Source organism: Parambassis ranga, chromosome 5 (assembly GCF_900634625.1).
Source record: "Parambassis ranga chromosome 5, fParRan2.1, whole genome shotgun sequence".
NCBI lineage: Eukaryota > Metazoa > Chordata > Actinopteri > Ambassidae > Parambassis > Parambassis ranga.
Genome location: NC_041026.1, coordinates 5271677 through 5412489, shown reverse-complemented (window position 1 = coordinate 5412489; position 140813 = coordinate 5271677). Strand labels below are relative to the sequence as shown.

The 140813-nt window shown below is 44.8% G+C and overlaps 9 protein-coding genes, 5 long non-coding RNA genes and 1 pseudogene across 18 annotated transcripts in view; 14 read left to right on the top strand and 1 right to left on the bottom strand.

The window, feature by feature from the left end:
• Positions 1-11248, top strand: part of usp12b (ubiquitin specific peptidase 12b) — an 11607-nt gene extending 359 nt beyond the window's left edge. Inside the window, exons 2-10 of the mRNA XM_028405699.1 lie at positions 2839-2919; positions 3023-3106; positions 4556-4685; positions 4971-5251; positions 5332-5408; positions 5501-5584; positions 6001-6198; positions 6378-6456; positions 7179-11248. Of these exons, the coding sequence (XP_028261500.1) occupies positions 2839-2919; positions 3023-3106; positions 4556-4685; positions 4971-5251; positions 5332-5408; positions 5501-5584; positions 6001-6198; positions 6378-6456; positions 7179-7280 (1116 nt within the window). The 3' untranslated portion in view covers positions 7281-11248. The remainder of the gene's footprint in view (positions 1-2838; positions 2920-3022; positions 3107-4555; positions 4686-4970; positions 5252-5331; positions 5409-5500; positions 5585-6000; positions 6199-6377; positions 6457-7178) is intronic.
• Positions 11249-13839: 2591 nt separating this feature from the next.
• On the top strand, positions 13840-18288 carry gc2 (guanylyl cyclase 2). The gene is made up of 19 exons (XM_028405687.1): positions 13840-13901; positions 13985-14286; positions 14377-14508; positions 14725-14828; positions 14909-15027; positions 15116-15200; positions 15281-15377; positions 15465-15587; positions 15876-15956; positions 16067-16243; positions 16320-16476; positions 16550-16699; positions 16809-16957; positions 17034-17197; positions 17278-17470; positions 17550-17724; positions 17809-17907; positions 17980-18074; positions 18167-18288. The coding sequence occupies exons 1-19, from the start codon at positions 13886-13888 to the stop codon at positions 18254-18256; spliced, it is 2508 nt and encodes an 835-aa protein (XP_028261488.1). The 5' UTR covers positions 13840-13885; the 3' UTR covers positions 18257-18288.
• A 5693-nt stretch (positions 18289-23981) lies between these two features.
• On the top strand, positions 23982-38852 carry irs4b (insulin receptor substrate 4b). 2 transcript variants are annotated; one of them, XM_028405680.1, is made up of 3 exons: positions 23982-26434; positions 26501-28548; positions 34235-38852. In XM_028405680.1, exons 1-3 carry the CDS (start codon positions 24327-24329, stop codon positions 34237-34239), a joined length of 4161 nt encoding a protein of 1386 aa, XP_028261481.1. In that variant the 5' UTR covers positions 23982-24326; the 3' UTR covers positions 34240-38852. The 2 variants fall into 2 exon arrangements, with proteins under 2 accessions (XP_028261481.1, XP_028261480.1); XM_028405679.1 differs by having other exon boundaries at positions 23982-28548.
• A 4400-nt stretch (positions 38853-43252) lies between these two features.
• Positions 43253-45558, top strand: LOC114435748 (tripartite motif-containing protein 16-like). Its single transcript, XM_028405692.1, has one exon. It carries the CDS (start codon positions 43430-43432, stop codon positions 45080-45082), a length of 1653 nt encoding a protein of 550 aa, XP_028261493.1. The 5' UTR covers positions 43253-43429; the 3' UTR covers positions 45083-45558.
• Positions 45559-51681: 6123 nt separating this feature from the next.
• On the top strand, positions 51682-53943 carry LOC114435749 (tripartite motif-containing protein 16-like). Its single transcript, XM_028405693.1, has one exon. It carries the CDS (start codon positions 51792-51794, stop codon positions 53439-53441), a length of 1650 nt encoding a protein of 549 aa, XP_028261494.1. The 5' UTR covers positions 51682-51791; the 3' UTR covers positions 53442-53943.
• Positions 53642-62324, top strand: LOC114435745 (tripartite motif-containing protein 16-like). Of its 2 annotated transcripts, XM_028405690.1 has the most exons (2): positions 53642-53646; positions 60228-62324. In XM_028405690.1, the coding sequence occupies exon 2, from the start codon at positions 60298-60300 to the stop codon at positions 61846-61848; it is 1551 nt and encodes a 516-aa protein (XP_028261491.1). In that variant the 5' UTR covers positions 53642-53646; positions 60228-60297; the 3' UTR covers positions 61849-62324. The 2 variants fall into 2 exon arrangements, with proteins under 2 accessions (XP_028261491.1, XP_028261490.1); XM_028405689.1 differs by lacking the exon at positions 53642-53646 and having other exon boundaries at positions 60154-62324.
• Positions 62325-69575: 7251 nt separating this feature from the next.
• Positions 69576-71878, top strand: LOC114435744 (tripartite motif-containing protein 16-like). The gene has a single exon (XM_028405688.1). The coding sequence runs from the start codon at positions 69735-69737 to the stop codon at positions 71400-71402; it is 1668 nt and encodes a 555-aa protein (XP_028261489.1). The 5' UTR covers positions 69576-69734; the 3' UTR covers positions 71403-71878.
• A 197-nt stretch (positions 71879-72075) lies between these two features.
• On the top strand, positions 72076-95547 carry LOC114435811 (uncharacterized). Its single transcript, XR_003670647.1, has 5 exons — positions 72076-72147; positions 72832-72923; positions 80917-81008; positions 93844-94017; positions 95413-95547. It is a non-coding gene; the product is annotated as an uncharacterized LOC114435811 (long non-coding RNA).
• LOC114435751 (tripartite motif-containing protein 16-like) lies at positions 77001-78890 on the top strand (annotated as a pseudogene).
• On the top strand, positions 86398-88853 carry LOC114435750 (tripartite motif-containing protein 16-like). Its single transcript, XM_028405694.1, has one exon. It carries the CDS (start codon positions 86529-86531, stop codon positions 88176-88178), a length of 1650 nt encoding a protein of 549 aa, XP_028261495.1. The 5' UTR covers positions 86398-86528; the 3' UTR covers positions 88179-88853.
• On the bottom strand, positions 91594-122789 carry col4a5 (collagen, type IV, alpha 5 (Alport syndrome)). Of its 2 annotated transcripts, XM_028405677.1 has the most exons (51): positions 122446-122789; positions 110345-110401; positions 109786-109875; positions 109637-109681; positions 109291-109335; positions 109139-109201; positions 108986-109039; positions 108871-108897; positions 108300-108380; positions 108093-108155; positions 107970-108005; positions 107832-107873; positions 107658-107750; positions 107167-107220; positions 106925-106981; positions 106716-106760; positions 106580-106633; positions 106452-106493; positions 105786-105879; positions 105135-105422; positions 104959-105048; positions 104797-104867; positions 104523-104714; positions 104273-104441; positions 104025-104117; positions 103829-103933; positions 103633-103730; positions 103350-103500; positions 103018-103131; positions 101689-101856; positions 101302-101391; positions 100978-101124; positions 100793-100891; positions 100617-100706; positions 100371-100510; positions 100158-100284; positions 99811-99990; positions 99680-99730; positions 99409-99594; positions 97692-97700; positions 96926-96934; positions 96167-96300; positions 95808-95880; positions 95649-95720; positions 95428-95556; positions 95113-95211; positions 94803-95015; positions 94545-94722; positions 94344-94458; positions 93819-93991; positions 91594-92964 (listed from the first exon to the last, which is right to left on the bottom strand). In XM_028405677.1, exons 1-51 carry the CDS (start codon positions 122533-122535, stop codon positions 92883-92885), a joined length of 5067 nt encoding a protein of 1688 aa, XP_028261478.1. In that variant the 5' UTR covers positions 122536-122789; the 3' UTR covers positions 91594-92882. The 2 variants fall into 2 exon arrangements, with proteins under 2 accessions (XP_028261478.1, XP_028261479.1); XM_028405678.1 differs by lacking the exons at positions 96926-96934; positions 97692-97700.
• LOC114435804 (uncharacterized) lies at positions 103669-105918 on the top strand. Its single transcript, XR_003670640.1, has 3 exons — positions 103669-103752; positions 104276-104735; positions 105816-105918. It is a non-coding gene; the product is annotated as an uncharacterized LOC114435804 (long non-coding RNA).
• LOC114435817 (uncharacterized) lies at positions 106706-107432 on the top strand. Its single transcript, XR_003670653.1, has 3 exons — positions 106706-106753; positions 106844-106880; positions 106975-107432. It is a non-coding gene; the product is annotated as an uncharacterized LOC114435817 (long non-coding RNA).
• Positions 107620-115207, top strand: LOC114435792 (uncharacterized). Of its 2 annotated transcripts, XR_003670627.1 has the most exons (8): positions 107620-107773; positions 107975-108186; positions 108302-108443; positions 109006-109090; positions 109818-109898; positions 111714-111797; positions 113236-113407; positions 115093-115207. It is a non-coding gene; the product is annotated as an uncharacterized LOC114435792 (long non-coding RNA). The 2 variants fall into 2 exon arrangements; XR_003670626.1 differs by lacking the exon at positions 115093-115207 and having other exon boundaries at positions 113236-114086.
• A 1617-nt stretch (positions 122790-124406) lies between the features above and the next one.
• On the top strand, positions 124407-125019 carry LOC114435790 (uncharacterized). Its single transcript, XR_003670624.1, has 3 exons — positions 124407-124513; positions 124689-124809; positions 124960-125019. It is a non-coding gene; the product is annotated as an uncharacterized LOC114435790 (long non-coding RNA).
• The last annotated feature ends 15794 nt before the right edge of the window (positions 125020-140813 follow it).

Genomic DNA, 140813 nt, shown 5'->3' with positions numbered 1-140813 from the left:
CCGTTCACGCTGTGGTTCCAGGTTATTAACCCGGGAGCTGCTGGTGCACAAATGACGCTACTTTGACAGCCCGGCAGCCAGCTCGCGGTTTGTTTATATGTGAGAAGGGCAGGGTTATCCAACGGGCGAAAACTAGCTAGCTTAGCCCGCTAGCCCAACGGCTAGTGTTGGGCTGGGCTGTTGTGATAAAGTTGTTTACTGTCACATAAATGATGAACACTTATTATCACAGCTGCTTGTTTAATAAATAGCTAAAGAGCCTCCAGCCAGCTGACCAAACCCAAAAAACTGATGGACCAATTCAACATTTCCTGTCATGGATACACCCTGAATGTTCCCTCTGGACGGGCTCAGACTCAAATGTGTCATGGCTGTGGTGCTGTGACTGCATTTGGTCATTGATCCCTGATCATAAAGTTCAGAGGTCATCAGCAGCACCTTGACTCTGCAGATCCAGTCCAAACAGGCTGGGCTGCAGAAGGGGGGCAGCTTGTAGCTGGAAGATTAACTTGACTGTAACTTATCCCGGGTGAGCCGCTGCACCTTTCAGAGCTGACAGACGGTCAGGCAGATGTCTGCCGCAGTCTTTTTTAATTTGTTGTTGTTGTTGTTGTTGTTGTTGTTGTTGTGTGCTGAAAGCTCTTCGTGATGCATGCCATGCACACACACACACGGACCACACAGCAGGCCGTGTATAACCCACTTAGGAGTGTGGAGGCTATAGCATCGTTTACCAACACCCACCAGACAAATACCAGCAAGTTTGGCAGCCAACCAGTTGCTGCCCGCTAGAGGGTGTTTGTTTTAAATCAATTTGGCAGGCAGAGCCGCTAAAGTCATCGAGCTGGGAGGACAGTTATTAACATATCAACGTGTCAACATATTGTGGGTGGATATTAACAGAAAAAAATCGACATTTAATGTGACCAAGCAGTTCTGTTGGCTTGCTTCTCCCTGCATCATGGAGTCCTGTACCTCAGTGGATGAAGCACAGTCATGGCTGCAAGCTGAGAGGACTCAAACACGTCTTTGTGCAACACAATTGCCGACCATCACACACTTATTGATGCAAGGATGAGAAATATCCAGGTTTTTAAGATGTCGACCATCAACTTTGATCACGTGACTGGCTCCCGGTCTTTGGTTTAACACTGATGCGACCGTGTTGCTTCTGCCACGCTGCACTTGTCTTGTTGTCTATGACTATATAATGAGGTGGGGAGATGGTTCACTCCGTCCACCATCACCTCTGGAACAACAATGTTGAGTTCATGGCAGTAAAAAAAAAAAACACGAGCAGTGATGTAACCAGCCAGAATTCTGTCAGGCACCTCCCTATCGATCCTGTATCCATACATCCAGGTCAGCCAGATACTTCCTGATGTTTTGTCATGTGACTGCTGGTCACATGTAAGTCAACCATGGCTTCCTACTTGTGTGATCTTCACACATACGATACGTTTAGGGGCCAGAGGATAAATTAAGCATGCATTTCAGACCCTCCCTGTCAAGCTTAAGTCTTGTTTTTGGGGTATTGGTGCCAAAAATGTGCAGTTTACTGACACAATTATTGAAAATATTCTCTATAAATTAACTCACAATTGCAAAGTCAAACGAGATGCACAGATGTTATGTGAAATTGGTGGGTAATGGTCTCCTACCCCAGTTGACGCAAGAGTCTCACCACAAGATCCATTTAATAGCTGCTGCTGAGTCTCAGATTGTTGCACACACACACTCATTTTGTGGATTTTTCTATTTGTTTTTACACGAAAAAGAAGCGTTTTCATGGAACTGTAAAGTAAAGATGCTCACTCCGCTCAGAATGTTGGATATTTATCCCTTCTAGCATCCTGTGTCTGATGATTAACAGAGAGAATCACGGCCCTGTGAAAACTGCTTTCCCCAGAGTCTTCCCTTTCACATCCACAGGAGCAGGAAACACCTCACAGCTGTCATTCCTCAGCTGAATCAAGGTGGCGCCTGTGTGCTCACGCTTTGTTTGCGAGGCGTGTTTGTTGGATTAATAACCCTGACCGCTCGCCTTGTGTTGACTTTACATGGGCTGCAGCGTGAGGATGAGTGAAAGCAGCGTGGCTCCACTTCTGTAGTCATTCATCCCTGGAGGAAAAGCTGCATCATCCCTCTCCTCCCTCGCTCTCTCTCACTGAGCTTCACTCATGTTCTGAAAAGCTCAGACCAAATTAAGTCTTATTGATGGTAATTTATCACACACACACACAGATGAGCGGTGTTTCTGAGGTTGGTCCTTAAAGCTTCTGTTACTGGGGCCTAAAGTCGTCAATATATCTTCAGGGTATTGTGGTTTTACCACCTGGTCGAGCTCTCACATCCTGTCAGTTCTACAAATAAAATCAGGAAGTGGCCTTTAACAGCACCATCAACATGTCAAACAGCAAGCATGACCCGACTCTTTCACAATAAAAGTTTTGTCTTTATACTAATAAGCTAAGAGATAGTAAACAAAGATTGATCCCAAAACTGGGAATTGCAGCAGCAATGTGCAGGCGCTCAGCATAAAAGAATAAAAAATACAGTAAATATATAAAAATAGAATAAAACCTACTTCATGTCCTCATCTATCACACACAGAGAGGGGTTTATTAAAAAGGTTAAATGCTGTGGTGCTGTTATTTCTCTGAGAAATGTGCAGAAAATCCAATATTTCATGTAAGTGTGTAAACAGAGGCAGGAAGCACAGCTGCAGAAAGCTGCCGACCATGAGGAGGACATGAAGGACAAAAGAACAAGGAGGAGTTTACGTTGTTGTTGAGGTGAAAATGTTTTAATAAAAGATGCATTTTGTCTTCTTCACAGGGCGCCAATGCCTCTGCCTTGGAAAAGGAGATTGGACCGGAACAGTTTCCCGTAAATGAACACTACTTTGGATTGGTCAATGTAGGTGTCCTGTCGTTACACTGTGCAGTACATGCTGTGGCCATGAAACCAAAAAAAAAACACAAATGCAATTCAGTGCTTTTTTTTTCTTTTTCTTTGCCAGTTCGGAAACACCTGCTACTGTAACTCGGTGCTGCAGGCGCTGTACTTCTGCCGGCCGTTCAGGGAGAAGGTGCTGGCCTACAAGGTGAGTGATGAGACACACTGTCCTCACAGCTGCTCACACTTAAAGACTGCAGCAACAGAACTACGCTCTAACAGAAGGCAATGTGGGATATACAGTTATAATCAGTGGTGGAAAGTAACTAAGTAGTTGTACTTCATTACTGTACTTAAGTAATTTTTTATGTATTTCTACTTAAGTAAAAACAATAGTGCATACTTTATACTTTTACTCCACTACATGTCTACAGTGTCTGTAGTTCCTTGTTCCATGTGATGAACACAGTGCTGGACTGATGAGAGGTCAGACTCTGCATGGAGCTGGTGTCACGCTGCCAGCTGTGTTTCTATAATGAGCCTCAGTCATGATGCCGGTGCTCTGGCTCAGTGAGCTAACTAGTTAGCTGCTGTCTGCTAACACAGGTCCATCCATTAATGTCTGATGAACATGAATCATAACATGAATCTACAGCAGGAACACTGACACAGTAAACATGCTGAATGCCTGTTTGTTATCAGCAGCCTCTCTGTTCACTTGATGCCCACAGCCTGCCTCATGACACACAGACCTGTCCATAGCTGCTTCTGGACTGAACATGGACATTAACTACACATGCTCCATTTTCATTTGGGAGGATTTCTTTGATTATTTTAACCTGCTCAGATCCTTTGCAATTTTACTTAATACTATACTTTAAGTATTGGTACTTAAGTAGGATTGTTGATGTAGCACTTCTACTTCTCTGACGTTATAAATTAAATTATAAATTAAAAAAATGAAGTAAAATAATAAAGAGAATGTGAAGAAGTAACAGAAGAAAACATGCTGAAGACCCTGGCTGTGTGGGGACGCACTAAACTAACAACGATGAGACAAAGTCTTTAGCTAACGTAGCTAAAGCTAATGGCTGTTATCAAGAAGCAAACACTACATCATAAAAGCATCATAAAACAACTACAGTTATTGTCAACAGGACGTTTCCTCTTCCTCACACGTCCTAACGATGTTCATTTAAAAGACTCTCTCAGTGGTCAACACCTACTTATTAATAGTCTGCTTGTGTTGGTTGTCCCTTTAAGCTGTATTTTAGCTGCTAAGGAACTTGATACATGTAGAAGAATGCAGTCCAGGACTTGAAGGAGTTGGTTCCTGAGGAGTTAAAACACAAAGAAAGCTTCTCCTGGCTTCTTCACTACAAAAATAAACCCCACATTCTCTATCAAGCAGCCAAGAATCGCTGGTGTCACCTCATTTTATCAGCAGCAGCTGCAGAAAAAATGATATTTTGGGAATATTTGACTGATAAGCTGCACAAGGGCTGAGCTGACAGTTTGCTTTGTTTTGATTGAATCATGTCGTGTTTTATTAGGACTGAACACACCTTGATTTTCTTTGTCCGAAGTTCATCATTACAGTGTCACACATCTGATGTGTTAATGATGTCTTGTTCGTCTCTTCCTCCTCCTCCACCAGGTGCAGCCTCGTCGCAAGGAGTCCCTCCTCACCTGTCTGGCAGACCTGTTCAACAGCATCGCGACGCAGAAGAAGAAAGTCGGAGTCATTCCTCCCAAGAAATTCATCTCACGGCTGAGAAAAGAAAACGGTAGTGATTCAACATGATGTGGAATATTTGTCTCTGCCAGAGAGCGCAGCTGCTGCTTATGTCACACTTCCTGTGAATTCTCAGAGAGACATCTGCCTGCCGCCAGGTGTCCTTTCATCAGAGGCTTCCTTTCACCAGCTGAGAGGCAGAGAGTGCAGGAAAGAGAAGGGAAAATAGAGGAGGAGTGGAGGGTTCATACAAACCAGACAGAGAGCTGCGCTGAATCTCTTTCGCCTCATCTGTCTCATGTCCTCATGTGTCTTTTTCTCTGTCCGTCCCTCTCAGAGCTGTTTGACAACTACATGCAGCAGGACGCCCACGAGTTCCTCAACTACCTCCTCAACACCATCGCCGACCTGCTGCAGGAGGAGAAGAGCCAGGAGCGGCAGCAGAACGGAAAGCTGGTCCAGAATGGAGGAGGTGGAGGAGGAGGAGGAGGAGGAGGAGGTGGAGGTGGTGAGGGTGGAGGAGAAGGAGAAGGAGGAAAGGAGACACAGCAGACTTGGGTTCATGAGATCTTCCAAGGGACGTTGACCAACGAGACGCGCTGCCTCAACTGCGAAGCTGTGAGTCCTGCAGTCCTGCAGTCCTGCAGCTACACATCACAGCTACACGCGGCGAACTCAAACCTGTCTCTGTGTTGCAGGTGAGCAGTAAAGACGAGGACTTCCTGGATCTTTCGGTGGACGTTGAGCAGAACACCTCCATCACGCACTGTCTCAGGTACACGCTGCTCTCACCGTTCAGCCTCCAAACATCAAATCATTCTTTAAAATCTTTGAACAAACATCTGTGAACGTGGCTCTGCTCAACAGGGGCTTCAGCAACACCGAGACGTTATGCAGTGAATACAAGTATTACTGTGAGCAGTGTCGCAGCAAACAGGAAGCCCAAAAGAGGTGGGTGACATCATCAATTCTAATATTATGTCCAGTATGTAAACTCAGGTCAGCTGCATTCATACGAAGTTGTGCTGTTGTTGTTGTTGTTAGAGCAGTCTGTAAGTTTCACACAGATGAAAGCGTCCTTCTCAGCAAACCTTTATGCTACCCCTCAAAACCACAGCTGTGTTACCCTAGCAACCAGTCGGCCCCTTCCTGTTGCATTCTGAGAAGTTGATCATGGGTGTTAATCTGACGTCTGGACGCTGCTCTGCTATCTGTACAGTGTGTCTACATGTGCTGTTACACACTGTTAGCTCGACCTAAACCTTCATGATAAGGAGTCTGGAACGGACGGATCAATCTTGACTCTTAGAAATCCTTTTTCACATTTTGCAAATCTCTGTCTTCGCTCTCTCTCTCTCCTCTCTCAGGATGAGGGTGAAGAAGCTCCCCATGATCCTCGCCCTCCACCTGAAGCGCTTTAAATACATGGACCAGCTGCACCGCTACACTAAGCTGTCCTATCGCGTCGTCTTCCCCCTGGAGCTTCGCCTCTTCAACACGTCCGGGGACGCCACGAACCCCGACCGCATGTACGACCTGGTGGCTGTGGTTGTACACTGTGGCAGGTAGGTGGTTGCCTGTTTATTACAGAGGAAATGGAGGCAGTCGGATGGATTTCCGATGTTATGTGGAACGTCCTCTCAGGCTGATTGTTTGACGTCAGCTGCAACACGTTAAAGTCAGTCGAGTGTCCTTCACCTGCAGACAGATCTCATGATGCGTCTCTCCTCTTATGGTTTTGCAGCGGTCCAAACCGTGGACATTACATCACCATCGTCAAGAGCCACGGCTTCTGGCTGCTGTTTGATGACGACATCGTAGAGGTGAGAGCCGCTTCCTCTTTTCCACTTCTGTTTTTCTTTGGATTCATTTTAAAGACGCTCGAACAGGTAGATCTCCAAGCTGTCGTCCTTCAGAATTTCCCCATCCTGTCTGAACCAGACTGGAATTTTGAAATAAGCCGCCCTCCTGGCGCTCCTCAGTGTTGTGTCTGGAGGTTTCTGTGACAGCCGACCTACATACCTCCACCTCTGTTACACAATGAGACGGCAGGATGGTGGAGAAATAGGAGGAGATAACAGAGGAAAGAAAATCTTTTATCTTTAAACTATAACTCATTTTATATTGACTGTGTGACAGAAGGTGATGGGAGGGGAAACATGGCCGCCTGTTTAACAAACAGCAGGCTGACATCCTCCTAGCATGTGCGTTAGCGCTCAGCCTCTGCTGATGGCTTTCCCAGCTTCCACTGTCAGCATGAAAAGACACACTGATGGTGATAATCAGATGTTTTATCAGCCCAAGCAGAGATTTTATGTCGAGTTGAACGTGCGGCTGAGGTTATTTTTCTTTCCGCTGTCCGTGCCGCAGCCGTCAAACTGTCAGCGGTTAGCGAGCTGTGATGTGGAAACTTCCCAGGGTTTGAGTTCCTCTCTCTGTCGTTTACTGTGTTTACATTTCAGGCATCAGTGCATGAAACAATACTTGATTTCCTGCTTGGGACACGGTATTAAAACGTCTCATATCTGTCGTCTTCTTCTTGTAGAAAATTGACGCGCAGGCGATTGAGGAGTTCTACGGTCTGACGTCGGACATTTCCAAGAACTCTGAGTCTGGATACATCCTGTTCTACCAGTCCAGAGACTGAGCCAGCCAGTGGTGAATCCCCAACAGACTGTCACTCAGCAAAAAGGGGAGGGGCTCATAGCGGCCTCCGGCTCCGCTCCTCACACAAGTATCCAAGCTTTAGCCCCGCCCCCTTTCCCTGGTCCCCCCCCCCTCCCCCTTGTAGGCGGAGCTTTTGCATCGGAGCGCCACTCGGATGGGTTGAGTCGTGTGCGGGTCGCATGCCAGCCTCCTGGATTCCAACTGTTCACATCCTCTGAGTCCACACTGCAACAAGCACCTTTAGAATGCAAACAAAATGGCCGACGCTCGCTTTGCACTGTGGCATCAGCTGGAGCGCGACTGAGGAACGCCCAATCCAAGAGGCTGACATCACTTTTTTTTTTGTTTCTTTGTCGAGAAAACCGATCAGCTGTGTGTCAGAGGATAACGGGCCTCGTTGTCACGGTTACCACCAGTGTCATCACAGGCTTCTTTTTTTTTTTATTGTGTGCATAATATCGTGCTAAACTAGCTTTCCACAGCGGCTCCCTCAAATTAAAAAAAAAAACACCCACACTACCTTAACAGAGCGCGGGTAGTTTGCAGTGTTTGTGTCATGAAGGGAGTGGAGCGTGAAATAAAGACCTCCAGAAGGGGGGGCTCAGGTTTTATTTTGAAAAACTAATTCAGCCATCTTAACCAAGAACACAATTTGCAGTCGGAACTGAACGAACAGCTCACTGTGTGCACTGTGTGTCCAAAAGTATGTGGACAGCTGACCACCATATGTGATGGCTGGCTGGCCTCCATGTTTCTGGTTCCCATGGTCCAGCCCATTAAGAGTCTGATGAAGGGTGATCTGGTCAGGCGTGTGTCTCCCAACAGACGCACACAGTTATCATCAAAACCCTCATGTTCGGCTCTGAAGTCTGAAACACAGGAGCATTTTCCATAAAATGTCATTGATTAATTCATTACGGACAATCAGCCAATACAAACATCAGATACTCATGCTGTCCATTTACTTTTGGTCACACATGCAGCCACGACACACAAATGAGTCTAATTTAACACTCAGACCAAAAAAAAAAACTGGTGAACCAGCGCTGTCTGTTGAAAAAGAAGGCAGGTTCAGAAACTGCACAGACCCCCTGCTGTCAGAGGAGGAACCAAAACCCCCAGACCAAAACCCGCCCTCACTTGAAAGACGGGCTGGTGCTGCATTCCAGGACCGTTTTGCCAAATCCAGCCGTCCAGGCCTCACCAAGCAAATACAGACTGAGTTCATATTACCACAGTATGCTGACATATTCAAAGGACGTCCTCATATTATGAAATCAGCAGAATGCAGTTAGCTTGGCCGTTGTCGCCATTGTTGTGTTTTAACCACCCAAACAAATCCGGACTCGGAGTTGTCTCTACAAAGGACAGCCTAACACGCACACCTGCAAAACAGCAGACCAGTCCAGGCGGCAGCCTTGCAAAACGCATCATTTAGGCCTTAGGGGCTGGTGAGGAGTGCTGTTTTAAAACTACACGTGTGCCATTCAGAGCCGGTGCCACAGGGGAGGGAAAAACAAACCAGATACTAACACAGAGAACCGATCCAGACCTGATTCTGGTCATTCTCTCTGTGCTTTTGGCAGCCAGTGCAGTCTCACTCTGCTGTGTGTGTGTTTTTTTTAAAGGGACGTATGAGTTCAGACATCCAAACAGTCGCACTATGCGCAGCTTTTACTTTTGGCTGCAGCTGCTCTCAGCTTAAGTGTTTCTCCTGCAGCTGCAGCTCTGGCAGCAGCAGATCTTTTACATAACATGTTTTTTTTTTTTGTCACTCCAGGCTAATAAATGGCTGCTCTCAGTATTGCTGAGTGATGTGACCACACGGTGCATTTAATGCTGTAAGGCCGTCTCCGTGTTGGTCTCTTTAAAGTCTCACATGCAAGGGTTTAAGGCAGAAACCTCTGTTTTTGTCAGCTAGTTTTAGCTTTTTTTTTTTTTTACACTGCCAAGCTCCTCCTGACCGCTCTGCCTCAGATTACCAAACACACCCCGTCACTCCATGGAAACAACAGTTTTAGGTGTTTATGTTTAACAGCAGCTGAGTGGTTGGAGATTATCTGAAGATAACGCACATACGACTGCAGCTCGACCTGTAACACATCATCTCAGTGCTCTCTCTCTCTCTCAGAGCGGGAGCGTGGCTAAGTTTGCTGAACGTGTTTTTCACTTAGCATAGCGTCACTGTTATGATAAACAAATTGAGCATTAAAGGACCACAGTGTAGGATTCTCTGCCATCTAGTGGTGAGTTTTCAGATCGCAGCTGACTGAATACCATTTCCAGGTGTGTAGGAGATCCTACAGCCGCAACCTAGGTTTTCGTTGTGTATTTTGTCCCTTTGAGGCTACTGTAGGAAAATGGCGGAACAAAATGGAAGCTGTTTTAGCCGTAGTTTTAAGCTAACAAAAACACAGGTGACAGCGTAAACATGAGGCCCCGTCTGCCACACGATCCATCACCACCACGCTGCATCTAAAGAACATGCTAGTGTCAGTGCTAAGGCCCTTTCACACTAAAGCCAGATGTTAGTGGGTCTTAGACACCTTGTGGAGATAGGTTGAAACACACTCAGCAAACTCAGCCACACAGCTTTCAGTCTGTAAACATGCACATCTGTACATGTCGGGGAGCTTCGTTCGACGTCAACACTAGTTCCTTTTCACATCTGTGCTGCTCTAAGACCAACCAATCACCAGGCTCGATCGACATTAACGGGCCAGTCTGCATCTGTGGACGTCAAATATTCACTTTCAGTATAAACAAACACACAGAAGCACAAGCTCCAATCATTTGGGAGATTAAAGGTTCAGTTTGTTTGCAGTGTTGGAAGCTTATGTTGAAAATAAGGCTCTTTTTTTATTTAAATCCTATTAATATTATTATTATTATGAATGTTCATGTTAACTTTTTTTTTTCTTAGGTTTGTTTTTGATATTTTACTAATTTCACTTGTCTACCGTTTGTGTGTAGGCAGCTCTGGACGAAGGTTTTATTTTGGGAGTATATTGATGTGTCCATGAATACAGATGTTAAAGAATTGCTTGCTTGAAAAATATTGAGAACTAGATTTAAAAAAAAAAAAAAAAGAAAAAAGTATGTTTATTATTCTGATAGTAAATCAGTAAGCCTGGTGGGGAAAGAAAAGAACCAGCTCCACCCATCTGGCATCCCAGGTAGCCTTAATCCAACACACCCAAGAAGCTCATATATGTAATCTGACTGAAATACACTGATTTTATGATTTCCCAAAAACTGCTGGGATCTGTGTTTAAAGGAAAAATCCACCTTGTTTTGTTTTGCTCTCGTTCAATTTGAAAGAAAACTAAAATATTAATGCGAAAAAAAAAATTAAAGATGGCTGCTCCACACGTAAACAGTAATAATTGCAATAATAACAATTAATAAGGTAATAATAAATAGTTATGACTGTGTTAATAACAGACAGTGCTAACGGTGGCTAACAAACATTGTTTGAATTCCAACTTTGTTCCAACAATGTGTGGAGTGCAGCATTACCTGTACATTAACTGTTACATTTCTGATCCGTGTACATCATCAACAGAAAGGAAAGGCATTATGGGTAATGGCGGGTTTTTCCTTTAACAGATCCTCCACATCACTCCCTGTTTGTTTTGCTTTGTTTCAGACTCACAGAGATTGTACATGTCCTGAACACAACATGTGACCCGTGAATGTGTCATTAACACTCCAGTATTGTTTGTTTGTGTCAGACGACGGCGTCAGCGCTCAGACGCTTTCCATCACGGCGTGATGAATCGAATGACGTCTGGCGTCTCTGCAGACCGACTGCTCTCCTGTGCTGTGTGTTTGTGTTAGGCTGCTGGCTGATGAAGTTCATTTTGTTCTAAGATGCAGTGAAGTTTGGGAATGACGGCTGGTTCTGATGGTGTCCAAACTGACATTAAAACACAAACTGGTTTTGAATTCGATGGCGTGATCTGAACTGTCTCCTGCTGTTGTTTCCTTTGTGAGAGCAGCAGGGTCTTTTATTTATTTACATACTTTTTATTGCTCCTATTTCACATTTTCTGATGAATCAGTTTTAAAAGTAAACTTTAGATCATTTAACCCCTGAAGAACGGCTGGGTATTTTCCTAAAAGGCCGCCAGTCAGCAGGTTTGTGTCATGGGAGTCAGGTGCATTGACTCTTGGTTGTGTGTGTTGTGCTGCCCTCTAGTGACAGGAAAGGAAAGATACACACGTGTAACAAATCAGCCTTTTTATTTACTACCACCATTATGGTGGTTTAAGTTACTATGGTGATTGATATTAAGGTAAAATGCTCAGTGGTATAGCAGGGTTGTCCAATAACCGGAAGGTTGGTGGTTCGATCCCAACTCCTCCCTAGTCATTGTTGTGTGTCCTTGGGCACTATACCCACATTGCCTACAGTGCACTCACTGGTGTGTGGCGCTCTTTGCTGGGCAGCCTTAAGCAATTTCCCTCATTAGATTATTAAAGTATTTCAAAATTTAAAAAAAAAAAAAAAAAAAAAGCAAAATAAAAAAATGTCAACATGAAAAAGTAAATACCACTAAAAAAAAGAAGTTAAATATAAATAGATAATAAAATATTAATTTTGCTTTCCAAAATAGAAATATTTAATTTACAATTATTATAATTCATGTTCCTATCATTCTTATTTTATAATTCTGGTTATTTACATTTATTTAAAATGTATTGAATTCACAAGAAAAAAAATTATTTCTAAATTAAAAAAAAAATCCCCGTTTACATAAATGCGTTTTGTATGTTTATTTATATTTAATATAAAGATGACATCTATGACCTGCAGTAAAACACTGAATAGAGCAAAAGCACCTTTAAACATCGTGCACATTTAAGCTTTATAGACAGCAAGACCCAGTTTTGTGATGGACAGGCCCAAGCCCAGTCCGGTCACATCATATTTTTGCTTCTGTTGTGATTTTTTAAATAACAAATAAGAGCAGTAAATGTAGATATGTTACCCTAACGGCTAACACGTGTAAAGGCTAATGATAATCATAATATTAAGCATCACCTTCACAAGTCTGTGCAGATTGGATTTGATATAATCTGACAGCGCAGGTCACACACACTTGTACCAGGTCGTCTCACACACACACACACACACACACATGGATCTGTGGGCTGTTAGCCTTACAGGTTCTGTCCTCACAATGCAGTGACTGTTTGGATGTAAACAGCAGGAGAAGTGATGATTTGGCGTAGGACATTTGTCATCTGTCCGTCTCATCAATGCCAGGTAAGAAACATTCAATAATTATTAAAACAGGGAGCTGTGTATGAGGATTATGATACAGTGCAGGTTAATGAGGGTCACACCTGATAATCCTGTTGTAGCTGACGGAGTTAATGAAGGCATAAAAACAGTCTGAGGGCGCCAGACACATGAAAAGTGTTTTAGGTCTGAATTGAGCGACTGTAAAACTAAAGTTATGATGTGCTTTCAGGGAAGCAGCACCTTCACCTTCAGACCGTCTTCACCCACCTTCCTCTGAGCTCTGGAGGCGGAGAGCTTCGAGATGCGAACGCAGCGCTGTGCCTTCACCTCCTCCTCACTTCCATGCCTCTGCTCTCCTCCTCTTTCACCCCTGGTCCGTCCATCCATCCGTGGCCTGCTCTTGGTTCTCCTGGCCTTCCTGTCTTTGCTGCCCTGCCCTTTACAGGCAGCCTGGTATCGGGTGGGGGTGGTGGGGCCGTGGGGGTGTGACCCGCTCTTTGCCAAGGCCCTTCCCAGTGTGGCAGCACAGCTCGCCGTCAACCGTATCAACAAAGACCCCACAGTGTCCTACGCTGTAACGTTCGACTACTCTGTCCTGCAGGTACATCACTGCTTTGTCTCAAAAGGCTTATTTTGGCTACCTCAGATTATTGATCGTTGATTGATCTCTCTTCAGGAGCCATGTGAGACAGCAAAGGCCCTGGAGGCTTTTGTGGGCTTCCACACCAAAGCCTCTGGGTACATTGGACCATCCAACCCAGGCTACTGTGATGCTGCTTCAATGCTGGCCAAAGGCTGGAACAAAGTAAGATTTGAGGGGTTAACCAATTTTCATAAAAGCCAATCTCATTGCTTCCTTTCATCCACTTCCCCTCATCTTTCCTCTTCCAGGCATTGTTTCCCTGGGGTTGTGTTGGCTCCGAGTTGGACGATGTTCGGAGCCACCCAACATTTGCCCGCTCCATGGCCAGGCCTACTTCGGCACTACTTAGTGTCATGAGATACTTTAGGTGGGCTCACGTTGGCATCATTTCTTCATCAGAGGACATCTGGGTGGAAACAGCAACCAAGGTTTGAAATTCTGACTCACCAAAAACAGTCACAGGTTTCTAATCTCTACCTAGAGAACCTTATAAATCGAGACAGGCTTTTTAGTGTGGTGGTTTGTACAAACTTTTCTTGCTTTACCCACCTTGGCTTTGGTCTGATCCATCGGTCTCTGTCTCACTAAGGTGGCTGACTCATTAAGAAGTCAAGGCATGCCAGTCAAACTGGTTAGTGTTATGGAGAACACACCTCACGGCATCAGACGGACTCTGGCCAAGCTCCGTAAGATGAGTGAAATACGAGGTGGGTTCTGGTTTGCCTTAGAGGAGTCGATGTGGATCATCAACTCACTTTAAAAGTGATGAACAAACTCTGTGTTGTCCCAGTTGTGGTCCTGTGCATGCACTCAGCACTGATCGGCGGTACGGTCCAGAGGCTCCTCTTGGAGACGGCCTACGACATGCAGATGATCGACGGCTCCCTGGTGTTTGTGCCCTACGACACCCTGCTCTACAGCCTGCCCTACCACAACGTGACATATCCGGCTCTGAAGAGTAACAGGAAACTGCTGCGAGCTTACGACTCTGTTCTGACTATCACCATCGACTCGCCCCAGGTGTCATTCTACGATGCCTACAGGGAGGCCATGGAGAGGGGGGAGGTGGCGAGGACGCTAAAACCCCAGCAGGTGATGCATGGAACTAAAGAGGTTTTTTTTGTACTGTTAACATTCCCATGACCGAGGCAGCTTGAGGAGACATGTCTGTGTGTTCTGCAGGTGTCCCCTCTGTTTGGTACCATCTACAACTCTGTGCTGTTCATGGCTCATGCAGTACATCATGTGCGGGAGTCCGGACAGTGGATGTCTGGTGGAAACCTGGCGCGACAAACCCGCAACCTCGCATTCCAGGTACTGAGAGGACTATGTCAGATCTGTCACACTGAGTGTTGAAGACTGCCAGAACATCTGGAGAACAATACTCCAAAAGGAACTGCAGCTTCTGTGCTGAGATTCCTCTAGTTGATGCTTAGGAAAGCCTAGGAGAAATCTTGCTTTTTGAGCCTCCTAGGCAAGCTAACACTGGGCTAAATGGAGTAAAAAAAATCATAATTCTGTATGTTGCAGGGCTTTAGCCACCCGATCAAAACCGACAGCTCTGGAGCAGTTCTACTAGACTACATCGTACTGGATACAGACGGATACTACTGGGAGCTGATGCCAACGCACAGGTTTATACCCACTGAGATCAGGGACTTTAGACTTGGTGGTAAGGAGATCATTAACCATTGATTGGATTGAATAATGACAGGGTCGACATGGAGATCGGGATGGTGCGCTTCCTTGGGCGAGACATCCACTTTCCACGAGGTTACGGGCCCAGGAAGGACGCCCCCTGTTGGTTTACACCAGGAGTCATCTGCTCAGGCGGTGAGGACCAAACACACACATAACAATGCTGTCAAGAAAACACAGTTCCTGGCTCTTCCTGCTCTAATGAGAATCCTCTCTGTCACAGGTGTGGATCTGGTCTCAACCATCACCATGTTCATTGGGATGATCAGCGCTTCTGTGTTTGCCACGACTTTCCTTTACTGCACCAGGTCCGTACAGTTGTCTGATTTATCATAACAAACATGTTTTTCTGCTGGGCTGACTGTCACCGATCTCTGTTGTTGCCTAGGCGACGCATCAGTCAGATTCGATTGGTCAAAGGTCCAAACAAGATCTTACTGACTCTGGCTGATGTCACGTTCATAAACCCGTCTCTCAGCAACAAGGTCAGACTCCTTCCATCATCCTGATTTATTAGATCCAAAATGTCACCTAAACTGATTCTCAGACAAAAAACACGTTTCTTTCCACAGAAGCTCAGTCTGACTGACAGCACGGCCAGCGGCATGAGGAGCACCTCTGAACGCAGCCTCGCCTCACCTGTCTCCACCCAAACGCCAGCCACTTATGAAAACTCCAATGTGGTCATTTATGAGGTAGTTTAAAACTTACAGTTCAACCCCGTGAGGGGGAGTTTCTTGGGAGTGTCGACTCTAAAATCTAAAAATAGGCAAGTTAGTGGAGTGACAAGTGGATCTGAGGTCCAGTACGGGCAAGTGCTGGACCTCAGATCCTGCTTTTTATCACTGTGGTCTATGAGGATTGACTTTGGACACTCAAAGAACTGCAGTTCACTTCTGCTAGGGTCCGCCTCACAACCATAAATCTAATGCTGTGAAGAAAGAAGGTTAACTGGGAGTGCTGTTTGTGTTTCTCTCCACCAGGGGGACTGGGCATGGCTGAAGAGACTTCCTGATGGGACATTTAGCCACATCACACACAAAACCAGTGATGTATTTGAGCTGGTATGTGACAAAAAAAATCAGATGTGTGTAGTTGACACTGTGTTGTTGGTATTTGGAGACATAATACAAATGTGGAAGACACACAAATATCAAACTGTTTCTGTCTCCAGATGAAGGACATGCGTCACGAGAACGTCAACCCTTTCCAGGGCTTCTTCCATGACTGTGGCGTATTCGCCATCATCACCGAGTTCTGCTCCCGTGGCAGCCTGGAGGACCTGCTGCTGAACGAAGACGTGAAACTCGACTGGATGTTCAAGTCGTCTCTGCTGCTGGATCTTATCAAGGTAGACGGCAGAAGGATGGGAGGAGCCTGGCGGTGACATCAGGGTGAAATCTAAACCCAGTGTCCCCTCTTTTTAGGGTATGAGGTACCTCCACCACCGTGGGGTCTGTCACACCCGTCTGAAGTCACGTAACTGTGTGGTAGACGGACGTTTCGTCCTGAAGATCACCGACTTTGGTTACAATGAGATCCTGGAGTCTCAGAGGTTTCCTTATGTCGAACCACGTGCGGAGGGTAAGTCAGATTTACGTCATGTTTTGGGAGACGTCACTACAGATACGCACTCTCACACTTCTGTCTGTTCCAGAGTTGCTGTGGACGGCTCCAGAGATCCTTAGGAGTGGACAACCGGGCCTCCACGGGACTCCGTCTGGTGACGTGTACAGTTTTGCCATCATCATGCAGGAGGTGGTGATCAGAGGGCCACCGTTCTGCATGCTGGATCTGTCAGACACAGGCAAGACAACGACTCATCAGGGTTTAACATGGGAGATTGGAGCCAGCCTCAAGTGGACCCTCAAGGGTACGCTTCAGTTTCATTGCCATTTCATTTTTGTATATTCTAGATATTATAGAGAAGCTGCGTAAACCTCCTCCTCTGTGTCGGCCCGTGGTCAGTCCGGACTACGCTCCACTAGAGTGCATCCAGCTGATGAAACAGTGCTGGAGCGAGCAGCCAGAGAAGAGGCCACCCTTTGATGAGATCTTTGACCAGGTCAGCTTGTAGTGCTGATTCGGGCGTTTTCAACCGTATCTACGTTTTATGTTCACCTCTTTGTTTTTGCATCCAGTTTAAGAACATCAACAAAGGGAAGAAGACCAACATCATAGACTCCATGCTCCGGATGCTGGAGCAGTACTCGTCCAACCTGGAGGAGCTGATCAGAGAGCGGACAGAGGAGCTGGAGATCGAGAAACAGAAGACAGAGAAGCTGCTGACACAGATGTTGCCTCCGTAAGCAACAGAGACTCATGAAGACATTAATGGTGGAGGACGCTGGGTTTTTACACCTTTACACACCTCCTGTGTTTCAGGTCTGTGGCAGAATCTTTGAAGTCGCGCGGAACAGTTGAACCAGAACACTTTGACAGCGTGACGCTCTACTTCAGCGACATTGTCGGTTTCACCACCATCTCTGCCAACAGTGAACCCATTGAGGTGGTCGACCTACTCAATGACCTATACACGATCTTCGACGCCATCATCGGAAACCATGATGTCTACAAGGTGACGATCTGCTGTGGCCTCAAGCGTTAAATTTCACCTGGGCGTCAGGGTTGATGGTTCTCTTCTGTTCTGCTGTAAGGTGGAGACGATCGGCGATGCGTACATGGTGGCGTCAGGGATCCCCGTCCGTAACGGCAACCGCCACGCTGCAGAGATAGCCAACATGTCTCTTGACATCCTGAGTGCCGTGGGGACATTCAAAATGAGACACATGCCTGACGTTCCGGTCAGGATACGCATTGGGTTGCACTCAGGTGAGACATTAGGAGACCAGCAGGTGATCCCAGGTCCAAATAATGTCCTCAGTAGTGATGGAAAACACTTTGTGTGTGTGGCAGGTTCATGTGTAGCGGGTGTGGTTGGTCTCACTATGCCTCGTTACTGTCTCTTTGGAGACACCGTCACCACCGCCTCCCGTATGGAGTCCAGCGGGATGCGTAAGTTACAGAGCTAGTTGGTTTGATCATGTGACCAACGGCATCACCATCACATCCTTGTTTTTGCTGCAGCCTACAGGATCCATGTCCACGAGAGTACGGTGAAGCTCCTGAACGACCTGAATCTTGGATACAAGGTGGTGCTGAGAGGCAGGACTGAAGTCCGGGTACGACCCTTCAGCCGTCCATCCAGATTTCACCATCATGTCCAGACACAGAGGAAAGATGGCGTCTTATTGTCTGTCTGTCTCCTCCTCAGGGTAAAGGAATAGAAGAGACCTACTGGCTTGTAGGGAGAGATGGATTTACCAAACCTCTGCCTGTTCCTCCAGAAATCAAGTCCAGGTAGGAATTAGCATCTAGCATCTCCTCCTCCTGTGTTTCCCTCTTGTTCTGAGTCCTGCACTGGTCCACACACCAAAATGAGTCCAGGACTGATCATTCTAGGTGCACAGAAGGTCTAAATCTCCCAGACTCTATGATCCAGTTTGACCTGCTGCTGACATACCGTATACTAGAATACAGCTCCAGACCTCATCAGGGCCAGTATGATGGTGTATGATGTCTAAAACCTGAGACTGAATCCAAACCCATTCCAAAATGTGGAAATGCTGCTCTTAGTGTGGGACTATTTGAAGACGCAACCCCTCCAAGCCCAATGCTAACTGGCTAGCATGCTAGACACAGACACCCACATCATCTTCTGTGGACCTCTGCATCGGCTACAACTCCAAATCCACCTCAGGCCTTTACAAAGAAACAAAAGTCTGAGCCTTTGTGTGTGTGTGTGTGTGTGCTGTGATCATGCTGTTCGCTTCGTCTCAACAGGCAAATGGCCCACGGGCTGCAGATGGCCGAGATAGCCCAGTACAAGAAACGGAAAGCCGAGAAACAACAACAGGAACAACTTGCAAAGAAGAAAAACTGAGGTAATGTTATGCATTATAAAAAAATGTATAACATTACTGGCTTGGTCGGCAACCAGACTCGTTCTTTATCAAACAGAGCTCGGGGACGAACCGTCTCAGGGCGTCGCTGCCGTTTGTTAGCATTCAGTCGTGTCTTGAGCCCAACCCGTTCAAAGTTTAGGAGGGAAATCTCGGCCACAACAAGAAGCAGCTGGTCAGGAAGGAGGGTCGGGTGCAACAGCTCTTCATTCCACCCATCGGATACTTTGTCCTCGGAGTGGTGAAGACATTTCTGCTGTTGCACTTTAACCCTTCACTGACGAGTAGTTCCTTGTTGCAGGTTAACTAGCTAACGGTTCCTCCATTTTGAATGCGGTTAAAAAAGTGAACGCAACCAACAGCAGCGACATCTGAAGACCGCTCAGGTGCTTCAGAGGGATGTGGGGACTTTTTCCATCTTTTTTCTGTCACTGACAAAAACTCAGTTCTTCTACTTTACAAGTTTTTTTTAAATAAAATTTGTCGTCCGCTCGCTGCTGTCTCGAGCGGGTGGTTGTCCGAACTTTGTTTTGAAATGTTCTGTTTGCAGTCAGAAGTCATACAGAGCTGTTACATGTGATGTTGTGATTGAAGATGTCTGTTGACTCTATAGATGAAGCTAGTCACTTGTTTACCGCCCCTGTTAACCCTCTGAACCCCAGCATGGTGTTGTTCATGCACCTCCACAGAAACAGCACAAATCCAGACAAAATTAACATTCTTTTAATGCTAATTTGACTAACATTTTAGTTTATTCAACAATAAAACCAAAGATCTCAGACCCCTTGGCAGGTTTTGGGGTTCAGAGGGTTTTTGAAGTAGTTCAGGGGTTCTGTAGATAAGGATTAATGCTGCTCTGTATATCTATGCATGAATACATCAGGAACCGTTTTTATTGATTTACTGACTTTTGAAAGCTAAGCTAAGCTAATCCTGGTTCTCACATTGTAGTTGTTGTACACATATAAGGGTGGTACTGATTTTCTCATCTAAATTAAGAACTGCTGATCTGTCATGTTTTTTTTTTTTATTTCCCATCTCGCCTTAATTTTCCGTCTTTTCTTTCTCGTTCCTTCTCCTCTCAGTACACGCCCCAGCATCACCACCGGCGAGTCCAAGGACATGAAGCAGGTTTTTCACAAGGCGGTGAAGAAGATCTCCCACGTCCGAGTCGTGACGCAGCTCTTCACCCCGGAAGAAGACGACAACGTCATGCTGTCGCACCACTGACGGAATGAACCGTGAACTCATCCTGACACCACAGGAGGAAAAGGTCAACAGGAGGAACGCTAGTAAAAGTGTCACCATGTGTGTGTGTGTGTGTATTAGAAGCTTGAGCTGGTGTGGAACTATGTATAGAGGCCGACAAGTGGTGACTCAGCAAAGCAGGGATCTGCAGAAACCGCCTGTCAGCAGCAGAGGAGTGGAGCTAATCTCCACCAGTCACTTCCTCCTCCTTCACCTCCCTGTGTCTCCATCCAACTGAGACATCTGTAAAGCAGAAAAACACGAGGACTAAACACTGATGTTTGATTATATTTAGACAGAATAAATAGTCACATGCATCTTTTTCTACCTTAGGCCACGAACTTATCAATCACCCCTGATGTTTGTTTATAAAATGGATGGAACGCCTGAGAGAGAGGTTGAGTCCCGGAATGATCGGGATCTATTCACAGCATGGCACTTCAATCCAAACCTGCCTGTCACACTCTGCAATAAAGTTTTTGGTGCTTGTGAGCAGTCGATCTTGTCGTCAGTGTGTTCAATAGGACCACAGCGCCCTCTGGTGGTTCAACAGAGGGTTAAAAAAAGGGGTGGGGGGGGGGGGGGGGGGTGGGGGGTATATTTAAGACGCAGATGGTGTCCTGGATGCTCAGGAGGATTATCCCTGCTGATCCCCACTGAGTGTGTGAGTGTGTTTGAAATGTTTCAACTGATTCAACAGCGCGCGCACACACACACACACACACACACACACACACACACACAGAGGACATTTGTTCCCGTTTGAAATCATCTGATTTAGTTTAATTACAGTTTAGAGAGCCACAAGTCAGAATAATAGTTTGATAATAATTCTGCAGTTATGACGTCATTTTTGTTGTTTTAAGAGAATCAAGATGAAGAAGAGGTGGGAAAGGTGAAGATGAGGAAGAGGAAGAAGTAAGAAAGTAATAAGAGGAGCAGCAGAAGTAAAGAAACACCTAAATATGACTATTCTGAAGATCTTCCTCTCCTTCCTTCCTTCCTCAGAAGAAGGAGACACTGTTCTCTCCTCACTGATCATGTTTCTTTATCTATGCTGCGATGGAAGCCACAGAGACCAGTCTGAGCTTTGGATCGTGTTCACGTCATTTAATCCGGGCCTAATCTCACCATCTCCATTTCCTCTAATCTGTCCGATCCATACTACCCTTTATTCATAATATTCATATGTCACCACTGTGTAATCTATATGAGTCGCTCTCTTCCCCCTAAACAAACCGCCGTGTAAATCCTCTGATACGGAGCTGTGATATGATAATCTGCAGCCTCACAGCTGTCACAAGTTACCGTGAAATCATGAATATTTTAAAACCAGCCTTTAATGCTGCCATCAGCTCATACTGTGTGTTAGCTAATTAGCAAATGTTAGCATGCTAACATGCTAAGCTAAGCAACATCAAACTGTTCTTTGAGTGGGCCTGTCAGACGCAAACGTATTCCGTCTTCTTCAACTAAAATAAATAACATTAAACGTCTTTATGATCCTTACGAACTTGTTTACGATCTACTGTGGACAAAAACAACTAAACTCTAAAAATGTGGAAAAATCAAAAGAGAACTTACAAAAAAACTCACTTAAAGCAAAATAAAATAAAAAATAACGTATAATTTACAAAAATATGGAAAATAAACACATTTTTCATGTCCACATGACCTTGTGTTGGACAGTTTTGTACATTTTTTAACAGTGCAATGTTACAAGCTGTTTATATTTAGGTGCTTTGAGTGCAGGAAATTCATAAAAAAGAGAGATCTGAGAGATGTACCTCATATTAAAACATGCAGGATTGAAGGTGCAGATTTGAACTATTTGTTTCCAGATTATAAAGAGTCTGTGTGTCAGTTCAAACCACAACGTCAACAACATCAACTGTGCTTGTTGTGAAAAAAACAACAAAAAAAACAAAACAGGCCAAGAGTCTGTAACAAAGGGAAGAATGTGCTCCTTTGTGCTTCCTCTGTGTGTGTGTGTGTGTTTCAGCTTTGTTGGCTCTGCTCCTTTGTTGCCAGTACAATAGCAGCAGAGGAGGATTTGCTGCAGCGACCAGCAGAGGGCGCCACGTCATGGTAACTGTCAGTGGAGCGGGAAGTGTGGAGCTCATTTAACAACACAAGCAGCAACACAATCACGGATGTGTTTGTTCATATGCAAAATGATGTTCATGATTTTTATGGATGCACAAGTATGACCATAAAATGGGGCAGATTTATTTACTTATGTATTATCTTTAATGCTGCCAATTAAGTGGTAAAAATAGAGCAGACAAAGTATACATGATGTAATTGTGCAACAAAGGTTATTAGACATTTAAAAATAGGTTGTTTGTGTTAAAAATAAGTAAAGTTTCCTGATGCAAGAAGCAGAAGTTGCATCATTAAGGTTAAAAAATAAGACTTTTGTAGCACACTCCTGCAGAATTCTCCCTGAACAAGCTTGTTTTCTTCATATTTTAATCATAAAAAGTTAATTTTTAGCTTTTTATTTTGGCAGGTAAGTGGCTGGAAGCAGCATGAAAGGGTGATGGAGCTTAGGCTGCCATCAGATTAGCAGAACCAGCCTTCCGTTGAAAAGCAGCTGATCTTTCCCCCCCGGGAAGAGTTGGGTTGCCCGTCACCTCGTCTGGAAGCTAGCTGCCATTGTGTGACATCATCATCAGAACGCTGTGGGTAGTGAGAGGGTTAAGAGGTCAAAGAGAGGGGGGACAGGAAACAGGCTGGTCGAAGAAAGTCTGGATGAATTAAAGGATGAGTCTCTGTACAAACACACGATCTTTGTAATGACAAACATGACGTTATGATGATGGCAATCAACGTTGAAGAGAAAAATCCTTTACTGATCCTCAATAGGACATCATGTTTCTGAGGGCTTGTGTCATCTTCTGTAGCATTTTACCCACAGCATGCCTGGACAGAGGTGCCAATGATATTTCAGCTCATTTAAGGGGATGCATTCAGAGGCAGACAGGTGGTCCCACTTAGAGCAAAGGGTACGATTCCCACCGGGGCCAGCTGCACCACACATGATCCCGCTCATCATGCTGAAAGGTGTTCCGATAAAAGCGTCCAGCAAACTGTTGCATGCAAAGTGTAGTAAGGGCTCAGAAAGCCGAGGGTGGCGTTCTCAGCAGTGTCGGCGAACACAGAGTTCAGTTTTTAAGTGTCTGTGAAGCAGATTTTTTTGCATTCACTTTGTTTTGTATTTCATATTGATATGATTATTTTTATTTATTTTAATGATATGGGAAAATATTTTATTTATAATAATAATAATAATAATAATAATAATAATAATAATAATAATAATAAAATAAATAAATAAATAGTATAAAATAAATAATAACTAATAAATAAAACCGTGTTTACAAATATAAATTATTATAAATATATTATTATTATTATTATTATATATTTATAATAATTTATATTTGTAAACACAATTCTTTTTATATTAAACAACTAAACATGTACTTCATATAAAATAAAATAAAATAAAATAAAATAAAATAAAATAAAATAAAATGCTGGTTTGACGTACACAAAGCCTGAAATAAATAATAAAACTGCAGAAGTTGACCCAGGACCTGCGGGTCCAGGATCGGTGTTCTCCATCCAAACCGCCGCTGAACAACCTAACGGCCGTTCCCAGATAAGTCCACAGAGTCACCGCCCACTTCTGTAGCTTCTGGAGACTTTCTGCGACGCGATTGGCTAGAGCTATTGACGCATAGCCCTAATATCTAGCATCGATTGGTCGAGAGCCTTGTCAGCAAGTGTCAGTCAACGCAAAGGGCCAATCAGAGCCCGTGTCTGCCTCTTTGTGCCTCCCGTTCGCCTGGTGACGCGGAGGGTCATGTGTTGTTTGTGCTGTGGCCCGTAGAGATGTGTACAGGAGAAGAGAACGGATTGCTAACCGAGTTAGCCGGATCCTCCCGATTATAGAAACACGGCTGAACGTGGCCATGGTGCACACGGTAGGCTTTATTTCGTGAACAGACCCGCTTTGGATTACCTACCTCGCCGCTTAAAGGCCGAAGAGACTCGTTTTTTGGACGGAATAACAAAGCCGGTGTGTGAGGATTGCAAATCTGAGCCGTGCGTTAGCTGGCCTAGCCGGACTCGGGAGCTCGTCTCCCAAAACAAGAATGGGGTCTAGGTCCACTCGGATTAGCTTGCTAGTAAAGTGACCTTTGATTGTGTTATCTGATGGCAAATTACACGAATTACCAGGAAGGTAAGGCGGCGATGCTGATGGTGGAGACGCAGCAGAGGGACGTGGGGACGAAATCTGCGGCCGCCACCGCAAACGGAGACTGCTCGGTCGGGGAACCCCCTTCCCCGTTAATTAATATCGGCGGCGGTGGCGGCGCAGGAGGAGGAGGCGGCGGCGGCGGCGGCACTCGTTTCCACCAACATTTACCGCCCTCCAACCACCAACACCACCCGCCAAAGGATCAGCAGCAGCAGCACCATCACTACCAGCTGGCTCCACAGCAGCATTCCGGGGAAAACATCGCAGAGTCCCCCGGCAGGAAAGCCTCCTCCTCCTCCTGCTCCTCCTCCTCTCTCGGCCAGGTACACACCGCCGAGGACCCCGCCGCTGCCTCCGCCGCAAGCAGCAGCAGCAGCAGCCATGTATACGCGGCGGTGAATGTCGCAAACACCTCGGACGTTGTGGATGATATTCGCAAATGTGGCTATTTAAGAAAGCAAAAACATGGACACAAGAGGTTTTTCGTGCTCCGGGCTGCCAGCCACCTCGGGCCGAGCCGCCTGGAGTACTACGACAGCGAGAAGAAATTCAGGAACAGCCTGCGCTCTGCTGCCGCCGCGGCCGCCGCCAGCGGCGGAGCGGTCGCCCCTTCTCCTCCTAAAAGGGTTATTTACCTCTACCAGTGCTTCACGGTAAACAAAAGGGCGGATTCCAAAAACAAACACCTCATCGCCCTGTACACCAAGGACGAGTACTTTGCCATTGTGGCTGAGAACGAGCAGGAGCAGGAGGACTGGTACGTAGCTGTCAGTGAGCTGATGAGTGAGGGCAAAAAGGGGCACCTGGATTCTGATGATTTAGATGACGGGTACGGTACAGTCACCCCCGGCACTGTGTTCAAGGAGGTGTGGCAGGTGAATGTAAAACCTAAAGGACTGGGTCAAACTAAAAACCTCACAGGTGTTTACCGGTTATGCCTCTCAACGAAAACCATTCACCTCGTCAAGTTGAACTCTGAGACCCCCTGTGTTAACCTTCAGCTGATGAACATCCGGCGCTGTGGACATTCGGAGAGCTTCTTCTTCATCGAGGTGGGTCGCTCCTCTTCTATTGGGCCCGGGGAGATCTGGATGCAGGTGGATGATTCTGTCGTGGCCCAAAACATGCACGAGACCATCCTGGAGACCATGAAAGCCCTGAAAGCTTTCGCGGAGTTTCGGCCAAGGAGCAAAAGTCAGTCGTCAGGCTCCAACCCCATGTCATTCATCACAACACGGCGCCACCTGGGCAACCTGCCACCGAGCCAGACCGGGCTGCAGCGGCGGTCGAGGACAGAGTCGGTGGTTGGTACGCCACCTTCAAGTAAGAGCTCCGGGGCGAGTGGCTATCGCTTCCGTACATCCAGTGAGGGCGAGGGGACAATGAACCGGCCGTTCCGCTCTGCCACAGGAAGTCTAGTTCACCTCAACTCGGCACGAGCCCATCACAGTCGCCAGGAAGGTGGCGGCAGCAGCAGCGGGGGCGGCGTAGCCACGGGAAACGCAGGCACAAGCACCGGCAGTGGACGTTACGTCAGAGCCATCCCCGGGGCTTCGTCCACCTATCACGCCCGCTCCGCCTCCTTGCCGGTCTCCCACTTCCCCTCCACCACCAGTCCTGTGAGCGTCTCATCCAGCAGCGGCCACGGCTCCGTCTCCGATACCCTCACCCGCCCATCAAGCGCCTCCATATGCGGCTCGCCTTCTGACGGCGGCTTCAACTCTTCAGACGAGTACGGCTCTAGCCCCGGTGACTTCAGGTACTTCCGGGTGCGCAGCAACACACCAGACTCTCTTGGCAACACCCCACCGATCAGAGAGGAGAACTGCCTGAATGATTACATGGCCATGGGCTGGAACCGCGATGTCTTTGGCAGCAGTGTGGGCTCTGGAAACACTAGCGGGGGTGACACCCCACGCGATGAGAGCACATCAACGACAGAGGATGAGCGCTTTTCTTCGTCCTCATCACTGAGGAGGAGAACGCACTCTTTCACCAGACCGACCGGTGGTGCAACCAGCAGCTCTGGTGTGGCGGTTTATCAGAAAATGACCCAGACTAACTTCTCATTGGAGGAGGGCTCGGATGTGGTGTTACCATTCGGCAGTGGGCTTCTCCGCGGCGGGCCCTCCTCCTCCTCTTCCTCACTCCGCTCTGACTACAGCTCCTGTTCTGAGCACAGCCAACAGAGCCGCCCATCCACACTGTCCCGAGCGGAGGCTAGTTCTGACCGCCCTCCTCTTTCCTCCTCCTCCTCTGCCAAGGAAGACAGCGGCTACATGCCCATGATGTGTGGCGTGGCTGCGTCGCCACGGGATACGCCCCCAGACTACATGCCTATGCAACCCAGCTCTCATTCCCATCCCATCTCCCATTCTCCTCAGTTTCACAGTCCAGCTTTAGCCGCTCGATCAGCCCACCACCACCCACAGCTCCAGTCACAATCCTCCACAGACTCCCATGGCTACATGATGATGCTCCCGGGGGGTAGCGGCAGCTCCCCTTCCCCTGTCCAGGCCTCTCCCAGCTCTCACAGCAGCTCCAGCGCAGCCGGCGCAAGTGGGGGCGACAGCATAGCCGAGAGACCAGAGAACGGGGAGTATATGGACATGTCGTACAGCAGCAGTGGTGGGCGTAACCTGTCAAACGAAGGGAGTAGTGGGTACTACACACCTGGTACACCTGAGAGCACCCCCAAGTCTTACAGCCCTTACTTCTCCCTCCCTCGCTCCTATAAGGCCCCCACCAGAGAACGGGATGAGAAGGAGTACGGGGAATATGTTCCTATGAGTTCTCCTGCCAAGCCAGTCTATTCATCAGTTGCCACAGCTTCACTGTCGACACCAGAGAGGAGGGGTGGGGGAGGTAGCAGCACCTCCACTCCCTCTCACCCACCTCCGCCTTACGGCGCTCACCATACAACTGCAGCAGTGGCTGACAGACGCGTTGTGAGGCCTAACCGCCTCCCATTGGGCAGGAGGAGTTTCCATGGTCCACTGAGGGTTAGTGAGCCCTCCACGGCGTCTGCAGGCACCTCCACCTCAGTCCCTGCCACTGGCAGCTCATCTGAAGGTCCTTCTAGTCCTGGAGAGTATATCAACATTGAATTTGGTGATCATTACCCACATCAACAGCAGCCCCCCGCCTACCCTCTCTCTGCCCAAGATGAAGCGCCTTCCCTGGGATCCTGTGACCTCCGTCGCTCCCCTCCCCAGTCCCAAGTTCACCAAGATTATATGAGTGTGGAAGTCGGGGCGGACCAGCAGGACAGTGCTGGATGTCTGAGTAAGAACCACTCACCCAGACCCAGCCTGGTTGCCCCCTGGAACCCACCCAGCTATATCCGACCCCTGGCTAACAATGCTGGGGCGCTGGCTTCCCCTGGAGTTCAGGCCGGAGGTCACTGGAGGTCAATTGGGGACGACTACACGGACATGACATTTAACCTCAGCAGAGGTGAGAGGACAAGCCCCACAGCCATGCTGCAGCATCTCTGTGTGATAGAGGGGCGTTATGGTCATGCTCCCCCCACCTCCTCCTCATCGATCTCCCCTCCTCTCCCTCCATCAAGCCCAGGCAGGGCCCCGATGCACCAGCCTGAGCCCAAGGTGGTTCGAGCCGACCCTCAAGGCAGGAGAAGGCACAGCTCGGAAACATTCTCCTCCACCTCCTCCTCTAATTCAACTCCCTCTGGAGGAGGAGGAATAGGCTCCTCATCTTCAGCCACTCATCCTACACCGTCTAACACCGCAGCCTCCAACGGATCCTACCTAACAGAGGGTCAGAATTCCAGATGGTCCAGCTCAGCATCATTCGACAGTGTGTGGATGTCTGTGGAGGGTTTAGGGGACTCGCCTGCTCACCATGCCCCAACAAGAGCAACAGAAGCGGTCATGGCCTCCGGGACCTCAGCATCCTCCTCCTCCTCCTCCTCCTCCTCCTTCATGGGGGCTGGCAGAATGTGCAGGAACATGTCTGTCGGCTACCAGAACGGCCTCAACTACATTGCCTTGGAGCTGAGGGAAGATGGGAGTAATATGGGAGCCGGGACGCCAGGAGCGGGCAGCAGCAGCAACGGGAGCGCGGCAGCGGTGGGGACGGTGCCTCTTCCGGAGAATGGAGCCTACGCCAGTATAGACTTCACCAAATCAGATGGAGTCACCACAACAACCAAGGGTGAGTGACAAGTGTCATAAATGTGTGTGTGTGTGTGCTTCTGATCTCTGATGTGTGAGTGAAAGAAATCTGGGACATTTTATTTGTTGTTCTTCACTGAAATCCAAAATAACCCAGAGTGCTGTTCACTATTATTAGCCACATTTTTATCAATGTGCAGCTCTGCTAGTGATTCTGTTTTGAATGGAGTCTCTGTGATCTCGACACGCGCTGAGCAGCCAGCCGTTGTCTTTGAAGGCATCTGTCCAGGGAACTGAAGTCTAGGCTATAACAGAGCTGCTACAGGAAGTGGCACCAATATGCGGTTCATCTTGAGGTCTGTGTGCGCTGTGTGCCAGCAGACTGGTAGACGATTAGCTAGCTGAATGAACAAAGGTTTATCCGAGGTCAAGTGCAGACTGAATCACCCCCCCCCCCAAAAAAAAGGCCTGCACTTCCTGTCTTTGTAGCTGGTTGGTGTCTGCCTCCGTGCCTGTCTGTGCACGTGCCGCTGTTTTCTTTGTGTCAGCATGTATGCTGGGTGTACTGATGGGCGGCTGTTTGTGTGTTTAAAAACCCTTTTTTGTATGCTGGCACTTGAGATGCTTTGGAAAAAAAAATATTTATTCATGCTTAAACATGGAAGAATCCGGTGCCAGCTGGGTGATGGTTAGTATTTTGGCAAAACATGTGAAGAGACTGAGGCTGCTATTGATGATTATTCTTAGTGTAAAAGAGAAAAATACATGTTATGTTTTTTTTTACTGTTGTAAACAACAAGAAAAAGCAGCAAAGCTTAATATTTTGAGTTGTTTTGAAGAGGATTCGGGTCACTGGAGTCATAAAATAATGAAATAATTGAGTGAAAACGACACAATACTGTAATAAAAGCTATTTTAAATCACTATAAACACAAAAAATATGCAGCATTTCTGCTCAAACGGTATCTGGCGGCAGCTATCAGTCCCCGTGTGTGACGTTAAGTCATCTTGTGTGGCGCTGAAAGTTGTCTGATCTCTTTAAACGCCATGTTTCGTAGTAAGTGGCTTGCTGCACTCTCATTTAAAGCACCGTCGCCATGGTCGAATGACACAGAACTACTATTAAAACTCGTCCATTTGTCTCAAGGACCACTTTGTTTTTAAGTGGCTGTGGTTCCATTTTACAGTAAAAGGTGTTTACAGGAACAGGCCCCGGTTAACCCATTTAGCCCCTTGTGCTTTTAAGTGTCTTTAATTGTCTTTGTCCGCCACATTTGCTGGTCGTTAGTGGTCGTGCAGACATGTGGATGTACAGAGAGAAGACGCTGAGTGTGCGTCGGACTTTGTTTAAGGATAAAGAGGATGTTTTGCTTCCTCTTTGATCATCTCTGCTTTCTCCTCACTTCCTTCCCCTCTCTCTCTCCCTGTGTGTGTGAGTGGGAGAGAGTGAGTCAGGATTCTCTGCAAGCTCAGACTGATTCATTTGTTTATCGTCATGCTGTGTGTGTGGTAAATCACGGCTGAATCTGTGCTCCCCAGCAGATAAACTGACAGGGTGTTCATCCTATTGTTTTGTGTGTGTGTGTGTGTGTGTGTGCTTTTGTTTTCAGCCGCTGCCTGCAGGTTCGTTAAGCTCTAAATGTGTTTGTTGGTTCATGCAGTTCAAAGTAACAGAAATGTTCTACCACACACACACACTCATGGAGTATGGACTGTGTGTGTGTGTGTGTGTGCCGTCTGTGCTCTGCATCTGGGTAGGTAGGTGTGTGTTTGTCTGTGCTGAGTCATGGCAGGCAGCCTTTTGATGTGGCGCCGTAATTGCGGCGGCGGCGTGTCAAGGCACACAGCGGGGCTGAGAGGAAACGCATCATCATCACTCAGGAATGCACTTCCTCTCAGCTGCGCTGTTGAACTGATACAGGCACACCTGGATCCTTGACCCAGGGGGGAGAGAGAGGGAGGTGGGGGGGCAGGGAGGCTCCGCTTCAATCCAGCTGGCGAAGGAAAGTTTGTGTGAACCTGTGAGATGTCGCTATAAATATTTGATAAAACACAAATGAGGTGTGTTCACATCAGCAGAAAGTATGCTCCTCTTACTCCGCCTGAAATCCATCATCAGGGTGAACACTTCCTGGTTTGGAGTAACTGTCAAATCTATCATCATTTTTTTTAACCCACTATTAGCAACAAGTGTTAATTTGTGTAATAACCGCACAGTAGTCTTAGCCAGAGCTAGCACATATCGTGTAATATATTTGGCTATGATCCTGATCCAGATCTGAAGGCGGTGTAGGAGGCAAATACCTCTATAATGTTTATGGTCATTATACAGCACTGAGAATGTGGCGCACACACACACACACACACACCTCATCTCAGTCTCATTTGTCAGGTGGTGAAGGGTTAAAGTTGGGTCAGGAGAAGGGATGAGTCGTTACAGAGAGGAGGTTTTTATATGGCAGCAGTGCTGGTGGGAACCTGCCCTTTTCTCCCCCCTTAATGTCCCGGCACCTCTACGAGGTGGTAAAAGGGTGAGGCAGGGTGAGGCAGAGTAAGTCGGGAGTAAGATGTGAGAGAAGATGGGACGAGGCTGCCCTTTTCCTCTCTCGTTCCCACCTCCACGGCCAGCCCTGCTATATTTACAGGTCTATTTCCAGACTGACATGAATTTATGGGCCGGACTCAGGCATGCTCGTAACAGGACCCCCCACCCCCCCACCGCCTTTTTTTTAACCGTGTGCATGCAGTGGGCTCGTTCCCTCCTAAATAGCCCGATATGTCCGCCCACAGATGTTAGAATTATTAACCATCAGGCATGCACACAGAGCAGTTTTGATTTTGACGCCGCCCTTCTGGCTGTGGCAGCACAGTATTTGTGAGTCTCAGAGGTTGAACTTTTGCCCCTTTTAGTGTCCATTTAGCTAATAAATAATCCGAACTGGATTCACTGTGCTTTTTAGCATGGGTGGCCTTCTCTGAGGGAGGCATGGGAATCTATAAACCTGCCAGCGCTGGTGTCCCTTGAGCTAAACGGGGAATTGAACCTCTAACCTGCGGCATGTTGGCGCCCACAGGGGTTCCCATTGGTCGCTTCCTTTCTGGGAGTATAACTGGACTTCAGGAGGCGTTTGAATTTCAGTGTGGAGCAGCTCACTTTTCAGTTACAGTTGATCCTTAGAAGCAAAAACACCAAATAATCATGTGGAAAAGAAGAATCTGATGCCTCTCATCACACTACTCCACTTCTTATGTGACAAAAAACAGCATATTTTGGTTTTTCACAGGCAAAGACATCAGATTTAGCTTTTGGGAGCTGTTAACCATTTATTTTTTTCCACTCATGCCATATTTTTGGTCTCTCTGGGCTCATCGTTCACTGCGGTATACGTTCCTGCACATGTGTAGAAAGAGCTCCGTCAAGCACAGCAGAAAAGACAGACATCAGGCGTACCAGCATTTTTAAAAGAGAGAATATAGTGGAGGGGTCTGGGGGTTAATTTCCTGAGATAATCTGTATATATTTCTGCTGTAAAGTTGGACAATTTAACATGAAGGTCTGGTGGGATTGACTCACTTTTGGAGCCAGTCTCAAGTGGCCACTGTAGGAACTGCAGGTTTTGACACCTCCATCCTCATGTGTTTTTTTTCGTGTAGCTTTCGAATGTAGCTTTTACAAAAAGCAGCACAAAAGAGACTGGAAAAAGCTCTCTCTGCTCCCAGCCGCGGCCTCCAGAATCCCAGAATTTGAATCATAAAGCGTTTTGTTTTTTTTTTCCACCACTGAAGGAACCGAATGCCCGTTGATCAAATTCCCGTCCTCGATCTGCACTTAAATGCCCGTCGCCACAGCTGTCACGCCAGCCCATGTCAGGTCAGCGTGTTACATGGTTCACTCCCATGATGCCTTTCATCTGTTGTCCCAGCTGGGGGGAAAAGGGGGTGTTTCAGGGACGGACAGCGGGTTGCAACAACACAACGAGCTGTTAGCTAATGCAGGTGTTTGACGAACTGTGTTTTTATAGGCTGATTTTTGTGGTGTGTGTGTCTGTGTGGAACCGCCGAGGTCAGCTCAGGTCAGTCAGGCTCGTGTCCTAGGACCGTTGTTTTGATCAAAGTCCAGGCCTGGACTGCAAAGAAACCCAAAGACCTCAGACTGTCTCTGTCGGTCTCTCTCTCTCTCTCTCACACACACACACACACACACACAGCTTCAAGTTTGCTTTATTGTCGCGACCATAATTAAATACAGTTTTGCCAACTACAGAGACTTTTTTAAAGACTTTTCACAATAAAAGCCTCAGAATTAGCATTAATGTGAGTAGGTGGTGCAGCTGGAGATTTAACATGCACATTGATGGATAAGTCACAAAGTTTAATATCAGAGTAATCAAGTAATTGATTATTTGACCAATCATTAATCATTAATACAGTCAAAAACCATATCTGAGCTTGAAATAGAAATGTCAATCTCAATTCAAAATGCAGCAAATTGTTGCTCAGGAGACATAATTGATTTAGCTGTTAAAAAAATCAATGAGCTTAAAGTTTGGTGATTGATAGAGAAAGACAGAAATATCTTGTTTTGTCGTATTTACAGACGTGTTGTGTTGTTTCCATAGACGTGTGGTGGACAATGAGCTCCCACTGACTGAACATGTGTCAGTAGATCTGATGTCCAGTGGCTCTTTCTCTCCGTCTTTGGCCTGAATTTATTTGCAGCAGGTTGTTTTTCAGTCTGTGTGCCGTCCGCCCCTCCATCCCCGTGGCTGACAAACAGAGGGAGCAGCATTCCAGCAGTGCCCCCTGTCAAAGCATCTGTATTGTGGCGTGCTGCTCACATTGTTGTGTCAGACAAAGCCTCGCTCTCAGTGGAATAACCCAGCTGGACGGCCACCATCGTCAGGGTCATTCGGGGCCGCCGGCCCGCAACCACAACAGCCGACCTGACAGCCTGGGTTTCGGCCACGATAGCAGGGAAGAAACTTTTTTGAATGTGTCGGCTGGCAGTGAGCAGACTCCACAGATCGGCGTCCACACACATGTCTTACATCTGTGCTGCTTCTCTACAAAAGCCCGTTGTTGTTGTTTTGTGATTCTGCGGTTTGTTTCTATAATCACACACTCGTCAATATCACCGAGTGACCTCCAAGAAAGGGCTCCCCGAGTGCGGAGAAATTCATTGGCCTGGCGCGGTCAGTGGTTTCTGGTAAATTCCATCTGCTGACCTAAACACTGCTGTCAGGAAGGAAGCATCACATCTCCAGAATGTCAACACAGGCACATTATATAAACGGGGTTTTTAAATATTTTTTTATGGAGCCTAGGACTCTTTGCCTCTTTGTCTCCTACGCGGAGACTTGTTGACCTTCTTAAAATCCACAGAATTTGGAGGGCTGAAGCGAAAGCCAGACGGATTCCAGGCAAAATTAGTCAGCCTCAAAATGTCCAAAAACAACTAATATGTCAGTTTAAAACCACCGACCACATTCCAGCTGTGTGTGTGTGTGTGTGTGTGTGTGAGAGGCATCAGGCAAACAGTTTTTCCTATTATTTTAACTGTCATTATTTTCATTAGCGAGCACAGATGGTGCTCCACATTCAGGGATGGACCTGGATTTTCAAAATAAAAGACCTACACATGTTGTTTGTCTTCATGTTGTTGTTGTTGTTGTTTACTCCTCTGCAGCTGATGGCCTCCTTGTGTTCTCTCTCCTTTTCTCCCTCAGACTGAGTCGCAGAGGTGTTTACTCCACGTGCTGCCTCCTCCTCCTCTTCCTCACCTCCTCTTTCTCTGCGGTCGGGGCACTTGACTCTCTGCCTGTGACCTTCGCCTTCCCCGCCCCCCGCCGCCGCCGCCGCCGCTGGTGACCTCCGACCTTCACTGAGACTGAGAACCTGCTTCCTTCTGGATGCAGACGCAAACATCACAAACATATGACAGTAAACGCTTGCAGTTTTTCAAGTGTATTTCATCTTTTATTTTTCTTGTGTTTTTTTTTAATGCATATCTTTTTTTTATCATTTCCCCTCAACTACGATGCTGCTGCGACTGAGGTGAACATGACTGCAGATTTTTTTTTCTGCGTCTCCACACGGTGTTAAAACAAACAAAAAAAGGGAAGTTGGAATTTGAGGCATTAAATGGACTTTTTAGTCACCCGACCACGCCACCCACGGCAGGGTGGCCGCCTGAGGACTGGGACTGTGCTGCCAGCTGTTCTCGGAGCAACAGTTGCTGCGTTCTGGTACTTTTATGTTGCAAAAATATCAATTTTCCTCATCGGTAACTTACTTTTTTTAAAACCCAGTGATTGATGAAGTTTTTTTTTTCTCTCCGTCTTTAAATGGTACAAGCCCGTGGCTGGATCCATATTAGCATCCGAGTGGCATTGCACAAGTAATCGTGCTGATTCCCAGGTACTACAGGAGAGAACACCCACTCTCTAAACTCCTTGATCTATAGGGGGCGCTCTCAAGATGGTCCAGAATGAAACGGGTCCTATAGCTCGAAACATGAATACTATGAAGGGCATCAGAGCAGAGTTCTGACTCGTTTTGAAAGAGAAAATTCTCGTGACGCATGAGCCAGCTGCCATGCTTAGTCTCGATCTTATTAGCATAATGCTAACTAAAAGGCTAAAATCTTTTCTTCCATCGCTAACATTCAATTTGAGTTGTAGTGTCTTTTTCATGGAACACTTCCTCGTGAGCGCCCTCTAGGTGAATTGCAGCCATTTCATTTTATGGTACGGACTCCTTTTGGATTTCACACGGTGCTCAAACAAAAATTGTTATCAGTGTAACTAATGCAACGGGGGGGAAACATTTTCATTTTAGATTTTAGCGCATGTTATTTATTTGTACACAGGTACACGTGTTCCAGTACATTTCATTGTTGGCTTTACTGATGGTACTCATGAGGGCGGGACAATAACCTGTACCGCTGCCAATCAAAGCTGTGTGTGTCCATGCTAAATGAAGCTACAGGTTGTTGCTACTTAGCTTAGCCTAACACACAGGCTGGGAAACAGCTGTGCAGAGGTAACATAATCCACCGAGCAACAGCAGCGCTAAAGGTCACTGATTAACACATTCAACCGAACTGTAAAAGCAACAGTTTGTGTTTTTATGAGGTGTTACAAGCAGAGCGACTTCCTGAAGAAGTAACACACACACACACACACACAACAGCAAATGTGTCATTTTTTTTGGATGGAACAAACAAGGTGTTGTAGCTACGCTAAGCTAATTGCAGCTTGCGTGACAGTTTCGATTGGTGGTTGAAAGTTGTTTTCCCGCCCTGCTACGTTGTTTTTTTACCTCATGGTCCATAGCACAGTTCAGGTTAGCAAGGGAGAGTGGTGCCAACACACACACACACACACACAATGCTGAAACTATGATGCAAACAGCGGGCTAATGCACACAGACATTAAATGCAAAGTGAACTGTATACTTTACTTTGTAGGCAGTGGCATGTACGCACGTACACACACGTACACACACACGTCATGGCATGCCGCAGTCATGTGGCGTCTGCTCTCATAACACACACACACACACATAGAGGAGTCATGCAGCCCTATTTAGGCGAGGGTAACTCCTGCGTGGCCCCCATGTCGGCTCTTTGTCCGCCGCTCTTGATGACGTGCGGGATTTTTCACACATATGCATGCTGGGGTGTTCGTCAGCGGCTCCGGGTGACGTAAAGAGGTTTCCAGTAACCTGAGCTCCGGCCCCAGGTGCAGCACACTGGACATACTTACCCCGTGACTGCCCCACACACACACACACACTTACATCAATCACCGCTCTTAGCTGCAGCTCGCAGCCACACACAGCTTCCACACACTGATGCGGCCATATTTAGCTGCTCTCCTGTGACTGACGCAGCACAAAGACTGAGAGCTGGCATAGCCCACAGACTTTCACTCATCTTCATCCTGATTCCTCCTCATCGGCCCACTCTTGCTTTCATTCTGCCGCTGTCACTCTCGCTGTGTGTGGGACACATTGTCTCGTTTCGCCCCCCCCCCCCCACAGCAGAGATCCTAAATAATCCTCAGCTTAACGTGGAGAGCAGCGTGGACGGGTTTGTTTGTTAGGCATGCGACCGTGATTGACGGCTCTTTTTGAACGTGTTGATTTGAAATATGTTTATCTTGTGTGTTGCAAGATGGAGATAATAATCTCTCTTTACTTCAACCAGAACATCTTCTGCGTCCAAACGCGTCCTTGAACCTCCTTTTTTTTTATTTCGAGTGTCTGTGATGTTGCTTATGATAAAGTTTTCACCAAACACAGGCCCAAAAGTCTTGATTTGACCCCGGATAACTCAGCTTTCTGATTATTTTGTCTCTTAAATGTAACCAAGCAGCTACTAAACTAAAATAATATAATATAAAAACAGCCGTCGTCCGCCATCTTGTCCAGGTGATGCAGACGTCAGCTGGCCGGACATCTTTCCTGTTTCCTGTGCCGCCGTTCTTTATCATCCTCGGACGTCGTTTGTAAAATTTTTGGCCACGAAATTAACCATTAAACCACCAAAAGCTGTGGTGGGACATGTGACCCAAGTAATGGTTGCACATGGAGGTCAGTCTTTGACTGTTCCTGGTCCTGCCCTTCTTGTGAACCTCCTCCGTCTCCGCCACCTGTTTTGTGCATTGAGCATGTCACACTTTATTATCAAGCCGGTGTGTTTAGCTCTGAGGACCAGTTGCTGGACTTTGACCCGGTGGTGAAGTCTTGCAGCCTGGATTGTGGTGTGATCTTCTGGCTGATCCAGCTGCCTTTGTGTCCTAACCAAACAACCCGTCCATGAGCTGCTCCGCTCCAGGTTTTCTGCTCGGCCTCCATCGTTCCTGCTCCACTTTGTTGAAGTTCAGGTTAAACTGAGACAGAAGAGAGCTTTGAGATACGTTTATATTAAACTAGGTACAACCCCACCCACCCACCCCCACCCTCCAACGTATAAACAATCTGAATATCCACAAGATGCTGTTCTAAGACTTTAACCCTGTGACGTGACTTACATGTACATGATGAACCATTTGGCCCCGCCCCCTCTCTCCTTCTCCTCCTTGTTTTTCCTCCTTTCTTGACGAACAAAGAATATTGAACATCCCCCGACAGCACATCTTGTTTGTGTTTTGTTTTATTTTTGTGTACTGCTTTTGGATTTTTTTTTTTTTAATGCTAATGGAGCTTGATCCTGAGGGGGATTTTTTTTTCTTTTATTTAGAGTAATGACCCTCATCTTAATTTATTTTACTCAGAAAAAAAAAACAAAAAAGAAAGAAAAAGTTCCTGTCAGATTGCCTTCACCTCCCCCTGTGTTTAATTCTGAATGACTTCTTTACACTTTGCTTTTGTTTTTGGCAACAATTCAACCTCAGAAACTGTCCTTGTTTGGAGAAATGGAGAAAGAAATGAGACCTAGGTAATATAAATATATATATATAAATATATAAATATAAATATATATATAATCCTTGCAGAGAAGACTTAGGGTACTGCATCATTATGCAAACTTTCCTTCGTTTTTTTTTTTTTCCTCTTAATCTTTTTGATTTATTTTGTATTCTAGTTTACAGAAGGGGGAAAAAAAAATCATCTTATTCTTGGTTGTTTTGTTCTCGGAAAACAAAACGAAGCAACACAAGGGTAGTTTTTTTAAGAGTACATAGGCATTTTTGCAGTTATTTGTATAAAGAAATGGGTTACAACCTGCCTAATGTTTATTTTTTGTAACTATATTACAGTTTATTTGCTGCTGTGTAGTACAGTTGGAGATGCTGTCAGGATGAAGATGGTTGACCTGCCATCAGGCGCGGGTCGGATTCTTTTTTTTTTTTTTTTTTTTAGATTTTTTTTTCTCGCCTCTCTTTACAAAAACGTTTGTAAAATCGTGGGGGGGGGGGGGGGGTGAGGAGAAAAAAAAACTTCAACCCTGCTACCTGTGTTCTTATTTTCCGAGTTGAATGCTGTTGTTTATTAGCTTTACAGGAAAGACAAAAAAATACTGTGGAGGTGTGTATCCTTCGTATGTGCATTATTTTTCAGCGACGTACGTCAAGAGGAAACTGTGTTGGAAATGGAAATGCTCCTTGTGTAAATAAGGAAAACTTGTCGCTTTTTTCATGTTATGATCGGCGCCTCGGCAGGTGCCCCGCCCCCTTTAAGTTCCTGTTTTTTTTTCTGTCTGTTTTTTTCCCCTCTTGTAGGGAAACGGGGGGATCAGGAGGGGCACTCAGAGGCGATTTGAGCATCGGCATAGTGTTTATATTTATCAAAAGTTTTTTGCTTTCAATAGAGCTATTGCAATAAAAATGTGTTCATGTAGCCGCCGTGTTCTCAGCCGTCTTTTTCTGTGTGTGTGTGTGTTTAATGTTTTACAACAGATCACTTCCTCTTATAAAAACCTTCTCCAAACCAAACAAAAATGTCTCCGTTGACAACGATAAGTCTGTGTGTCGTAAATGACCTCCTGACCTCTGCAGCAGCACAGAGAAACGTATTTACAAAGCCATGTACAGGAAATGTCAAAATAAAAGCCTCAGGGCGCTCACGAGTCACTTCCTGGTACCAGTTTTGACTTCTAGGTTAGAATGTGTAGTTAAATCTTGCACGGCTTTATGTTAAAGTTAAATAATGTGAACTTCTACTCACCAAAACGCATTCTGTTTGTAATTATATGTATATATACATTTATATATTTATATATATATATATATATATATATATATATATTTGTACGTTCTCAACTTTTAGCATCTTAAAATCCTCAAAACAAAGTTTCCGTCTTTAGTTTTGTCCTTCAAATAATCCACTTTAAAATATGAATAATCTGAATCTAAATAAGCCTGACTAGCAGGAAGCTAGCGTGTATAGCGTCAAGTTGTTTAAAAAAATACAGACTCCAAGCTGTTATTAGCAATTCTGCAAAAACATAAACCCTGGCCCATTTAGATGAATGGTTAGGATTGGTACAATAGGTTTTGTACTGAATCCCTGAATCCCTGCAATAGATTGGAACCTGTCTGAGGTGGTTGCGTCCACCTCACCCATTGACAGCCGGTCCAGCCTATGGATGGACAACATTTACATGTGTGAGGAAAAGAACTGTCCCCTGGTTGAACCTGGTTCCCGACCCCTGCACTGTGTGCTCTGTGGCTGCTTTATCTGCCGCGACTGAGTGTTCAGGTTTACTGAACGCACCTCAGTATGTTTGTCTCAAACAGCCAACAAAAGAGCGTGTTAGCATTCTGTGACTTCCAGCTAATTTCATTTCAAAAAGGGACGACGTCCGTGTTCATTTTTTAAGGCCAGGTTTATGTCTGGATCCTTGATAGGATTGTTTTGGTGCCCTGCTATAGAACTGTGATTGCATTATGAACAAATGAATGGAGGACGTATGCTGGGATGGAACCACGTGACTTGTTGTTTTGGTGTTTTTTACCTTGTGACCCTTTGACCCGTGAAGTCTATTAAAAAAAGATAGGTGTCAACAAGTTTCCTCCTTCCTGCAGCTCTGTCTGTTTTGCTGCTGAGGTGATGACAATCATTGTTTATCCACCTCAGGTGACTGGTCCAACATCCCAAAGTCCAACTGTCAAAACAAACCGAAGTCCACGGCGGTCATGAGAGCTGGTCAGCTGAGGATTCAGTGCAGACAGCAGGCTGCTGGGAGCTCTGTGCTGTCTGCTTCCCTTAAATAAACAGGTTGAGTCACATTTAATGCATCTTTAATTTAAAGCAAAAAAGCTGATTGGTCTAAAATAGAAGACAGTTTTGGTCTCAGTCCTGGTGTGTGTTGCTTGTTGTGTACACATGCTTGTGTGTTGTTGAACTTCTACACAGGTTGAATGATAATTGGTTGAACAGTTCATCCTTTGAAGGATGTGGTCTACAGACAGAGACCTTTGAAGGTCAACAGTGAGGACTGTGGAAGACTTCCTGGTTATCACGACATACGGCCGTACCTTCAGTAATGAGCAATGAATCCTGGGATATGGTCAGGAAGGATCTGGCTCATGGATCCTTTATTACCATGGGAAAGATGCACTGTTGGCATGGGAAATGGGACCCGACCAGTCTACAGATGCCTCTTTTAAAGGGACCCCCTGAATATGGACTGCTGCTGTTGCCTGGCAACAGGACTTCATCATCATCATAGACTCTAAGAAAATATGAGGAAGCCTTGTGGGTTTCTTTTGTGAGACCATGTGGAAGGTTCTGTCACCATGTTGGGTCCACCTGAACTCCCAGTTCATCCAAATACAGGCAAAGAGGTGAGCAGTGGTAGCAGCTGGAGCCCTCGCCCCCAATATGGCCACGAGAGGATGAGTTGTATCACCTAATTATACGAAGGGGACACGGGTAATTAGGTGAAAAGGTTTCGGAGTTGATGGAGCCGGTTGTGACCTTTAAGTGACTGGCTGTGGCCTCTAATCCCGCGATGTAAAGCCCGATCCCTGCTGACTGACAGACCTCCACAACAAGGCAGAGGGTTGAGACGGACAGGCCAGCGCACCAAGCAGGGGGTATTTCAACACCAGCATGTGACCTGCTGGAGTTTCATTACTGATGGACGAACCGGTGGGCCCACGGGGGATAGAGACCGGGACTAGAGTTTCAAAACAACATCCAGTGTGTGTGTGTGTGCATGATGTGGGCCAGTAAACTGAGCAGGTCTGATGCACACAGCTTTTCAGCTATTAGTGCACTTATTAGCATCTTCGTCAGTGTCCCTGGAATCCCCCCGCTAACCCCTCACACACACACACACACACAGATGGTTTCTTTAATGAGAGGAGGATGCGTCAGAGTTTCACCTGACCACATCTCGTTTCCATGTCACCCAGCGGGAGGCCTGACCCCTCTGACACTCAACGCCAGCATCCATCTCCAGCACAGGGGACGTGACTTTGCCTATTTAGGTCAGCGGCAAAGGGTACTTCCAGGTATGTGGCCGTGGCCACAAAGGATCTAATCACCATGAGGAGTCAGACCAAATGTGAGTGATGCTATCGTCACTAAAAGGGGAACTATTTAAAACGTTTGCATGGTGCAGTGCCCGATGGAGAAGGAGCCCATGCACCAGCTGCTGAGGAGAGCGGTGCAGAGCAGCCCGGTGCTGGGCTGGAGCCGCTGGTGGAGTCGCTGTCTGCAGCGGCCTGTTTGTTTTGGATGATTTTACAAAAGAAATGCCTCTTATGCCAGTCTGATATATTTGGACATTTTAACAGGGAGGTCTGTGGGGACAGACTCATGATTGATTTCTATTAGCCAACAGTGATGTGTGACAATGTACAACAATACAGTGAAGGTTGATAGTACAGTTGCGTTGACTGGATGTCGTGACACAGTGAACAAACTTATAGCTGAGGATGCTCCTGTCCTGACACACAGGATCCTGGATCCTGCTTGAGGACACTGTGACAGAGCAGCTTGGCCTCTGAGCCTCTGAGGACAGCTAACCTGTTTGTTTGTTTTCTTTTTTATAATGGGATGTCCTCTCACCGTCTACCGGCCGTGCTTTGTGTTCGACTGTGTCCCAGACTCACCTTTGTGCAGGGAAAACCCGCTCAGACAAAAGATCAGCGTCTTTCCAAGAGCCAGCAGCAGCAGCACTAAACAGCTTAGGAAGCTGAGACAACAGGCCCGGACAGACTCAGACCACCTCACCTCCGATCCTCTCTCGTCTCAGTATTTCAGCCCGAGCGTATCAGGAAGTGGATTAGTCAAGAAATCCTGTCACCTTAAACGGCTTTTGAAACCAAAACAATAGCAGCAGTAACACTACAATGAGCCAAAGGTAAATGTGTCTGAAAACTCACACCTGTCCAGGTTTACAGGAGTCATCTGAGGCCTTTTAGATTACACACTGTATTCAAAATGTGATTTAAAACAAACTTTTTAGGACCTAACGTGTTTGCTTGAGCAGATTTTTTTTATTACTTAATTAATAATTAATCATTTTAGAAATATATTTTGGTTGTTTGGTTGTTGGAGCCTGTGTAGTTGTTGGTTTTGTATAAATATATTTAATATATTTATATTGTTCAAGTAGGTAACTGCAGTTCACTGGAGGCCAGTAGCAGTATATTATATAAGAACCAATATACTGACAGGAAAACCTGGAGCAGTGTGTGTAACAGTGCTGCCACCTGCTGGTCACCTCAGAACACTGAGTGAGGTGGGATCAATTATTCATGGAACAATAAAACAAACACCAAGAAACATGAATGTAAATTTGATCATGGGGGTGTAGCACAGCTAATCAATGCTAACAGCTGATTGATTAGATTACATCAGATCATGTAAGAGGCCTGACCAGTATGGACCCAAAAACTGTCCCGTCCACATTATGTCCATTGACACAGGGGTTGATACAAATGCTAGCATTACAGCTAACAGGAGTTAGCTAATAGCTGCTGTAACCAACCCAGTGAGGCCTCAGCCCTCCGTCAGAGAGAATGTTCATGTCCGTACAGGCACTCAGTGTGTTTACATTAAAGGAACCATCATGCTGTTGTTTATTTATTCATTTTGAACCTGCTTCTGGAATATTCTTCAAGGAGACTTTAAACCTGCACCTTACAGCTGAACGTGCTGCCAAAGCAGGAAACTGAAGGCTGGGATGTGACTCCTCCTGCTTGTTGTTCAAAGAACCACTGACAGCCCCTCCTCTCTCTCCAACACAGAGTGCAGCTCTGACAGCACATTTCCTGGTTCCTCCTCTTTAACAGATCTGCCAGCTGAGGGATCGGTCTAATCTCTGTGCTGCACAGTGACAGAGTTCAACAACCAAACTGCTGCAGATCAGCCAGCAAATGTGAAAGTAAACATGACGTGCTGACTGACGCTCCTATTTCCTGATGAGGAAGTGAAACTCTTCAGACTTGTCGAGAGCTGAAATGGCGCAGCAAAGAAACCAGCAGGACTCACTGAGGTTCTCTTGTTCCATCTGTCTGGATCTCCCGAAGGATCCGGTGGCTGTCCCCTGTGGACACAGCTACTGCATGAAGTGTATTCAAAGCTTCTGGGATGAAGAGGACAGGAAGGGAATCCACAGCTGTCCTCAGTGCAGGAAGACTTTCACACCGAGGCCTGTCCTGGAGAAAAACCTCCTGTTAGCAGAGTTTGTGGAGGAGCTGAAGAAGACTGGACTCCAGGCTGCTCCTGCTGATCACTGCTATGCTGGACCTGAAGATGTGGCCTGTGATGTCTGCACTGACAGGAAGCTGAAAGCCAGCAAGTCCTGTCTGGTCTGTTTGGTGTCATACTGTGAGAAACACCTCCAACCTCACTATGATGGAGCTCCATTAAAGAGACACAAGCTGGTGGAGCCCTCCAAGAAGCTCCAGGAGAACATCTGCTCTCGTCATGATGAGGTGATGAAGATCTTCTGCCGCACTGATCAGCAGTCTGTCTGTTATCTCTGCACAATGGATGAACATAAAGGCCATGACACAGTCCCAGCTGCAGCAGAGAGAGCTGAGAAGCAGAAGGAGCTCCAGGTGAGCAGGACAAACCTCCAGCAGGGAATCCAGGAGGCACAGAAAGATGTGAAGCTGCTCCAACAGGAGGTGGAGGCCATCAGAGGCTCTGCTGATAAAACAGTGGAGGACAGTCAGAAGATCTTCACTGAGCTGATCCGTCTGATCCAGAAAAGAAGCTCTGATGTGAAGCAGCAGGTCAGATCCCAGCAGGAAGCTGAAGTGAGTCGAGTCAAAGAGCGTCAGGAGGAGCTGGAGCAGAAGATCACTGAGATGAAGAGGAAAGACGCCGAGCTGGAGCAGCTCTCACACACAGAGGAACACATCCACTTTCTACACAAGTACCGCTCACTGTCAGCACTCAGTGAGTCCACACACTCATCCAGCATCAACATCCGTCCTCTGAGGTACTTTGAGGACATGACAGCAGCTGTGTCAGAGCTCAGAGACAAACTACAGGACACTCTGAGGGAGACGTGGACAAACGTCTCACTGACTGAAGTGGATGTTCTACTGTCAGAACCAGAGCCACAGACCAGAGCTGACTTCTTGAAGTATTCATGTGAACTCACCCTGGATCCAAACACAGCAAACACACAGCTGTTATTATCTGAGGGAAACAGAAAAGTAACATTAATGAGAGAAAAACAGTCTTATTCAAGTCATCCAGACAGATTCACTAAGTGGCAGGTCCTGAGTAAAGAGAGTCTGACTGGACGTTGTTACTGGGAGGTGGAGTGGAGAGGAGGAGGAGTTCATGTATCAGTCGCATACAAGAATATGAACAGAGCAGAGAACTTTGGAGACAATGATAAATCTTGGTTATTAGACTGTAACACAAACAGTTATAGATTTATCCACAACAAGATCCACACTGAGGTCTCAGGTCCTCCTTCCTCCAGAGTAGGAGTGTACCTGGATCACAGAGCAGGTATTCTGTCCTTCTACAGCATCTCTGAAACCATGACTCTCCTCCACAGAGTCCAGACCACTTTCACTCAGCCTCTCTATGCTGGACTTTGGCTTCATTATGATTATGGAGACACTGCTGAGCTGATTAAAGTCCAATAGAGTAATGACAGGGGCAGAGGACAGGTTTATGATCAGAACATGTCTGCAGCTCTCTAAAGAAGCTGTGAGGGGTTAACAGCTTGTTAAAGTTCATCACATTTATTACAGGAAGAATTCTCTACATGCAGACTCAGCAGACAGTCGGCCATCTTTGAAAGTGGAGTAAACAACGTCACACACAGACAGAACTCAGTGTGACAGAGAAAGGTGAAAATAATCAGAAGTCTGCACAGACACTGTAGTGATCAAAGCTGTAGATACATTTACACATCTTCTATAAATATATATCTGATCAGGCTGATTAATAGTTGTAGTTTATAGCTGCTGTGCTGGTGTTTCCTGATGATGATGGTTTAATCTTTTTTCACATTTTACAGTACATATAATAGTTTGTCATTATATAATAGTTTGATCTTTTATGTTGGATGCTTTGTGTGTGACACATGATATGAAATAAATATAATTCATCAAAGTAATCTTGTTTATTTTTTTGATATTTTTAATCTTATTTTTTCAGTAAAGAGTAAAAACTCTGTGTGTGAGGAATGTTCCAGACGTAGGAGCTCCATCAAAATTGTTTCATTGATAATAATGAATCGTTCCATTTTAGCACGCACGCAGCTCTGGGGGTTGGGATTCCTGCGTCTGACGTCATCGCGTCCACATTCCGCCTTTTTTGCAACTTCAACCAAGCCGCGAGTTTTCGTTGAAAAGCTGTCAAAGTGATTCTAAAAAACACGGTAAGTGTTAAACACGGAGAACAGGTTATGTGTTGATATGATGTGTGACGTTTCACTGTGAAATAACAACTGAAATGTCCGCACATTGTTTAGAAAAAAGGGCACGAGCCTGCTAGCTAGCTAACTAGCTTCCTAGCTAGGCTACGTGAGGATTGTTTTACACTTGAACACTCCGAATTCCCCTCGTTAAGGATGATGTTTAATTTCCGTTTGTTATCAGGCTTTTACAGTCGGAACTGAAACGCCACAGAAAGAGAGTATAGCCGGTGATAGTGTCCCCAGTGCTGCAGGGTTGGCAGCCCCACACCTGTCATTAGGGCTGAGGAGGATGCTAGAAATAAGCAAGTTGTGCGCGTCGTCAGTAATAAATCAGCACAACAAAGACATAAGTCTGCCTTTTCTTTCTCCCTTTGCTTCTCTTTATGTGAGCAGATGTGTGGATCACTGAGAGAAGATGCTGTTCTTAAGCAAATCAGCAGATTCAACATCTGACAAACTGTTCTTGTTAATATAGGCCTGCCAGTGTAGGTCATCAAACACAAATAAACATAAATATGTAAATAATAAGGCTCTTAAATCAGTCCTGTACTTCAACATAAATCAACAGTTAACTGAACTTCTGACCCTTACAATAGGTTTGTGTCATTCATCACTCACAAACAATGTCCTCTCCTTTTTTCCCAGTATTCTTTAGCATCTGATGAAGACTGCAGTGTAAGGATGTATGGATGACAGCCATTTCTCCGGGGGTGCAGTTCTGCTCAGCATGGATGGAAGTAAGCAGTGTGTTTTATTTCATAAATGAGCCACGTCAAACCTAACATGTTATTTTTGGGTCATCCTGAGGGAAGTGGGCCAAAAAGATTGACAGCTACAAAGATGATAAAATGTTATTTGTTACTGAATAATTTAAAAGTTAAGTTTTACTACTTTGACATATACAATACTTCCTTCAGTATGACCCAATGGAAGCACCAGCACAGCAGCTATAAACTACAACTATTAATCAGACTGATCAGATATATATTTTTATAGAAGATAATGTATCCACAGCTTTGATCACTGCAGTGTCCGTGCAGACTTCTGTAAGAAGTAGACTTCTGCAGACTGTAGAAGGACAGAATACCTGCTCTGTGATCCAGGTACTCTCCTACTCTGGAGGAATGAGGACCTGTTTGTATCACATGATCATTACTAAGATTTATCATTGGATCCAAACCTCTCTGCTCTGTTCATATTCTTGTATGTGACTGATACAAAAACTCCTCCTCCTCTCCACTCCTCCTCCCAGTACCAACGTCCAGTCAGACTCTCTTTACTCAGGACCTGTGCATAATAGGTGAATCTGTCTGGAGGACTTGGATCAGAGTCTGATCCATAGCCTGTGCTTTTCTGTTCCCCTCAGATGGTAACAGCTGTGTTTGGATCCAGGGTGAGTTCACATGAACACTGTTGTCAACAAACATATTTGATCATAATTACAAACAGACAAAACAGGTCAGTGTTAAAAACCGTACGACCTCCCCGCTCCCACACCTGTCTGATCTGCTCACCTGAATCATCTGTGTTCATTTAAGCCTTACCCACCAACTCTAAGCTGCCATCTAGCGACAAACAAAAGCAATTACAGCTTAACTTCATGGCTCCTACACACCGGCCCCTAATTCTGAAAGTTATGAACAATTACATTAATGCAAGGAGACATCAACAAACATGTTTCTCATTTCTTTTGTTTGTCCTCTATTTGAGTCAGAGGTTACTAGCACATGACTCAGTGTGGGGTCACGACCTTCACCCCAGACTTCACACAGCCTCTTGCAGAAGAAAGAGCTTGTTTATGGGCCTATCCAGCTCCCCAGTCTTCGTGGTACAAGTCCCTTCTTGTCAGGATAAGTCTTTATCACTCTTCCATGATCCATGATCCACGTGGAGCTGTTTGATCCATGACGACAACAATGTCCCCTGTGGTGAAGTTTCTCAGAGGCCTTGACCACTTCTGACGTTCCTGTAACGCTGGCAAATACTCCCTTGTCCACCTTCTCCAGATTTAACAGCCACTTCATCCACTGCTGTGCAAAGGCATTAGAGATAGGCTCATCCCAAGACACCTTTTTTCTACACATGTCTTGCAGCAAAAGCTTTGGCAACAAGGTGAATGGAGACAAAAATCCTAATGGATCAAAAATTGAACTAACAACTGAAAGAATCCCACGCCTGGTGTGTGGGCACTTTTTCACTGCAGGCTTAAACATGAAAATATCATTTTCAGCACACCAATTCAAGCCAAGTGCTGTTTCCACAGGCAGACTGTTCTGCTCAGGGGCAACTGCCTAGTTGGTTTGGACAGCTTTTCCTCAGGAACAGATTTCAACACAGCACGGTTGTTGCTTGTCCATTTAACCAACTGAAATCCTCCTCTTGAGCACACATCAGCAAGATCCACCACATCAGCATCGCTTGCTTAGCCGTGGGCCGAGACTTTAGACAATTGTCTACATAAAAATTGTGGCAGATGGTGTCAATCACTTCCCTTTTAAAACTGCCCTTGTTGTCCAGTGCAGTCCTCCTTAAAGTGTGATTGGCACAGCTAGGAGAGGAAACAGCTCCAAAAACATGCACTCTCATCCTGTGTTCCACTGGGCTTTGTGACGTGCCTCCCTTAGGCCACCATAGAAAGCAAAGAAAATGTACATGTCTTTCTGACACCTTCACCTGATGAAACATAGCCTGCACATCCATCATCAAGGCAGCACTCTCTTGTCTTAACCTTGTTAACACACCAAAGAGAGAGTTTGTAAGATCAGGTCCCTGCAACAAGTTCAAAGATGTTGCCTTAAATCCGGCCCCACAATCAAAAACTACTCTTAAGGATTTCTTCCTTGGATGATACACTCCATGGTGAGGAAGATACCATACACCGCATCTTTACACTGCTGCTCTGGAGGCACCACTTCAGCGCATTCATTATCAATCATCTCTGTGAGAAAGGCTGTGTATTGCTCCTAATAGGTCTTATTCTTTTCAAACTTTCTCTTAAGACTCTGCATGCGTTGCTCAGCTATGCATCTGTTGTTCGGCATGGCGATGTCATCCACCTTAAAGGGTAAATCTGTGCAATAATGACCACCTTGCAGACAAACAGAATTATCTCACATTCTCTCTTGAAATCTCCTGCTTCTTTTCCATGACCCTTTCATTAAAGTCCTTATTGTACTGAGACACCAACAGCTCTTCCAGTTTGATGACAGATATTCTATTAGCATATACGTTTGAACAGCTTCCCTGATAAGAGCTATTACCCCTTAAAGAACTGTTTATGGCCCACCCCAAGAGAGACCTAAATTGTTTCAAATATTCCCATCTTTCAATATCTTGCTGAGTGGGGATGTTACGCTTTGATACTGGAATCGTTTCCTGTGTAAACACCTCTGGAAGCTCCATGAATTGATTGTTGTCCAAGGCAGCCACCTCCAATCCATACAGAATTTGGCTTTCAACATTCTTTTCCTGTCCCATAGTGCACAGCAGAATGTTGGTCTTTGCACCCTGAAGTTTTAATCTTTCCATAAGATGACTGGAACAAAAGGTTGCTGTACTTCCTGGAGGGAACTGTGCTTCTGATGATTTGTTAGCTTTATCCTTATTGTGGACATGCAGAATAGTTGGATGTTTCAGACTGCACTCATCACATGTCAAACGATTTCTGCATTCCCTACTCATGTGGCCGACCTTTATGCATCCAAAACAGACACCGTTCTTCCTTAGAAGTAAATTTTCTCTCTTTGAGAAATTTTATACAGCTTTGGACACTGAGATAACTGATGTGACTCTTCACAATGAATACAGCAAACTGTTAACACTTCTTTAGCTCCTCTATGTCAGACATGAAAATCCCTCACCTTTTGGCGAAAATCGCAGAAACCAAAATAGGTGAATACGTGAATCATGTAGATCCGATGAGAAAAAAAATGGGGGGGATGTTGAAGCGAAGGTGAAGGCAAGGCCATAGCGTCCGGACCTCGGTATGTTTTCAGGCAGATGTGCTTAAAAAGTCACGTTCGGTAATTACTCAGCCTGATTTGGAGCTGCAAAGATCTTCTATAATGTCCCACTCATCGCAAGTTTGCTTGTTAGAATGATCGCAGGAGTGACACCTTTTACTGTTAAAGATTTTTGTTCAATACAGAGTCAGACCTCTGTCTCTCCTTTAGCTAACTGTAGAGCAGACCTCTGGTCTGTGTGAATTTAATTCTGTAAGCGTGTGGATGACTGTCTGCAATAATACATCCCGTCTCCCAGTGTTTAACGTGCACATCGAGCCACTGTAACGCTGTGATCAATACTGGGATTAATTTCTTAATACACAGCATCGCCACCTTTTGGACAGACACTCTCGTCTGTGCGCTGTGTGTGTCCTTCTAGGAGTTGTTTGCCAGCTGCTCATCTAAACTGTCCATCCTCGTTGTACTTCCTCCTGTGCACCTGAAGAAGCTCTTGTGCTTCACCACAATCGTCACGCCCACTAAATTCCGACCAATCACACTATTGTTCTCGCACAGCACTGAGAGAAAAGTGCCAGGGCCATGTGTCGAGAACAGGCTGCGAGAGCTGCCGAACAGGCGCTCTCGCGCTCCTTGGTTCTACCTTCTGTCTTAGTGGGTATTGTTTGTGCCTGGTGTTGTAGGGTCCTGATGACCCCCAGCTTATGCTCCAGTGGGTGGTGTGAGTCAAAAAGTAGATATTGGTCTGTGTGGGTTGGTTTCCTGTAGACCTCAATGCTTAGGCCCCTGTCTGCTTCAGTGTGAACAAGGCAGTCAAGAAATGCCAGACTGTTGTCTTTGACATCCTCCTGAGTGAATTGGATGTTTTTGTCCACTGCATTTATGTGTTTGGTGAAGTGCTCCACTTCATTAGCTCCGATCTTCCCCCATGTGTCATCCACATATCTGCACCAGTGGGATGGAGCTCAGGAATTCAGATTCCCAACCAGAATAGTAGCAGAACTGAAGAAGCCACTTAGGGGAGTGGCGAAACAGTCCTTGATTCCAGTTGCCTCGATTTAAACTCTTGGAAATACAGCAGGGTTAGTACCATCAAATGTAACATAAAAATGAGTGAGAGAGGGTGTGTGAACGAAAAGCATGTAGAACTCTGTATGACTCCTTTCTGGCTCTCCTGTAAATAATGATTTTGCGGATCCTTCATTCTGGATAAAGCTGCCAGTGAAGAAGCATTTTGTGTTTCAGTATCATTATTGACAGCTCTCTTGTTTTGAATCCAGTTTGACAGTCCTGCTGTTTGAATCCCTGTAGTTACTGAAAGCATCCAGCAGGTGGAGCCATTGTTTCAATGAGTAACACTGAAGACAATAAATCAAGTTTTAAAGTCTTCAGTCTCAAACATGTATGATTGTATCTGGACTGGATCAGTTCCTGTCATTGTTTAGAGGCAGAGGTTGATCACATTCATGTCCAAATATAACAAGTGTGTTTGTTTGCCCTTTGCTGTGTCTGACAGGAGTGGACTACTATTAACCTGTGTGTTTTAAATGGAAATAAACACTGTTTAAACAAGTTTTATGTGGGATAAAAAGTTACTGAAGTACAAACTGTCTGAGCTGCTCACAACAACCTCAGCTTTAAACCTGCACCTTACAGCTGAACGTGCTGCCAAAGCAGGGAACTGAAGGCTGGGATGTGACTCAACCTGCTTGTTGTTCAAAGAAACACTTACAGCCCCTCCTCTCTCTCCAACACAGAGTGCAGCTCTGACAGTACATTTCCTGGTTCCTCTTCTAACAGATCTGCCAGCTGAGGGATCGGTCTAATCTCTGTGCTGCACAGTGGCAGAGTTCAACAACCAAACTGCTGCAGATCAGCCAGCAAATGAGAACGTAAACATGACGTGCTGACTGACGCTCCTATTTCCTGATGAGGAAGTGAAACTCTTCAGACTTGTCGAGAGCTGAAATGGCGCAGCAAAGAAACCAGCAGGACTCACTGAGGTTCTCTTGTTCCATCTGTCTGGATCTCCTGAAGGATCCGGTGGCTGTCCCCTGTGGACACAGCTACTGCATGAAGTGTATTCAAAGCTTCTGGGATGAAGAGGACAGGAAGGGAATCCACAGCTGTCCTCAGTGCAGGAAGACTTTCACACCGAGGCCTGTCCTGGAGAAAAACCTCCTGTTAGCAGAGTTAGTGGAGGAGCTGAAGAAGACTGGACTCCAAGCTGCTCCTGCTGATCACTGCTATGCTGGACCTGAAGATGTGGCCTGTGATGTCTGCACTGACAGGAAGCTGAAAGCCAGCAAGTCCTGTCTGGTCTGTTTGGTGTCATACTGTGAGAAACACCTCCAACCTCACTATGATGTAGCTGCGTTCAAGAAACACAAGCTGGTGGAGCCCTCCAAGAAGCTCCAGGAGAACATCTGCTCTCGTCATGATGAGGTGATGAAGATCTTCTGCCGCACTGATCAGCAGTCTGTCTGTTATCTCTGCACAATGGATGAACATAAAGGCCATGACACAGTCCCAGCTGCAGCAGAGAGAGCTGAGAAGCAGAAGGAGCTCCAGGTGAGCAGGACAAACCTCCAGCAGGGAATCCAGGAGGCACAGAAAGATGTGAAGCTGCTCCAACAGGAGATGAAGGCCATCAGTGGCTCTGCTGATAAAACAGTGGAGGACAGTGAGAAGATCTTCACTGAGCTGATCCGTCTGATCCAGAAAAGAAGCTCTGATGTGAAGCAGCAGGTCAGATCCCAGCAGGAAGCTGAAGTGAGTCGAGTCAAAGAGCGTCAGGAGGAGCTGGAGCAGAAGATCACTGAGATGAAGAGGAAAGACGCCGAGCTGGAGCAGCTCTCACACACAGAGGACCACATCCACTTTCTACACAAGTACCGCTCACTGTCAGCACTCAGTGAGTCCACACACTCATCCAGCATCAACATCCGTCCTCTGAGGTACTTTGAGGACATGACAGCAGCTGTGTCAGAGCTCAGAGACAAACTACAGGACACTCTGAGGGAGACGTGGACAAAAGTCTCACTGACTGAAGTGGATGTTCTACTGTCAGAACCAGAGCCACAGACCAGAGCTGACTTCTTGAAGCGTTCATGTGAACTCACCCTGGATCCAAACACAGCAAACAAATATCTGTTATTATCTGAGAGGAACAGAAAAGTAACAGTAATGAGTCAACAACAGTCTTATTCAACTCATCCAGACAGATTCATTAGGTGGCAGGTCCTGAGTAAAGAGAGTCTGACTGGACGTTGTTACTGGGAGGTGGAGTGGAGAGATGAGGAATTTGATGTAGCAGTCGCATACAAGAATATGAACAGAGCAGAGAGGTTTGGATCCAATGATAAATCTTGGTCATTATACTGTGACAGAGACGGTTATAGATTTTATCACAACAAGATCCACACTGAGGTCTCAGGTCCTCCTTCCTCCAGAGTAGGAGTGTACCTGGATCACAGAGCAGGTATTCTGTCCTTCTACAGCGTCTCTGAAACCATGACTCTCCTCCACAGAGTCCAGACCACATTCACTCAGCCTCTCTATGCTGGACTTTGTTTTTATGATTATGGAGACACTGCTGAGCTGATTAAAGTCCAATAGAGTAATGACAGGGGCAGAGGACAGGTTTATGATCAGAACATGTCTGCAGCTCTCTAAAGAAGCTGTGAGGGGTTAACAGCTTGTTAAAGTTCATCACATTTATTACAGGAAGAATTCTCTACATGCAGACTCAGCAGACAGTCGGCCATCTTTGAAAGTGGAGTAAACAACGTCACACAAACAGAACTCAGTGTGACAGAGAAAGGTGAAAATAATCAGAAGTCTGCACAGACACTGTAGTGATCAAAGCTGTAGATACATTTACACATCTTCTATAAATATATATCTGATCAGGCTGATTAATAGTTGTAGTTTATAGCTGCTGTGCTGGTGTTTCCTGATGATGATTCTTTGGCTCTGTACTGTTGAACTCCAACAAAGAAAGTGAGTCCTGGAGCTGTGGGAGCTCATAGTGGACATGTTTCACTGTTTTCTGACGTTTTACACTTTAATGGACTCACAAAGAAAATAATCATCATCATAAAAAGACTTTGATCGTTTCTGTCGGGTGATTTGTGTGTGACGTGAAATAAATGTAATTCCACACATGTGTATCTTGACTGTTTATTGATGTAGTTCTCAGTAGCAGAGGAAGGAAATAAACACTGTTACAAGTTTTATGTGGGATACAAAGTTAGTGAAGGACAAAGGATCTGAGCTGCTCACAAAGGATCATATATCTGGATCCTTGGCAGCAGAGAGCAGCAGACCTTGTTAATACACAAAAAGGAGCCTAACCAGGCTGGGAGGTTCTTCTCTTTTGCCATAAACAGTCACTTGAACTTGGTGTTGGTGGACTTGGGGCAGTGGATTGGCAGCTAGAGATGAGATTTGAAGTGGATTCTGACTTCAGGCCTGCAGCAGCCTAACTAAGCCCAGCAGCAGCATCCACCACCACCAGGCCTCACCAGCAGCCATTACCAGGCCAAGGCTCCAGCCACTGCCACCAGGTCTTAGCTGCAACCATCACCAGAGCTCCACAGCAACAGCTACCATGAGGCTGCAGGCAGCAAGTCTGTGACAGGATGAATACCAAAAGAGCTGTGGAAGAACTGAGGAGATCTAATGAAGAATGAAGGAAATCAGTGGAGTTCAAGGGCACAGGAAGGAAGAAATGACAAGTAAGAAAGACACTTTAATAGACACGATGAAAGAGCAAGGAGCTGAAGAAGCTTTATGAAAGTCCAGCTTTGGGTTTACTGTCTGATATTTGTTATTTGGTTTTTATTTCAATATGTAAATGTGTGAGAGAACTTTGTCTTCAGCTGACTGTCATGGCTCAGCCGCTAGAGGGCGCTCTGCAGACGTGAGCATTGCATGCTGGGATCAAGAAGCTCCAGCTAAGCTTGATGCTAATTAGATGACGATAGTCACGAGTGAAGTTGATGACATTTCATGGAGGAAATATCGCTTTGTTTTCATGTTTATGAGTCTGTACGTGTCCGAAGTTGTTGTCACAGAGTTCCAGAGTTTATTAATACTGATAAAAACATATATTAATGGTGTCTGAGGTTTTTACGTCTGTACAGTAAATGATCAATAATTATTTTTTCCTGCTGTTGCAGATTGTGTTTTATTTGAGTTGCTGGATGTCCATTCTGGGACAGTGATGATATTCCCTGTCTGACATGAGGCAGGGTTAGAGAGGATCGGGATTCTCATCTTCATCATCTTCCTGATGTCTGCAGCAGGTAAGATCTAAGCTGCAGCAAGCGTACAAGCATACATATACACAAACACACATCCTACCTGGGTAGCACACAGCACAAATACACTGGACACAGGGATGGACATTGATATCAGACAGCAACAAGCTGTGAAGGGACATTTATCTTTCTGTTTATTTTTTATATATATTGGGATCAGAATCTAAATTGTGATTTTGACTTTTGTTCAGATTCAGAAAACTTAATTTGTCCCCGAGGGGCAATTTAAGGCACATGTGAGCAGCTTGACATAAAAAATACAATAAAATAGAAAATAGATACAAATAAAATATTAAAGGTAGGGTAGGAGATTTCATCCTGATGCACTTTTTGTTAAATTAGTGTAACTTCTCTATACAGTCTGATAGCAACCAATTAGTTCGGCAGTTTCGCACAAAGTGAAACGAAGAATATGAATCATCTGTGGAAGCTATAAAACGCTAAAAACATCAGCCAATCCTCCGAGGCGCCCCTGCACGTTGTATTGGCTGGTTGTCACCCTCTCTCACCAGAGAGGTACGTGAACTCGATGCGCGTGAACACCAAGTTAAACACTGGATTGCCGCATAATGGCGGATGGCAGAGACGCTACCAGCGAGTGTGAAAACAAACACTGTTTTTGGAAATGCCACCACCAGAAAACGGCTTGATGCATAAAGCTGTGAGACAAGAGTGGTAATCGACACGACTTTGCAGCGCTGGCTACGACTGAGAGAGCAGAAGCGGCTACAGAGTGCGGCTGTGGTGGGCACGGTTCTTCTGTACAGGTAGGCAGCTTTCACCAGGCTACGTTTGCTAACCTGATGCTAACATCATGCTAACAGGCTCTGATTGGCAGATTTCTGCGTTTCAAAGCAGGTTTTATTCCATTTACCGTTTTTTCCGTGCTTCTCTCTGATGATCAGACAAACTTGATGTGGGTACAAAGACTTTGTTCTTGTCGATGGTCATTATCATGGTCACGTCAGGGCTGCTAATCATGATACGATGTCTCTGTGTTGTTGTAGCTGCGTCCTCAGCTCTGCTGAGGGAGAGCAGAGCAGCGTCTTCTGTCATAGACCTGCTGCTGTTATCATTGTTCAGTTTTTGCTGTAATTACTGTACATTGTGTAATTGTGATATTCTCTCCACAGCTCTGTGATCTTATGACCAGACGCTGCACCAGACCAGTCTTCACCTGCCTGAGGACAGCACGTGATAATAATGATAATAATAATGATATATATGTAATGTATTTTATTTAAATCCAAATACAGTAAACTGTTGCCAACATATCTGGTTTTCATTATTTGTGCAGCTTTTTAAAATATTTTAAAAGATTGAATATTTTCTTTAATAGACAACAAACACAAAGTTACAGTTTTTCAGTGAACAGATGTTTATTCTCATGTATGATCAACAAAAAAGAACAGAAGCACCAAACATGTTAGAACCTGAAGCAACAACAGGCTAGTTCTAGGTGTGGGACGCCTTCCTGCTATACAGGCCTGTGTGTCAGCATGAGGATGCACCAGTCACCAGGTTGTCCACAGCATCATCTGAGCCTGCAGCTCCCTCAGAAACAACAGCTGGCTGCACCTGCTGCAGGAGGACCATGGTGAGGAGGTCAGACGGAGCTCCAGCAGCTGATGGGTCTGCTCCAGGCTCAGGATTTGAATTCTGACCTGTCAATCAGTAAACAATAAACATTTATATATTGTCAATAAACTAAGCTTTACTGTCCTTGACCAGGTCTTGCATATGATTGGTGTTCAGACCGAGCGGCAACCTTCGGGGCTCAAAGTTGAAGCCCATGCGGAAGTGTCAAAACTTGTAATTCACGCTGCAACAGCTGGGGGTTGGCTCCAAAAGCGAGTAATTTCCCATAGACTCCCATGTTAAAATGGCCGACTTCACAGCAGAAAAGAACATGTTTACAGCCTGGTACAAAAAAACACTCTGGTCTCAGATGATAGGTTCTCTTCTAGTGTCAATTGTAGGGGGGGGGGGGGTGAATTTTTTTACAACTCACTTGTTTCAATGGTATTCGGACTTAAAATTACGCATAATTATGGGCGTTGCCGCTTGAGTGACAGACAGTTGACGTATCACAGCATGAGTTTCCTGCTCCCACAATCGCCCGCCCCCCTAAACCCCGCTCGTGCTCCCCCTCTTTTTCCATATTTGAGAGTTTTGGCGGACGTGACGCTGCCAACATGGCGGCGGTCATCACGTCCCGGAACCTCCCACCGAGCTTCAAAACGGCTCTTCAGAAACAAACGGGTGACGTCACAGAAGCTCTGTCCATAGTTTTTACTGTCAATGGTTCAGACTAAAGTAGAGCAGGTAGGTCTGGTGATGTGAGGTAGCTGAATATCTGTAGGGAGCAGACTGCTCTGTAAACAACATAAACACCAGAGGAAATGCACTGAAGATTCATACATCCGATGCTAACTGGCTGTATAGCATCGCTGCCCTTGTTGATTAGCTTTACAGGAGTTCATCCATAACATAAACTGAGTGTGTAGGAACACACTGTGGTGAGCATTCCAAGCAAAGACGGTGTAGCATCATGGCTAACATGGTGACTAGCTTTACATGGCTGCTGTGGCTAGTTAGCCTGCGACACCGCACTCATTATTATATAAATAGTATTACGCACTTTTATAAACTGTATATATATATACATACATACATATATATATATATATATATATATATATATTATTTCATACACTAACATTTTCGCTTGGCAGATCTAAGCTTTCAATAACTGCCACATTTGTTGTTTATATTTGTTATGACGATGTTACGTGTTTTTTTACCTGTGAATGAGATCCGGCTGATGCAGGTCGCCGTGCTCGACCACAGTCGCCTTCTGTGAACACATTGCTGCCCTGTGATTAGGAGGCGTGGCTTCAGGGTGGGCTCAGAGAGAAGGAGGCGGGAGTGTATTTTCAAATTCTGGCTGTTACTCACTGAGTTTTTAAGATCTCCTACCCTACCTTTAAGTATGTACAGGTTATTATGTCATAAATGTTATGACTATCCAAAATGTCCATGAACAATGTAAACAGACTATTGTTGTGACCTAATCTGGTCACCCCGGATTCCCAGACTCCGTCCCCGAAGCACAGAACATTGAATGAAAACCAGTACTGATCAGTTTCAGTTTCGCCTTTATATAAAGGGAGAATGCACAGCTCAATACAGACCCCTCGATCTGCTCCTGCAGCTGACCACTTGCATTCTGTCCGTCCCATGCATTAGGCTCATTTTATTAATCTCACAACAAGGTGTGGTTACATTTACATAGAAAGGCATAAAAGGTAATGTTTTTCAGTGAAACATGCATATTCAATAATCACAAGGTGGAAGGCGTATACGAAACTAAAAGACATTGAAGTTCTCCCACTCACATCTCAGATGTGAGGGTGTGTGTGTATTCTCACAGATCCTCCTGTTACGGCCTTGAGTATATCTTGTCTCTTTCGTTACATCGCTGGGTCAACTAGGGGTTTGCAGTTCGAATATCTAAACACATCATTAAACATCAGAATGCTTTATGACCTCAGCCAGAGGTCTGGATCTATGCACAACCATACACTTTTACCATATATGCAGACAGACATATATTTTGACCAAGTTTGACCATATATTTCCACAATTCCCCCTTTTGGACTCTACTAAGAGTCCAACACTATAAAGTGGCTGAAGTGCAAATGTAAGCAGTAAACAGTAGTATCAGGGAATATGTATGTGCAGGTTAAAGCTGAGGTAAATAGGTAATAGCAGCGATTGGGGGGGGGGTCCTTATTATTTTGATAGTTATTGTCTTCCTCTGGCCGTCTGTGTCTCTGTTCTCTTCTCTCCCTCCTCTCCTCATTGCTCCTCTTGTCTTCCCTGCTCTTTCCGTCTCCTCTGCCGTCTTCCTCCCTCCAGTAATTCTGCCTTATCTCTGTGCCTCCCTGCCTATTTTCCCCTGTGCTTTGCCTCAGGGTTCCTGTCTTATTTTGTAGTCCGGTCCTCCCTGTGTGTTCTCATTGTCTTTACTTCCTCCTGTTTCCCGCCTCACCTGATTACCAGCTCCTCCCTAATTATGTTCACCTGTGCCATCTCTCTCCTCTATTTAAGTCCCGTGCTTCCCCTTTGTCTTTGTCAGTTCTTCCCTTGTGAATCCCTTGTGAATGCCTGCCTTCCACCGTCTCGTCATCCTCCTTATCCCTCCGTGTTTCTTCATCCTCCCTTCCTCCTCAGGGTTGGTTTGTGTTTTTGACCTTCCTTCTTTTGTGTTTATTTGTACTTCTGGTCTTTTCCTTTTTTGACTAGCACTGTTTTCAGTAGCCCTCCTTTTATTCTTCTGCTCCTCTGGACATTGTTTTGTAGTTTAGCTTTGAATAAAGCTCCCTTTGTTGAACATTAATTTCTATCTGGGTACCTGGGTCCTGTTAAAAACCACACCTCACATTACACACCCTGTGTTTACACTTTACACTAACCCATCCCTCTCTTCTTGAGCTGAACCTGAGTAAATTAGTCAGGTGTGTTCTCACTGAGGTACGAGTTACATCTGCTTGTTTAGTTTGACTCAGTTGACTTGCTTGGATTGTTAAAACTGTCTTTGTGAAGTATTTGAACATGTATTCAAGTATGTGTATATTTATATATAGATGTTTATTTCAGATTGAGCACATGAAGTTTTACTATTTTAATATCATAACTGTGGACCCCTGGAAGAACAGTTGCTGCTGAGGCAGTGACTAATGGGGATCTATAATAAACTAATAAACAAAGACCTCAGCTTTAAACCTGCACCTTACAGCTGAACGTGCTGCCAAAGCAGGAAACTGAAGGCTGGGATGTGACTCAACCTGCTTGTTGTTCAAAGAACCACTGACAGCCCCTCCTCTCTCTCCAACACAGAGTGCAGCTCTGACAGTACATTTCCTGGTTCCTCCTCTTTAACAGATCTGCCAACAGCTCAAAGTCCAATGACCAAACTGCAGCATATCAGTCAGTAAATGTAAAAGCTCTTCCATTTCCTGGTGAGGAGGACCAGAGCTGAAATGGCGCAGCAAAGGAACCAGCAGGACTCACTGAGGTTCTCTTGTTCCATCTGTCTGGATCTCCTGAAGGATCCGGTGACTGTCCCCTGTGGACACAGCTACTGCATGAAGTGTATTCAAAGCTTCTGGGATGAAGAGGACAGGAAGGGAATCCACAGCTGTCCTCAGTGCAGGAAGACTTTCACACCGAGGCCTGTCCTGGATAAAAACCTCCTGTTAGCAGAGTTAGTGGAGGAGCTGAAGAAGACTGGACTCCAAGCTGCTCCTGCTGATCACTGCTATGCTGGACCTGAAGATGTGGCCTGTGATTTCTGCACTGACAGGAAACGGAAAGCCAGCAAGTCCTGTCTGGTCTGTTTGGCTTCATACTGTGAGAAACACCTCCAACCTCACTATGATGTAGCTCCATTAAAGAGACACAAGCTGGTGGAGCCCTCCAAGAAGCTCCAGGAGAACATCTGCTCTCGTCATGATGAGGTGATGAAGATCTTCTGCCGCACTGATCAGCAGTCTGTCTGTTATCTCTGCACAATGGATGAACATAAAGGCCATGACACAGTCCCAGCTGCAGCAGAGAGAGCTGAGAAGCAGAAGGAGCTCCAGGTGAGCAGGACAAACCTCCAGCAGGGAATCCAGGAGGCACAGAAAGATGTGAAGCTGCTCCAACAGGAGGTGGAGGCCATCAGAGGCTCTGCTGATAAAACAGTGGAGGACAGTCAGAAGATCTTCACTGAGCTGATCCGTCTGATCCAGAAAAGAAGCTCTGATGTGAAGCAGCAGGTCAGATCCCAGCAGGAAGCTGAAGTGAGTCGAGTTAAAGAGCGTCAGGAGGAGCTGGAGCAGAAGATCACTGAGATGAAGAGGAAAGACGCCGAGCTGGAGCAGCTCTCACACACAGAGGACCACATCCACTTTCTACACAAGTACCGCTCACTGTCAGCACTCAGTGAGTCCACACACTCATCCAGCATCAACATCCGTCCTCTGAGGTACTTTGAGGACATGACAGCAGCTGTGTCAGAGCTCAGAGACAAACTACAGGACACTCTGAGGGAGACGTGGACAAACGTCTCACTGACTGAAGTGGATGTTCTACTGTCAGGACCAGAGCCACAGACCAGAGCTGACTTCTTGAAGTATTCATGTGAACTCACCCTGGATCCAAACACAGCAAACACATGGCTGTTATTATCTGAGGGGAACAGAAAAGTAACAGTAATGAGAGAAAAATGGTCTTATTCAAGTCATCCAGACAGATTCACCTATTGTGCACAGGTCCTGAGTAAAGAGAGTCTGACTGGACGTTGTTACTGGGAGGTGGAGTGGAGAGGAGAAGGAGGAGTTTGTGTATCAGTCGCATACAAGAATATGAACAGAGCAGAGTGGTTTGGAGACAATGATGAATCTTGGTCATTAGGATGTGACACAATCAGTTATAGATTTTATCACAACAACATCGAAACTGTCGTCTCAGGTCCTCCTTCCTCCAGAGTAGGAGTGTACCTGGATCACAGAGCAGGTATTCTGTCCTTCTACAGCGTCTCTGAAACCATGACTCTCCTCCACAGAGTCCAGACCACATTCACTCAGCCTCTCTATGCTGGACTTTGTTTTGATTATTATGGAGTCACTGCTGAGCTGATTAAAGTCCAATAGAGTAATGACAGGGGCAGAGGACAGGTTTATGATCAGAACATGTCTGCAGCTCTCTAAAGAAGCTGTGAGGGGTTAACAGCTTGTTAAAGTTCATCACATTTATTACAGGAAGAATTCTCTACATGCAGACTCAGCAGACAGTCGGCCATCTTTGAAAGTGGAGTAAACAACGTCACACACAGACAGAACTCAGTGTGACAGAGAAAGGTGAAAATAATCAGAAGTCTGCACAGACACTGTAGTGATCAAAGCTGTAGATACATTTACACATCTTCTATAAATATATATCTGATCAGGCTGATTAATAGTTGTAGTTTATAGCTGCTGTGCTGGTGTTTCCTGATGATGATGGTTTAATCTTTTTTCACATTTTACAGTACATATAATAGTTTGTCATTATATAATAGTTTGATCTTTTATGTTGGATGCTTTGTGTGTGACACATGATATGAAATAAATATAACTCATCAAAGTAATCTTGTTTATTTTTTGATGTTTTTAATCTTTTTTTTTAACAAAGAGTAAAAACTCTGTGTGAGGAATGTTCCAGACGTAGGAGCTCCATCAAAATTGTTTCATTGATAATAATGAATCGTTCCATTTTAGCACGCACGCAGCTCTGGGGGTTGGGATTCCTGCGTCTGACGTCATCGCGTCCACATTCCGCCTCTTTTTGTTTTGCAACTTCAACCAACCCGCAAGTTTTCGTTGAAAATCTGTCAAAGTGATTCTAAAGAACACGGTAAGTGTTAAACACGGAGAACAGGTTATGTGTTGATATGATGTGTGACGTTTCACTGTGAAATAACAACTGAAATGTCCGCACGTTGTTTAGGAAAAAGGGCACGAGCCTGCTAGCTAGCTAACTAGCTTCCTAGCTAGTCTACGTGAGGATTGTTTTACACTTGAATTTCGCCGAATTCCCCTCGTTAAGGATGGTGTTTCATTTCCGTTTGTTATCAGGCTTTTACAGTCGGAACTGAAACGCCACAGAAAGAGAGTATAGCCGGTGATAGTGTCCCCAGTGCTGCAGGGTTGGCAGCCCCACACCTGTCATTAGGGCTGAGGAGGATGCTAGAAATAAGCAAGTTGTGCGCGTCGTCAGTAATAAATCAGCACAACAAAGACATAAGTCTGCCTTTTCTTTCTCCCTTTGCTTCTCTTTATGTGAGCAGATGCTGTTCTTAAGCAAATCAGCAGATCCAACATCTGACAAACTGTTCTTGTTAATATAGGCCTGCCAGTGTAGGTAATCAAACACAAATAAACATAAATATGTAAATAATAAGGCTCTTAAATCAGTCCTGTACTTCAACATAAATCAACAGTTAACTGAACTTCTAACCCTTACAATAGGTTTGTGTCTTTCATCACTCACAAACAATGTCCTCTCCTTTTTTCCCAGTATTCTTTAGCGTCTGATGAAGACTGCAACATGAGGATGTATGGATGACAGCCATTTCTCCGGGGGTGCAGTGTCTGTGCAGACTTCTGTAATAAGTAGACTTCTGCAGACTGTAGAAGGACAGAATACCTGCTCTGTGATCCAGGTACTCTCCTACTCTGGAGGAATGAGGACCTGTTTGTATCACATGATCATTACTAAGATTTATCATTTAATCCAAACCTCTCTGCTCTGTTCATATTCTTGTATATGACTGATACAAAAACTCCTCCTCCTCCTCTCCACTCCACCTCCCAGTACCAACGTCCAGTCAGACTCTCTTTACTCAGGACCTGTGCATAATAGGTGAATCTGTCTGGATGACTTGGATCAGAGTCTGACCCATAGCCTGTGCTTTTCTGTCCCCCTCAGATAATAACAGCTGTGTTTGGATCCAGGGTGAGTTCACATGAACAGTTTAAAAATCCAGCTCTGGTCTGTGGCCCTGGTCCTGACAGTAGAACATCCACTTCAGTCAGTGAGACGTTTGTCCACGTCTCCCTCAGAGTGTCCTGTAGTTTGTCTCTGAGCTCTGACACAGCTGCTGTCATGTCCTCAAAGTACCTCAGAGGACGGATGTTGATGCTGGATGAGTGTGTGGACTCACTGAGTGCTGACAGTGAGCGGTACTTGTGTAGAAAGTGGATGTGGTCCTCTGTGTGTGAGAGCTGCTCCAGCTCGGCGTCTTTCCTCTTCATCTCAGTGATGTTCTGCTCCTGCATTGTTGAGATGCAACAACACAAACAACAGTGGGGTTAAATAACTACTTAACAATATAAATAAAAGCAACCATCATAATCACTGAGTAGCAAGAAAGGACAGGAATGTGTGCGGGTCTCTGCTCTTCACATGACGTGCTGAGCAGCTTCCTCACAGATTAACATCAGGTAATGTAGTGGCTATTTTACCATCTTTCAGCCACTCGGTTGGGTGCAGGGGATGTTGTTTTCCTACACGCTGTTATTTCCAAAATGAGTAGTTTGATGCATCATAATCTTTGGGTGATGTTCCCGTTTATTGTCAACAAACATATTTGATCATGATTACAAACAGACTAAACAGGTCAGTGTTAAAAACCGTACGACCTCCCTGCTCCCTGTCGTGACCTTCCCTGGTCACCCCGGATTGTCAGATTCCGTCTCCTGTATTCAGAACATTGAGTGAAAGAAAATACCCTGGGTTTTGTAGTTTCGCCTTTTGCAGAAGGGAGAACGCCGTGAACACAGGCCTTTCAGTCTGCTTCACTCCCGTCCATACGTGTTCTGCCCTTCCCCTGGACACAGGCTTGTTTTATTGAAAGTTGAGGTACATTTGCATAATAGATAAACAGTTCTTCAAGACCCTCGTTGGTATTCCCATATTGGGACATGTTGCCCCTTTATCTCCACCTACTAATTATCATAATTGGTCTAACATATTTATGACTATGAAACCCTTTGTCCCTTCTATGTTGGATGATTTATCTTAGTCCATGCCTCCTAGTGCTTCGGCCTTCACCTTATCAAAGAGTTCCTCCCTAACTCTCTGTAAGAGTTATAGATGTGTTTTTCTCAAAGGGTAAGCTTATATAATCAAATACATACGTGGTCTGTATCATGTCATTGCGTAAATAACCTTGTATACTTCACATCCCACACCTGTCTGATCTGCTCACCTGAATCATCTGTGTTCATTTAAGCCTTACCCACCAACCCTAAGCTGCCATCTAGCGACAAACAAAAGCAATTACAGCTTAACTTCATGGCTCCTTCACACCGGCCCCTAATTGTGAAAGTTATGAACAATTACATTAATGCAAGGAGACATCAACAAACATGTTTCTCATTTCTTTTGTTTGTCCTCTATTTGGGTCAGAGGTTACTAGCACATGAATCAGTGTGGGGTCACGACCTTCACCCCAGACTTCACATAGCCTCTTACAGAAGAAAGAGCTTGTTTATGGGCCTATCCAGCTCCCCAGTCTTCGTGGTACGAGTCCCTTCTTGTCAGGATAAGTCTTTATCACTCTTCCATGATCCACGAGGGGCAGTTTGATCCATGACGACAACAATGTCCCCCTGGTGAAGATTCTCCGAGGCCTTGACCACTTATGAAGTTCCTGTAACGCTGGCAAATACTCCCTTGTCCACCTTCTCCAGATTTAACAGCCACTTCATCCACTGCTGTGCAAAGGCATTAGAGATAGGCTCATCCCAAGACACCTTTTTTCTACACGTGTCTTGCAACAAAAGCTTTGGCAACAAGGTGAATGGGGACAAAAATCCTAATGGATCAAAAATTGAACTAACAACTGAAAGAATCCCACGCCTGGTGTGGGGCCGCTTTTCTACTGCAGGCTTATACATGAAAATATCATTTTCAGCACACCAATTCAAGCCAAGTGCTGTTTCCACAGGCAGACTGTCCTGCTCCTAGTCCTGTCCTGCTCCTAACTGCCTAGTTGGTTTGGACCGCCTTTCCTCAGGAACAGATTTCAACACAGCACGGTTGTTGCTTGTCCATTTAACCAACTGAAATCCTCCTCTTGAGCACACATCAGCAAGATCCACCACATCAGCATCGCTTGCTTAGCCGTGGGCAGAGACTTTAGACAATCTTCTACATAAAAATTGTGGCAGATGGTGTCAATCACTTCCCTTTTAAAACTGCCCTTGTTGTCCAGTGCAGTCCTCCTTAAAGCATGATTGGCACAGCTAGGAGAGGAAACAGCTCCAAAAACAAGCACTCTCATCCTGTGTTCCACTGAGCTTTGTGACGTGTCTCCCTTAGGCCACCATAGAAAGCAAAGAAAATGTACATGTCTTTCTGACACCTTCACCTGATGAAACATAGCCTGCACATCCATCATCAAGGCAGCACTCTCTTGTCTTAACCTTGTTAACACACCAAAGAGAGAGTTTGTAAGATCAGGTCCCTGCAACAATTGAGAGTTCAAAGATGTTCCCTTAAATCCGGCCCCACAATCAAAAACTACTCTAAGGATTTCTTCCTTGGATGATACACTCCACGGTGAGGAAGATACCATACACCGCCATCTATACACTCCAGCTGATCTGGAGGCACCACTTCAGCGCATTCATTATCAATCATCTCTGTGAGAAAGGCTGTGTGTTGCTCCTAATAGGACTTATTCTTTTCAAACTTTCTCTTAAGACTCTGCATGCATTGCTCAGCTATGCATCTGTTGTTCGGCATGGCGATGTCATCCACCTTAAAGGGTAAATCTGTGCAATAATGACCACCTTGCAGAGAAACAGAATTATCTCACATTCTCTCTTGAAATCTCCTGCTTCTTTTCCATGACCTTTTCATTAAAGTCCTTATTGTACTGAGACACCAACAGCTCTTCCAGTTTGATGACAGATATTCTATTAGCATATACGTTTGAACAGCTTCCCTGATAAGAGCTATTACCCCTTAAAGAACTGTTTATGGCCCACCCCAATAGAGACCTAAATTGTTTCAAATATTCCCATCTTTCAATATCTTGCTGAGTGGGGATGTTACTCTTTGATACTGGAATTGTTTCCTGTGTAAATACCTCTGGGAGCTCCATGAATTTATTGTTGTCCAAGGCAGCCACCTCCAATCCATACAGAATTCAGAATACAGAATTCAACAACCTTTTCCTGTCCCATAGTGCACAGCAGAATGTTGGTCTTTGCACCCTGAAGTTTTAATCTTTCCATAAGACGACTGGAACAAAAGGTTGCTGTACTTCCTGGAGGGAACTGTGCTTCTGATGATTTGTTAGCTTTATCCTTATTGTGGACATGCAGAATAGTTGGATGTTTCAGACTGCACTCATCACATGTCAAACGATTTCTGCATTCCCTACTCATGTGGCCGACCTTTATGCATCCAAAACAGACACCGTTCTTCCTTAGAAGTAAATTTTCTCTCTTTGAGACATTTTATACAGCTTTGGACACTGAGATAACTGATGTGACTCTTCACAATGAATACAGCAAACTGTTAACACTTCTTTAGCTCCTCTATGTCAGACATGAAAATCCCTCACCTTTTGCCGAAAATCGCAGAAACCAAAATAGGTGAATACGTGAATCATGTAGATCCGATGAGAAAAAAAATGGGGGGGATGTTGAAGCGAAGGTGAAGGCAAGGCCATAGCGTCCGGACCTCGGTATGTTTTCAGGCAGATGTGCTTAAAAAGTCACGTTCGGTAATTACTCAGCCTGATTTGGAGCTGCAAAGATCTTCTATAATGTCCCACTCATCGCAAGTTTGCTTGTTAGAATGATCGCAGGAGTGACACCTTTTACTGTTAAAGATTTTTGTTCAATACAGAGTCAGACCTCTGTCTCTCCTTTAGCTAACTCTAGAGCAGACCTCTGGTCTGTGTGAATTTAATTCTATAAGCGTGTGGATGACTGTCTGCAATAATACATCCCGTCTCCCAGTGTTTAACGTGCACGTCGAGCCACTGTAACGCTGTGATTAATACTGGGATTAATTTCTTAATACACAGCATCGCCAACTTTTGGACAGACACTCTCGTCTGTGCGCTGTGTGTGTCCTTCTAGGAGTTGTTTGCCAGCTGCTTATCTAAACTGTCCATCCTCGTTGTACTTCCTCCTGTGCACCTGAAGAAGCTCTTGTGCTTCACCACAATCATCACGCCCACTAAATTCCGACCAATCACACTATTGTTCTCGCACAGCACTGAGAGAAAACTGCCCGGGCCATGTGTCGAGAACAGGCTGCGAGAGCTGCTGAACAGGCGCTCTCGCGCTCCTTGGTTCTACCTTCTGTCTTAGTGGGTATTGTTTGTGCCTGGTGTTGTAGGGTCCTGATGACCCCCAGCTTATGCTCCAGTGGGTGGTGTGAGTCAAAAAGTAGATATTGGTCTGTGTGGGTTGGTTTCCTGTAGACCTCAATGCTTAGGCCCCTGTCTGCTTCAGTGTGAACAAGGCAGTCAAGAAATGCCAGACTGTTGTCTTTGACATCCTCCTGAGTGAATTGGATGTTTCTGTCCACTGCATTTATGCGTTTGGTGAAGTGCTCCACTTCATTAGCTCCGATCTTCCCCCATGTGTCATCCACATATCTGAACCAGTGGGATGGAGCTCAGGAACTCAGATTCCCAACCAGTATAGTAACAGAACTGAAGAAGCCACTTAGGGGAGTGGCGAAACGTCTTAAAAAAAACAGTCCTTGAGTCCAGTTGCCTTGATTTAAACTCTTGGAAATACAGCAGGGTTAGTACCACCAAATGTAACATAAAAATGAGTGAGAGAGGGTGTGTGAACAAAAAGCATGTAGAACTCTGTATGACTCCTTTCTGGCTCTCCTGTAAATAATGATTTTGCGGATCCTTCATTCTGGATAAAGCTGCCAGTGAAGAAGCATTTTGTGTTTCAGTATCATTATTGACAGCTCTCTTGTTTTCGGGGCCGTAACACAAACATGGCAGCTCACAGATCATTGTTGTTATCAGGCATCCTACAAGCTCAGTGTTGTCTTATTTATATCACAGCTGGGGTAGACAGTGAAGACAGGACGGGTCAGAGGGCCGGACTGCAGGTCCACATGCAGCTCTGGAAGCAGCGAGACCTGCAGACAGACAGAGAGACAAAGACTCCAGCAGAGAGAGGACACACTCTTATCAATATGAAGCTCTGGATCATAATGACATTAGCCACACCTATAAAATGTATGTATGTATCAATAAGGTTCATTAAACACTGATCACCTTCAGACAGGCGAGCTGTGTGAACTCAGGTGAATCCAGTTTGACAGTCCTGCTGTTTGAATCCCTGTAGTTACTGAAAGCATCCAGCATGTGGAGCCATTGTTTCAATGAGACAATGAAGACAATAAATCAAGTTTTAAGGCAAGTCTTCAGTCTCAAACATGTATGATTGTATCTGGACTGGATCAGTTCCTGTCATTGTTTAGAGGCAGAGGTTGATCACATTCATGTCCAAATATAACAAATGTGTTTGTTTGCCCTTTGCTGTGTCTGACAGGAGTGGACTACAATTAACCTGTGTGTTTTAAATGGAAATAAACACTGTTTAAACAAGTTTTATGTGGGATAAAAAGTTACTGAAGTACAAACTGTCTGAGCTGCTCACAACGACCTCAGCTTTAAACCTGCACCTTACAGCTGAACGTGCTGCCAAAGCAGGGAACTGAAGGCTGGGATGTGACTCAACCTGCTTGTTGTTCAAAGAAACACTGACAGCCCCTCCTCTCTCTCCAACACAGAGTGCAGCTCTGACAGTACATTTCCTGGTTCCTCTTCTAACAGATCTGCCAGCTGAGGGATCGGTCTAATCTCTGTGCTGCACAGTGACAGAGTTCAACAACCAAACTGCTGCAGATCAGCCAGCAAATGAGAACGTAAACATGACGAGCTGACTGACGCTCCTATTTCCTGATGAGGAAGTGAAACTCTTCAGACTTGTCGAGAGCTGAAATGGCGCAGCAAAGAAACCAGCAGGACTCACTGAGGTTCTCTTGTTCCATCTGTCTGGATCTCCTGAAGGATCCAGTGGCTGTCCCCTGTGGACACAGCTACTGCATGAAGTGTATTCAAAGCTTCTGGGATGAAGAGGACAGGAAGGGAATCCACAGCTGTCCTCAGTGCAGGAAGACTTTCACACCGAGGCCTGTCCTGGAGAAAAACCTCCTGTTAGCAGAGTTAGTGGAGGAGCTGAAGAAGACTGGACTCCAAGCTGCTCCTGCTGATCACTGCTATGCTGGACCTGAAGATGTGGCCTGTGATGTCTGCACTGACAGGAAGCTGAAAGCCAGCAAGTCCTGTCTGGACTGTTTGGTGTCATACTGTGAGAAACACCTCCAACCTCACTATGATGTAGCTGCGTTTAAGAAACACAAGCTGGTGGAGCCCTCCAAGAAGCTCCAGGAGAACATCTGCTCTCGTCATGATGAGGTGATGAAGATCTTCTGCCGCACTGATCAGCAGTCTGTCTGTTATCTCTGCACAATGGATGAACATAAAGGCCATGACACAGTCCCAGCTGCAGCAGAGAGAGCTGAGAAGCAGAAGGAGCTCCAGGTGAGCAGGACAAACCTCCAGCAGGGAATCCAGGAGGCACAGAAAGATGTGAAGCTGCTCCAACAGCAGGTGGAGGCCATCAGTGGCTCTGCTGATAAAACAGTGGAGGACAGTGAGAAGATCTTCACTGAGCTGATCCGTCTGATCCAGAAAGGAAGCTCTGATGTGAAGCAGCAGGTCAGATCCCAGGAGGAAGCTGAAGTGAGTCGAGTCAAAGAGCGTCAGGAGGAGCTGGAGCAGAAGATCACTGAGATGAAGAGGATAGATGCCGAGCTGGAGCAGCTCTCGCACACAGAGGAACACATCCACTTTCTACACAAGTACCGCTCACTGTCAGCACTCAGTGAGTCCACACACTCATCCAGCATCAACATCCGTCCTCTGAGGTACTTTAAGGACATGACAGCAGCTGTGTCAGAGCTCAGAGACAAACTACAGGACTCTCTGAGGGAGACGTGGACAAAAGTCTCACTGACTGAAGTGGATGTTCTACTGTCAGAACCAGAGCCACAGACCAGAGCTGACTTCTTGAAGCGTTCATGTGAACTCACCCTGGATCCAAACACAGCAAACACACATCTGTTATTATCTGAGAGGAACAGAAAAGTAACAGTAATGAGTCAACAACAGTCTTATTCAAGTCATCCAGACAGATTCATTAGGTGGCAGGTCCTGAGTAAAGAGAGTCTGACTGGACGTTGTTACTGGGAGGTGGAGTGGAGAGATGAGGAATTTGATGTAGCAGTCGCATACAAGAATATGAACAGAGCAGAGAGGTTTGGATCCAATGATAAATCTTGGATATTCCATATTGAGAAAGAATTATTTAGTACTAGGTATAGTCATAGTTTTTGTCACAACAAGATCCACACTGAGGTCTCAGGTCCTCCTTCCTCCAGAGTAGGAGTGTACCTGGATCACAGAGCAGGTATTCTGTCCTTCTACAGCGTCTCTAAAACCATGACTCTCCTCCACAGAGTCCAGACCACATTCACTCAGCCTCTCTATGCTGGACTTTGTTTTTATGATTATGGAGACACTGCTGAGCTGATTAAAGTCCAATAGAGTAATGACAGGGGCAGAGGACAGGTTTATGATCAGAACATGTCTGCAGCTCTCTAAAGAAGCTGTGAGGGGTTAACAGCTTGTTAAAGTTCATCACATTTATTACAGGAAGAATTCTCTACATGCAGACTCAGCAGACAGACGGCCATCTTTGAAAGTGGAGTAAACAACGTCACACACAGACAGAACTCAGTGTGACAGAGAAAGGTGAAAATAATCAGAAGTCTGCACAGACACTGTAGTGATCAAAGCTGTAGATACATTTACACATCTTCTATAAATATATATCTGATCAGGCTGATTAATAGTTGTAGTTTATAGCTGCTGTGCTGGTGTTTCCTGATGATGATGGTTTAATCTTTTTTCACATTTTATAGTACATATAATAGTTTGTCATTATATAATAGTTTGATCTTTTATGTTGGATGCTTTGTGTGTGACACATGATATGAAATAAATATAATTCATCAAAGTAATCTTGTTTATTTTTTTTTATATTTTTAATCTTATTTTTTTCAGTAAAGAGTAAAAACTCTGTGTGAGGAATGTTCCAGACGTAGGAGCTCCATCAAAATAGTTTCATTGATAATAATGAATCGTTCCATTTTAGCACGCACGCAGCTCTGGGGGTTGGGATTCCTGCGTCTGACGTCATCGCGTCCACATTCCGCCTCTTTTTTTTTGTAACTTCAACCAAGCCGCGAGTTTTCGTTGAAAATCTGTCAAAGTGATTCTAAAGAACACGGTAAGTGTTAAACACGGAGAACAGGTTATGTGTTGATATGATGTGTGACGTTTCACTGTGAAATAACAACTGAAATGTCCGCACATTGTTTAGAAAAAAGGGCACGAGCCTGCTAGCTAGCTAACTAGCTTCCTAGCTAGGCTACGTGAGGATTGTTTTACACTTGAACACTCCGAATTCCCCTCGTTAAGGATGGTGTTTAATTTCCGTTTGTTATCAGGCTTTTACAGTCGGAACTGAAACGCCACAGAAAGAGAGTATAGCCGGTGATAGTGTCCCCAGTGCTGCAGGGTTGGCAGCCCCACACCTGTCATTAGGGCTGAGGAGGATGCTAGAAATAAGCAAGTTGTGCGTGTCGTCAGTAATAAATCAGCACAACAAAGACATAAGTCTGCCTTTTCTTTCTCCCTTTGCTTCTCTTTATGTGAGCAGATGTGTGTATCACTGAGAGAAGATGCTGTTCTTAAGCAAATCAGCAGATTCAACATCTGACAAACTGTCCTTGTTAATATAGGCCTGCCAATGAAGGTAATCAAACACAAATAAACATAAATATGTAAATAATAAGGCTCTTAAATCAGTCCTGTACTTCAACATAAATCAACAGTTAACTGAACTTCTGACCCTTACAATAGGTTTGTGTCATTCATCACTCACAAACAATGTCCTCTCCTTTTTTCCCAGTATTCTTTAGCATCTGATGAAGACTGCAGTGTAAGGATGTATGGATGACGGCCATTTCTCCGGGGGTGCAGTTCTGCTCAGCATGGATGGAAGTAAGCAGTGTGTTTTATTTCATAAATGAGCCACGTCAAACCTAACATGTTATTTTTGGGTCATCCTGAGGGAAGTGGGCCAAAAAGATTGACAGCTACAAAGATGATAAAATGTTATTTGTTACTGAATAATTTAAAAGTTAAGTTTTCATTCGTTTTGAAACCAAAATAGGTGCCCTACGTGAATTGTGTAGCTCCGATGAGGAAAAAAATGGGGGGGGGGGGATGTTATTGTAATTACTCAGCCTGATTTGGAGCTGCAAAGATCTTCTATAATGTCCCACTCATCGCGAGTTTGCTTGTTAGAATGATCGCAGGAGTGACACCTTTTACTGTTAAAGATCTTTGTTAAATACGGACTTAAACTGCCACATGGACAGAGTCAGACCTCTGTCTCTCCTTTAGAGCAGACCTCTGGTCTGTGTGAATTTAATTCTGTAAGCGTGTGGATGACTTTTTGCAATAATACATCCCGTCTCCCAGTGTTTAATGTGCACGAGCCTGCTCATCTAAACTGTCCATCTTCATTGTACTTCCTCCTGTGCACCTGAAGAAGCTCTTGTGCTTCACCACAATCATCACGCCTACTAAATTCCGACCAATCACACTATTGCTCTCGCACAGCACTGAAAAAGTGCCCGGGCCATGTGTCGAGAACAAAATACCCCCCCCCCCCCCCCCCCCCTCCATATACAGCTCTTGTAGTCTTACAGTACATCTGTACACCTACCTGTGTGAGACACGTCACATCAGGACCGCTGCACCTGAAATTGATGAACCAAGGGCTGCATGTGTGTTTGTGTGAATGCTTGATACAAATTTGGATACAAATTCAACCTAGAGAAAGTGGACTTCAAACTTTCTTTTTTTTATTACGGCAAAGCCCAGCACCTGGAAATGTGAAAAAACACACATTAAGAGTTCTAATCAGGTAGTCAAGATTTTATTCAAATCTCCTTTTGTAACATTCCCCAATCATTAGACCTAAACTTAAAGCAACTCCCCTTTATTTCTGTTCAACATTTATTAACTCTACAAATTGAATACAAAAGATTTAAGCGTTCGACATTGTTAATATCATACAGTCTTGTATGATATTAAGTTAAGTTATATTTAGGAGAAATGGCTCTTGAATCCAGTTTGACAATCCTGCTGTTTGAATCCCAGTAGTTACTGAAAGCATCCAGCAGGTGGAGCCATTGTTTTAATGAGTAACACTGAAGAGTTCACAATCACGACTTATACAAAACAAACAATAAACTCAAAACTACTCTTAAGAGAGCGACAGCACAAAGTTTCCCTAATGGAGTCACCACAAAACACGTCTCAGCGACAGTTACGAAAATTACAGTTACACACATGGTTATTCACATTTGAAACACGATTCGCCAGCGAGACAATCAGATTGTTGCACTAGGGAGATCTGCAGTCACACACAACCAATCACAAGCAGTCTCCACGGAGATGAAGTCCTTCAGAGAATTTGTAGAGCGCACTCCTTGTTGCATGGTTTTGATTGGTGTGATGCTCTTCCTGCCAGCCACTCACAGAGCCCATTTACCTGAGGAACTCCTACATTCACACACACACACACACACACACACACACACACATAACTGGCCCACACCCGTCAGTCAGACACACATCCATACACACAACGTTACTCACACACAGACGAACCCAGGGGGAGTAACACCCCTCCCCTTAAGAGCGACGTTGACAAAAGAAAATGACAACAGGTTGTATACGAGACAGAGCATCAGCGATTACATTCTCAGAGCCTTTTTTTGTGTACTATTTGTAAATTATGGTCCTGCACCAGAGAAGCCCATCTCATAAGTCTCTGGTTATGGTTAGACATACGGCTGAGGAAGAGAAGCGGATTGTGGTCAGTGTATACCGTCAGAGGCCCCTGGCTAGACCCTACATACACCCCAAAGTGTTGTAGTGCTAACAGGAGGGCTAGGGTAACAGCACACACTACCATGAGGAGATACTGTTTGGTCCAAAACACAACTTGGTGGAAGCTATTCCACTCACGACTTGACGAAGCGCACCATTTGCGCATCAAGACGCCACTATCTAAATAGAAACCTGGAGCATCACTGGTATTACTCACTACTTTTTCATAGCACTCCTGCAAGGTTGGGTCGGCCTTCTGGGCTTCACACAGTGTAGCACAACCAACAGAAAGGGGAGACCTAGGAGGACATGGCGAGACTCTGAGTGCCTGAGCAGCAGGGACAGCAGGTTTCTCCTCATCCGGACTCTCCCTCACAGGTTCAGCATCACCTGAAAACACTGAAGCGACAGGGAGATCCAGAATTTCTAATAAGGGGGTTACCTTTCCACCAGCGATATTATTACACAGAAGCATTTGTATTCCTTTTATCAGCAAGGCAGGGAAAGCTGCAACATGGAATACACCAGAAACTAGATCAGAGGTTAAATGGACATAATTAATTGGACGTGGAACATACCCCATTTCGAAAACTTGAATGACAGCGCTGTATCCGCCTGCAGTCTGTTCTGAAAAGGGCAAACAGTCCGCTAAGATTAGCGACTGTGAACCACCTGTATCACGCAGAATACGCACCGGCTGCTGTTCTGTTGGGGCTCCCGTTAGTGACACCAGGCCATCTAAAAGGAATAGCTTGAAGCAAGAGTCAACATCATCAGAATTTGATTCATTAACAGTTATTTTGCTGTTGATCAAGCCCACCGGTTTTGTTTGGGACTCTTTACGTTTAACAGCCAAACAGTTTGCAATGACGTGCCCAGGCTTATGGCAATAATAGCATTCACGATCTTCTTTATTAGAACTGGGGTTGGCAGATGCACTAGGGCCACTAGGTGCACCAACAGAACGCTCTCTATTATTAGAAGCCACAGCAGGAAAAGATTTGTGCGTAAGCATGTACTCGCCAGCTGCTACCGCGGCTGCAGCCAGTGAGCCAATTCTTTGCTCATTAATGTGAGTCAAAAGTGAGGCCAAATCATAAATTTTCTCTGAAAAGAACGCTGTTCTCTCCAGCAAACTCAACATAAGTTTGAGTAGTGGCCTTCCTAGTATGTCTAAACTTCTGTCTATAGGCTTCAGGGACCAACTCATATGCCTTCAGAATCATATCCTTAACAACATCATAGTTTGTGCTGTCCTCTAGAGGGAGTGCCGACACAACTTCTTGAGCTTTGCCATTCAATCTGCACTGTAACAACTGTGTCCAGAGCTCTTTAAGCCATTGCAATGCATTGGCAATAAATTCAAAGGCAGGAAAATAGGAATCTATTTCAGCCTCTTGAAATGTGGGAACTAGAGCAATTTACTTAGTGATATCAAATGTGGGCAAGGTGGTGGAGAAAGGCTTACCTGCCTCACCGGTTGGCACCGATTGCACCACTCTGCTCTGGGCAGAATTGTGGCCTGACAGCTTTGTCAGCCACAATTTGCAACCTCCTCAACTCCAACTCAATGTGCCGTTCTTCCGTCTTTTGCTGAGCCTCCAGCTGTAGCCTAGCCAGGCATACTTTTAGCCGGGCACCCAAGCGTGACTCAGCACTGGTGTGACGCTCTTCCGGCCAGCCACTCACGAAGGAGCCCATTTACCTGGGGAACAGGTTCACACCTCCACACACAAGTGGCCCACGCCCCTGTCAGTCAGACACACCTCCACACACACACAACGTTACTCACACACACAGACAAACCCAGGGGGTGTAACAGTAATAAACACTGTTAGAAGTTTTATGTGGGATTAAAAGCTACTGAAGTACAAACGGTCTGAGCTGCTCACAAAGACCTCAGCTTTAAACCTGCACCTTACAGCTGAACATGCTGCCAAAGCAGGAAAATGAAGGCTGGAATGTGACTCAACCTGCTCGTTGTTCAAAGAACCACTGACAGCCCCTCCTCTCTCTCCAACACAAAGTGCAGCTCTGACAGTACATTTCCTGGTTCCTCCTCTTTAACAGATCTGCCAGCTGAGGGATCGGTCTAATCTCTGTGCTGCACAGTGACAGAGTTCAACAACCAAACTGCTGCAGATCAGCCAGCAAATGTGAAAGTAAACAACAGACTTGTTGAGAGCTGAAATGGCGCAGCAAAGAAACCAGCAGGACTCACTGAGGTTCTCTTCTGTCTGGATCTCCTGAAGGATCCGGTGACTGTCCCCTGTGGACACAGCTACTGCATGAAGTGTATTCAAAACCACTGGGATGAAGAGGACAGGAAGGGAATCCACAGCTGTCCTCAGTGCAGGAAGACTTTCACACCGAGGCCTGTCCTGGAGAAAAACATTCTGTTAGCAGAGTTAGTGGAGGAGCTGAAGAAGACTGGACTCCAAGCTGCTCCTGCTGATCACTGCTATGCTGGACCTGAAGATGTGGCCTGTGATGTCTGCACTGACAGGAAGCTGAAAGCCAGCAAGTCCTGTGTGGTCTGTTTGGTGTCATATTGTGAGAAACACCTCCAACCTCACTATGATGGACCTGCGTTCAAGAAACACAAGCTGGTGGAGCCCTCCAAGAAGCTCCAGGAGAACATCTGCTCTCGTCATGATGAGGTGATGAAGATCTTCTGCCGCACTGATCAGCAGTCTGTCTGTTATCTCTGCACAATGGATGAACATAAAGGCCATGACACAGTCCCAGCTGCAGCAGAGAGAGCTAAGAAGCAGAAGGAGCTCCAGGTGAGCAGGACAAACCTCCAGCAGGGAATCCAGGAGGCACAGAAAGATGTGAAGCTGCTCCAACAGGAGGTGGAGGCCATCAGAGGCTCTGCTGATAAAACAGTGGAGGACAGCCAGAAGATCTTCACTGAGCTGATCCGTCTGATCCAGAAAAGAAGCTCTGATGTGAAGCAGCAGGTCAGATCCCAGCAGGAAGCTGAAGTGAGTCGAGTCAAAGAGCGTCAGGAGGAGCTGGAGCAGAAGATCACTGAGATGAAGAGGAAAGACGCCGAGCTGGAGCAGCTCTCACACACAGAGGAACACATCCACTTTCTACACAAGTACCGCTCACTGTCAGCACTCAGTGAGTCCACACACTCATCCAGCATCAACATCCGTCCTCTGAGGTACTTTGAGGACATGACAGCAGCTGTGTCAGAGCTCAGAGACAAACTACAGGACACTCTGAGGGAGACGTGGACAAACGTCTCACTGACTGAAGTGGATGTTCTACTGTCAGGACCAGAGCCACAGACCAGAGGTGACTTCTTGAAGTATTCATGTGAACTCACCCTGGATCCAAACACAGCAAACACAAAGCTGTTATTATCTGAGGGGAACAGAAAAGTAACATTCATGAGTCAACAACAGTCTTATTCAAGTCATCCAGACAGATTCACTGTTTACTGTCAGGTCCTGAGTAAAGAGAGTCTGACTGGACGTTGTTACTGGGAGGTGGAGTGGAGAGGAGGAGGAGGAATTTTTGTATCAGTCGCATACAAGAATATGAACAGAGCAGAGTTGTTTGGATCCAATGATAAGTCTTGGTCATTAGACTGTGACAGAAACAGTTATAGATTTATCCACAACAAGATCCACACTGAGGTCTCAGGTCCTCGTTCCTCCAGAGTAGGAGTGTACCTGGATCACAGAGCAGGTATTCTGTCCTTCTACAGCGTCTCTGAAACCATGACTCTCCTCCACAGAGTCCAGACCACATTCACTCAGCCTCTCTATGCTGGACTTTGTCTTTATTATTATGGAGCCACTGCTGAGCTGATTAAAGTCCAATAGAGTAATGACAGGGGCAGAGGACAGGTTTATGATCAGAACATGTCTGCAGCTCTCTAAAGAAGCTGTGAGGGGTTAACAGCTTGTTAAAGTTCATCACATTTATTACAGGAAGAATTCTCTACATGCAGACTCAGCAGACAGTCGGCCATCTTTGAAAGTGGAGTAAACAACGTCACACAGACAGAACTTAGTGTGACAGAGAAAGGTGAAAATAATCAGAAGTCTGCACAGACACTGTAGTGATCAAAGCTGTAGATACATTTACACATCTTCTATAAAATATACTTTTAGATTACATTGTTGACTTTGTTGTATTTTGACCTTATTTTATCTCATTTTATTTTTCAACCCTTGCATGCTTCTTATTTCATTTTATGTTAATTGTTATACGTTTTATTTTTGCACCAATCGCTAAGGAAAATTCCTAGTAATGTGAAACCTCTTCACTTACATGGCAATAAACATGATTCTGATTCTGATATACCTGATCAGGCTGATTAATAGTTGTAGTTTATAGCTGCTGTGCTGGTGTTTCCTGATGATGATGGTTTAATTATTTTTTGACATTTTACAGTACATATAATAGTTTGTCATTATATAATAGTCTGATCTTTTATGTTGGATGTTTTGTGTGTGACACATGATATGAAATAAATATAATTCATCAAAGTAATCTTGTTTATTTGTTTTTATATTTTTAATCTTATTTTTTTCAGTAAAGAGGAAAAACTCTGTGTGTGAGGAATGTTCCAGACGTAGGTCTCACGACCTGGTGTTTATTTATGGTTTTGTTTTCCTTGTTTTGGGTTTTTAGTTTAATCTGTGTTTAGTTATTGTTATTTTGCTGTAGCTCTAGTGTTTTGTTTCTCTGGGTTTTTGTTTAGTTCTTGTCTAGTCTTGTCTTGTGCTTCCTGTTTTACTTTGGTAGTCCAGTCCCCCCTGTGCATTGTCTTGAGTTTTGCTTCCTGTGGTTTCCCTCCTTGTTTGAGTACTTGCCCTGCCCTCATGTGTGCCCCCTGTGCCTCGTCTTCCCTGGTCCCTTTGTATATAGTCTGTGTCTTCCCCTCTGTCATTGCTAGTTCGTCTCGTCCGGTGTAGGGTTTGTTTCTGTCCATGTCTCGTCCATGCCATGCCTTGTTCCTCGCCTACCATGCACTTCTGCCTGACTTCGGGGTGCTCCAGGTAGTAGCCTTGTTCATGCCATGTTTTTTGTTCTTGCCTTTTTACGCCATGTGCCTGTTTTTCTTAATCTTGTTCTGCCACGCAAAGTGTGATTTTTAGTTATTTTGTACTTTTCTATTTGACCACGCTGAGAGAGAGATTTTCGTTTTTGTATTGTTTTGCCCTCCTGGCTTTTAATAAAGGAGCTTTTGTTAATCTTAACCGCTCCATGCCTCTGCATTTGTGTCCTTCCCCTGACGAACCATGAAAGAAGGAGCTCCATCAAAATTGTTTCATTGATAATAATGAATCGTTCCATTTTAGCACGCACGCAGCTCTGGGCGTTGGAATTCCTGCGTCTGACGTCATCGCGTCCACATTCCGCCTCTTTTTTTTTGTAACTTCAACCAACCCGCGAGTTTTCCTTGAAAAGCTGTCAAAGTGATTCTAACAAACATGGTAAGTGTTAAACACGGAGAACAGGTTATGTGTTGATATGATGTGTGACGTTTCACTGTGAAATAACAACTGAAATGTCCGCACGTTGTTTAGAAAAAAAGGGCACGAGCCTGCTAGCTTGCTAACTAGCTTCCTAGCTAGGCAACGTGAGGATTGTTTTACACTTGAATTTCGCCGAATTCCCCTCGTTAAGGATGGTGTTTAATTTCCGTTTGTTATCAGGCTTTTACAGTCGGAACTGAAACGCCACAGAAAGAGAGTATAGCCGGTGATAGTGTCCCCAGTGCTGCAGGGTTGGCAGCCCCACACCTGTCATTAGGGCTGAGGAGGATGCTAGAAATAAGCAAGTTGTGCACGTCGTCAGTAATAAAAGTCAGCAGATGTGTGCATCACTGAGAGAAGATGCTGTTCTTAAGCAAATCAGCAGATTCAACATCTGACAAACTGTCCTTGTTAATATAGGCCTGCCAATGAAGGTAATCAAACACAAATAAACATAAATATGTAAATAATAAGGCTCTTAAATCAGTCCTGTACTTCAACATAAATCAACAGTTAACTGAACTTCTGACCCTTACAATAGGTTTGTGTCATTCATCACTCACAAACAATGTCCTCTCCTTTTTTCCCAGTATTCTTTAGCGTCTGATGAAGACTGCAGTGTAAGGATGTATGGATGACGGCCATTTCTCCGGGGGTGCAGTTCTGCTCAGCATGGATGGAAGTAAGCAGTGTGTTTTATTTCATAAATGAGCCACGTCAAACCTAACATGTTATTTTTGGGTCATCCTGAGGGAAGTGGGCCAAAAAGATTGACAGCTACAAAGATGATAAAATGTTATTTGTTACTGAATCATTTAAAAGTTAAGTTTTACTACTTTGACATATACAATATTTCCTTCAGTATGACCCAATGGAAGCACCAGCACAGCAGCTATAAACTACAACTATTAATCAGACTGATCAGATATATATTTTTATAGAAGATAATGTATCCACAGCTTTGATCACTGCAGTGTCCGTGCAGACTTCTGTAAGAAGTAGACTTCTGCAGACTGTAGAAGGACAGAATACCTGCTCTGTGATCCAGGTACTCTCCTACTCTGGAGGGATGAGGACCTGTTTGTATCACATGATCATTACTAAGATTTATCATTGGATCCAAACCTCTCTGCTCTGTTCATATTCTTGTATGTGACTGATTCAAAAACTCCTCCTCCTCCTCTCCACTCCTCCCAGTACCAACGTCCAGTCTGACTCTCTTTACTCAGGACCTGTGCATAATAGGTGAATCTGTCTGGATGACTTGGATCAGAGTCTGATCCATAGCCTGTGCTTTTCTGTTCCCTTCAGATAATAACAGCTGTGCTTGGATCCAGGGTGAGTTCACATGAACACTGTTGTCAACAAACATATTTGATCATAATTACAAACAGACAAAACAGGTCAGTGTTAAAAACCGTACGACCTCCCCGCTCCCACACCTGTCTGATCTGCTCACCTGAATCATCTGTGTTCATTTAAGCCTTACCCACCAACTCTAAGCTGCCATCTAGTGACAAACAAAAGCAATTACAGCTTAACTTCATGGCTCCTACACACCGGCCCCTAATTCTGAAAGTTATGAACAATTACATTAATGCAAGGAGACATCAACAAACATGTTTCTCATTTCTTTTGTTTGTCCTCTATTTGAGTCAGAGGTTACTAGCACATGACTCAGTGTGGGGTCACGACCTTCACCCCAGACTTCACATAGCCTCTTACAGAAGAAAGAGCTTGTTTATGGGCCTATCCAGCTCCCCAGTCTTTGTGGTACAAGTCCCTTCTTGTCAGGCTAAGTCTTTATCACTCTTCCATGATCCATGATCCACGTGGAGCTGTTTGATCCATGACGACAACAATGTCCCCCGTGGTGAAGATTCTCCGAGGCCTTGACCACTTCTGAAGTTCCTGTAACGCTGGCAAATACTCCCTTGTCCACCTTCTCCAGATTTAACAGCCACTTCATCCACTGCTGTGCAAAGGCATTAGAGATAGGCTCATCCCAAGACACCTTTTTTCTACACATGTCTTGCAACAAAAGCTTTGGCAACAAGGTGAATGGAGACAAAAATCCTAATGGATCAAAAATTGAACTAACAACTGAAAGAATCCCACGCCTGGTGTGTGGGCACTTTTTCACTGCAGGCTTATACATGAAAATATCATTTTCAGCACACCAATTCCAGCCAAGTGCTGTTTCCACAGGCAGACTGTCCTGCTCAGGGGCAACTGCCTAGTTGGTTTGGACCGCTTTTCCTCAGGAACAGATTTCAACACAGCACGGTTGTTGCTTGTCCATTTAACCAACTGAAATCCTCCTCTTGAGCACAATTCAGCAAGATCCACCACATCAGCATCGCTTGCTTAGCCGTGGGCAGAGACTTTAGACAATTGTCTACATAAAAATTGTGGCAGATGGTGTCAATCACTTCCCTTTTAAAACTGCCCTTGTTGTCCAGTGCAGTCCTCCTTAAAGTGTGATTGGCACAGCTAGGAGAGGAAACAGCTCCAAAAACATGCACTCTCACCCTGTGATGCACTGGGCTTTGTGACGTGCCTCCCTTAGGCCACCATAGAAAGCAAAGAAAATGTACATGTCTTTCTGACACCTTCACCTGATGAAACATAGCCTGCACATCCATCATCAAGGCAGCACTCTCTTGTCTTAACCTTGTTAACACACCAAAGAGAGAGTTTGTAAGATCAGGTCCCTGCAACAAGTTCAAAGATGTTGCCTTAAATCCGGCCCCACAATCAAAAACTACTCTTAAGGATTTCTTCCTTGGATGACACACTCCACGGTGAGGAAGATACCATACACCGCCATCTTTACACTCCAACTGATCTGGAGGCACCACTTCAGCGCATTCATTATCAATCATCTCTGTGAGAAAGGCTGTGTGTTGCTCCTGATAGGTCTTATTCTTTTCAAACTTTCTCTTAAGACTCTGCATGCGTTGCTCAGCTATGCATCTGTTGTTCGGCATGGCGATGTCATCCACCTTAAAGGGTAAATCTGTGCAATAATGACCACCTTGCAGACAAACAGAATTATCTCACATTCTCTCTTGAAATCTCCTGCTTCTTTTCCATGACCTTTTCATTAAAGTCCTTATTGTACTGAGACACCAACAGCTCTTCCAGTTTGATGACAGATATTCTATTAGCATATACGTTTGAACAGCTTCCCTGATAAGAGCAATAACCCCTTAAAGAACTGTTTATGGCCCACCCCAATAGAGACCTAAATTGTTTCAAATATTCCCATCTTTCAATATCTTGCTGAGTGGGGATGTTACTCTTTGATACTGGAATCGTTTCCTGTGTAAATACCTCTGGGAGCTCCATGAATTTATTGTTGTCCAAGGCAGCCACCTCCAATCCATACAGAATTCAGAATACAGAATTCAACAACCTTTTCCTGTCCCATAGTGCACAGCAGAATGTTGGTCTTTGCACCCTGAAGTTTTAATCTTTCCATACGACGACTGGAACAAAAGGTTGCTGTACTTCCTGGAGGGAACTGTGCTTCTGATGATTTGTTAGCTTTATCCTTATTGTGGACATGCAGAATAGTTGGATGTTTCAGACTGCACTCATCACATGTCAAACGATTTCTGCATTCCCTACTCATGTGGCCGACCTTTATGCATCCAAAACAGACACCGTTCTTCCTTAGAAGTAAATTTTCTCTCTTTGAGACATTTTATACAGCTTTGGACACTGAGATAACTGATGTGACTCTTCACAATGAATACAGCAAACTGTTAACACTTCTTTAGCTCCTCTATGTCAGACATGAAAATCCCTCACCTTTTGGCGAAAATCGCAGAAACCAAAATAGGTGAATACGTGAATCATGTAGATCCGATGAGAAAAAAAATGGGGGGGATGTTGAAGCGAAGGTGAAGGCAAGGCCATAGCGTCTGGACCTCGGTATGTTTTCAGGCAGATGTGCTTAAAAAGTCACGTTCGGTAATTACTCAGCCTGATTTGGAGCTGCAAAGATCTTCTATAATGTCCCACTCATCGCGGGTTTGATGTTAGAATGACTGCAGGAGTGACACCTTTTTACTCTTAAAGATTTTTGTTCAATACAGAGTCAGACCTCTGTCTCTCCTTTAGCTAACTGTAGAGCAGACCTCTGGTCTGTGTGAATTTAATTCTGTAAGCGTGTGGATGACTGTCTGCAATAATACATCCCGTCTCCCAGTGTTTAATGTGCATGTCGAGCCACTGTAACGCTGTGATTAATACTGGGATTAATTTCTTAATACACAGCATCGCCACCTTTTGGACAGACACTCTCGTCTGTGCGCTGTGTGTCTCCTTCTAGGAGTTTTTTGCCAGCTGCTCATCTAAACTGTCCATCCTCGTTGTACTTCCTCCTGTGCACCTGAAGAAGCTCTTGTGCTTCACCACAATCATCACGGCCACTAAATTCCGACCAATCACAGTATTGTTCTCGCACAGCACTGAGAGAAAACTGCCAGGGCCAATGTCGAGAACAGGCTGCGAGAGCTGCGAGAGAATCATAATGACATTAGCCACACCTATAAAATGTATGTATGTATTAGGGATGCACGATAACTGTTTTTTACAACTGATAACAATAACCGATAACTTCCTGCTTCTTGTAGCCAATACCGATAACAAACAACAACAGTTCCAATTCTTCAAATAAACTTTTATTGTTATTTCAAGTTAGCAAAACTCTGTTAACAATAAAATAAAGGGTTCTACAGAACCAAAAGCCTATGGCTGCTTGAAATGCACAATAGACCAAGGATTTCCAGTTACTTTTCAGTTACTTCTCTGAAATCAAAATAAATGAAATGTGTGACTTCCAAATCAGTGTCAATGTTAACCCAGTCATATTAACAAGTGCATGATATAATACAAAAATAAAGCTTTCAGACATAAATGTAATGCACTCAAATCAAACATGTAATTGATACATTTACAAAAAAAATGTACAAAAAGTGCAATCAATGCCTTTTATAGAACAGAAAGCATAATGTCAGCTTCTGCCTAAGGTTTTCCTTGAAAAAATTACATTTTTCATCAAGACAACGGGCTTCTCAATCTTCCAAGTCTGAATAGGCCACCAATGCAGAGCACAGGAACAAAGTGCTTTCTGTGGTCTTGCACTGATATACAACGGAGAGTGAAAATGTGAATTGTCATACATTTCACTTTCTTAAGTGTGGGTGGATCAGGGGGAGATTTTTGTTTATGAAAAGTAACATCTCAGTCTTTTCAGATCTGATTCGGTTTCTTTTATCATCAATCACATCAGCACAGCAGCAGCAGAAAACAAGCGCTCGCTGTCAGCGCTAGTGCAAGGGGCAGAGAGGTATTTATGTGCAAGTTGGGCAGGGGTTGGAAAACGGGACTTGTTGCTTCTCCAGTCTGGGCTCATGGGAAGCGTGGGCCCAGCTGTCTTGTCTCTAGTCAGCTGTTCACATGTCTCTCTCTGAAATAGTGAGTCTGTTTGTTACCAAACCGCTATAAAAACAAAGAAGAAGAATCTCTGTAGTTACTGAAAGCATCCAGCAGGTGGAGCCATTGTTTCAATGAGTAACACTGAAGACAATAAATCAAGTTTTAAAACAAGTCTTCAGTCTCAAACATGTATGATTGTATCTGGACTGGATCAGTTCCTGTCATTGTTTAGAGGCAGAGGTTGATCACATTCATGTTCAAATATAACAAGTGTGTTTGTTTGCCCTTTGCTGTGTCTGACAGGAGTGGACTACAATTAAACTGTGTGTTTTAAATGGAAATAAACACTGTTAGAAGTTTTATGTGGGATAAAAAGTTACTGAACTACAAACGGTCTGAGCTGCTCACAAAGACCTCAGCTTTAAACCTGCACCTTACAGCTGAACGTGCTGCCAAAGCAGGAAACTGAAGGCTGGGATGTGACTCCTCCTGCTTGTTGTTCAAAGAACCACTGACAGCCCCTCCTCTCTCTCCAACACAGTGTGCAGCTCTGACAGTACATTTCCTGGTTCCTCCTCTTTAACAGATCTGCCAGCTGAGGGATCGGTCTAATCTCTGTGCTGCACAGTGACAGAGTTCAACAACCAAACTGCTGCAGATCAGCCGGCAAATGTGAAAGTAAACATGACGTGCTGACTGACGCTCCTATTTCCTGGTGAGGAAGTGAAACTCTTCAGACTTGTCGAGAGCTGAAATGGCGCAGCAAAGAAACCAGCAGGACTCACTGAGGTTCTCTTGTTCCATCTGTCTGGATCTCCTGAAGGATCCGGTGACTGTCCCCTGTGGACACAGCTACTGCATGAAGTGTATTCAAAGCTTCTGGGATGAAGAGGACAGGAAGGGAATCCACAGCTGTCCTCAGTGCAGGAAGACTTTCACACCGAGGCCTGTCCTGGAGAAAAACTTCCTGTTAGCAGAGTTAGTGGAGGAGCTGAAGAAGACTGGACTCCAAGCTGCTCCTGCTGATCACTGCTATGCTGGACCTGAAGATGTGGCCTGTGATGTCTGCACTGACAGGAAGCTGAAAGCCAGCAAGTCCTGTCTGGTCTGTTTGGCCTCATACTGTGAGAAACACCTCCAACCTCACTATGATGGAGCTCCATTAAAGAGACACAAGCTGGTGGAGCCCTCCAAGAAGCTCCAGGAGAACATCTGCTCTCGTCATGATGAGGTGATGAAGATCTTCTGCCGCACTGATCAGCAGTCTGTCTGTTATCTCTGCACAATGGATGAACATAAAGGCCATGACACAGTCCCAGCTGTAGCAGAGAGAGCTGAGAAGCAGAAGGAGCTCCAGGTGAGCAGGACAAACCTCCAGCAGGGAATCCAGGAGGCACAGAAAGATGTGAAGCTGCTCCAACAGCAGGTGGAGGCCATCAGAGGCTCTGCTGATAAAACAGTGGAGGACAGTCAGAAGATCTTCACTGAGCTGATCCGTCTGATCCAGAAAAGAAGCTCTGATGTGAAGCAGCAGGTCAGATCCCAGCAGGAAGCTGAAGTGAGTCGAGTCAAAGAGCGTCAGGAGGAGCTGGAGCAGAAGATCACTGAGATGAAGAGGAAAGACGCCGAGCTGGAGCAGCTCTCACACACAGAGGACCACATCCACTTTCTACACAAGTACCGCTCACTGTCAGCACTCAGTGAGTCCACACACTCATCCAGCATCAACATCCGTCCTCTGAGGTACTTTGAGGACATGACAGCAGCTGTGTCAGAGCTCAGAGACAAACTACAGGACACTCTGAGGGAGACGTGGACAAACGTCTCACTGACTGAAGTGGATGTTCTACTGTCAGGACCAGAGCCACAGACCAGAGCTGACTTCTTGAAGTATTCATGTGAACTCACCCTGGATCCAAACACAGCAAACACACAGCTGTTATTATCTGAGGGGAACAGAAAAGTAACATCAATGAGTGAACAACAGTCTTATTCAAGTCATCCAGACAGATTCACTCAGTGGTTTCAGGTCCTGAGTAAAGAGAGTCAGACTGGACGTTGTTACTGGGAGGTGGAGCGGAGAGGAGGAGTTTGTGTATCAGTCGCATACAAGAATATGAACAGAGCAGAGTTGTTTGGATTCAATGAAAAATCTTGGTCATTACAATGTGACACAAACAGTTATAGATTTTGGAACAACAAGATCCACACTGAGGTCTCAGGTCCTCCTTCCTCCAGAGTAGGAGTGTACCTGGATCACAGAGCAGGTATTCTGTCCTTCTACAGCGTCTCTGAAACCATGACTCTCCTCCACAGAGTCCAGACCACATTCACTCAGCCTCTCTATGCTGGACTTTTGCTTCATCATGTTGGAGCCACTGCTGAGCTGATTAAAGTCCAATAGAGTAATGACAGGGGCAGAGGACAGGTTTATGATCAGAACATGTCTGCAGCTCTCTAAAGAAGCTGTGAGGGGTTAACAGCTTGTTAAAGTTCATCACATTTATTACAGGAAGAATTCTCTACATGCAGACTCAGCAGACAGTCGGCCATCTTTGAAAGTGGAGTAAACAACGTCACACACAGACAGAACTCAGTGTGACAGAGAAAGGTGAAAATAATCAGAAGTCTGCACAGACACTGTAGTGATCAAAGCTGTAGATACATTTACACATCTTCTATAAAATATACTTTTAGATTACATTGTTGACTTTGTTGTATTTTCACCTTATTTTATCTCGTTTTATTTTTTAACCCATGCATGCTTCTTATTTCATTTCGTTAATTGTTATACGTTTTATTTTTGCACCAATCACTAAGGAAAATTCCTAGTAATGTGAAACCTCTTCACTTACATGGCAATAAACATGATTCTGATTCTGATGTATCTGATCAGGCTGATTAATAGTTGTAGTTTATAGCTGCTGTGCTGGTGTTTCCTGATGATGATGGTTTAATTATTTTTTCACATTTTACAGTACATATAATAGTTTGTCTTTATATAATAGTTTCAGAGGAGGAGGATGCTAGAAATAAGCAAGTTGTGCACGTCGTCAGTAATAAATCACCACAACAAAGACACAAGTCTGCCTTTTCTTTCTCCCTTTCCTTCTTTATGTGAGCAGATGTGAATATCACTGAGAGAAGATGCTGTTCTTAGAGGAATCCTCTCAAGGAGAGACCATGGTGTCCATGACCATTGCTGTATGTAAACATGAAGGATGCATACAGCTGTACCCCCCTCCCCTGTCTGGGTAGATTGGATCACAGTTCGATCCACCTAACCCACTGTTATGAGCCCCTGGTTAAGAGGCTGCCTGTGACCACAAGGACAGTGAGGAGATGGTCAGAGGACAGCTGTCTGGCACTGGGCTGCTTTGAAACAACAGATTGGGAGGTACTCTGTGAGCCGCTTGGTGAGGACATTGATGGGCTTACAGGGTGCATCACAGACTACATCAATTTCTGTGTTGACTGCAACGTCACAACAAGGATTGTAAAATGTTACCCAAACAACAAGCCCTGGGTAACAAAGGACATTAAAGCCATCCTCAATGAGAAGAAGCAGCTTTCAGAGGTGGCAACAGGGAGGAGCTGAGGGCCATTCAGAGAGACCTGAAGGTGAAAACCAGAGAGGCTAAAGAAAACTACAGGAGGAAGCTGGAGTGGAAACTCCAGCAGAACAACATGAGGAATATCTGGAACAGCATGAGGACCATCTCAGGTTTCAGACCAGCTATCAGCGGGGGTGATGGTAGTGTGGAAAGGGCCAATGAATACACTCTCAGTCTCCACTCTTCACACCTCTCCAGGTTAGAAGACAGTTGAGCAAACTCCCCACCAGCAAGGCTGCAAGACCTGATGGTGTTAGCCCTCGGGTCTTCAAAGACTGTGCTGACCAGCTCTGGAGTGCTTCACCGGGTCTTCATCATGAGCCTGAGTCTCCAGAGGGTCCCTGTGCTGTGGAAGATGTCCTGCATAGTGCCGGTGCCGAAGACGCCGCGGCCCAGTGGTTCTTCGGACTCATTCTGGAACAGCTCCGGCCTACTGTTAGGCCTCACCTGGACCCTCTCCAGTTCACCTACCAGCCCCAGCTGGGAGTGGAGGATGCCATCATCAAGTCAGCGAGCACTATGAGGGTCATGATTTTTGACTTCTCCAGTGCCTTCAACACTATCAAGCCGGCTCTTCTGGGTGAGAAATGTTGGTTACATATTGTAACCCCAGATTCTATGAGTATAGGCACAGCCCTGCGTATGCAGCGGTGTTTGTCTGACACAGTGGTCAGCAGCACCAGGGCCCGACAAGGGACAGTCCTCTCTCCCTTCCTCTTCACGTTCTACACCTCTGACTTCAGCTACCAGACATGTCATCTCCAGACGTTTTCAGATGACTCTGCCATATGTATCAGCAAAGGTGAAGAGTCTGAGTACAGGACTGTGGTGGAAACACCAGCACAGCAGCTATAAACTACAACTATTAATCAGACTGATCAGATATATATTTTTATAGAAGATAATGTATCCACAGCTTTGATCACTGCAGTGTCTGTGCAGACTTCTGTAAGAAGTAGACTTCTGCAGACTGTAGAAGGACAGAATACCTGCTCTGTGATCCAGGTACTCTCCTACTCTGGAGGAAGGAGGACCTGTTTGTATCACATGATCATTACTAAGATTTATCATTTAATCCAAACCTCTCTGCTCTGTTCATATTCTTGTATGTGACTGATACAAAAACTCCTCCTCCTCCTCTCCACTCCTCCTCCCAGTACCAATGTCCAGTCAGACTCTCTTTACTCAGGACCTGTGCATAATAGGTGAATCTGTCTGGATGACTTGGATCAGAGTCTGACCCATAGCCTGTGCTTTTCTGTCCCCCTCAGATAATAACAGCTGTGTTTGGATCCAGGGTGAGTTCACATGAATACTTCAAGAAGTCAGCTCTGGTTCTGACAGTAGAACATCCACTTCAGTCAGTGAGACGTTTGTCCACGTCTCCCTCAGAGTGTCCTGTAGTTTGTCTCTGAGCTCTGACACAGCTGCTGTCATGTCCTCAAAGTACCTCAGAGGACGGATGTTGATGCTGGATGAGTGTGTGGACTCACTGAGTGCTGACAGTGAGCGGTACTTGTGTAGAAAGTGGATCTGTGTGGACGCTGCTGCTATAAGTTAACTCAAAGCTGCTGCTCACCTAGTTGATGCTCCATAATCAGGCATCACAGCAGCATCTGCAAGGGGAACATCTGCTCAGTTCAGCATCACTTACAGTTGGCTTCCACATCTGTATATTGTATTAAAGCCAATACATTTCCAATAAATACAACACCTCTACTTTACTGAGTGAGCTTTTAGTGGCAGAGAGGGCCACACACAAAGGACAACACTTTGGACATAGTATTTATTTCAGTCTTGAAAGTTTATAACAACTTCTGGATAAAATGACATGAAAACAAAACAAAAAAAGAAAAAAACAAACAAATTAATACACATTTTTAATCGCACCCCAGGCTGACAAAATTAGAATTCATAAAAGAAGTCTTGAAAAAAATAAAAATAACAATAAAACCACAGGAAAATCTCCCCCCCCCATATACAGCTCTTGTAGTCTTACAGTACATCAGGAGTCTGTACACCTAGTGTGAGACACGTCACATCAGGACCGCTACACCTGATATTGATGAACCAAGGGATGCGTGTGTGTTTGTGTGAATGCTTGATACAAATTTGGATACAAATTCAACCTAGAGAAAGTGGACTTCAAACTTTCTTTTTTTTTTTATTACGGCAAAGCCCAGCACCTGGAAATGTGAAAAAACACACATTAAGATTTCTAATCAAGTAGTCAAGATTTTATTCAAATCTCCTTTTGTAACATTCCCCAATCATTAGACCTAAACTTAAAGCAACTCCCCTTTATTTCTGTTCAACATTTATTAACTCTACAAATTGAATACAAAAGATTTAAGCGTTCGACATTGTTAATATCATACAAGACTGTTATATTTAGGAGAAATGGCTCTTTCTGTACTCAGTAGGTAGCTTTATTGTTTGGTGAAATGCTTGACCGCTTTGTGGTTTCAAACGGTGGACAGTCTCCCCACAGCCAAATAAAGTTTATATATGTTTTTATCCTCTTTTTCAAATATATATTTATTATATATAAAATACTGTTTCATTCATAAAAGCCTTAACTTTGTACAATATCTGAGTTGTGTGTCAGTGAGCGTAAATGTGTGTGTTTGTGCGTGCATGTGTGCAACCTAAAAAGAACCTGGAAAATTGCCTGGTAACAAACAGCTGATACTGATTCAAGACCTAATACACTAAAAACAAAAAGTGTTTTACACAATATACACATTTTATTACTTACAAAAAAAAGTAAGAGAAGGAAGGTGTAGGCTGAGGATTAGTGGGCGGGCTACAGCAGGGTTAGTACCACCAAATGTAACATAAAAACGACAGAGTGAGAGAGGGTGTGTGAATGAAAAGCATGTAAAATAAACAATAATAAAAGGCAGCCAGTCTCACTAAGGAAATCTCATCGTCAGTGCATCACTCATCCTGGATGTTCCGAAGTCAAAGTGCCGATTTGGTAACCGTGGAGACCATCCACGCCTTAACAATAAAAATGAAAAAATGAAGAGCACTTCTGTCAAGAAACGGATGTACAGACACATTTTTGCTGCACCAATGCGTCAAAAGTGATTTAAAAAAAAAAATAGACGAAGAAGAAAAAGAAACAATCCTTGGAGGAAAGAAGGGAAAGAATGAAAAATGCACTTTTGCTGTCACACATCCATCATGGCACCATTTAGTGGATATTTTTCGGCTTTCACTTTGAGGTACTTCTTAAGAAAAACAAAGACTAAATGTAAGATTTATTTATGTCAGTTTTTTTCTTTTTTTAAGCTGTGTTGCACAGTAGCACCATTAAGTTTTTTTTTTTTCGGAAGACAATGCACCATTGGAATTCCACCTCGTTGCCCTTGCAACAATCAGGGCGATGACTGCTCCCCACCCCCCTCCCTGCTTGTCCCCCATCATCCAATCATCTCTGGGTCAGGGGTCCCATTGGCAACAATGGGTTTGTTTGTTGCCATGTGCTGTTACGTCCTCTTCATGCAGACCACACAACGGCTGACGCGCGTACGTAGGTTACCCGCCTTTAAGGTCTCCGACTGGGGCCTCCTGCAAGGTGGAAAGGGTATGAAAGACGGTTTTAACACAAGAGTATGCGAGAGATTTAGGACTAAATGATGATGACTGTTGGCCATTTTAACATAGAGGTCAATAGAGAGTGACACAGACCCATAAATGGATGGTCTTTGTGCGTTGGCTTGATTTCTAAGCTGCTTGACTCTCCTATTGGAGCCAGGAAGTATCCACTTAAAATCCTCTATGTGTGTCATGAGCCAGGGTCTTGGCTCCTTGTCTTTTATTATATTGTTTATTTTGTTATTTAGTTTTCAGTGTTTGTCCTCTTTCTCTGCTTCTCCTCAGTCCTTCCCTCTCTCCTTCTCTTCCTCCCTCCTCTTTCTCTGCTCCTCCTCAGTCCTTCCCTCTCTCCTTCTCTTCCTCCCTCCTCTTTCTCTGCTCCTCCTCAGTCCTTCCCTCTCTCCTTCTCTTCCTCCTCCCTCCTGTTCTCTGCTCCTCAGTCCTTCCCTCTCTCCTCCTCTAGCCTCCTCCCTGATTATCAGCTCCTCCCTAATTATGTTCACCTGTGTCGTCTCTCCTCTTTTTAAGCCCTGTGCCTTCCCTTTGTCTTTGTCAGTTCTTCCCTTGTGATTCCCCGTGTGCACCTCCGTGTTTCCTCATGTTTCCCCGATCATCCTCAGGTTTGGTTTGGTTTATCCTTTTGTGTTTATTTTGTACTTTTTACCTTTTGTTTGGCACTGTTCCCAGTAGCCCTCCTTTCGTTTACCTGCTCCTCTGGACTGGTTTTTGTGTTGGCTTTAAATAAAGCTCCCCTTTTGTTGAACATTATTTTGTCTGCGCTTGGGTCCTATTAAGAACTACACCCCACATAACATGTGTGTGTTTACCTGAACATCTCTGATTGCTCCACAGTGGCCAGCCAGAAGCTATAGGAGTTGCCGTAGTAGTTGCATGTCCCTCTGCCGTGGCACTCTATGAAGGGAGAGCTGCGGAACTCCTCCAAGCAGGAGCCGGGGGACGCCAGAGCCTGACCAGAGCCCTCTGCACCAGCACTGGTGTGCTGGGGAGGATGGAGAAGAAATGCAGGTATTAGAACAGCTGGAATTCATCAGTGTAGTTGTGTTCTGTTTATTGCTTTACAGGTTTGGGTTTCTTGGTTCTCAAGTTGGATTTTAAGCAGATTTAAGTGAGAACGCTGGCAGAACTAATGTTTTTATTGGTGCATAATTACTTATAACTATATATCTGTGACTTTATTAGCTTAGATTCTTTGTTGCATCAGGAGCAGGGCCTCTCTGTGTGTGTATGTTTTCAGTTGGTTTTCAACTTCACCCTCACCACTAGCTGGCACTTGATTATACGCACACTGGTCCTTTAAGGTTGGGTTTAAACATTAATAATAAATGTCCTACCATCATGAAGGAGTATCCTATCCACAGAGATTCCCAGTTTGCAGGGCATGAAGGAATCTGGATGGTCTGACTGTGGACTGCAATGACCATGGCTGGAGCTTCACAAACTACACACCTGGACACACACAAAAAGAATCTAAACACCACACACCTTCACACATTTAGCAGTACTTCCATTTTGCCTCACTGCTTTGTCTTTACCTGCTAATGTAAGGTTTGATGCTCTCTCCCGTGATGGGTGCCATGCTCATGGGCATGGGCTCAGGCGTGGACAACCAGTAGGAATAGTCGTTACGGGAGGCAAAGTTGCAGACGTTGTTAATGTTGCAGAACATAAAGGGCATGGTGCTGAACCTGCGCAGACAGCTGCCGGCTGTGCCTGGAAGAGGATGGTTTATTCAGTGAAGTGTGTTTGATGAACTAGGATTGTAGCAAAGGTTCCATAAAATGCTTTCTTACCAAGGTCCTGTCCATGTGCTCTCTCATTGCCCTGCACGTACAACAGAGAGTATCCGTCATAGATCACGCCTGTTCTCTCAGGGCAGATGGGCACTTCATCAGACTGACTGTGTCGGGTGATGAGGAAACCATGGGCTGCAGAAACGGATCCTGGAGGACCAGGTGGACCCTGTGGACCATCTGAACCAGGGGGCCCAGGGAAACCACGTCCACCTAGGATGAGGGAAGAGCCATATATTTATAAATAGAGTCACTGGGTTTCAGCAGGGATTCAAAGGATCCTTTTTGAAAAAGGGAATAATTTTCTTACCAGGCTGACCAGCAGGTCCAGTGTCTCCCTTTCTGCCAGGGGGACCACTAAAGCCAGGAGGACCATCAGTACCAGCATCTCCAGGTTCACCAGGTGGACCTGAGAGTGAGGAGATAGAGAAGTCCTCCTTTAATAAACCTCAGCTAGGGTCCTGTTTTACTCATTCTGTTATTCTGTCTATTTTATTCAAATGTAAAATGTGGATTTGCAGCTGACCAAACAGCCTGAAAGATCTTGTATAAAATTTCAGTGTTACATTTTATATGCATTTTATATTTTGCATGCTATGCTCTCCTTCAGGTCAGCTTTACCCACCTGTAAGTCCTTCCCGTCCAGTATTACCAGGTTGTCCCCGAGAACCAGGTGGGCCCGGAGGACCAGGGGGTCCTCGTTCTCCCTTCACCACAATGGGAGCTGCAGCCACGCCAGGATCACCAGGAGGTCCTAGTTACAAAGGAAATGAATGCATTAGAAACCCTGTTTTTATTTCAAAGGTGTAAAGACAATGTGTTTCATATGTGGCTCAGCTCACTCACCGGGAGGTCCGACATCGCCAGGATCTCCAGCAGGGCCACCACGGCCAGGAAGTCCCAGTTCTCCCTTTGGTCCTGGTGAGAATGCAAACAAAATTAAATACTTGGGTTTTGCTTATAATGAATGTTTTGAAATCCTTTTTTTTAATGAGGTGAGCTAACCAGGGAATCCCGGAACACCAGGAAGTCCAATGTCTCCCTTCACACCTGGGGCACCAGGAAGACCAGAGGGACCCTGGTAAGAAAGAAATAAAAAAAAAGTAAATAACTTAGTTCTTTAAATTCAGGCCAGCACCCGCATTCTTCAATGGATGTGGCCCATCAAGGTGCAGCCTTGGTAGGTCACTTTCTCCTTGACAAAAAAAACCCATCACTGGGTCTAACAGGATGGAGTCATAAGGGAGTGACATGTTAGATCCGTCACTACCCACCAGGTGCCCAGCTTTCAAAGGAGCAGCCACTGAAACACAGCTTATGTTCGACAAACAAAACAATGGTGCAAAATATAATAACCCTCATACCGGGAATCCTGAAACACCAATGTCTCCCTTCTGTCCAGGGAAGCCAGGCTGGCCAGGAGCACCAGGAATACCCTTCTCTCCCTTGACGCCGCCACTTCCTGCGGGTCCACGGGGACCCTGTGGGCCAGGTGCACCTTCAGACGCAAAGGGTAAAATGTCACTTTGGAATAATAGTATACCAACACAACACAACAGGACAAACCATGTCCCACATAGGTATTTCTGTTTAGCACTAAGGGGGTCTGTTACAATACAAGTACAATACAAGTCAATTAGTTTCCATCTAGTGGTCAGAAGCTGAACCAAGTCCAACCCATGGCTTGTTCCCAGAAAGATAAACACATATGTACTGTATCAGTGTTCATGTGTTAGCAGCCATCTTGAATATTTATGTTCATATTGTAGCTAATACTTCTGACGCAGAGCTCAGAGTTCCTGGTTTGTTGTTCAAGTCAGCAATGGCAACAAAACTCGTCAGGAGAAAATTATCCTGTGAAACAGTTTGTGGATTTGTTTCAGAAAATTCTGTGTGAGGCCTCCAGTTTGTCCTGTGGTGGTTAAGACGTGGTTAAAACACAACTGCACATGTTACCAGAATATTATCAGTACATTATGACAGATCCAGAGACTTGGACTTCAGGGGAAATTGATCTTCCAACCCCTCCAATGACCATCACTTGGCACATTCATGCATTTATGCCACAACAAATCACATGTAAGAGCTGGTCCCAGAAAACCATCAAACCACGTGAGTCTAACCTGATGGACCTAGGGTTCCCAGAATTCCCGGGTAAAGCGGAGCCCGGTTGACAGCACGCGGGACAAAAAAAAAAAGAAAAAGGAGGTTTAGACAGAGACAAGAAACGCTAGAGACTAACAATGAAAGCACACGGCTCAGGGACAGGATCCAGAACTAGCAAATATGTTAAGTTAGCTGTCCTCTGTGAGGGAGTTCAGAATAAAACTGTTTAGTTTTGTTGTTGATAAATTCACCACATTATAGCATTTAACTTAAAAAAATACAGACTGCCAATTGGCTGATTTCTGAACCTTGGAAAATAATTGTTTTAAGGTTTAACCCACAACACATTTATAATATCTTGAAAAAGAAGCATCTACTATACCTGTCTGTAATCTTCCAAACTGGAAATATAGTATGTCACACACTGTTTCAATACTTTAAGTGAGTTAGTTTTATGGTGTTTTTTTGTGCTATAAGATAAAGACTTGTCCTACAGATGATCAAGATAACATGCTGCTAGTGCTCATGTGTAGATATTAAAACTCACGTGTTATCATTTTCATGAAACTTGTTGCTTACTTGCTAAAGGTGCATTATACTACCATCAGTGTGCATGAAAGAAAGCCAAAAAAAAGTCATTAGGAAGGAACAACGAAAGGATGCACTGATTTCCCGACAGTTTTAGGTGAAATTTGTTCCCAGTGAATCAGAGAGTGAGGTTAAACTTGGTCGATGCTGCTGTAAAAGGACGTGCAGAGGAAGTCTAGACACCATTGATCTGACCTGAGGGGCCTGTTGCGGCCAGATGTATGTGTCATCACACGAAGTCGCGGGTGCCACGCCACAGTGGGTGTGGCCAAGCCACAGGAAATAGGAAGTGATGTTTTAAGGCATAATTTTTATAAACTCACACCAAGAAAAACACTCAAGTGTTTTCATGGCTTGCCTCACACAGTGCTCGTGTGTGGATCGGTGCTGACACTAAAAGATGCATTTTTATATTGATATAGATATAGAAGATATAGAGTGGCATATGATGCCAATGTTTTCACATTTAGTGAATAAGGTTTTAAATGTGAGGATTGGATATATCTTGGTAATACTGGCACCTGTGGCAGTTCATTGAACTGCAGTCTTGCTGTCATTGATCTGATCACTGTTAAAATTTTGTATGTTGTGATACAATTAACAGCATTAGTTACTTAAATATTAAAAATCAGAACGTCAGAAGCCTGTATTTGCAGAACAAGAAGATTTTTCACGATTTCTACATTTTAACAAAAAAAATGCACTCATTGTCAGGGCTGCCCACTCTACAGCACTGTGTGAGGCTTGTTCCCAGTGTGTATAAACAGCATTGTGTGTGTTGGGACGAACAGTGTCCATGCAGATCACTGGTTGGTGGGACAAAACACACACACATGGCAGCCAGACAAAGCCAGAGACAAACTGACCGACTCTCATTTAATTCACTCCTGTTAACGGACAACATACAGGACACAAATCTGATTTACTGCAGAATTTCTATGAATGAACATTCATTGTGAGAATCCAGGTAAATCAGATTCGGTAACACTATCTTAAGATGAATTTTGAGTTTTTTGTGTTTGCCTCGGGCTTCGCTGTTTTTTTTTTTTTCAAAATGATCCAGAAAACGCTGAATGCACACCAGTTGAAAAAAGGATGAGCATACAAAGACAGACACAGTACTTCAGAGCTGTAAAGAGATTTGGAGATGGCAGCTTCCCCCTTAATGAGACCAGGAGAAGAGGGGAAAAGGGGTGAGGAGACATGAGGGTGGATAAATTGGTGGATTGAAAAAAAGGATGCTAACATGGACACGACAAAGTCGCATAACCCGTGCTCTTTTTGGAGATGCTTGGTCAAAACCCCAGTGACAAATGGTGCATGGTGCGATGCACCCTTCCTGGGGAGAAGGTGGTGGTGATGTTGACAATGACTGGTTGGGTGTGTTGGTGCTTAAACACTTGATGGTGCTGATTGGTGCAACAACATTCCATGCAAATCAACTGATACTGAGACAAGAGCATTCACATTGAAAGTGCAGTTTCTGCACATTTGTTGTCTGGTTTTCGCTGGCCAGGTGAAAAATAAATTTAGACCTGTCGAACTGAAAGGTTGCAATTGACATGACATGGTCTGGGTCTGAAATCAGGACCATTGTGATGGTGGATACAAGCATCAAAAGGAACCATTGATGCTAGAATGGACCAAGATATCAGTCTGCTGATATTGGTCTTTCACAGATGTACCATGTTGGTGGATTGTTGGCCGATTATCCACTTTCAGAACTGTGCTCTAATGTGCCAATCTGTGACAAAAATCTGTGTTGGCCAAAAAAAAAGAATCGGTTGGGTCGTACTTGAAACTTATGTTGCCAGAAGGAGAGTATAAGAACATCTATAGCCATAACCAGAAAACCAGGCAGCAATTTCTTGCAGTAAATGTGGTGGTGACAAATCCCACCCCAGTGCTTTACCTGCTCTTCCAGGTGGTCCAGGCTGTCCTTGGATTCCTTTAGGTCCTGGTATAGCCTGTCCTGGAGCACCAGGAGGGCCAGTGTTACCTGCAGGACCAGGGGAACCGGGGAAGCCTGGGTCTCCTTTCGGTCCAGGGAATCCAGGTGAGCCAGATGGGCCAGAAAGACCGGGGTCTCCCTTAGCACCTTAACAGGTAATTACAAAGTTAAGATTGTAGAGAAGAAGAAATAAAACACGGTTGTGTCCATTGTGTAGTGTATACCAATTTACCTGGCAACCCTGGAATTCCAGCAGGACCAGGACTACCATAACCAGAAGGACCTAAAATAAAGAAGAGTGCATTATGCGTAATCCTTAGCAAGAAACATTTGTATAAGCAACATCTGACCAAAATGTCTTGCCTGGCTCTCCTTTGACTCCAGGTGGTCCTGGGATCCCATCTCGACCTGCTTGACCCTTCTCTCCTGGCAATCCAGGTGCTCCTGGTCGACCAGGCTCTCCTGGTCTACCTGGAGCTCCTGTGAGACCTGGTCCTCCTGGAGCACCATCAAGACCCTTGGGACCAGGGATACCAGGGGAACCTGACAATAAAGCAGACAAAAAAATCTCCTTGAGTTAGTGTAGGTTTGTTTTTTTAACTCTGAACAAGAATGACTAAATGTTTAGTACTACTTAAAATGTAATTACTCTGTACAGCGACTCACTGTTTATTTCTCAATCTTTTCTAAGGCCACAACTCCACATTTACCTTGGAATCCTGGGAGGCCGGGGTCGCCTTTAACACCTGGTCCTCCTGGTAAACCTGGAAGACCTGATGACCCTGGGGTTCCTTTCTGTCCAGGACTACCTGGGAAGCCTGGCTGGCCTGGCTCACCCTACAAGCAAAAAAATGTAAGTGTGAACCAAGATTTAGATATTAAAGTTATGTGGATCTAGGAATTCCACTGGCTTTGTCATGTACCTTGGGTCCGGGTATTCCAGGTGGTCCAACACCAGCAGAACCAGGTTCACCTTTAGCTCCAGGGAATCCAGGTGCCCCTGGCTGTCCAGACAAGCCTGGCCTACCTGGCTGACCTGGTAGACCCTTCTGCCCATTTGGTCCTGTGGTACAAAAAAAAAACATTTAACCAGAGAGCAATTATGACTCAAACGTAAGTACTGATGGTTCCTGGAAAGGTATACATCATATTTAACATAAATGCTTTACCTGGGACTCCCATTTCGCCCATGCTGCCTTTTAGTCCAGGAGCTCCAGGGCTTCCTGGACCACCTGGTATGCCAGACTCTCCCTTAGGACCTGCACAAAAGCAGAAACAACATTCATGTGCATGAGCATATGTGTATTTATAATTGTGTATGTATTGGGATGGGGTAAAACCATACCTGGTGGTCCAGGAACTCCAGGCCGTCCATCCGCCCCTGGCAGTCCAGGGTCACCAGAGACACCAGCAATACCTTTCGGACCTGGAAAACCAGGTGCACCTGTAGAACACATGCACAAATGTGTAAATAGGAATACAATTAAGTAGTAGCTTTATGTCTTAATAAAAATATTTTTCAAGTTGAACCTGGGAGGCCGGCGTCTCCTTTGGCTCCCTTTATGGCAGCTGAAGGTATGGTAGTTCCTGGGGGTCCCTGGACACCAGGGTCTCCCCTCTCTCCTTTGGCACCTGGACCACCTGGTGAGCCATCTCTGCCTGGGAATCCAGGTTCACCTGTGGAGAAGAACATGAGAGTCAGGGAGGTCCATTTTGCCTTTGTTTTTCTGGCACAGCTGTGGGCCTACATGAGCAGCTCTTGAATTTCTAAATGTTCTAAATAAATGTGGTGGCTTCTAGTGGTGAAGTTTTGAGTTAATTATTATGTGTGTGTGTGTGTGTGTGTGTGAACACCTTTAATTCCAGGAGCACCAGGCCCTCCTGGGCCCCCTGGTCCTCCAGAAGGTCCTGGGGACCCCATTGCACCCATGTCTCCTTTCGAACCTGCAGAAAACAGCAAAGACACTCACTTCTGGTATTTGATAACTAATTTATCCCAACCACTTTGTTGCCAGTTAGCCTACTAAAAATACAGCTGACTTATGAGGATATTCAGTCCCTTAGCTGAGCTGCAAGGCTAGTAATTCATCACCCCCTACATATTTGCTATTATTTTAACTGACAACAATGGAAACTTGAAGAGTACAATGGATACCTGGTTTATGTACTCATTGTGGTCAGATCAGTGTGATCACACTAGCTATGTACCTATAACATTGCAAGATGCTTGTAACATATTACCTGGTAGTCCAGGAACACCATCACGTCCAGGTCCTCCAGGAGGTCCTGGGGTTCCAGGCAGCCCCGGGGAACCTGGGAGACCAGGACCTCCTCTATCACCTGGAAGACCTGGGATGTCTAGACCTGGAGGCCCGGGGTCTCCTTTCGCTCCATTTACACCAGAGAATCCTGTAGGAGTGATATCGAGACATCAGATTATCAATGATTCTTACAAACTTACAAATATCATCTGGGTTTTATTCACTTGTGGAAAAGTCAACAATATTAAATATAAACATTTTTAGTCTTATAACACATGGCCAATGCAAGCAAGATATTAATCTATAAAACAATGTACTCAGACTGTTACATCTTTGACCATTTCATGGCCACCAACCGGCACCAGTGTTGCGTTATAATACCTTTCTCGCCTTGGCATCAGAGCGTCGCAGGTAAGGGAGGGGGTGTGTCAAAGCGCAGAGGGTAGAGCAGATAAGATGAGGAAAACAAAAGTATAATGCATTAAAATGCATTAAAACATCTCTATGAAGCCGGCTTTTAAAACACTCTGAATAAACACCAGAGCTCTTGAAGAAACAGTGTTCTCTGTGTGTCCAGCAGCTAACGGATGCTCAGAGTGATGTGCTCAGTGTGTGTTATTTTGTGCGTGAACAAAAGGTGGTGACACAATGTATTGGTGCAAAACAATCTGTGAGGTTAGTTTAAGAGGGACGTGAATAAGCAGCTTGAAGTGACGTTAAATTGGTGCGCACTGATACGTGTGACTCTGGTACAGACACTGTGCAGACAGTGAAATGGTGATGAAGCCAAGAAAGGGAGGTGACATTTCTATTAGTGTCATGAAAAAGATGCACTCCAGAGAAAGCAAAGACAAGATGAAGATCTGAGGGCTGAGGTCCCAGGATCAAGGTAGGGTTACCGTCCACAAATATGGTAACCACAGAAAGACTTTATTTTATTCAGACGCAAACCATGATCACCAATACACCCAAAACGGTGACTTGTGCTTTAAAAACAACCAAACAGTCAGCCTGGTGCTCTCATGAGTGTGCAGTACAGTACAGTTTCAACCCCAAGAGCAAACGAGCATCCAGACAGACACCTTTACAAGCTCCAATGTGGATGGTCATGCCAAACAAGTTAACACAGAAAACCACCCATATAAATAGTACAAATTCAATCACAATGTACACATCAGTCCAGTCAGCACAAAGAAAACTGTCCAGAAGACATATTTTAGCTACAACTGCAACTACAACTACTACAACTGTCAAGACATTTACATTTTAAAAAGACATCATAGACACAATTCAACTTAATTTTTCTTACCTGGTGGTCCGATCGGACCTGGAGGACCAGGTGGGCCTTGGGGTCCCTGTAAGCCACCGACAGGGGGTCCGGGCAGGCCAGGAGCTCCAGGTATACCTGGTATACCGGGTTCACCTGAACAGGGACGGGTGGAAATGAGGTCTGTTAGCTCAAAGTCCAGTAATGGCTTTAAAGTGCTTGCCTGGCTGATAAGTCAAGCACAGAAGCTGAAGTCGGTCATTTGATATATGCCCAAAACTGACAATGGAATAGCCACTGCATCCTAAAGACTATGTTGAATTGATCTTTTTCAAAGATCTTACATACACACACACAAACATTTTGCAGAATACCTTTAGGTCCTGGTACTCCATCAAAGCCAGATCGTCCTGGTGAACCAGGGCTGCCTGGGAAACCAGGATCTCCTTTTGGTCCTAGGAAACCTTTAGGTCCAGGTATTCCTGGTAAACCTGGAGGGCCAGGGAGTCCAAAGCCGGGCTCACCCTGTCAAACAGTAGCAGACAGAAAAATTTGGTTAAAAATTCATCCATACAAAAAGTTAGCCTGCCATTCAGAGTGTGTGTGTACATGAATGATTGGTCCTGGTATTAATAAAGTCCTATTTTTTTAAGGTACCTTGGATCCAGGAAGTCCAGACTGGCCAGGGAGTCCATCTAATCCTGGTCTACCAGGGCCACCGGGAGCTCCGGGCTGGCCGGGAATACCTGGGAATCCTGAAGGTGGGAAGAAAAAAGGGTGAGTGTTGCATGATAAAGTAATGTGGAGATGAAAGCAGCAGATGTATGAAAGCACTAAAAAGAAAAGAAAAGACCTTTAGCTCCTGGAGGTCCAGGCAGTCCAATTCCTGGGAGTCCAGGTTCACCCTTAGCTCCTGATAATCCAGGGAAACCAGGCTGTCCGGGCTGACCAGGAGAACCTGACAACCAAAAATGACCAATCAAGCAGTAGAACGTGTTATAGTACATGTTATCATGGTTAACCTGCCTCTAAAAATGCACTTAACGTACCTGGTGAACCAGGAAGTCCAGGCTCTCCATCCAGTCCTCTAGGTCCTGGTAAACCTTTCTCTGCCACCGACAGGCCTGGTTCACCTTTAGTACCTACATGACAAGTGCAAAGAAGAGAAAAAAGCTCAGATGGTTTTAGTGAACACAAAGAATCTGTTTAACCAACAGATATCCAGTCACCTTTCCTTTCAATGAACTGTAAGTCAAAAAGTACAGAGAGCAGACTTATATAAGAATTTTCCTTTTACCAGGTGCACCGGGAGATCCAGGTCTTCCTGAGACACCCTGGACACCTTTCTCTCCTGAAGGTCCTTGAGGTCCAAAGCCAGGGGACCCTGGGGGACCCCTGTCTCCTGGAATACCAGGGGCACCAGGCTCACCAGGGAGGCCTCGTTCACCTTTCACTAGCAGAGAGCCCTGTGAAATACATTTTAGTTAAAAATGGATCTACAAATAGACCAGTCCCTGTAGATGATGAGTAGGGTAAATGACACCTACAGGAGCTCCTTTGGGCCCAGGAGATCCAGGTGCTCCATCGCGACCTGGTCGGCCGTCGAGACCTGGAAGACCAGGCGGTCCAGGGAAGCCAGTGTCACCTTTCTCTCCCCTCACTCCGTTGACTGTGATGGCTTCACCCGGGTCTCCCTTCTCTCCAGGGTATCCAGGATTACCTTGTGGACCAGGGGATCCCTGTAAAAAGAGTTAAAAAAGGTAATTTAACCAGTCCTGTGTGTTATAAGAAGTCTCTAGTTGTGATTTGAAAACTACTCACAGGAGGTCCGATACCGCCAGGTGTTCCTGGGAATCCTCTGTCTCCTTTGATACCGAGACCACCAGGAGATCCTGATGGAAGAACATTAAAAAAAGTACAATTTAACACATCTGTCCAAATAAAAGAAACATATGAGAGAGAAATAAAGTTCAGGGGTGTTACCAGGGAATCCAGGGGGTCCTGGAGGTCCTGGGGGTCCGGGAATGGGACTGGTACCTCCAAAGCAGTTCACACAGGTGTCGCCCTTTTCACCTTAAAAATCATTCATCATCAGTTTGCATTCTGTAGAGTGGTGGGATACTTTGTCCTTTGCTAGCAGCATGGTGACATTGTCTCACCTTTCTGACCAGATGCACCAGGGTAACCTCTCTCCCCTGACAGGCCAGGACGCCCCGGCTCTCCGGGGATGCAGTTTTGTCCCGCAGTGGAAAAGCCTGGAGGTCCAGGAGGACCCGGTGCACCAGGGGTTCCAGGAGACCCTGATCGTCCTGGGGGACCTGGCAAAGAGATTCCTGGAGGGCCAGAGTCTCCCTTCTGACCTTTGTCTCCGGGGAAACCTGGAGTTCCAGGCACACCACCACCACCTGTGGCTGGAATTCCTGGTTGTCCGGGAGGTCCGGTTAAACCTTTAAAAGGCAAAAGGGGCAAAGTTTACATCTGCACAGAATAAAAATGGCAACCGACCAACCAACAGACAACCGACCAGCTAACAGGAGAGAAAAGAAATCCTGACAGAAACTAGTCTGCCAAGTTTAACAGAGCTATAGACTCATTGTTAGCTTGTTACATTTGTTGCGTTGTTTTCACCAATTAGACAATGTGCCACTCCTTTCAGATAAAGAAGTTAAAACTAAACATTAAACAGAACATAAAAACTTAATAAGATATAAAAAATAACACTATTCTGTAAAACTTTAGCTAGCTAACAATATGTGTGAATGGTACTGCTGGAGTGAAAAAGAAGCTAAATGCACATGTTAGGTGTTTACCTGGTTGTCCTCTGTCTCCTTTGATTCCAGGTGATCCAGGGAAACCAGGCTCACCTTTAGGACCAACACGACCACCATTCTGCCCGCCGATCACCTGAAGAAATGAAGAAGATCTCACACACTAGCAGTAACAACAGGCAAATATCTATGATTTCAATTTGTTAAAAGTTTTTTTTTGAGTCAGACCAAGAGTAACATCACATACTTGAATTGGAGAACATGTAATTAATATTTAAGGGAATTTGTTGGTTTTTGTAGCTCGTTTTTTAAATGTATAACATAATCACGTACATATGTGTCACATTAACATTCAGGGACCATGTCAGATGTTCTCAAATAGCTGTTAGAGATACTTTTATTAATAAGGAGTAGACCAAGATGTGAATAAATGTCACCACCTAGTGGTCACAGCATGAAATGCAAGATCATTTCTTTCCATATATAAAACTATAGTCATATAATAATTTGAGCCATTGTTTTATTTAATGCAGATGCTAAAACTTGACAGATAATCCCTTTTAATCATCAGTTTTTCTGTATTTCACTTTTACAAATTTCTTTGTTTTAAAAAACACAGCAAGATGTTTTATGTTTAAAAAAATGGACATGTATCCTGGTGACTTATTGAATAGTAATTTATCTAATGAGATATTATAATATACACACCACTCCTGGAGGACCTGGGTATCCACGTTCACCTTTCAGTCCCTGAGAAGAGAAAGAGAGAGAGAGGTGGAGTGTTTTTTAAACTGGTTTAAAGTTGGAACTTAACCTCATATTAGGTGGAAACCTACTCTCTCTCCGTCTCTGCCTGGAGACCCTGGCAGACCTGGGTCTCCTTTGTTTCCCTGATAGTGACAAAAAGAAGGAAAACTTAAATAAGAGATGTTTGACAACATAATTTGTCAATTGTTTGTTCACAGTACTCACAGGGAACCCTGGAGGACCAGGATCGCCATCTTTTCCAGGTTTGCCCTGCAAGAAAAAGGCAGTTGATGCTCAGGTTATTGTAGAGAAAGCTACTGTTTGATTTCTCATAGTTTTTTTTCACCCCTCAGTTTTCAAAAACACACATGATGCATTCAAAGATCATTGGTAAGTTCAAAATCTATAAGCCCAGCTTTTTCAGTTGTACTCACTCTCTTGCCTGCTTCCCCTAGTTCTCCTTTTTCTCCTTTCTGTCCACCAGAGGGACCCTGGAACAACATCAACATTATTTTAACCACCATGGCCACTTAAGGTCACCAGATTCGTGCATCATCAATAATAACACTGATGAAGTTTAATACAAAAGGCTACAAACTCTAAATGTTTTGTCACCTTACACAGCCTTAATGTGTGATGTGGGGCACAGGTGGTTTAGGTGGAAGTAGATACTTACGGGAGGTCCTGGGTAGCCTGGATCACCAGGAAGACCAGGAGGCCCAGGGTCACCCTGCGGCGTAAACACAAAAGGTCAAAGTCTTGTATTGTCATCTACATATGTTTTAAATTATGCAACAAGTCGATGAAAAGAAAACCACTTCTTAACCTGTCTGAACAGGTGTACAACAGGTGCAAGTGCTCACTGCTGCCATCGTGTGGCTGCAGTAAAAGTTGCAGCCTGCTGCAGTTTTTCATGCTCCATGCTGCACTCTGGTGGTGAGATCTCATACTACACTCCATGTTGAATTTTCAGTTAGGTTTCTCTAAACTTGATTGATGTTCAGTGATTTATTTTTATTTATTTTCTTAAACAACCTCATTACCAGCGTATTTAGATCAATAGTTAGAACACGTGTAAGCGCTTGTCTTCTGCAGGAAGAAGAGAAACTCAAAGTCTTCTTTGTGATAAGTATGAGCTCAGTGTCAGCATCAGTAACAGGTTGATACCTTGTCTCCTCTCTGAATTTCTGTCTCAGGTGGCCTCTTCTGTTCGCCGACCTGTCCAGGTGGACCAGGAGGGCCAGGCAAACCAGGGTCACCCTGTGATCACACCAGGAAAGCAGGTTTAGATTCTCAGTGAAAAACCCACAGATATTTTTATCATTACTTGTAGACTCGTACCTTTTCTCCTTTGGGTCCTTGGAAGTTCAATCCCATGTTTCCCTGTTGAGGAGGATTTTGTGCAGTCAAAGCCATGGCACAACAATGACAAGCGTGGTCATGATGTTTTTATCTACAGTTAAAAGTGTCTGTACTCACCTTAGGCCCAGGAGGACCGGGAGGACCTGGACGGCCCTGGAAAACAAAACCAGAAGCAATTTAACCCAAGCTTCAGTCTGGGGCTGTTTATAAAGTCGAGCTTAAAAAGACGGTGTTACGTACCTCGTAGCCTCTGGGTCCTGGAGGGCCGAGAGGACCCTGTAAACCTGGAGTTCCAGGAGAGCCCTGTCACAAAAAAACACGTCGAACAAATCTAGTCAGTCTTATTTTTCATGTTTACCTTCTTTTTGTCAAAATATCAGAACACAGCAACCTAATAACACAAACTCATTTATTCTAAATGTGAATTGTGTGTATTGATTCACTCACAGGAGATCCTGGTAGTCCAGGAAGTCCCACTGCTCCTTTTTCTCCAAAACGATTGGTGGAAATGACGTCGCCAGGATCTCCCTGACGAAAGAAGGAACGCACAAAACCATAAGACGCTATTCCTTCTAAATGTTATAAGTGGTGGTGAGGAAAGAGAAAAGTTCACTTGCACTTAAATGTAACTTCACTAATAATAATATTGTTGTTAACGATCTTATCTGCAGATCAGTGCAGTTCCTTCAGAAACAGGGATGTGAATAAGCTAGAACTACCTTTACATTTATGCAAATGAATGGAGGATATGTTACAGGATGTCAACACAATTTAAGACCGACAGTCTTCACATTAGCCTGCCGATTAGCTGCTAAGGTAGTGTAGTAAATATACAGTACGTGCTGCTAGTCTGTTTATTTCAAAGCTGATGTGTAAATCAGTCTGTTAACCAGATTACTCCTAAAGGTGTAGAAACTTTCCAACAACCTTTTCAATACAGGAAAAGACATACAGATTTATTTCTTACAATTCAAACGTATTGTTACTTTCTTTGCTCCTGAGAGGCTCACACACTTACCTTTGGTCCTGGCAGACCAGGTGGACCCTGTAATAGAGAAAGAAACAAGGGACACATGAACACACATTCAGAGAGGCCACTGGTTGTTGTGTCTGAAAGTGACTCAGTGACTCACCGGCACTCCCTGTGATCCAGGGATTCCTGAACTTCCTGGGAAACCCCTCTCACCCTGAAGAAGAAGAAGAAGAAGAAGTGTCATTCTTGACTCCACAAAAATCTAGTAAGTGAACTGAAAGGTTTGTACAGTGTAGATTGTTTTGTACTTTACCTTTGTCCCATTACAACCTGGCACTCCTCTTGGACCTGGAGGTCCATCCTGCCCTGGCAGACCCTGACGAACAGAAAGTAAAAACAGAAAGTTACATCACACGTAGCTTCAACCAAAAATACTAGAAGGATTTCAGGTCTTAGAAAACTCACCGGCAGGCCCGGCGTTCCTGGAAATCCTGGCAGACCAGGAGGCCCCTGTTAAAGGAAAAAAGTGATTTAAATTGCCTGTGATGTCCCTATATGACTTAAAATCAAGTGATATAGGGACACCTGCTGGTCAGAGGAGGGTATTACAATCCAAGAGCATTCAATGCTCAGATGGCTTTGGAAAATTCCCCCTGCGTCTTTACTGAGCAGGAGATTTTTCATTTTTCTAAATGATGAAGCAGCAACATAAAAATACTATCAACCTACTCAAACTACTCTCAAACTTTCCTCTGTGTAAAGTACCCTGAAGTGACATGAAGCGCTACGAGATGGAGTGTGATTTACTCACTCTAATTCCTTTTGGACCAGCTGGCCCTAGAGGTCCGTCACTTCCCTGAAAAACAAACAAACAAAAATAGATGATACAGTAAACAACGTATTAGACCTCCTGGCTTAGAGTCAGGTTCTCCTTCTCCACTGTCATCAATTATAACCCACCTTCTCTCCTCTGGATCCGATCGGCCCTTCAGGTCCGGGGAACCCTGGACTTCCTGGCTGCCCTGTGAGACCTGGGAAACCCCTCTCACCCTGCGCAAGATGACACAGACACAGTCAGTGCCACAATCCTCTATAATATCTTTTCTTCCAGGTAAAGTGCAGGACAACACAAGCCCAAAATGAGCCCTGCAGAGATTTGCACCCCCCTGGTAAAATAAGCTAGGTGCTTGTAGACACTAGATGTCCTGGCTGTTAGAAGCTAAGCTAAGTTTAGTGCTGACCAGTATTAGTGCCTCTATTAGTGTCCCCACATAATAAGAGATTCATTATGCCAAAAGTACCAGGATGTTGTACAACATCCAGATACATTTTGCCCTACCCTTCATATGTTCACATATCTTCCTGCTTGAGGGAAGATATGTCACATTACTGAGCTGCAGAGAGCAGGTTAAAGGACTAAAACTAAAAAGTGCCATTAGATTACAGCAATAGTTATAAAGGACCAAGTTCAAAGTCCCTAATTTTAAATGTGTTGTCTTTTTTTCATGTGTTAGCCCACCTTGGCTCCTTTCACTCCACTGCAGTCACATTTGGATCCCACACATCCATGGCAAGCCTGTGGAAGAGGAAGAGAGAGATTTATTTAGTTGTCTTTCAGTTTCAGAAATGCGTTAAAATGATTAAAAGTAAGCACATGCTCCGTGTTTGCAATGACTTGAGAGGAACATTTGTAAAGATTTTTTATTGTAGCTCAGTGAACACCTGCAGCTTCCAGTCACACCACTAGAGGGCACAATCAATACACCACTGCATACTATCTGCACAGGCGGAATTATTTCTTCCCACAGAGAAGAAGAAGAAGTCAGTGGATTCTCCTGCGGGTTGGTTTGATGATAAGATATGGCCGCTTCAAGGTCACCAAACATTAGGTTAATATCCACTGCTTCACACAAAACAAATAGTTTAACTCGCTGAGAGTGAGAAAACCACTGAGAAGTGAGTCAAAGGAAAGCCAAGAAGGGGAGGACAGAGGGAGCAGCAAGCTGCTGATTAACTTTTGCTATGCTTGTTGACACAGTGAATGCCAGACAGGCATCGACTGCATGCATGCCAGGCAGTCAGCTTGTGAGAAAGACAGAGAGAGAGAGGAGTCAGCATTCTTCTGTGTCTGCGAACCGCTTTGTGTGTCCATGTTTGTGTTGATGGATTTTATTGACTTATTGGCACAGAAAGGGAAGAACTACTCTAACATCTGATCTGTAGTTTTACATGTGACATGGCTGCAGCACACTGAATATCATGATGCGTTTCCATTACTGATGCCACACTCAGATGGTAGGCTCAGAATTTGGCAACATGAACGCAGAGATCCATCCTGCTTTTATCAGCAGTTCAGGCCGCAGTTGGTTTAAAGGCCACGGGCTACCTCGATAACATGCACTGGCTATGAGGGACATGGTTTATCAGCAGTGTAACATCTTCTTATGGCTACTTCCAGCAGGCTTAGGCACCATGTCACAAAGTTCCGATCATCTGTCCTGGGGTCTTTTCATAACAGACAGTTCACTGTACCCGAAAGACCTCCGCAGTCAGCAGCTCTCAGTCCAATAACAACACAATGTGTGATGCTATCATGTCAATATGGAGCAAAATCATTTCCAGCACTGTGTTGAGTCTACGACACCAAGAATTAAGCCAGCTCTGAAGATAAAACGGGGTCCAACCCCATGTACACAACACCTGCCACACACATGCAGCTCATGTTTGTATACACTTATAGACAGACTCATGTATACATTAGTCGCATTCCTGTGTGCATGAACAGGATGTTATAAAGCAAGTGTTAACCACACACTGACAGGCTGTAAAACTCTTCTCTCTCAGCTGCAGCATGAAATCATGTCAGATTTCCATCTTATGACTAACAGGAGCTTCGGATGTCCTGAACACAGACGTTATCTGGACCTGATAGGGGTTACAAGCAGACAAGCCTGAATACATCCATGCGCAAGGTTAGTCAAGTGTGTGTGTGTGTGTGTGTGTGCAGATGTTTTTACAAGCCTTGGATCTCCACATTAGTCTCTGGTCTGCTTCAGCTCAATGCCATCTGCTCTCCCACGCCCAGGACACTCTTTTCACCTCCATCTACCCCCCTCTGTCTCTCTCTCTCTCTTTCTTTCTCCTGATCCATCATCTCCACCCTCATCCCTCTTTTTTTTGTCTGGAAAAGCTGTTCAGAGCTCACTTGGTTTCACAAAACTCCAACAATATTCACCATAGGCCTGGAGATGTAAAACTACTAGGTTAGGTTGAGTGAAATATTGTAGGTTTGCAAACACATACTACCACTGCATAGACATGACCACTGGAGGGCAGCAGTTACATACACACTGATAGTTTTAAAGGTCTGGAAATAGAAGTATCAGCCTCTGTGGTGGGGAGGACACAGTGATTTCTGCATAAAAGACATTAGCCTTAAAGGTAGGGTAGGAGATTTCATTCTGATGCACTTTTTGTTAAATTAGTGTAACTTCTCTTTACAATCCGATAGCAACCGATTAGTTCGGCAGTTTCAAATTAAAACGAGTATTGGCTGGTTGTCAGTCTCTTCCTGCTCTGCGCGCACCAGAGAGGTACGTGCATGATGGCCGAAGTCACAGACCGCAGCTCGTCTTCAGGTGATGCACGTCCATGTGATTGGGAGGCGTGGCTTCGGGGTGAGCTCTGAGAGAAAGGGGCGTGTGTTTACTTTCCAAATCTGGCTGACTCTCACTGAGTTTTCAAAATCTCCTACCCTACCTTTAACCACTAGTTGCCCCCCCCCCCCCCCCCCAGTGGCTGCTTGTGGTATTACAACAACAACAAATCCATGACAATCTTTTTTGTTCATGCATCAGATTATGTTAGATTATGTATGCTGAGCTGTTTGGTTTCACAGTAAGGTTGTTGACCCTCAAATATCCAGACATTTCTCTCCTTTTTCTTTGCTGTTTGCTCCCACTCTCCTGCCTCTCGTTTACCCCACAGCACTGACGGGGCATGTAATCCACTTAGAAAGGTCAGTGAGCTGCAGATATTTGCTCTACTCTCTCACTCGCCTTTTTAACTCTCACCTCCGTCCCACTTTTTCACTCCAGCCTGATGGAGGCGCAAAACTGCCAAACATTAACCCAATGGGACAGGTACAGTCCCCATTCTAGATCCATGTTTATCTAAGGTCTAAGTTAAAGCTAGAGAGCCAAAATACTATCTGTGATCAGATTTTAGCCAACAAAACAATGCTGTTTACATGCATTTGACATTTTATATAATTTCATGGATTTGTATTCACTGGAACTATTCCATTTTTTCAACAACAAAGATGGTCTGAAGCATCAAATCTGCCAAAGAATTCTAAATTTTCACCTGATTTTTGTCAAAACACCTGATCCAGTCTTCCATTATTAACAGGTACAATGAGTACACATCTAAACTGTGTGAAAAAAGGTGCACACAAAGTGACGGAGGAAGAGGAGGAGGGGTGCGAGCGGAAGGCACGCACCCGAGGATTAGACTGGCGAGACTGGAATTCCCCCCGCTCATCAAAGACTAATCATTAGACACGTATAGACTCTGCCCTACTGTAAGTACAAAGACACATGCTCAGATGCACAGTACACACAATTTCCAATGGATCATGACTTTCTAACACAGCCTGAAACAGCCGGTCTTTAAAGGAGCATTCCATCATTTTTATGACACAATATTTTATTACTACGACTCGTGTAAACAAGCTGCTTTGATCTGAGAACACAGACACATGTTGCATGTCCATGCATGGACAAACCACCGATTTCTTTCATCGCCGCTGGACTGTGACGACTTCAAGGTGCCGACGCCCCGGCAGTGACCACCAGACCAAATATTTTCACTTTCACAAAAAAATCCAAGCGGGTGTGTTTTGACCTACGCCCCAAACACGTGCCACAGTGCCAGTCCAGGAATTCCATTGATATTCCCGGGAATTCATGAACACAGTTTTCATTCCTTTCTTCTCTTTTTATTTGGTCTAATGAATGTTGACCTCTGTGACCTCCCACAGAGAGATACCTGCAGGGCAGCTGACCACCACCTCAGGAGGTTTCCTTCTTCTGCATGTTCTTTAATATACAACACGAACATGGTTAAATTCAGCTGAAACAACCATTAACTTAATCATTTAGACAATAATGTTGTTAATCATCTGATCAGCAGTCAAGCATAAATGTTAAACTGATAATGATCTGGGTACTTGGTGACTCATTTGAAAGAAGTACAAGCATGTTAAGATTTTTTTTTTGTGAAATGTTCATAACAATCTGACTGGCAGGGCAGTGTGTTGTACTCGAATGATCGCACATCTGATTTTTTGTGTTATAGTTTTAGCATAACTATAGAGACCAGCTACATATGACAGTGTCCAATAGCACCCTCTAGTGGACACACATTGTTTTTATTTGTCTGACATACAGCTGCAAAAGAACTATCACTCCTAAAGCAACCAGCAGAGATCACTTAGAGACACACAAACACACACATCTGTAAAAACACACCTCATTCTCTGCTGCATTCTTTTGTCCCACTCACACTGAACTACAAACTCTGCAACAATAAAGCTCCTTTCTCTGTAGATAGGGGACACTGTTGTTTATGTCTGCTGATTTTTTTGATTTGTTCCTAAGAACTTTGGTTTATTTGTACAGAAATCAAAGTGTTTGTACGCTCAGCAGACACTGCTACACGCAACCAGCACCATGAACCATTTGTACAGGCTACAGAATTTCACAGGAACCAGACCTGATATCAGCGGCTGAGGCGGAGTATGTGGCATGTTGTGGTGTGCCATAAAGCAAAAAGAGGTCTGTGCTGAAAACAAAACAAACAAACAAAAAAAGCACCAGTCTGATTGCAAGAAAGCAAGGCAAAAACAAACTCTAGCCATCTTGACAGTAGCAAAATCCTCCAACAATCAAACAGCCTGATCATCTGCTTAGATAAGGAATGCAACCTCAGACTAAAGCCTCTACTGCTTGATGTTTAGGCTGCGTATGGCTGCAATGACTGCTGACTGACTGGCCCCTTGCGATGGTCGCTACAGCCAGCTATTCACTAGCTATCACTATTTTAACTCCTGTCAACAAAAGGGTTGAGATATACTTTTCTTCAACACCCTCTAGTGGCAAAAAGTGGCGTTACGCCACGATCCAGACTTGTGCTACTTTGTTAGCATGCTAACTTTAGTTAATATTTCTTCACTTCTTCTTCACATCTGTGTGTTTGAACCTATAGAAGATGCACATACGTGAACATGAAGTGCGCCAGGAAGCGTCCTCATTTTAAAAGGTGGCTGAACTCATTCCCCTCTGAGACACTGAGCCCACCACAGCCCTGCCCACCTGTACAGGTAAGCCCAGCACTGCACAGCACAGGTTTAAACTTGCCCTGCCTTCTCTCTCTCTCTCTCTCGCTCTCACATACATCACTACTTGGCACGGTGAATTGTAGCTACTGGCAACAAGAAATTAGAGAGGAGGGCGGCGGCCTGCCAGCTGAATACCTGAATATGTGCAGCCCTGGGGGACAGACTGGGAGGAGGAGGACATGGTAGGGGAAAGAAGGGGACTTTACTACCTCACTTTCTAAATATCTGTCCAAATCATGCTGATAAAATCCACAGAGCCAACACTAAAAATGCACCATCCTAAACCAAACAGTGTAAGAAACAAACTGTGAGCTGTGTGGTCCAAAGTCAATCAGTGTTTGTATCCATGTCCTTCTGACCTATTTAAATGTAAACGACATGTGTTTAGACATCTGTGTAAACCCTTTAGACTGCATCCTGGAGGTGCATCAGTAACCTCAATATTTAGCCAGAAACACAGCTGAAGACAAAACACAAGATAGCACAGTCTGTCCTCAAACTATATCTCTGGAAGATAAAAGATAAGGAGAGGGACATGTGACCGCTCTACACTTTATCCTATATCCTTCCTCATGTCTGCTTGCAGTTCCACCTCCTCGCCACATGGGGGCGGTCTCCAAAACATGAAAGCTAAAATAATAAAAGACTTATACACAAAGGATTTATGGGTTGAGCATGATCCAAGAAGAGAAACAAGAGCACGCAGAAAAATCCTGGATTGATGAATCTGAGCCTGCAGACTCAGACACATGTTGCCTGTGATTCAGCAGCAGCAGCTTCACTCAGATCCTGTCATCTGAACATGCTGACTCCTGCTACAGTGTCTGATCCGAATCTTGTGAAGAGGCAGGTCGCAGCAGGCCCACATTTCTCCTCTCTTTAAACACTACACTGTACAACATAAAGTTTCACTGGTGAATTAATATGGCACCAGTGATAACATTAGCAATAAAGCTAAATCTGCTAGCTGTAGACATTTTTTAAAAAAAAAAAAAAAACATGAATCATTAAAGAGTTAATCCTCTTTTTCCAACAATGTGGCAATCTAGAAAACTTCTTTGTTCTCTGGTTGCCCCCTGTTCTATGCATTTTCTTATTTTCTTCCTCCATTGCTGCTCTCCCTGCCTCCTCCTCCTCTTCTCTCTCTCTCTCTCTCTCGTTTCCATGCTGCTACAGATGTCTGATATCTTTTGGTTGTTTTGCCCAGCGGGAGTCTGTTTGGAGAAGACGAGGAATGCCTTCATTCAGAGTGTTGACATGCACAGAAACTCCATCATTCATAGGCAGACCAAAGGTGTGTCTTGTCAAATCAATCACATTGACGTTAAAGATGCACAGAGGCGTTATTATATTGTAAACAGACAATTAAAAATGAGCTAGCAAGGATAAAAAGGGACGAAAAGTCCTTTACTGTCTCCAACAAACTAAAATGCTTGATGAAGGAGATAAAAGCATACGCAAATAAGGACAGAAATGCATTAACAAGCAGCCGATTAGGTGACTTTATTTCCTGACACCTTTTGTTGTGTCACTCAACAATGTGAAAAATGTTCACACACACACACAGACACACACAGGGACATGCTGAACATTATCCTCCGACCGCTAAAGGCTTAGCTGCATACCAGCCGGCACACTGACCAGGGACCCACTAAGACCAGGCCTGAGGATACACATGCATTTGTGCTTCTGAGGACCCCCCTCTGTCATAATGGAGCATTATAGTGCTTCCCAAAGTGAGAACCAGTCCTGACTATGACACACACACACAAATGAACATACTGCCCTCCATTGTTGAGGTCTAATTAAAGCTACTGTGCAGAAATTTTGTCTCCCCCTTCTGGCCGTAAAAGAAATCACAACATAAACACATCTCGCCTCTAATTGGTAACAGAATATATTGCATACAGCTATGCTAGCCTAGCTTAGACCTTGGAGATCTGTCCCAAATATTAGCCAGGAGACTCAATGGGAGCAAGCTAACAAGCTAAACTGAAAATCACAGAAGCCGTTCCAACGTGGGTTGTTGGTGTGAAACCCAACGCTAAACGTGGAAACACATCAAATCTTAATGACTGCTAATGTTTTAGTCCAATAAGATAACAGCTGTTGCTCATTCTGATGCCCCCCGGTGGCAGAAAAATGAATTACAGCAATGATGTACATCCATCGACTTCTTAAAAGGAGCCGCAGCTCTGACAACATGCTGCTTTTTGTCCTCTCAGCCTCAGACAAATGTAAACACACCATGTTTTTTTGATTGTGGGGGTCAAACAAGTGGGTTTTATTTGCGGGTTTACTTTGAAACGGCTCCGTCTGGACTATGTAATAAAATGTAATATGGTAACTCTGCTCTGATACATGTGAAGAAACACGCCCACTCTTTTTCCCATACGGTCATCGGGGAAGCCCTGTTTCCTTCTCGCTACTGTGATGAAAGAAACAGGTGCTCAGATTGGAGGAGAGAGAGAGAAAGAGCTGGAAAGTGTGAGAAAAACAGGGAAGAGGAGAGAACCAGTCTCCCTCCCACATCCCTTTTTTCTTCTTCTTTTTTTTTTGCTTTTGTAGCGAAGCAGTCAAAACACTTCTGATGGTTTCATTCATTGGCTCAGACGCATGTTAAGCTGGACTGCAACACTGCGAGTGAGTGTTATCAGGTATCACAGAAATAAAACAACTAGCAAGTACAAGTTAGCATGTCGGTATGATTTGGCCGTCATCAAAGAGCCGCCATAACTTGCAGAACTTTTCCACGTGACACCGATTGGCTTCAAAGCAGCTAAAAGCTCATGAAGCTCTTTGTAAGATGGATCAGAAATATGTATAAGACTCTTGCTGCCCTACAGATTTGTTACCAATGAAAGAAGAGAAACTTGACAGTGGAAGAGACAACAGGGTGGTACAGACAGTAATAACAAGGTGCTGAGTGATGTGAGGACGAGGCAACAGATATTTTCCAATAACCTCACTCTGCTGCCAGGGAAGCTGTAAAACAGAGCAGACATAAGTGCACTGATCTCAGACTGATTAAAACCCTTCCACAAAGAAAGAATGCAAAACAATAAAAGCTTAGAGGACAAGTATGCGACACATTTAAACCCTATATTCCTCCACCTGCCGCATTTATTTGCTCTCTTGATCCTTGTTTGTCTTTCTCTCCAATGACTCAACCTGGAGCTGCAGTATATCTATGTTTACCCTCTACCCATATCACTTCACTGTGCCCCTGAGCAGCACTCTGTGCTTCCACTAAAATTATTCTTTTTTTCATTTACAGGAAAAATAGAAGGACAAGAAATGATGTTGTTTCAGAAAAGGAGGTCAGAGGAACAGAGAGAGAGGACGAAGAGGAGGAGGAGGAGGAGGAGGAACGGGGGTTGCAAAGAGGACAGCATGTCTTGTGACTGTTCTGTGTAGGTGGATTTGTCAGGTAGCCACACACAAACACAATCACACACATAATTCAGGATACAAAGGAGAAGTTGGATCACTAGTTTAAGATTGATTTCATATAAAACTATGAAAACACATGCCTTAAAGGGACAGTTCACCCAATAATCGCAGCGTATTGGTGTGCGGTGTAGTTCTAGAGATTTTAAGGGTACGCTGTTCCTTTAAATGTCAACATTCAAGCATCTGCAGATGTATTGATGACACACAGTTGGGTTTCGTTCTCATTTCAAGTTTTAGTGTCCCTGCTGATCGTGTGGGAACTGTGAAAGGATCAAAAATTTTGCATCAGATACAGACGGAGATACAGAAGCCCTCATGGCTGAGGATGTCTGCAAAGTGTGCGAAGACTCTCCCAGCGTTAATCTGTAGACTAATGCAGGCCAAACACACAAAGAGCCAGAAAATAAGTCAAGAATGAGCTGACTGAGTGATTGAGAAGAGGCTGAAAGGGCGACAGAACAAACCATGAGAGTAAATAAAGAAGTCTCTAACAAACACACCGTGTTTACCCTCCTGTTAGCACTGTATGCAGGGTGGGGGGGGTGGGGGTGGGGGGTGAAAGAGTGAGGAAGAGGGTGAGAGTCAGAGAGAGGGGTGAGGTTCCTGAAATAACTCTTCTCAACTAAATGCAGAGGAGAATCGGGGTAATTAGCTGTCTAAACATTTGGTGTTAGCTCTCATTGACTTTAGTCCACCTGCTAATCCCAACAGCTCATTGACAGCAGAGTGTGAGGTCTGCCTGCAAACTCACACGCAAAAATGTACACACACACATCATCACATACTGCATATGAGCAACTGTGATTATTATTTGATTGATAGTGTAACAGATGTCAATAGACATCTGTGTGTCACCAACAGGAAGTTGTAACCATGGTAACTAAAACAAAAATAAATACCCTAAAATCATCCAAACAAATAATAAAAGCATTCTAAAGCAGCAAAAGAATCAGCATCATATGTGGGATGCAAAGCAGCTTTTTTTTTTTTTAGAAACAATATGGCTACTGCAGTTCCTCAAATGACCACTTGAGGGTGGCTCCAAAACCAAGGTAACGTCCATAGACCTCCATGTTAAAGGTAGGGTAGGAGATTTTGAAAACTCAGTGAGAGTCAGCCAGATTTTTAAAGTAAACACACGCCCCATTCTCTCCGAGCTCACCCCGAAGCCACGCCTCCCAACCAGTCTGTGACTTCGGCCATCTTACAGAGCAGGTGACAGAGTGAGAGTGACAACCAGCCAACTATACGCGCAGGTGCGCCTCGTAGGATTTGCTGATGTTTTTAGCGTTTTATAGCTTCCACAGATGATTCATATTCTTCGTTTTAAAAGGGAAACTGCTGAACTAATTGGTTGCTATCGGATTGTAAAGAGAAGTTACACTAATTTAACAAAAAGTGCATCAGAATGAAATCTCCTACCCTACCTTTAAAGTCAAGAGCCACCTTTAAACTTAAGCAGTGAAGTTGAAAAACAAAGAAAAAAAACAGGCACTACAGTTCCACAAATGCCCACTGGGGGGAGTTAGTCGTTTTTGGAAACACCCTCAAGTGGTCAAGAGAAGAACTGCAGTTTTTGGTGCTTCCTCACTGGATTTTTTTCTGCCTCTTTGCCCATATTTGGATTAACTGGGAGTTAGGTGAAGTCTCCTGCATAACTGGGTTATTTACAGTCGGTTTTTCCCTGATAATTGTCTGTAAGGCAGCCCAAATTTCCCTGAGGGACCTTCACAAAGGGATTAATAAAGTATATTCTGTTCTATTCTGTTCTATTTGTACTGTCATACATGTCATCTGAGAAGACAGGCTGTAGGGAGGCAGGGTGTAACTGATTAACAGTTTATTCCTCTTTTTGTTTTGGCGTCAAGCGGTTCAAAATTTGACACTGGTCAAAATGCTCCACCTTTTTACTCAGTGTTGTACGTGGATTTCTTTGTGTGTTGTGTTGCTCTGCACTGGGGGGAGGATGAGGGGAAATAGAAATCCCTAAAAACCAAAAAAAAACTAGGTACAAAAACTGAACCTCAGCTTTGTCCCGCCTGCTTTCACTGGAGCTGACATCACAGATTTATCTCTATGTGAGGATGTTTTGACTAACTAACCACACAGACACAAACAGCAGCCTGGTTACATACACACTCCACCTGGGATGCGGGTCATGTGAAAGGTGAGGGAACCCACACGCATCAATATAAGTGTGCGTTTGAGCGTCATGGTGGGTTCAAAGGAAGACGTCTAGGTATACATTACCGCTGAACTCCCTCACCTGGATGAATGCACGTTAATATCAGGATTACTCATGCACAGACACGAAACAATGAGGCCATATAACACAACACCCTCAAAGTGAAAAATCCCTGTACGTGTGTGTGATTTATTTCCTCTAAATAAATCTAAAAATCCCTAAAAAGTGACTTTCAGCATGTAAATGTGTGTATTTTAAAATGAGAAAGCAAAAAAAATGTGCATTTATACAAATCTTTGTGATCAGAGATGAGCCAAACTGATTTAATTCCATATAAATATACACATAGTGTCCACAAGGGGGCCTTAGTGAGCAGACTGGGAGCACTGGGGAAGAGAAGAGAGGTGGATGGATCTCCTTCTTCATCACTCTCCTCTCCGTCAGGGTGGGGTCGGTCACATTCTTGGGCACAAAGTGGACTCCCTGCTCTTTAACTTTACCTCTCCCTGGCAACAACAACAATGACACCTTACACACACACACACACACTTTATCTTTTCTTCACGTTCAACCACTTCATCAATTCAATCATTGATTCCCAATCAGGAATTAGTCAACATGTCCATCCTCTTTAAGTGATGCAGTTGCCATAGAAATACAAACTCTGGACAGTCAGAAAAGTCTCTTATCTGATTGGAAATAATAAAACTTCATGTAATGCAGCTCTAAGGATGAAAGGCAGATCTGATTGGACATGCCTGGTGTGTGTGTGTGTGTGTGTGTGGGGGGGGGCGGGGCTACTGGATTGGTCATGAATTATTAATGAGGTGTGAATATTCAGGATATCAGTGTCTGCTGGAATATTACATGAGGTGATTACAATGATTGATGATACAGGAAGGAATGAGAGAGGGCGAACACACACACACACACAAACACACACACACGCCTCCTGGGTCCCTGAGCAATGTGCAGTCTGGATTTTTCTGCGCGCAAAACCAAAAAACCCGATACAAAAACTTCAGTATGCATCAGAAAGCAGCTGCTGTCAACATTAAAACACACCTGCAGGACACATATACCTGGGCAGAGGAAAGACAACACACACACACACACACACACACACACTTCTTCTGCTGAGATGTCACCAAACTAAATGACGCACCGGCAGCAGCAGCAGGCAGACTGTGTGATCACTGACAGTTTAAAGAAGGCTGGAAGGCAAAGCGCGCATGTTTCAGGGAAGGGGAAATGTGATGCGCAGGGAGCAGGACGGTCCGATCCCCAGCTACAAAGCTGCTTTTTTTTAAAAAAAAAAAGCTCCGCACATAATTAGTCTAATTAAATGTGAATTGAATACATTTCTGCACGGGGCTTATTATTATTCGAGCAGCAGGATTAAGCGCTGGTTGTAACGCAGCCTCTCTCTATTTTTAGTGGCGCTTGCCGCCGGTGCAGTCCCGGCGGGCGGCAGGTCTCCGCTCTCTGCTCCGTCATGTTGCGGTGAGAAAGTTTGTCTTTAAAAAAAAAAATCCCTGCAACGTAAATCAAAATAATAAGAATAAGAAAAAGTTGCACTTACCGCAGAGTCTGATCGCTGCACGGCGACGCACAGGCTGAGGAGCAGCAGCGTCGCGCCGAGCTGTCGCAGGCTCTTCAAGTCTTTATTCATCTTGGAGGAATAAAAAGAAGGATCCCCCCGCGGTAACACTGAGGAACTATGCGGCTCTCTACACGCGTGTCATAGCCCCGCTCCCCCACCTGCACGCTTCAGTCTGAGCGGGGGTAAAATCAGAGGGAAACACACTCTCTGGTCTCGGCGTGTCGGCTGTTGTCGCGCTCGCACAGGCTCCACAGTGGTCCTGGCTCTGGCACCGTGCGCCTCTGCAGTCCCCCTCTAACTTTTCCTCATCTCGACTTGCAAACCTGCCGGATCTACTTTGCACGGTCACCGCGCAGTGATATCCACCCACTTCACCTACAGACCAAGAGAGAAAGATCATAATAAAAAAACAACTCTTGCGCAATTATACCTGCTGGTAAAGCAGTTTATTCAACTTTCTCACTTCAGTCCAGCTGGTGAATCGATTTAATATGTGAAATTACGTTTTAAAGCAGCTTCACCATAGGACCGCGGATGGATATGTCTTGCACATTTGACTGCAAACGGCCTGAGGCGGCGCAAAAAAAAGGGCTTCACATTAAAACTTTTTTTTGTAGAAAGATCTATATGCCCGGGCACGTCATGCATTCCTGTCAGATTATTAAAGGTTACATTCTCACTTTTTACTCCTGACAGAGGCATGCTGCGGGCAACTTTTGTCTTAATGGAATAGTTGTAATTTCACTGGTGGCTGCTGTTCAGTCAGGTGTGAGCCTACTCTGTGACATATTAACATCAGCTGATATGAGGAAAGTTACTGACTAATCGAATCAAAACTTCAGAAAGGTCCCAAACAACAACAACAACCACAGCAGCAGCAGCAACAAAGGAAAGTACCGCCGGGGTTTGCAGCAAATCATCTTTGCACAGATGCAATCAAATCGCTCTTATTTTCAGCTTAGGTCTGAGAAACAAATCTAATCGGTTACATTTAGAGAACTAGATGATGCTTTGGGTTATAACAGACAGGGGATTTTATATGCATGGCCACAGGAGGGCGCATCACTACGTAAAACATAACACTTTAATGTGTCACGATGTCACGCCATGTCCCCACAAGAGTCACCTGGTCTTACTCACAGATGGTAAGATGGATGAATCTTTGGTCTGTCCAGCAGTTTTGGCGCTAAGTGTGGATGTTTATTTAGTCGCCAGCATGTTAGTCTAACTAAACTCCAGAGTAATCCAAATACAGGCATCAAAGGTTGAGTGCAAATGGACGAAGACTGCCTCTCTTTTGTGCCACCTTCAAGTGGCCACCAGGAAAACTACAGTTTCTGAGACTTCCACAATGACGTCATTTCTCTGCCCCAAATTCAAAATACAGGCCAGAAACAGAAGTAAAGTGACAAACGGTCACACAGGACATGGCCCAACCACTTGGATCCACTCCCAGGTTTAACATTCTTTGTCCACGTGTCTCTGGGATAGACACTATAACCAGGAAACAGCCAACATGTTTGCAAATTCTACAACTTAGTGCAAAATTAAAAAGGCACCAGATTTGATCCCTGGGGTACTCCACAGCTAAACAGCTGAAACTTGTGTTTATCAAAGACACATTATTTTCTAAAAAAGCACATTAAACTGTATTAATCAAGGACTCAGGTCAAGTTGGAGAAAAATAGAAGAGATGTCTTTTATAACAGATGATGTAAATATCCTCCATCCTGGATGCTAATGTATCTAAAGTGTCACTTTATTTTATGTTCTTGTTTAAAGAAAATGATTATTTTATATTTGAATATTTGAAGTGTTTATTATTTTTGCACTTGTTTCAGAGGTAAGACCTTTGGCTTGCTGAGTCTCAGTCCTCTGACCAATGGAGGTTATGGTCTCTGCTGCGTGGGTAAAAGCTCCACTGCAGCCGGAGGTATGGAGGCATGAATGACATGTGTTGGCCCCTCCTCCCCTCGGCGCTGTGCGCTGCTGAGTTGAAGCGCAGCAACCCGGAGAGCGCAGCAGCGACTTCACCGCTGCAGCTTTGGTGAGTTGGATAAGCTCTTATTTTATGACAGAAACCACATGCGGAGGGTTTTTTTTTTGGTGCAGGTTGTGTTTTAATTCTTGAATCTCTGCGCGCGCGTGTGTGTGTGCGTAAACTGGGTGGGGGGATTACTGGTGGGACTACTTTATCTGTGTCTTTCTCTGTCTCCGGGTAGATGACAGGGGTTTGTGGAGCCGTCGATGAGCGCGTTTGAAGTGCCTTGCTGCTGAAGACAAGGGGATCGAGTCCGGACCTGCGGTTCCCCCCTCTGCCAGTCGGATCAAAATGAAATTCCTGTAAGCATTTTTTTTGTGTGTTTGTGTGTTTCGATAAAACTTCATGACTTTACGGCCAGTTTTCGGCGTCACATTGGCGCAGTTTAGCGGCAACCTGCCAGATATTAAGTGGAGGAAACAAACTAACGCAGATGTTTATTTCTCCCGCAGGATTTGTGTGCTTGTGCTCGCCTCTGCGGTCAGATCTGCGCACGGAGTAAGTCCCGTTTGTTTACTGTTGCTCTCCTGCAGGTGAAGTGGCTCTCCACTCCGTTTATTTAACGCTCATAAACGACCTCGCTGCATGTGTTTTCTGCTTTAAGCGGCTCATATTGACCCGGTGAGGCTGAACGGGGGTCCTCCTGTCCCCCCCAAAGCCGCCGCAGCCGCTCCATGCATGGATTCCATGTTTATACAGTGTGCCTACAAAGTGACTTCCACGCCACTCTGTGCGCTCTGCACACGTCCACGCGTCCTGCTGTGTGCGCGCATCTATTATTACTATTTTCTCTTTGAGGGGACGCTTTACGCAGCGTCAGTCTCTTATTGATGCTTTGTGCCAACACTCCAAACTAAGTTCTTAATTTATGTGTAGCTTCAGAAATAAAAGCAGATCATATTTGAGAGGGCCCGCTCACAGGTATTTGCAATGCAGAGCCCGCCCTGCTGATGAATATTTAGGGGGCAGATTATTGGGGTGACGTGTCTGTACAAGCCACGCCCCTCTCTGCAGACTGCTGAAGGGGCTTTGATGCTTCCACTGCACAGAGCAGACACTAAAAGACATCTTTTGTTTCACATTCATCACCTTTTGTACAGTTTGATGGCTGCAGAGTTTCTCCATGGATGATCACATAGATTATGTGCATGCAGCTGCGTCTCCTTCTGTCATGAGCCTTAACCCTTTCATTAAAAAGTAGAATAAGTGCAGTAAGGTTAGTACCTCCAGAACTGGACACACAAAAGTTCAAAGTATGGATTTAAAATGACGTTAATAGTGATTTAAACAGCGGACTGCTGCACATTTATGTTGGTGAGTGGGTCATTTAGAGTTTGTTGAGCTGCCTCTTAAGTTGTGAGTGAGGTTTGAATTAGCATGAAGTCAGCATCTGAGTGACAGGAAGCGTCAGCAAAGGCCGACGTCAGCAGAGCCATGAAGAGACATGAAAGCCAATCAGCAGCAGAGAGCTTCCTGTGTCTCAATAGAAATCAGCTGATGGAGCTGCATTGACTTTGAATTGGCTCCTCCGCCCCCCGTCCCACTTCCCTGTAGGTTTGTGTTGTGTATGGTGTGTGTGGTGAGTGAGTGACAGACGAGTTCGTTGGGTGGTCTGAGTTTAGACAAGCTGCGATCAGAGGTCTTGATCAGGTCTTATCAGCGTCAGCAGATCGCACAAATAACACATTTTATCTCAGTGTAGTGTTCCAGGCGACAGAGCGGTGGCACTGTGGAGAGGTTTAAAACAGTTAAAAGAGATCTCGTGTTGAAATGTTCCAACAGTCAAATCAGAGCTTTGGTCCAAGCACTTGCACACATTTTTATAAACAGTTAGCATAACATATATATTTATAAGTAAGCCAGCAGATGCCATAGTGATGTTTTAGCTGCTAGCTGCTAGGACTGAAAATGTTTTGAAGGGGAACTAATCTTGGGGGAACTCTGTTGATGTAACACAGGCTGGAAGCCATTTTGTCGGCCCTTAGCTTCCACACTGGTTGTGGTTTACTTTTGTTAGCTATTGCTTATTGCTAAACTAGCATGTCTGGAGGAAGCTAACTTTGCTACCGGCTAATGTGTAGCTTGTTAGCTAGTTAAAGAGCTTGAAGCGACGCATCTGAGTCTAAAAATGCTAAAACATCTCTCACCCTGAAGGATGCAGCACAGAGGTGGCACAGAGAGATTTTTTCATCTTTTTGTCGTTAGCATTGCGTGCTAATGTTTTATTTAGCTCGTGCTGTATCCCGGATTATTTTCGCCTCTAACGTTGTCCGTCAGCCAGCAGGGACACTTCTGGTGTAACATTTTGCCTCAGAGAACACACAGAGAATCTGTAGCGGGCACAGAGAAAACATCGCACAGGGGTGAGGAGGAATGGTGAGGAGAGGGGAGGCGCTCTGACGGGAAGGAGAGGGAGGAGTGATTTGGTACCTGGACAGCCAGGCAGAGATGAACTCTTTACATTTACTTTGAGCCACTTTGTGCACATTGTTTAGTCTCAGTCTGGTGACAAATGAGGCTTAAGAACAAATTTGAACAAGCGTGGGTGTGTTGTGGTTTACTGCCGTTTGTGGCCTTAAGAGGACCGTGTGTTGGATGTTTCCATACTGAATGAGTGCTGCACAGCTCGGCTTCTCCCTTATTGTTTTAAGCATTTGAAATTGTGAAAATTGGTCAACACCCTGCCAAACAATAATATATTCGCTTTATTAGTATGAAAAGTGCAAAAATGCTCAATTCAAATACCTAAAACTTGGAAACATTTGTCAAATCTTCTAAAAATGTACAACCAGGGGTATGACCCTCTGCAGATTTACAGCGCTCACAGAGAGTGTTAAGGCTAAAATATACAGTTTAAGCTAAAATAAGTTTGATGCTGAAAATGTGTGTTTTTCTGCAGAAAAGGGCTTCTCCTCCTCTCCTTCCTCTCCTCTCCTCTTCCTCTCCTCCTCTCCTTCCTCTCCTCCTCTCCTTCCTCTCCTCCTCTCCTTCCTCTCCTCCTCTCCTCTCCTCTCCTCCTTCCTCCCTCTCCTCTCCTCTCCTCCTCCTCTCCTTCCTCTCCTTCCTCCTCTCCTTCCTCCCCTCTTCTCCTCTCCTTCCTCTCCTCTCCTCCTCCTCTCCTCCTCCTCTCCTTCCTCCTCTCCTTCCTCTCCTCCTCTCCTCCTCTCCTTCCTCCTCTCCTCCTCCCCTCCTCTCCTCCCCCTTCTCTTCTTGAATTCCTCCAGAGCTTGGCAGGACTTGTCTCCCACTCCCTGCAGGTGCTATAGGCTGGAACATTCCAGAAACACTAAGTGAGGCGACTGATCACTGCTTGATTTGTGGTTGTTAGACCCTCCTCAACACAACTGAGACCCCCCCCACCCCACCCGACCCGACCCCCTTCTCCTTCCTTTCCCTTCTGCCCACCTCCTCCTCCTCCTCCTCCTCCTCCCTCACCCTATCATTACCCCCTCACACCCCGCTTTCCTATCACTTTTTGCCCACTCTGCTTTCACCAATCAGGCAATCCACCACCAGCTGATTTGTGGTGTGATTTGTGAGCCGTCTCCCTCCCCTCCATAACCTCTGCAACCTTTTAGGGCTACAGCTGTCTTTCTTTTAATAACTGTGGGAAAAGACTCATCTCTGACTTCATTGCTTCGTTTTTGATTATTTGTGGATACCTGTTAGATTGAAGTGATTCTGTTGATTGAGGGCACAAATGAGTCAGCTCTGTCGGATATTTGCACTTTTACTGCAGCTGCAGATGACACATATACGTCACTGAATTTTGGTCATGTGAGTGAATCATTGTTACAGTTTCTGGTTGACTTCAACTTTTATATAAATATTGCAGCATCATCACAATTAGAAGCATTACAAAATAGAAATGTGCTGTTACATTGATTTTATCACCTAGTCCTGTAAAAATACATGTTTGACTAATCAGACTTCAGGGTTGTTAATCAGAAGTTTCACTGACAAGACCACATAAAACCACATAACTGCAGTGCTGTCAAACCTAATGTCATATGATTTATGACTCAAACATATGTTAGGTGTTGCTGCTGTGCTGTAGTTTACATTCTCGGAATGAATGCATGCCGAGGATTTGGGTGAGATTACAGGGAAAAAGTTGTTTTGAAATGTGTTGAATCCGGAAGGAGAGAGAGAGAGAGAGAGAGAGTGTGTTTGATGTGACTGGGTCATGCTGCTCTGGCTCTGGAGGAGTCAGGATGCAGATGTCTCTCTTCCATCTCTTCACCTTGCCTTGTTTCTTTTAAACCCTTACTTTCCTTCCCCCATTCTGGCCTACGTATCCATCGCGTAGTCTCCTCAGTAGTAGCTCGTCTGTAGGTGCATTAGGAAACCTATAAACCACACACACACAGCAGGTTTAACATACCGCTGAAAAGCCCCCGCTGCTCCTCTCCCACGCCCACAGCCCAGACTCTCCCACCTGTGTGGTGCTTTTGCTGCATGTTTCCCAACCCCAATAAACTCCCATACCTGTGTATTGGTGTGTGTTGCAGGTAGGATGAAAGACCCCTCAAGCTTGGTGTCTTGGGAAATACCCAGGCCAAAGTAATTAAGAGCACACGCTGGCTTTTCAGCTTTTTAGTATTGTGCACTGTACACAAATAAAACTAATCTGAAGTACCTGGAGGAGCTGTATATCAAGAAGAAAATAGTGTCAAAGGATTGTTATGCACGTTTCAGTTTTCAGGATTTAACAGCCCTGCCATTGGAAGTTGAGTTATAGTGTGTGGTGCCTGCTACATTTTGGTATTTCCATGTTTTTTTTTCTGTCAGCTGTTAATTTTACTGATGTGTGTTATGATCGAAAACAGTGCGTTAAAGCACAGCACTGCACAGCTCCACCGTCCTTCCGTCCAGCTGCCAAGCCTAGGCGCAGCCACTTTCACATCTCAGCCCCGCCGCCTCCTCTTTTGATGAAGCGCACGCTGTCAGTTTGTCCCTCGATCGGTCGCAGTGAACTCCATAGGTCAGAGTTCGCTCGAGCACAAAGGCAGCGGGGGTTTGCGGCCGCGGTGACGGCTTAACATTCCATCGCCCGTGCTCTCCCTGCATTTGTTTATTGCACATTGTCTTTTTGCTTTCCTGCCTCTTATGAAAGAAAGACGAGCAAGAAAAAAAAACCCACAGCAGATTGAGAGAGAGGAGAGGAGAGAGAGAGGGGAGGGAAAGGGGGAGTCATTCTATCTTTCTTCTGGCCCCAGGGGTGTGTTTGTGAAGGTCTTTAGGCTTGTCAAAAAGGAGCTGAGGTGGGGCAGCGTTTGGCAGGCTTGGTGCTCGGTGGGGAGTGCTGTCCTAGCTTGTTCGACGTGCCCGGTCCCTTCTCCTTAATGCCATCGCTCCCCTCAGGGCTGTTTGCACTTCAGAAGATTAGACTTCTGATCTGTTTCTCCACAGTTCTTGGGTTTTCTCCTTTGTCTGTCACTTATTCTTCCTTTCCTGTGTTTGTCTTGTTCAAACTTCCCCTGCTGGTTGCACCTTTCTCCACTCTCCCAGTATTGTCAGGTTTACTCCCACATTTGTTAGACTTTATGCACTATTGTTTATGTTGTATTTTTGTTTCTCATTATCTGCTCATCAGTTGCAACAAAAGCTCTCATCATACGTTAGCTAACCAGCACTTAACAGCAGAGAAAGTTAGCCGCTAAGAGTGGAGCCTTTAGCAGAGAAAGAACCAGGAGATGTTAGATTTAATCTGAGGTGTTTTGTTAGCATATTAGCAACCTGATTAGCTTTCTCCAAACTACTTAGGTTTTCCAGATACTGCATCATTAAAACCAACAAAGAACAAAATGTTTTCATCACTTTTGTTTCATTTCAGCTCTACAAATGTGTAGAAACATTTTATTTTTATATATGAATAGATATGACGAATGAAGTCAGGAACCCCGATGGTGTCATTTGCAGCTTTGTTTTGATGCTTCACTTTATTCCCTACAACGTCATTACTTTGGAATTAGACAGCAAACACCTTTAAGTCAGACATGTTTCCTCTTCACTGCAATTATCATATGCATGCCTGTGCAGGGGAAACACATCTCCTTTTGTTTACTGTGGTGGTGGTGGTGGTCTGAGAAAACACTGCTGTAGGGTGAAGGTGTCTGTGTGTGTTTGAGAGAGAGAGAGAGAGAGAGAGAGAGAGACTTTCTAATTACCATTAATGTTCTTTAATGGAGACATTAAACACACACTCCAGCCTGCCATCAAGGTGCAGATGTAGCAGCCTGATGTAGCTTTCCCGCAGTTAATGTAAGCCAAACCAAACCGAATGTGTGCACAGCTCTAAAATCCTGTTTGACTTTACCTTTAGCGTGGCAGTGTTAAGTTTAAGCATATTTTAAAGGAGGAAACTTAGGCCAGCTTGATTTCAGTCCACCTCTCGGAGGGGGATCTAGCCAGATTGGCTCAAATGTGGCTCAGGTCTGAACGCAAATGCAGCTAGCGAATCCGGCTAGCGACGTGATACTTCCGGTTCACAGGGACAGTGTCTGGGTGGCGTACAAAAGCCGTATGGAAACAACCGTCGAACTACAACAGCTTTGCCCCGAGTTTATTTTCGACAGGGCTACAAAGGAATAAACTGGTAGGAGCGACACAGAACAAAAAAAACGCACAACGCATGCACACACACGGTCCTACCATGGCCTGACCGGACTCTGTATATTACGAGGCGCCACCTAGCAGTTTGGAGGACTGCAAACATGCCGGGTTAAGCTGGATTGAGCGCAGACACGCATGTGTGATAGCCAGGTTTGAAAATCGGTCTGAACATGTCCAGCTTAAAGGCTATCCAGATACAATCCTACTCTAGCTGGATTGACTTTCTCCAGTGTGAACAGGGCCTTAGCTCTGTTTTTTCAATCCCTAAAGCTAAGCTAGTTCGCTAGTTAACTTTAGTGCCTAACTCTTCAGAATAAAAGTCCGGTGACAGCAATGTGTTGATGCGCTTCAGTCGCACACATGTCTACATTACCTCCAGTTTTTCATGGTTGACATCGGGGGAAAGCCCACCGCCCTCTGCCCAGAGCTCTGTATCCATGTGGAGGCAAAGCGTCGGCCGCAGCCCTGCCAGTGTTCCACCGTGCTAAAAACACTATCATTGGCACATCAGATGTGTCAGTTATTGTGTTATTACCGCTCACTGTCTCAGCCTGTCCCTGTAATTACTTCCACTTCCGCTCTGTTTTGTCTCACACTCCCTTCTCTGTGCCAGCCAGGTAATCCAGACAAGTAATTACCTCATCCATACCTCCCTCTGCTCCTCTCTCTGCTTCTTATAGATCACAACTTGACTTTTTTTAGCTGCTTTGCTATTGCTTTACCTTTTATCCAAACTTCACTGAAGCAACTGCCAAAGATAATGGTGCCAGTGCTTTGAGGAAAACACCCTGTGGCCAGGGAAGTGCCTCAGCTTATTGCTGTATGAGCAGACATATGTTCCAACGCAATAACTTGTGGATTTGATGCCATTTTATTGAGCTGATGTCTGGGAATTTTATTTACAACCTCTACAAACCAGCTTTTACATGCTAGTTTGCATTTCAGCTGCAGAAAACCTTCACATCAGCCGACCAGTCACATGACTGCTGGCTGCAAGTGGGTCAGGCATGGATTACAATGAGAAGTTCAGATATCTAGTGCTAATGCTAATGCTTTATGTCTGCCAATTGTTTTAAATTGAGATATGGAGCATGATGTAATTTTAGTGATATATCACATGGTTTTCTGAGATTGGCATGTTAAGACGGTTAAAAGGGAGGTCAATACTTTTATATAGAAACGTGTGTTCTGACTGTGTGGTTCCCATCATGGTGGTCAATGAGCCGACGGGCTGTGTGTTTATCACACACTCAGTGACCTTTGTCAATCAGCACTGTCTGGCAAACAGCTGTAAATCAGAAATACTAACCAATTTGTCTTTTAGGCATATCCAGAGGGGGAAATACCACATGGGTCAGGTGTAATTTACTGTGCTTTGTGGCTCAGTGTGAAGTTATCACCCACAGCCTGCAGTCGAACCCCCCCCCCCCTCACCACCAACACCATCCATCATCTGTGACAGTCTTTTTAGTTTCACATTGTTCCTTACTGTTTCATCAGTGTGTAACTTTTATTTGCAATGTGTGAAATCCCTCAAGACCTAACCAGCGTGAGCATTTGTGTCAGGTATTTCATGAGCGGAACTCCCAGAGCGATGCAGAATCTTGTTTACGAGGGAGTAGTGCCTGTTGTTAAAGTCCTCTGAGCAGATATTTTCAGGGACCCGGTTGCTCCGTCTTCTGGCACGCGCACATAAAAACAGCCTTAGCTTACAGCCTTGACCTGCTTGTTGGCAGGACTCCCGTGTCCACTTGCAAAGCATGGCCCAGTTTTCTCCTGCACTGACTGTAAAGCAAGTGTAAGGCGGCTTCTGGCAGGTGTAACATCACATGTAACAGAAGGGTCCTGTTTGCAGCTTCTGGCCTTAAATCAAAGGATTACATTGACAACAGCCTTTATTTTATTAGCTAATAGCTGCATGAAAGGTGGAGTGAATAAATAGCCCTAAATCAGCTTAAGTGTATCTATAAAAATGGCTGTCATCTGTCACTGTCCGGGCTTTCCTCAGCGTTTCTGTGGCTCCTCTGACTGAAGTGCGTTGCTGCTTTGCGCTACCTGGCACCGTTCCCTTCAACTTCACCCAGAGCCTCGTGCTCTTAGCATTAACTGCATTCATTATGGAGTTGAGGGCCTCAGCCAGTCCTCTGGCTCTGTTCCCCCCGCTGCCTATTGTTGGCCCCAAACAGCCACTAATGAGGGGGGGACAGATGATCATTGTGCCAAACCTACGCTACAAAAAATAAATAAATAAATAAATAAAAAGCAAAGACACACACACACACACACGGCTGCTGGTAGAGGTGATTTTATCTCACGTTTACATCCTGATTTTACTTTGTATATTCAGCCTGTCTCAGTGCTGCAGAAGTATCCTGTAACTGAGGTCAGTATGTTTGTCAACACAGTGCAGTTGCCCCACTTTACTTCGGTCGGCTCCTCTTGTTCCTAAATAGCACACTCACTAGCCTGGCCAGAAGAGTGTGTGTGTGTGTATGTGTGTGTGGGCCAAGCATAGAAGGAGAGTGAATGGTCAGAGCTAAAGACACTGCTAATACACAGAAAAGCAAACTATGCACTGAAATCTTAGATCTTCTGATTCATCTCTCTGCCATATTTTCAGTAAACAATATCATCTGCAACAAGCTTCTCTGCTTTTTGTCTTGGTTAACATGTTGCTAAGGATTTTGCAAATCATCCACTAAGTTTAAGTTCCTGCAGGCTGTTCAATGTACCTAAGAAAGAAAGTCCAAAAACAGACTAACATTCACTCATTCATGCTGTCATTTCATATTTCCTCATGGGGCACCAGTAGGTCCACTGAAGCCTGACATCTTTTTGGGGACATTTTTGCATAAAAGGTGTCCTCTCAGATTGATAGTAAAGGACAATAAACACAGCTTGGATGTAGCATCAGCTCGGTGACAGAAAAGGCATTTACTGCCCTTTATAACATAGGGGCAGTAGATAAGCTTGTTGCAGTTGGCGAGACTTTACATCAGCCTACAGGTATGTGCTCTTCAACACATTGCTTCAGCTTTGCATGATTGACAGCCGTGCGATCGGATTTCACATCTTAATAAAACTGCACAAAGTGACAATGGGCGACAAAAACGGAAGAATTTATAAGGTATGCAGCGATCTCACGCAGTTTCTGCCCCGTCTGCCTTCCGATGCTTTGTGTGACTCACTAAACGGAGACAGTCACAAATCTTGTGGAGCTTATTAGCCGTTTGACATTGCTTAAGAGATTCATGGCCTAAGGGCTCGACTTTTTAACATAAAGGTCATGAAAGCCCTTAAACACAGAATGACACGGAGATACACAGACACACATGATAAGCCATAACGCAGGAATGACACCTGTAGGCGCAGAAAGAGCCGGTGCTTTCTGCAGGGTAGAGGATGAAGTAATACAGTGTTGTAGTAATTTATGGGCCTGCATGAGCACGGATCTGCAGAGTGACTCTACACAGGCTAAAAAAACACCTTATCCAGTTTAAATTTGACTCCTTTGTAAACTGGAGGTGAATGGGAGGATAACAAATTCCTGTTTTTTACCCGACTCTTTGTCTTCCTGTTTGTCTTTAAACAGTGACGTCCAGTAACAAGGCGATAACTTCTACATACAGTGCATGTCCCCTTTCACCAGTCCTGTGTAATGGAATGTTATATTTTGCACACAGTATAAGCCTATTAGTGCCACATTTCAAAACAATCTCTGCTCCTGCAAATCTCTTCACGGCCAGGGTCGACCTTTTACCTGTGTCTGCAGACCACCGTCACCTTTTAGAGTCTTTTAGTTCATTCTTCTTAGGTAGGAGAAGTAGTGTCTTCTCTTTGTCTTAAATATGTCTGTAGGTTAGGTTGGTATGCACATTTTTGCAGTTTTTTCCCTTTAGACCGCACTGTCGATTGATTTTTTTGGAATTTCTCTGAAAGTCACATTCAGACTTGCTCCTTCAGGTAACACATATTTCTAAAATTAGGTCATGAGACCATTTTTTTAACTTTATGAAGCATTCAGCATTTCTTTCCTGCACGCACACGCACACACCCTCTCCTGGTTTGCTCAGTGCCACCTGCAGGCGAGCGGCGCACCTTTTCTGTCAGGAACGTTTTGCATACCCAATCACACCAGATGATGGAGCAGGCAGCCGGGGGGGGACAGGCCTAGGCTTATATGACCCATCAGCCTGTGAGGGCTAATAGAGCTAATGAACTGTTGCCAGGGGCGACATGCACATTCCATATGTCTTCGCCATAGCTACCCCCCCCCCCCCCCCACACACACACACAACTCCCTCTAACCACCACTGCCCTAAAGCCCCTTTGAAGAGGTCACACACCTGTCTGCACTTCTTCAGTCCTTTCCTCGCCTTCATCCTCCCACCTCTTCTCTGTGCCCCCCACCACACACACCACAGGCCCAGGACTCATTAAGCTGTAATCGAGATATATGAAGACAAGAAAAGACCGAAGAGGTGACGTTTCAGATGCTGGTGACGACTTCATGAAGCCACAAATTCTCTAAATTCCTTGAAAAGTGCTTGGAAAATGTTGCTATTTTTCCTACAAGTACTTGGAAAGTGATTGGATAATGTTCCTACCTTAGGTGTCAACCTATTAGATTGCTTCTTGCCATAAATCCCGAAGTGCAAACCTAATTCCCGGGTCATGAAGTAAACCTCTAAGAGGTCAGAGCAGGAGCTGGAGGTTAGAGGTTGCTGACCATTACCAAGTAGGGCTAGGTGGTTCATAAAGGTGTGCGAGGGTCATAGGTAAAAAGGCAAAACTCAAGTTATATAACATTGCATGTGGCATTCAGGAATTTGTTAGCTTGAATATGAGAGAGTCAAGAGTGTACACGCTCTTTAGGATCAGAGTTGTGTAGCTTGTCATAAAGGTAAATAGCCTGTTGTGACCTTCGCTGACCTCAGAGTTTTTATCTGTTTATGGACTCTGAAGTGTGCTTTCTTTGGGTTGTAGCTGATAAGAGGAGAGATGACTGATGGACAACGCAGGTGCTGGAGTCACCTCTGGGTTAATAGGCTGCAATAGGAAGTGACCGCCGAGTCCCTGTTGACTGCACAGATAACTGAGACAGTAAAACTTGTGGTAGCTGGATGGAAATGAATAAATATCCTGATGGATTCCACTCTGAAAGTGACAGCGTTCAGGGCTGCTACTTTGTGAACAAAAGACCAAAATTACATCAGCACTCTCTTGGAAGCACCGTCATTTGTTTTAGCACCCTGATTGGACCATGGTTGAACTCTTGTCCGGACTTGATCTAAAGCCATTGACAAGAGAAAGATTAATGCAAAAGAAAAGCAGTGCGTTAACATGTTTCAAATGCACAGGTAATAAGAGTGACAATAGTTAAAGTAAAAACTGATGACCTGGAGATACAAGGAGAAAAGGTAAAAGTGAGGCCAAGACATGTCACAACTGAGGCGTGTGTGTGTCATGCCTGGAGGCCGACTGACCTTTCTTCCAGAAATGATAATGGCGTGATCCTTAGCTGATGAGAACAGTAATGAGCTTTTGGAAATGATAAAGGCCCCTCAAAGCTCCAAGAAAATGAGCAGCTGATTGAAACGGCTACTTTTTTCGCCAATTGATCGATCAGAGTACCTTTGAGAACACCCGGATACAAGCTTCTGTAAGGTGACTCTGTCAGACCAGTAGCGTTAGGGTGTGTTTGGTTAATGGCCTCCAAAAACAGGCAGTATTATCATGGATTTTTTTCCCCACACCTGATGCTTTCAAGCACTGTTGGAAAGTTAAAACTCAGAGAGCAAAAACATACCCCAACCTTCTAACACAATAATCTCCTCTATAGAAAGAACACACAAAAAGGAAAGCAAAATGGGGCCCGGACCTCTTCCCCATAACTCAAGCTGCTGCTGTTTACGACCAAATTCTCCTTCGCCTTAAAATACTTTCCCAGGACGCCTCCTTCACACCATACGGTCATTGTTTATGCCTCAGCTATCACCGTAACTGTCTGAGGTGGACAACATTCCTGCTCTCTGTTCTTGTCCTAATGTTCTTACCCTGTACATTCAACTACTAATGTACCAGCTCCCATCCCTCAGTTTAAAATGTTGAATGTTTGGAAGGTAAACGGCCATGTGTTTGTCACTGTGTAAATGTTACTTTGGAAAGTTTAGGCAGTTTAGCTTTCATCAGCCAGCTAAGCAAAGTAGGTGGCCTCAGAGAGGTGTACAAGAAGGTAGGTTTAGCAGTGGTGGTACACTTGGCAGGCTTCAACCTGAACCACAGATAGTTGATCACCTAAGAAGGACAACTTTTTGGAGGATGTGTGATTTGTTTTTTCACCCACCATGGAACTGCACTGTTTCTTAATGTCCACTGTGAGCAGGGAATTTGATTATAGCAAGAGAAACTTGTTCAGATGTCCCTGTTTGTACCAGGTTAATGTGCAGCAGCCAGCCATAGAGCTGTAGTTGTACATTTACCCGCCTGCCCGGCCTCTCTGTCTCCTTGTACTGACCTAATGTAGAACGGCCACTGAGCATTCCATTCCTTCCACTCATCTCCAACCTCTCCACAGACAGGGTCAAAGGTCAAGCATAAGCAGTGGGAGGGGGGGGGGGGGTCAGTGGTTGGCAGGGAGTATTGGTCTTGCATTCTTTTTTTTGTTTTGTTTTTTCATAGACAGTGAGGGAGTGAAGGATTTTTTTCTGACTTCTCCAGGCATGTGGGTGCACTGACATGTGTAATAAACCCAACCAGGTGGATGTGTTAGTTAGTGGTTCACTAGAGATGGAGGTCCTGTATTATTGGAAATCAACTATGACTCTTGGCTGTGGCTTCAGGATCATTGCTGTACTAGTCCCCGTGCTACATTCAAACTCATAATCAAACTATAATTCATATCATTGGCTCGCTCTTAGCACTCACATAGAGTAAAACAAACCATTAATGCGTTTGATCCTCATGCTGACTCTCTCTCACTGTGCTGGGTTTTGGGATCAAACAGCTTCCTATTCGTCCCACATTGACCCCTGACTGTCTTTTCTGTGAAGCACTTAACCCGTCAGCTTTCTTCTGCATCCCTGCAATGACCTTTGAAAGCTGCTCGCCACCCTGAAAATATTATCTCAATGACTTGTGTTGTTTCAGTTTCCATACATCTAGTCATCATCTTTGCATCTGTCAATGAACCTCTGTGAGCTGTAACGGCTTTCCAGCCGGACAACAACCCCTCATAGTTAGTTTTATTTCAGTGTGGGAGTCATGACCGGACTCCTGTAGTGTATGAAACCGTGACACCTACCAGCTGTGTAAAGCTGTGTAAAGTCCTTGCTTTACACACATCAGTGTGGAAGCCCCAGCTGTCACCATCTTTGCTCGAGTTTGTTTCCTCTCAGACTAATCCAAAATGGTGGCCTGTGAATCAATGTGAACGGCCAGCTCACATTTGTCATTTGAACAAATGAAGGATTGACTCAGTGTTGGAGCCCCCCTCAAGTGGGCAGTTCAGGAACTGCAGTTGTTCCATGCTTGTGTCCCTCCAGCTCGTAGGTCAAGTTGTTTGTTGTCCAGAGTCATTACTTTTTTATGCTGTAGCTCCTAAATAGTGTCTTGGCATGATTTGCTAAACTTTGTGGCTTTGATCAGACACAAGAAACCCCACAAGGCATCATGTTTTAGATGAAGCATGTTTCCGTGTTGCACAACCCCTCTGTTACCAAACTGAGGCATGTTCGTGTTCATACATCCTCTCTGATGTTTACATTACGTTCCAAGAACCCCTCAGTCCCTCCGTTTACATACAAACCACTGAACTGCAACTCACCGATACACACCATCACATCCTACATCTGTGACTGCAGAAACGCCTTTAAAGTTTACCGTTTCTGTAAACTGTGCGTGCATACATGTGTTTATTAAACACCACTGACTGTAATGCAGTGCAGATGCAGTTCATGGGTGCTTTAAGTCGCCTGTTGGAGGGTTTGACTGACTGTGTCCTTGAGAAAGGTGAAATGTCTGAAAGATGCTTTATCATTTTGTTAAACTCTGGATCAGTGTTTATTTTCGCTTCTGGATATCATCAGGATACAGCGTCACATCTCTGCGCATGTCTGGGAGTCAAGTGTGATGCTGTTATCTCATGAACAGTGAATGATCTTTGTGTATAAAACTCATATCTTATCTCTCATCGCATCCTACTGCGCTCTGTATCCCTGGCATAAAGGTGTAACCCAACAACACAAGTGTATTTTATTTAGTAAAAAGAAAAATGCCAAAATTATGCCATTCATCACTATTAGAAACTGTAAAAATACACAAGTTTTTGAATCTAAACCTGAGCTAAGATTTCCATCACTTTATTTAACACGTCTTAATCGTAAAACTAACCAAAATCGATGCTAACAAGATTCTGAATATAATTTTAAACATTCACGTGATGAAAAGTGTGGGGCTGATGTGAAGGATCTTTGTTAAAATGCAGTTTCTACAAATGTATCTGTAGCATTTTAAATCATTTGACTCCTCTCAGGCCTTGAGCTTGAGCTTACGTCTTTTTTCCTGTATAGCTTCATATTTTCACCAGGTTAAATCTTAAGTAGTTTTTTCTGTGCTACAGTAGCCGCCCCGTGTCATGAACAACTCTGCGGCCTTACTCACTGAGACAAATGAGAAATATCTCTGTGGATTAAATGGATCACAGCACAGGGCGCTTTGGCAGCTGATCTTCTATTTGTGTGTGTGTGTGTTTAAGGAAAAAAAAAAAAATCTGCTCTTGTATCGTCTGATTCTGCTTCTGTCTGTCTGCTTACTCCTGTTTAATACCTGTTGCTCCTGGGGGAAAAAAAAGAGAGGCCCTGTTCCGCATACTTACCTGATGGCTTCTTGGCACTGTGTGTGTCTGTGTGTGAGCACCCAGAGGACTAAAAATGAACCATGTGTATCATGTGTTTGAGGACAGGTCTGAACAAAAAGGGATTTGTTTGTCAAACAGGGTATTATGAGAAGAAAAATACAAGAATCGTGCAGACGACGTTAGACTTCATTTTAAGTTTAATTCCTCTGCTGAGTCACCGGGACGACTGTGCTCCTCACTTTTTGCTAACTTCTACCCATGTTATCCAAACGTCGCCTCGGCTCTATGTACATGGCTGCCATAGCAACCGCTGCCCATCACAAGGTGAACAAGCAGAGCTGACGTTTCAGGCATTCCCACCAGTTGCCTGATTTTAACACACACACACACACACACTGCTGTATGCATGCATACATTCTGTCTCTCTCTCACTCTCCTTGTTGCTGGTGTCTCTCGGCCGCCGTCTTCCTTTACAAGCAGCTGTTAAATATGCATTGGCTTTTCATGTGCAGCCTTCACAACCCCCAGCCAACTTCCACGGCGCTTAGCTCAGTCACTGTGTGTGTGTGTGTCACATAATAAGAAATTTTAAGTCAGATAAAAAGTGATTTATGTCCTTCCTTAGTTTCTAAACAGAACATATAATCCTACTTAATTGTGTAAACATCTGGCGGTCCTGTCTTTATGTTTCTGTGGAGGATTTCCAGGAAGACGACGGTCACTTTGAGGTTACACAAACCACGAGGCTGAGGTTGTGAGGGGGTTTTATGTACTGTAAGTTTACCTGAGGTTTTGCAGTGTTGGGAAGCCGTACGTCTGTGGAATGCTGGTATA

Excerpts from the sequence above, each read along its gene's own strand:
- gc2 (XM_028405687.1), top strand. Across the intron at positions 14,829-14,908 it reads GAGCTGATGCCAACGCACAG|GGTCGACATGGAGATCGGGA; the intron begins GTTTATACCCAC and ends GAATAATGACAG. Across the intron at positions 18,075-18,166 it reads GAGGCAGGACTGAAGTCCGG|GGTAAAGGAATAGAAGAGAC; the intron begins GTACGACCCTTC and ends TCTCCTCCTCAG.
- irs4b (XM_028405679.1), top strand. The coding sequence starts at position 24,327 with ATGGCAAATTACACGAATTACCAGGAAGGTAAGGCGGCGATGCTGATG.
- LOC114435748 (XM_028405692.1), top strand. The coding sequence starts at position 43,430 with ATGGCGCAGCAAAGAAACCAGCAGGACTCACTGAGGTTCTCTTGTTCC.
- LOC114435749 (XM_028405693.1), top strand. The coding sequence starts at position 51,792 with ATGGCGCAGCAAAGAAACCAGCAGGACTCACTGAGGTTCTCTTGTTCC.
- LOC114435745 (XM_028405689.1), top strand. The coding sequence starts at position 60,193 with ATGGCGCAGCAAAGGAACCAGCAGGACTCACTGAGGTTCTCTTGTTCC.
- LOC114435744 (XM_028405688.1), top strand. The coding sequence starts at position 69,735 with ATGGCGCAGCAAAGAAACCAGCAGGACTCACTGAGGTTCTCTTGTTCC.
- LOC114435750 (XM_028405694.1), top strand. The coding sequence starts at position 86,529 with ATGGCGCAGCAAAGAAACCAGCAGGACTCACTGAGGTTCTCTTGTTCC.
- col4a5 (XM_028405677.1), bottom strand. The coding sequence starts at position 122,535 with ATGAATAAAGACTTGAAGAGCCTGCGACAGCTCGGCGCGACGCTGCTG. Across the intron at positions 95,212-95,427 it reads TGGACGGGAAGGACTTACAG|GTCCACCTGGTGAACCTGGA; the intron begins GTGGGTAAAGCT and ends CCTCACTCTCAG. Across the intron at positions 93,992-94,343 it reads TAGGATACTCCTTCATGATG|CACACCAGTGCTGGTGCAGA; the intron begins GTAGGACATTTA and ends CATCCTCCCCAG.